At 42.1% G+C, this 140,288-nt stretch overlaps 2 protein-coding genes across 2 annotated transcripts; one reads left to right on the forward strand and one right to left on the reverse strand.

Annotated features, from left to right (window-relative positions):
* Positions 1-678: 678 nt before the first annotated feature.
* On the forward strand, positions 679-13,437 carry LOC117462937 (uncharacterized). The gene is made up of 11 exons (XM_034105307.2): positions 679-1,207; positions 4,365-4,452; positions 5,574-5,675; positions 6,335-6,400; positions 6,525-6,553; positions 6,657-6,794; positions 7,470-7,556; positions 9,333-9,407; positions 9,504-9,610; positions 11,678-11,858; positions 11,941-13,437. The coding sequence occupies exons 1-11, from the start codon at positions 1,028-1,030 to the stop codon at positions 12,910-12,912; spliced, it is 2,025 nt and encodes a 674-aa protein (XP_033961198.1). The 5' UTR covers positions 679-1,027; the 3' UTR covers positions 12,913-13,437.
* A 490-nt stretch (positions 13,438-13,927) lies between these two features.
* On the reverse strand, positions 13,928-63,287 carry dnah9l (dynein, axonemal, heavy polypeptide 9 like). Its single transcript, XM_034104850.1, has 92 exons — positions 62,988-63,287; positions 62,083-62,226; positions 60,715-60,905; positions 58,960-59,155; positions 58,464-58,563; positions 58,090-58,301; positions 57,763-57,996; positions 56,641-56,808; positions 56,056-56,172; positions 55,677-55,814; positions 55,264-55,388; positions 54,985-55,180; positions 54,159-54,263; positions 53,846-54,037; positions 53,024-53,224; positions 51,930-52,265; positions 51,770-51,847; positions 51,636-51,691; positions 51,408-51,528; positions 51,132-51,301; positions 50,519-50,741; positions 50,295-50,411; positions 50,003-50,089; positions 49,759-49,917; positions 49,472-49,555; positions 49,220-49,378; positions 48,862-48,984; positions 48,392-48,514; positions 48,009-48,233; positions 47,242-47,460; positions 46,854-47,021; positions 46,507-46,632; positions 46,306-46,413; positions 46,012-46,143; positions 45,772-45,932; positions 45,139-45,295; positions 44,869-45,014; positions 44,655-44,771; positions 44,432-44,570; positions 43,954-44,046; positions 43,594-43,788; positions 43,215-43,292; positions 42,859-42,991; positions 42,403-42,530; positions 42,031-42,179; positions 41,786-41,936; positions 41,495-41,626; positions 41,219-41,392; positions 40,915-41,119; positions 40,073-40,238; positions 39,857-39,959; positions 39,314-39,451; positions 39,059-39,160; positions 38,815-38,976; positions 34,374-34,457; positions 33,856-33,965; positions 33,555-33,717; positions 33,316-33,439; positions 32,459-32,601; positions 32,195-32,356; positions 31,749-31,808; positions 31,481-31,654; positions 31,242-31,388; positions 30,718-30,831; positions 30,486-30,629; positions 29,876-30,058; positions 29,727-29,732; positions 29,352-29,453; positions 28,799-28,933; positions 28,499-28,672; positions 28,161-28,293; positions 27,966-28,068; positions 26,051-26,173; positions 25,748-25,952; positions 25,071-25,235; positions 23,878-24,018; positions 21,781-21,951; positions 21,588-21,710; positions 21,291-21,484; positions 21,024-21,172; positions 18,457-18,584; positions 18,227-18,364; positions 18,011-18,100; positions 16,866-17,057; positions 16,656-16,775; positions 16,247-16,306; positions 15,783-15,959; positions 15,364-15,546; positions 14,963-15,078; positions 14,668-14,780; positions 14,396-14,536; positions 13,928-14,175 (listed from the first exon to the last, which is right to left on the reverse strand). The coding sequence occupies exons 1-92, from the start codon at positions 63,285-63,287 to the stop codon at positions 13,928-13,930; spliced, it is 13,500 nt and encodes a 4,499-aa protein (XP_033960741.1).
* Positions 63,288-140,288: the final 77,001 nt, after the last annotated feature.

Genomic DNA, 140,288 nt, shown 5'->3' on the forward strand with positions numbered 1-140,288 from the left:
TACACCTTGATGCATGCTTCCCACAGGAGGAACCCTTTGAATTGGATTGTTAGACATTATTCTCCGTGAGCATTCCTCTACTATCCGTATGATTCCAAACGTTCCACTTGCAGACAAGATATTTCATTTTGTACCTGAATGCTTGGCTTATGCCTGCTCCTCAGAGGAAGAACCCTTATCCTCTTACAATCTCCGTTCTGTAGTGCTAACTGTGAGACACACACATAGTTCTTGGACACGTTTGTACTATGGTGTGTAATGATTCATCACAGCTTCTAGGAGTCATGTTTTATTTATGCAATGAATGAATCACTCATGTCTCATGCACTTCATGACCGACTGAGAAGCGTCCTAACTTCCTCGGGCTGATCTCACCTGTCCCTACACAGTGATGTCAGCACGGCTATCTTGCTTGATGTTGTCACTGGGTCATTCCTGTCAGTCTGAGTAACAATAAGTCCCTCCCTGGCTTCTTCTTCTTGGGGGGGGGGGGGCATAGCGACACAGCGAATTTGCATCACATTTGTTGGCTTTATATAGCCACAGTTATCCAGGAAGAAGGAATGCCCTGGATGCCAGTGGCCATATTTGAACGGTGTGTCTGCTGCAGCCTGACTGCACATACTGACTGACTGCAAACGTACACACTCACCTCCCATTAATCCCCACTCTTTTTGTGTGTATGATTTGTACTGTAGTTCCACTGGACCACCACTATCAGGCAATGTAATACCTTCTCTGGTCTAGTAGGAACAGGGGAGCTTTGACTTTTCCTGACTCACAGGGAGCAAACTTATCTCTCTCTCTTTCCAGCACTTTCTGGCTTCTTCTCTGACAGTCTGTTCCGCTGACTGACAACATCTACTCTGACCCTGTGGAGGAAACTATCTCGCCTCTTCTTATTTCTTATCCTTCGCTCTCTACGATCTGATCTGGGACTTGTACACTTTTTGGTAGTTGAGCTTGCACTCCCTTTAGTCTGTCTGTGTGTGTGTGTTAGTGTGTGCGAGTGTATGTGTGTGTTTGTATGCTAGTGAGTCAGTATGCCATGTCGTCCCCTGGCTCGTCGTTTGTGCAAATAAAGCATGAGGATCTGCTTTTCTATGAGAACTGTGGAGGAGGCAGCTTTGGGAGCGTCTACCGAGCCCTCTGGATATCCCAGGACAAGGAAGTGGCTGTAAAGAAACTTCTAAAGATTGACAAAGAGGTAAGTGATGCACCGACACACACACACACGCACACGCACACATAAACAAATTACGAACTTCTGTAGCATAGATGCACACAAGCATAATTTCCTAGAAGTTATTGACACCTCTGAGGCATGTCACTGCTCTAGTTTCTTGTAATTTCCTAGATTCTCTTTGGACACCCATAGCCCCCTCTTTCCCAACCCCCTCCTCCCCCCCCCCCCCCCCCGTTGTCTGCCGTTGAACATGTTTATCTTAAACATACCTCTCTTTTTTCCCCTCCTTCAGCCACTCCATGTAGATGGTTAGTTTTTTGTATTTATGCCAGTAGTCCCCTGTTCCTCCCATTGTGTGTTAAGTGTGTGGTCGTTTGCAGCTTCATGCACTGCAGATCAGGCGGCTCTCCATGAGTATGACCCCGATACTAATCCAAACAAAATGTCCTTCCATGTTATTAATACTCGGCTGGTGGAGGCTCATGACCCAGTGTCAGGAAACAGTTTGAAGTTAGGGTGACCTGTGGGTGAATCAGAAACAGGGTTATTGCCAGGTAGGTTAACACATACGAGGAATTGTATGTGGTGTTGTGGTGCATATAAATTAATAAAACAAAAAAATTAAAAACACAGATAGAAAACATTATATACAGTGGGGCAAAAAAGTATTTAGTCAGCCACCAATTGTGCATATTCCCCACTTAAAAAAAATGAGAGGCCTGTAATTTTCATCCTAGGTACACTTCAACTATGAGAGACAGAATGGGGGGAAAGAATCCAGGAAATCACATTGTAGGATTTTTAATGAATTAATTGGTAAATTCCTCGGTAAAATAAGTATTTGGTCACCTACAAACAAACAAGATTTCTGGCTCTCACAGACCTGTAACTTCTCCTTTAAGAGCCTCCTCTGTCCTCCACTCGTTAACTGTATTAATGGCACCTGTTTGAACTTGTTATCAGTATAAAAGACACCTGTCCACAACCTCAAACAGTCACACTCCAAACTCCACTATGGCCAAGACCAAAGAGCTGTCAAAGCACACCAGAAACAAAATTGTAGACCTGCACCAGGCTGGGAAGACTGAATCTGCAATAGGTAAGCAGCTTGGTGTGAAGAAATCAACTGTGGGAGCAATTATTAGAAAATGGAAGACATACAAGACCACTGATAATCTCCCTCGATCTGGGGCTCCACGCAAGATCTCACCCTGTGGGGTCAAAATGATCAGAAGAACGGTGAGCAAAAATCTCAGAACCACACAGGGGGACCAATGACCTGCAGAGCTGGGACCAAAGTAACAAAGGCTACCATCAGTAACACACTACGCCGCCAGAGACTCAAATCCTGCAGTTCCAGACGTGTCCCCCTGCTTAAGCCATTACATGTCCAGGCCCGTCTGAAGTTTGATAGAGAGCATTTAGATGATCCAGAAGAGGATTGGGAGAATGTCATACGGTCAGATGAAACCAAAATAGAACTTTTTGGTAAAAACTCAACTAGACGTGTTTGGAGGAGAAAGAATGCTGAGTTGCGTCCAAAGAACACCATACCTACTGTGAAACATGGGGGTGGAAACATCATGCTTTGGGGCTGTTTTTCTGCAAAGGAACCAGGACGACTGATCCGTGTAAAGGAAAGAATGAATGGGGCCATGTATCGTGAGATTTTGAGTGACAACCTCCTTCCATCAGCAAGGGCATTGAAGATGAAACATGGCTGGGTCTTTCAGCATGACAATGATCCCAAACACACCGCCCGGGCAACGAAGGAGTGGCTTCGTAAGAAGCATTTCAAGGTCCTGGAGTGGCCTAGCCAGTCTCCAGATCTCAACCCCATAGAAAATCTTTGGAGGGAGTTGAAAGTCTGTGTTGCCCAGCGACAGCCCCAAAACATCACTGCTCTAGAGGAGATCTGCATGGAGGAATGGGCCAAAATACCAGCAACAGTGTGTGAAAACCTTGTGAAGACTTACAGAAAACGTTTGACCTCTGTCATTGCCAACAAAGGGTATATAACAAAGTATTGAGATGAACTTTTGTTATTGACCAAATACTTATTTTCCACCATAATTTGCAAATAAATTCTTTAAAAATCAGACAATGTGATTTTCTGGATTTTTTATTTCTTTCTCATTTTGTCTCTCATAGTTGAGGTACACCTAGGATGAAAATTACAGGCCTCTCTCATCTTTTTAAGTGGGAGAACTTGCACAATTGGTGGCTGACTAAATACTTTTTTGCCCCACTGTATAGCAGTATTTACATTGAAATAGAATTGGAATAAAAACAAAAATCAGCCAGTTTTGCTGTTGTGGTCGCAGATTTAAATATTATAAATGTAAAACACATTTAAAAGATAAGTACAGAGGTTAAGGACACAACATGCATGGGCTGAAGGAGAGACTTTGATTTGTTGTCTGACTTTTTTTCTCTCACACACTTGCTTAAAGTGTTTGTACAATTAATATGGCAATACAAATCGACGAATCATGTTATAAATCCAGCTTAGTGGATACTTTAAAAAGAGATCTCGCATTTAGAATATATTTTAAGTCATCTTTTTACAAACAATACATTAACATAGTAGTGGAAAAAAGACTGACATCAACTATATAGCATCACACTGTGATACTACTGTCTGTTAAGTGCTTTTGAATGTTTATGTAAGACAAATTAGCCCAGTAATGTTTTTAAAGTATACAAAACAAAGGTAATCATGCAGAATGGCCTCTGTTTATGTGTTATGACAGTTTTACACACTTATATCTTCACACATGGATTAAAAACCACAGGCTTATTATTTAACATGAAAATACTTTGGTTCAGTCTTTAGTGTAACCTCATATTATTGCTGGTTAGTTGTTATGTTGCTTGGCAACGGTCATATATTCCACCGATTCAGAGGGTATGACTTATATGTCAGTTCAGATGAATTGGCATGTTTGTCACTGCTGTGTGAAAGGTCTTTGTTTAGAGACTCAACCTGTGGTATGAAGGAGGTTCAGACCTCAGTCCAGGCATCCTGCACACTCCTACTAACCATCCGGAATGATTTACACTTTATTTTCTTAAAGATCATGTTTCTTTGCCAATGTCAGTTATTGGAAAACTAAAGGAGGATGCTAATGAAATGAATATATCTCTGTTTCTCTCTTTGTCTTGTCTCCTCATCCAGGCTGAGATTCTCAGTGTCCTGAGTCATAAAAACATCATTCAGTTTTATGGAGCCGTGCTGGAATCTCCCAACTATGGCATTATCACAGGTCAGACCCCACATGTGTGTGTGAATGCTTGTCTATTTTTATGGGACTCATCCTCTCAGAATTATAAAACCTAAACATGTGCTTCATTCAGATAAGAGTTCACTATAAATGTAGATGAGTATTGTTATATTTGGGGTTAGGGCCTTATAGATATAAGGACCATAAGGTTGGAGGTCATGTCAAGGTTTAACGTACGGCATCAAGGGTTAGGGACAGGGCAAAGTGTCCACTAATATAAAACTACACGAGTAAATCTGCATGTTATCTTATTACTGTGTATTTGATCCTCAATGTGGTGCTTACGAACCCGTTAGCACATGCTCCGACTGATGTTTATGTGTGTGTTTTGAAATATTGATGTTTACTCTAAGAGCAGGTTCTTGTTGGGTTTCCTGGCAGGACATTTGTAACTGAGACCGGCATGTTTGGATGTGTTTGTAATCCTCGATGGGTTCATATGGTTAAGATATAGCACCGACACACTACTACAGACTTGCCTGGCAACAATTCTATCTGCAGCTGAGTCAATATAGTCCAATGCTTACTAAAAATAAAAGAGTATAGTAGGCAAAAATAAGAACTGGAGTTTGATGCCAGTAAAATGCATTCTGCAAGTAGTACAAATCCATAAGGAAAGGACAGATTATACCTGTTTGAAGCTATCCTCTGTCTTCTACTTGTCTCTTTTAATTGCCGGATTTAACAGGAAACTGAAAAAGGTTAAAAGTGCAGAGATAATCTGGATTAGACCGTCAGGGTTTGAAGGTTTTGAGCTTTTCCACTGGTTTGAGTCTCTGTTTGATGGTCTGTGTGGCGTACTGTGCTCAGCTGTGTGATGTTTCTCAAACATTTAAATACATTCATTTGTAAACTATTACTGCACTGCAAAAATGTCCAGGCAAGAGCTTTACAGGGCAGTTTCTGTCACTAGTTTAGAATGTGTGTAACTTCTATTTCAAAGGCTGTCTATGTCAACTACATAGTTTGTTATCTGCTGTAACAGTTGTATATAAGTGGTTATTTATTCTACAATACCAGGTTTTGTTAATGCGTACAGTAGCTCCGTATGCTCTATATATTTGAACTGTTATCCTATAATGACAATGTGTGTGTTCTCACAGAGTTTGCCAGTGGAGGGTCTCTGTATGAGTACCTCTCCAGTGAGCAGAGCGAGGAGATGGACATGGAGCAGATCATGACATGGGCCATACAGATAGCCAAAGGTACGCCAAGAAGCAATGATTGTACTGTAATGATATCTGAAAACTGAATCACCGTGCTTCTTATATCAAGCAGAGGTCAGAGCCTTGGTATGATGACAAGTGTCCTGAAACTGTGATACTCTGGTCATCATGCACCAGAGTTAATAATAGTTTACACAACTTTTTATTTGCTTCTTAATCCCTGTTTCTATCCAAGCTTTGCAAATGCTACGAAGGGCAAAAAGTCAAAATAAAATAATCCAATACAATTGTAAATATGCAGGCTAGTGAAATATATTACTTTGGACACAATGTACAGTGTATTCACATTATGTGTGAGAAATATCATTTTTAAATGCCTGTGAACAGCAAAATATACCTTGCTGATTAATGGGGGAAGTGAAATATGTAAAAATAATAATATTTAGATTTCTAAATGTTATCAGTGATATTATTTTAAAGGCGAAATGAGTAGGATTTTTTCTAAAAAAGCAAAACAATGCATAGACTAGAAAATGCACAATTGTTCCATTGATGTAAACAGACAAACAAACACTTGTTCAACTCAATTAATCTGGTGGATTTCTGGGTCAACCTGATGCTCAAACCTTAACATGTTAGAATGAAACTACACCAAAACAACGGTTTTTGCCATTTATTAATGCTTGATATCCTCATAGGGATCCATTACCTCCACGCTGAAGCTCCAGTCAAAGTCATTCACAGAGACCTCAAGTCACGGAACGGTAACACATATTTAGAGATTGTTCCTCCTTTTCTCATTTGCTTTGTCAACTGTCTGTCTGTTGAAGTATAATACTATTTCATGTTGCACAGCTTTGACCAGTTTCTCTGTTCTCTTTGTTTCAGTGGTGATGACAGCAGACAGGACCCTGAAGGTGTGTATCCTTGTGCTGCTCAGTTAGCTGCATATTAGCATTTATATTCCAGTTCAGGGCCTCATGTAATATTGTGTTTTCTTCACTGCTCTCTGGATCTCAGATCTGTGACTTTGGGGCATCTAAGTTCCTGTCCCATACCACCCACATGACGGTGGTGGGCACTTTTCCTTGGATGGCTCCTGAAGTCATTCAGAGCCTGCCTGTCTCCGAGACCTGTGACACTTACTCCTATGGCGTGGTGAGTTGGTAGCCCTGTATACATATCAGTATAGACTGTTGTAGGAATTACTCCTGAAACATTCTATAGTTCTCTACAATTTGACGACTTAAGAGACATCAGTAAATACCTCACCCGGTAATTTTGAAGCTTTGACGTGTCTTGAAAAGGCAGTTGCTAACAAGTGGCTGAATAAGGCTGCGTCATCCCCAGCACTTTATAGTAAGCCTGGGAATCAAACCGCAAAACTTATTTTGGTTCAAGGTTCAAGGTACCAACCAATATGGTACAGATTGTTGAAACATGTCAAGTACTGACAGCTGGAATTAAATGCTTGCTCTAATATTTATTTTTGTCAGATTTTATGTAATCCTTTGCTGATTTAACAAAAGCCTATCCCTTTTTTAGATATTTAGGGAAAGAAAAACATGGAGAAAATGTAATTTCCCAGTTTGTGTTAAATGAGGAAAGTATTTAGATTTTTTGTAATATTCCTCAATGTAAGGTATTGTAACGTATTGTTTGAAATCAATTCATACTAGTGCTGAGAGTGATGAAAGTATTACCAACTCTACTGTAGGGGGTATTTTGTTTTGTTTTTGTGGGGCCTGATAAGACTGAGCTACTACCAACCCATTGGAGAAATCTCATCTGTCTCATCTGTGAATGAACTAACGCCATCTGATCTGTGTCCAGGTGCTGTGGGAGATGCTGACTCGGGAGGTTCCTTTCAAAGGTTTTGAAGGGCTGCAGGTTGCATGGCTGGTGGTGGAAAAACAAGAGGTAACCCCCTCTCCTCCCAACACACACACAAACTTTTCTGAACAGTCTGTCAGCGTGCAGACCCACTAGAGTTTGCGAAGGCTGCAGGAACAATGCGATGCTCTCATGGTTTCCACTGTGAGCTGGTGAGGCTGCGGCTGGGTATTTTTAGGCCCTGATGTCAGTTCTCTGCTCTTGTAAGGCCTGGATACACAGCGGTGGAGCTGGGCCAGACTCCCCCCCCCCCCCCCCCCCCCCCGGCAAAAGCCTTTACGAGAGGAAGAGAGACGGAGAAAGCCAAGGAGAGTGAGAGAAAAGGGGGGTACAGAGGAGCAATTGCAGGGAGAGGAGGGTTGATTCAAGAGGTTTATGACGCACACGCACACACACACACACACACACACACACACACACACACACACACACACACACACACACACCACACACACACACACACACACACACACACACACACACACACACACACACACACACACACACACACACACACACACACACACACACACACACACACACACACACACACACACACACACACACACACACAGGGAGCTTACAAACAACTCGGAGAACATGATTCCTGCGTAGCTGTTGGCTAATCTCCAAATACTCTCCGTAAATAACTCTCTCTTTCTATTTCCCTTTCCCAGTCTCCCTCTGATTTCCCCCTCCACTGCTGTACCTCTCTTCCTGACCCTTGTACTTGCCCTCTCTCCACTCAGAGTCGGTGATATTTTAGGATTAATCCCCAGAGAAAGCTGTTTCCATTTACTGAACCGTACTATGGAGATGTCTGTGCTCATGCAGACCTTTGGCGATGTTAGGGATCTTCAAGGGACATTATCTTAATGGCATTGTGTGGTTTACAGAAAGATCAACATGGAGCCAGACTGTTTAAATGTTCCCATTTGATCTCATAAAGAGGTTGAGTGTATTTTAAACAGATATACAAAAACATTTGAGTTTTGTGTACACATGTTCTTTTTCTCTGAGCTCTATTTACTGATTCCAGCTGGGTGGGAATGGAAACATGTGACATCAAACACTCTGTACTGCTGAGAACCAATCAGGATTGAGAAATGTTTGAATCAAAATGTGTGTTAATGTTTTCGGGCTGACGAGTCTGAAATGAAACATAATGTTTTCAGCCACACTATCAACCAACATAAGTTTGATATAAGTTTAGTCATATATTTATCTAATAGTAAAATGGCTTGACTAATATTATTTGCAATGACATCTTGTACAAACTCATGGTTCTCAGAGGTTGAATATCACTGACTATCATCTTTCCCTGATCCCTTCCAACACCCTCAGAGCCTTTATTATCATGAATGTTTAAAAACTATTTTACCGAAGCATCCAAGTACAAACTGTAATACTGGAAATCAAACAAGAAGGATACATTTTACATTTGACTGATTACACCCCCATTAGCCTTAACAGTACTTTTTGTTCACTCATAATGATGCAATTTCAGGTGAACATGGTAAACATTAAAACACATTCTAACATTCTCATTATAAGCAAGTTAGCATGCCTACATTAGCATTGAGCTCCACTTTGTTTCACCAAAGCCTCACAGAACTCCTAAATTGATTATTGCTGATTTAGTCATGAATATTTTGGCAAAATAGTTTAGAGTTCGCAGGGGCTGCAAATGGTTAGTCTGTTTAATTATTTTTGTTAAAAATGTTAAAATGTTAAAAATGTGTTAAAAATAATTTTTCTGTTAAAAGTCATACGCTTCTGCTTCTTGTATTTGAATGTGTTTAGAGGCTGACTATCCCCACCAGCTGTCCAGCTAGTTTTGCAGAGCTGATGAGGAAATGTTGGCAAGCAGACCCAAAGGTAAGCTAAATGCACAAAAGATGCAGTCCTTAATGGCTTTTATACCTCACTGACATCAAAGAGTGTGTCAGCTGGTTATTGTATCTGTACCTACAGGAGCGTCCGCAGTTCAAACAGGTGATGGTAACCCTGGAGACCATGGCCAACGACAGCAGGCTACCGGAACAGTGTAACTCCTTCTTACACAACAAGGACCAGTGGAGGTACACACACTCACACAAACTCACTCACAGTCTTGAATAGACATTTAAAAGAAAAGATCTGCACTGCATCTGAGAATGAGGGAGTGTATACAGTTAAGTCTTGGCCAGAATGACAAATGCAGTCTGTGATTAACCGTACTCCAAATACAAGTCAAGATGCATGCACACAAATTCAACATAGTCACACATGTGTGTAGCTCAGCTCTGTGGGACTCTAAAGCTCAGGAGAGAAGTTGAATGTGTGACCCTGTGCTCTACTTCAGTCTATAATAAGCTCTTTGGAAAGTGTCCATGGTAGATTCCTCCTCTCCTCCACTCTGCCCTCGCTGCACTACGGGGGGAAGAACAGGGGAGAGGGGGGGGGGGGGGGAAGGTAGAGGGGAAATCAAGAATGGGCTACAGAAGAGGAGAGGTTTGAAACAGAAATGTATTGGGTGAATGTGAAATGTAAAATACAGTACAAGGCAGGAACAGAGAGGTTAGTGGGAACTGAGAGGAAAGGCTAAAGGGGTGGGACGGGGGAGAAAAAGAGAGGTAGGGGAGAGAGGTGAGAGATTCTGAGCATATTTAACATGAGTACAGCGAGGCAATCAATTCTGAGTGAAGTTTTAGGTACGGGTGGAAAAAGTTGGACAAGAAAAGGAGGAGGGGGCGAGGAAGAGTCAGGGTGGTTAAGGGGCGGGATCAATGAAAAGGGAGGAGAAGAGGAATGGCTGTGCGTCAGATCTGTCTATATTTAGGTGCTGTGAGAGTTGATTGTGTTTGTGAATGCAGGTTCATGCACAGTCACTGAGAAGCTCTAACAGTGGCCTCTTGTGGTGACAAGCAGTACTGCAGGGACACAGTTCAGTCATTTCACTCCAGCATTATTGTGTTCTGCAGCCAGAGGTGGGAAGTAGTGGAGTACAAATACTTTGTTTTTCAGGTATCAGTACTTTACTCCACTACTTACTTTTCTGACAACTTTTTACTTTTACTTCTTACATTTATAAAGTGCACCATATAACTCACTTCAATTCCGTTTTTTTTTTAAAGCATTACCATAATAATTGTTGTGTTGTTTCCAAGGAAGAGGTAGTCACCCTAGAATCTACAATGTAGGCGTTTATTTCCCCACTTAGTTTTTCTTTGCTTGTGTTCTGAATGGTTGTTGTTCAGTATTGACATATTCATTAACTAACAATGACTATTTAAAATAGAAGATCTTTATTGTTCTATTAGTATAAAGTGAGGTCCAGTTACCAGTTACTCTATTTAACAGCTGGTAGTTATGGCTTCTTTTTACTTAAGTACATTTTGAAGCCCATACTTTTTTACTTTGACTTGAGTGAAGAAGTTTAGTCAGTACTTCTACTTTGAGTATTTCTAAACACGAGTATCTGTACTACTTGAGTAAAGGATGTGTGTACTTTTCACATCTCTATCTGCAGAGATGTCAATTCATTTATGATAATATAACATATTGATAATAAATATATTGGCAATAAAACAAACTTTATTTAAACAGCACCTTTAAAAAAAAGACTTTATAAACTAAATTGACGGACATGTAAAAGCAGGATAAGCATAAGGTAATGTAACAAGCCAAACAGAACCAACAAATGATACAACTAAAGAGAAAGACACAGAAACCAATAAGGGATAAGACAAAGGTTGATAAAAAACATAAAGATAATGGACAACATATAAAAGTACGTCTATAACAATGGGTTTTAAGTAGCAATGTAATGAGGTCACTACTTCCTATGTGAAGTCTTGTGGACTTCTATGGGCAACTAGAAAATACACATTTAAAAAATATTTGAAGTTATACATGGTAACATTGAACCTGTTTTATAGTACATCATATACTTGAGCCCGAGTGTGTTTATTCTGAGAAAATAAAAAAATCTCATACTTAAAGTTTCACACTTATGGTCAATACTAGTATATTGTTACAGCCCAATTTTGTTACAGCAAATGCTTCTTTGTCGCTGCAGTGAAGGTGCTTTTATAAGTAGGCCACATGTGCCTGAACTAGTCCACAATACATGACTTCTAATTTGTCTGCGTGTTCCCGTTCTTCAGGTGTGAAATTGAGGCGACCCTGGAGCGCCTTCGGAAGCTGGAGAGAGAGCTGTACTCCAAAGAGAAGGAGCTGGAGGAGAGGGAGAGGAGGCTCAAACTGTGGGAGGAGAGGCTGATGGAGAGGTCCAACATGACCCCCAGTCCCACCTCCCTCCTCATGGAGCGCTCAAACATCTCACCAGTAAGTCGAGGAAATGCAGATCTGTTCAGACCGTCGAAAAGACCATTGAATAATACCTTGTTATAATCACCTCTCCTACCAGTTCTTCACACCGCTGTCCATCGGCTCCTCGGGCTCCTTTTTCCGCTCGCACTCTCAGGAATGCAACAGTGCCGGGGTGAGCAGCGCAGGGGTCAGCAGCCTCCTCCGGACCCTCAGCAACGGAGACACGGAGAGGGGGAGCAGTGCGGTGCTGGACAGGGGGGTGGGCTCGCTCGACAGCGGGAGGCTGCATGCCGTGTTCCGAGGGTTGCAGGGGAGATTCGGAGAGGAAGACGTGGAGGAGGAAGGGACCCTGGAGGAGAAAGGCTGGGGGCAGAGGGAGAGAGACGAGGGTGGGAGTGGGGAGGGAGGAAGGGTGCAGGTGACACTCAGGAGCTTCCCGGGAGGTGTAGTGGAGAGGGAGGAGAGGACGTGGGAGGAGGGGGACCGGGACAGAGGAGGCATGCAGAGGAGCAGGGTGACCACCATAGTCCGAGGGTACTCAGGCGGGTTTGGAGAGGCAGAAGGGGAGAGGGAACGGGAGAAGGAGGGAGGGTGGGAGATAGACAAATTAGGGGACAGGCTAGATGAGAGAGGGTTGGAGGGAGGTATGGAAGGAGGGATGCTTCCAACTATGTTCAAGGGTCTCCAGGGGAGTTTAGGGGGCTTGGGGGACATGCTGTCCTTAGACATAGATGACATGGGGGACATGGACAGACTAGTGGACATGGACATGAACATGAACATGGGGGACCTGGGAGTGAGGAAGGTGAGGAGCGAGCTAGGGGTCAGGGGTCGCAGGAGTGACATGGGAGTGGTGGTCCAGGGAGTGAGAGGTGACCGCAGCGAGGCCATCAGCCAAAAGATTAGAGGGGAAATGGGGGTCATAGGTCACTCGGGGGTGCAGGTGAGCATGCGGGCTTCGTCCAATCAGAACTCTGTGAAGAGCTGCAGCGTGCGACACGGAACCAAGATCAATATGGCGAGTGCGGCCATGGACATGATGGAGCTCGATTGGTCCGATAGCGACTAGAAAAGGAGCGCAAACACACAGAAATACACACAGAGGCCAAACTAGAAAGATATTGACTTGTTAGCACATACAGTGTCTGAGCTACAGTATGTGCATTAGAATCTCCAGTTGAAAAACAGCTGGTTTACACATATTTGTTTTGTTATTTTATCTTTTTTTTATTGAATGATGGAAACTCCACCCATGTGTACTGTGCAGTGGGAACGAGCGACAGGACAATCAGAGGTCATATTGTCAGAATGACTTCACCTGTGTATTTTACTGTAATGTGCTATTAAAACAGCCATATACCATACTGTAAGAGGTACAAGTGTTACAAAAGAACACACTTGAATAGCGCTCTAATGAGGCAGCAGAGTCTGTTTTTTCTCTCCCCTGCTTTTAGAGTATCTTCTAGTTTATAGATGTGATTTGTTCAAAACAAGCTTTGACGTTCTCAGTTCTAACTGTGATTTAGTGTGTGCATTTTTGGCATTTCTTTCTGTATATTTTATCCTTTTTCAATAAAAAGAAAATAAGCTCTGATTTCATTCTTGTCATATTGAAGTTTAATAAATTGAACAACAGCAGTAGAAAAATGTAACGGATCATCAGGCAAAGCGGTCGTACCACAGTGTAGAATTACTTTTCTACAGGTCCTGTATTCAAGATTTTACAAAGGAAATATTACAGCAACAATAAAATACACTTAAAGTACCAAAGTTTAACTTCATAACATATGCTACTGTATGTAGCTCTATTTAAAAATAATTGTTCATATTGTGTTGATTATAATATGTATCATCTCAATCTGTAAGTAACTCCGTAAAGTAACTAAATCAAATACACATACTAAAAGTATGAAGTAACATAGAAGGGATTTGATCAAGTACCTGAACATTCTACTCGAAGTACTTGACTACATTGCTTTCACTATTGATCAATAGTCAGTAGCAAGCAGAGGATCTCACATGGATACCATTCCCAATAATCTAAAATCCCTTTCAACTTCTGAATGTGGACCCCTGACCCCTCCTCACACACTGAGCAGCAGAGCCACTCCTGCCAGCACCCACTTGGCGGGCCTCTCCCTGGTCTTGAGGCTGAAGGTCCAAACATATGTGGGTCCTCTGATCTTGGTTTTGTAGACCGGGCACTCGTAGATGTTCCTGGTCTCCTGGCGGTCGTTGGGCACCGCTCGGACCGAGATGACGGGCATGCCTGGGGTCAGTTCCTTTAGACGGGCCTCAGTGATCACCCCCGCCTGGGTGTCCCACCTCGCACCTGCCAGACGAAGTGAGGAGAAGAGAAAAAATGGTATCAAAACGTTACGAAGCTTTAGCGTGAATGACATGATTTTATTCACAGAGGGAGAAAATTGAGCGTTGAATCAAAATGTCCTAAGATAATACAGTGTAATAGTCTTGATCAATGATAATTAGCAGTAAAAGGACCCTCCATGTTCCCTGACATTAGAGAGTAAATAAAGACAGTGTTGGTCTACCTTCCATGTAAAGTCCATATACGTATGCACCCTCCCTGGCAGGTTGGTTAAACTCTTCCTTAAATTTCTTTGTCACATCCACTGTCAGGTTCACTTTATCCAGGGGCCACTCGTTCTTACGTGCCAGAGTCTGCATCACCGCTACAAAGCCAAAAGAAGATTTAAAATCACCCAAAGGATGAGTGCAGAGTAAAAAGATAAAGGGAGATACCTTTTTTTAAAAGCATTGAAGCTTAGGTACAACTCTTATCTGTGTGCACAATGTGTGTTACCAGTGAGGAAGGATTGTGGGTTGAAAAGTCCAGACAGCCAGACAACACTCGGCAGAGACAAATCCTGAGTCCAACTGTCCAGCTCCTTACAGCGCTGCAACACATCATTGTACCTGACACACACAAACACACACACTTAGGAAAATGTCAATCTTCTAGTCAAAGTCAAAATAGCCCATACAGTAAATATCTAACAGCTAATTTAGATGGATTCATCTATATGTAATGTAGCGTACAGTATAGCAAACAGCCAATTCCCAACATTTTTCTAAAAGCACAACATTTACACACACACCATATGGCCAGGCTGTAGGTGGAGGGGTAGGCCAGCTTGGTCCAGGTATTGGGGACGTTGTCAAAGAACAAGGCTGTTTGCAGCTTCTCCATCTCAGAGGAAATGGCCAGTTCACCCTTTGACAGATACATTAAGCTGTTACATCACTATCACTATCACATACAGTAAATCGAAGGTGCTACTTGAAGCAATGTAAGGTGAAGACACAACACGTTAATACACACGTTGAAATAACATTAAGGAAATCATTTTCAGTATAACAAGTATCTTTAAATGTTATGTTTAAGTATGCAAATTAGTCATCATCTTATGTGTGCCAATGGTTATACATTTGCAGAACAGAAGAATAAGTCAGCCAATTGGATTATGCAAAAACACAAACACAGAGGTGTGGAGCGTACCTTGAGTCCCAGGTCGAGCTCCTTGAGAGAGCGGCGTATCTCAGAGATGAGTGTGTTCATGCGCTCACACTCCTGGAAGCAGACCAGGATGTACGGGGAGCGTTCAGCTGTTTTAGAGGTGATGTCCGACATGTTGTACTCCTCTGGAAGTTTCTCCAGCACCTCATCTAAAATGGTTTTCACCTGAGGGAGGGTGGGTACAAGATTAAATGATGCATCACTCTCCAACTTGTTTCTCTAAGAATTAGACAATTAGAGTCATGCTGCTATTCAGGTGAATAAAAAAATCTGGATAGTAAATAAAGAACTTGCATTACTTAATTTGAGAATCAATATCTTTTTTATGGAAATATAATTCTCAAATAACCAACATCTACTCCCAAAATAAATAATTGTCCCTGCAGGTGTAGCTACTGTACCTTCTCCTCCAGAGGGACCCCCTCCCCCATCACAGCGTCAGGAGACTGCAGCTCCAGCAGAGTGTGGAAAAGGTTATCGGACGTCACTGTCAGGAACTCAATCTCTGCATTGGGGTGCAACCCATAATGCACCGGGCTTTCATGTGGCAGCATCTCATCTATAAAATCATGGTAGCCCTGGAGATGTAGAGGGAGAAATGGTGAATATCTTCGTTTATTTTCATTTTTCCTAACAAACTACACTGTAAGTCATTTGTTTTTTGTATTTAAAGTGTGTTACAGCCTGACATATTTAGTGTATTGACTTCACTAGTAGTAATTTCACTTTTAATTTAAATGTATCCAAGCCCTGACTGCACTTGAAATGTTTGTACTTTCAGACCAGTTAAATTCGAAATGAAGAAGAGCAAAAACAGTTTTGGATTTTAAAGCACGTTTCATCAAAAGTCTCCCCCTGTAGTTACCTGGTAATCCAGGTTGGAGGGGACGACAAACCCAGGAGCCAAAGAAAGCTTCCGGTCAAACTGGAAAATAAAACGGCAGAAAGAAAAGTTTTAAGCTTCAGATCATTAAAAAAGAAAGATGAAATTGTCCCAGACCAGGTAGCCAAAATGTCTTGGTCCAACAGTACATTCAATCTGCCACATTAGCTTGCCAGAAACTCTTTAGCTAACTTGCCAACAACTAGCCAAATGACTGCTAACTGGAGATGATCTCAGCCAAAATGTAATCCAAGTTTGCAATCCAACAACACAGTGAAATCTGGCAGATATGTATCGTCTAAAACCAAAGCCAGTTTGTGCTAGAATAAAGCTGAGTGTGCCAACAATCAGCCAGACATTCACTTTCTCTGTCATGAACAAAACAAGAAACCTGGTTGGGCTGCATGTATTCCTCCAGGTATGTCCTGCAGAGCCGTCTGTCCCAGTCGTCAGTGATGTGTCCACCATACATGATCTCCCCAAACAGGTACCTCAGGTCCTCCCATGGCACCTAAATCATCACAATTATTTAGAAAATCCGTTCAAATATGATCACCATCATGATTTAGCTGCTAATAAGACCCATGCACCAACACTCCACCTGAGCATTGGCCTCCAGGTAGTTGTAGAGGACGTTAACTGATATCGTCAGGTCTCCAGTGTTGAAGGGATACTTCCTGTTCCAGCCCTGAGGACCAAACTTCCTCCTCTCAGCCACACAGGCGTGGAAGTAACACAGAGAGAAGAGGATGGTCTTAAACTCCTGCTCACGGCTGCACTGGTCCAGGATGTCCTATAACGAGACCCATGATTTAAAGGTCCCTATTATACTGTTCATCAATATATTTTAGGTCTCAGATATATACGAAACATGTCTCTAAAGTGTTTGGCTCGAAATACCAAACAGATCACCCATTGTAGCATCCCATAATCCCTTCTGTTTCAGAAGTGCTGATTCTCTATCTTTTACTTTAGATGAAAATAAGGAGCCCCTCCCCACGCCCCTCACAGAGAGATTTGGTTCAAAAGTACACAACGGTGCTCTAGGAAGAGATTCAGGTGATAAATGGATCAGGACAAAAAGTGAGCGAATCTTTTTTCCTGAAACTTTCAGAATCTCTTTCCACAGAGGGGACACATGTTTATGTATAAAAGACATGAACAAGTGGATTTTGCATAATAGGTGACCTTTAATTGATAAATAAACATCTTGTTTACTACGTTGCCTCATAGGACAAAGTACCAAACTGTCGCTGCTGCTGCCCCCCCCCCCCGGAACTCACTCCCCAAACACATCCGTGACTGCCCCGGTCTCACCATGTTTGAATCACAAATCAAATCTCACCTCTTCAGAATTGCTTTTAATCTGTAATTAATGTCGTGTTTTATATATTTTACGTATGTTGTTTTAATGCTTTTATTTAATGATTTTTTACTTTGTAAAGTGTCTTTGAGTTTCTAGAAAAGTGCTCTATAATAAAATACATTATTATTATTATTATTATTACAATCAAGCACTACTGACACAGAGCAGCTATTATGTGTATATATATATATATATATATACACATATATTATATTTTATTCCATTCTATTCTATTTCAATGTAAATACTGCTTTATTTATTTTTTTACGTCATGTTATGTTACTTTTATGTACAGTATGCACCACAACACCAAGTCAAATTCCTCGTATGTGTCAACCTACCTGGTAATAAACCCGTTTCTGATTCTATGAGACACTTACCTGGTCAAAATTATCCAGAGCAGCATGCAAATTAGCATGCATGCCTGTAGGCGGTTCATTGGTGATCTTGATAGCGTTTTCCAAGATTCCCTGAGGAAAACACATCAGATAAGATTCACATCTGGGAGAAATCAAGCGTACATCTGATATACCTGGGAGCCTACATTCATTCCATGTGCTGCATTGACACGACCCTTCTGCACAGTGCGCCTCTACCTGTGGGATAATGTGTTCCTGGGGGGTGGGGGCCGGCTCAGCGCTCATAAACACCCTGTAGTCCGGGTGGCTACCTTCACAGCAGCGCTCCAGCAGCTTCTCCAGGGAGCCCAGCCAGCGGGCAACCAGGTGGATGTTCTACAGGGAGGTGGAGAAAACACACCTTAAAAATCTAGTAGTGGGTTAACAGTTCAAAACTTTCAGAATAAACTCATCTCTTCCAGTCCGACCTGCAATATAACCCAGTGACCCTCCTTGGCAGCCTTCTCCATGGCAACCTCAGCCACAGCTTCCTGGCCCTGACCCAAGGACACGTTGTGAAGCTTCCCAAGGTCGATGGTGAAACCCAGCTTCCTTCCTGGGAACACAAGATTGAATTCAAAGTCTTTCTCAGTTTTGAAGTAAAATCCAAATCTAACCTTTAGAAAAATCCTTCATCTGAAATACATATTTTATCTCTACTTATCTTTTTCCTTCTGCTTTTACTCCTTTCATATATTTCTCTGCATTCTTCTGCAAAATGATTGATCTATTCCCACAATGCTTTTGCAGTATATTGTAAAGGAACATATTTTCTAAAAGCGAAATAGGCTTAAGGACACCACTTAAAGAGCCTGTGACACGGTTTTCCCCCATCATCCAAACCCATCAATTTGAGTAAATATTGTCCCCTTGAAAACCGTTACTGAACTGATTTTGGATATTTGTACTTTGATAACCATTAATCTGCCTTCAATGTTGACAATTTTATGGATCTTCTCGCGGATTCTTCAAGTCCCGCCAAATGATGGGTGACGTCATTGCGGGCACAGCGCTCCAGCTGCACCGTCCAGGATCCCAGCATCTGCATGTAAACCTTTATATATATACAGTCAGATGTAAACGCACGACGGCGCACACAGCAGCAAGCTCAGACAGCGATGACAGGTTCATGTTGAACGTGTCTGAGAGCTCATATGAGGCTGAAGGATCGGTTTATGTTGTATCTGTTAGAAGTTTAGGAATGAGGTGCGTCAATATGGGCGATCATATGGTCATGTAGCCAGTGGTGGAATGGGACTACAAATCATCCCGGGACTCTCGACCGGCCCACTTCGGTACCGCTAGTAAATTGTCAACGAGGGGAGTGGGGGATGTCAGGGGCGGCAGGTGCTGTATATAGTAAATGTAAATATGTAAATATTTGTGTCACTGCATCCTGGTAAAATACAAATATAATGTATAATGTCTGTGTCTTTGACATTAGCGCTGCTAGCCACCTGTGCCCTGTACTACGAAGCCAGTTCAACAGACCCTGGATATGTTTGAGTAACAAACAAACTAACAACAACAAACTAACAAACGAGATCTCGCTAAGCGGTCCGACGACGCTGGTTATCAACTCGGTAAATCAAGCCAGGGTTTCTCTCTCCAGCTGAGAGCGAGTTCACGTCTAAGACACGAGTGGATCTGACTTTAATTACATTTGTCTCGAGTGTTTCGTCAACATAATTTGTTAAATAATACTTCTGCATACAGTCTGTGACACTGTGAGTGTTGCACGGCCAGATGAGGCTGGAGAAGCTGACTCAGATAAGGAAATATATGATATATTATGATATTATATGATCGATGATCTGATTGATGATGTAATATGAATGATAAGTGCGACACGTCGGCGTCTTCTCTGCATACGGCAGTTTAAACTGTATTTCCTTTATCCTGTAATATGACTTGAGAGATTTAAACTCCGCACACCGAGTTGATCTCTTTTCTATAGACGCCGGAGGCGGGCAGCGTCAGGTAAAAGAAGTTATTTAGCCTTCTCAAACCTGAGCCTCACGCGCCGCCTATGGGGGATGTGCTGGTGATTTATCCGACCGGCCCACTTCGGTACCGGCCCATCGGGATTCGTCCCGACGATGGCCAGTCCACCACTGCACCCAGCCCACGTAAACTGTCAACGGGGGGAGCCTCGCTGCGGGGAAACGGTGGACCTAGTGTCCCGATCGGAGTGGGAATAATAATAATAATCCGTGCATTTTATCCATTAATTTCCACAACATTGTGGTAAAAAAAACACACGTTTAATCCATGTTGGTGTACTACTACAACTACAAAAAGCATCGGTTTGTTTTCTCATCAATGCAGACCGGCTCAAACAAACGATCATTTAATGTATCATATGTTCGCCGAATTGACATGAAAGCACTAATAAATGTAGTTTCATCCACTTGAGTTTACAACCACAAATATAATCGATATGTTTTTATATCACATCCGACGGGAGGAAATTCAGCAGCTCTCACTCCCGATTTTTAATCCTAATGTAATCATCATCTTCGCCACAATCATCTATGTTTATGTCGCCGGATTGACATGAAAGCACTGACAAATATGAATATACTGTAGTCAACTTCATTAAAACGTTATTAACGTGCCTGAACTCAGTAATTCACCATTTCTATGCATGACAACACACTTTGTCCGTGATTGGCTCTCGAAGCGTTCCCGCATTGACGTCACTTCCGGCTTCCCCCAAAACTTCAAAATGAGTCGAAGGAATTTCCCCCGCGATGTTCGAAATTATTGATATTTAACGGAACGGTATCGCTTTTTCTTTTTTAAACTGACGGTTCGAGATTACTAGTAGCTCAATATTTCATTGCACAACAGTTGTTGGGATGGTGTCACAGGCTCTTTAAAGAAATATCGCTTTGCACAAGTACAAAAAAACGAGATGTCAATGTAAAAATAGTGTATGAGTATTTATTTGTGTATGAGTGCATGCAATGTGTGTCACTCTGTTTTTCAGTACCCAGTGATTCCACATCTTTAAGAGGGTCCACTCCGGGGGAGAGGATGAAGAACACAGGTGAGGCTGGTCCACTTTCTCTGAAGGACTTTGCAAATTCAGTCTTCCGGCCCTCTGTGTACTTCACCCCGAGCTTCTCCTCCACAAAGTTCCTTCAGTACGCCAATAGGAACAGCAGACATAGTCAGGGTTTAGGATAAAGTGATTGACAAGTGGATAATCTAAAAGGAAGAAACACAAGTGACACAAGGCGAGAAAAACCCTCCTTACTTCAGAGCATAGGTCATGCGATCAGGTCTCAGGGCTCTCATCATGATGAGTTTCTGCAGGGAGCTTTTCCCTTTCCACTCCTGAGGAAACCTCTCTTTCTCGGGACACTCAGACTCCACCATCTTCTTCCAGCGTTTAGGAGAGCCCTCAATGTCTCGATCCAGACCGCGAAACTCATCTGTGAAACTCATCACCTTTGCAAACACACAGGAGAGCAGCAGGTTATGTTTGACAATATCATCTAAGGATGTGAGTCAGCAAAAAAAGTCCTGTGTGTGGATGTGTGTCTGCATGCACTTTGATAGCACTCCACGCTGAGTTGGAGAGGAAGTCCAGGGGGCTGATGTAGTGGTGGTCGATGTTAAAACGTAGCAGGAAGTCTAGCTCTCGCACATCTATTTCCTTGCTCATCAGCAGCAACTACAGAGAAAGGACACAGTCAGGAACACAACACACACACTCTCTCTCTTTAACGCTGACACATACACACCTGGAAGGCCAGCTGTGCAGTAAAGGTGAGCTTGTCTCTCTCAAATAGTCCCCTGCTGATGTAGTTGAAGGTGGAGTAGGTAACAATGTCTATGAGTATGTTTACTCTGCTCTTCACATCCTCACAGGCCTCTGCCATCGCCACCGCTTTGTGGAAAACCACGTTAAAGGCCTGAATGAAAATAAGAGAAAGAAAGTTTATTATTCACATGGTCTTAATCATGGCATTAATGCATCACAGCTTTAGGAAAATTACTGTTTTCTTTGTATTCAATTAGTCAATTCCTAGGCTGTCAGTCAGCTATTAAAGTGACTTGCTATTTATCTAGAGATAGTTCTGGTGTGAGTTACTGAGTGCTGGAGATAACGGCTTTAGAAAAGTCAGATTTCTCTCAAATGTAATTGAGCTTTCAGGAATCATGGCCCGGTATATTAAGAAAATTCACAGGCCTCGTTGTGAGCAGTTTCATGTAGGAATAATTATCCTTATATAATGTCACAACCCTTTTTCGCAGGTGTAGTTGTAACATTAAAATAGTTGCTATCTGGTGGTTTTTCAACAGTTGAGTAATGTCTTGCATTTAAATAACTGTTTCGATGTGTTCCAGTCAGGCTTTCGTCCAAACCACAGCACTGAGACTGCTCTTGTAAAGGTCTTTAATGACATCCACTTAAACACAGACAGTGGCAGAACTTCAGTGTTAGTATTATTAGATCTCAGTGCTGCGTTTGACACTGTTGACCACAGAATATTACTAGACCGACTGGAAAAATGGGTGGGACTTTCGGAAACAGTTCTAAATTGGTTTGAATCCTACCTAAAGGACAGAAACAACTTTGTTTCTATAGGTACATACACATCTGAGTTGACAAATATGACATGTGGGGTTCCTCAAGGCTCCATCTTGGGGCCTCTTCTCTTTAACATCTACATGCTACCACTGGCTCAGATAATGAAAAACAACAAAATAAGTTACCATAGCTATGCAGATGACACACAAATCTACGTAACAATTTCACCAGCAGACTATGCTCCAATTCAAACACTGAGTAAGTGCATTGAACAAATCAATGACTGGATGTGTCAGAACTTTCTCCAATTAAACAAAGATAAAACTGAGGTAATGGTTTTTGGAGCAAAGTCAGAACGTATAAAAGTGAGCGCTGAGCTTCAGTCTGCAATGTTCAAACCAACAGATAAAGCCAGAAATCTAGGTGTAGTCATGGACTCTGACCTGAGTTTCAACAGTCACATTAAAACAGTTACTAAATCAGCCTACTATCACCTAAAGAACATATCTAGGATTAAAAGACTAATGTCACAGCAGGATTTGGAAAAACTTGTCCATGCTTTTATCTTCAGTAGACTGGACTACTGTAATGGTGTCTTCACAGGTCTCACTAAAAAATCTATTAGGAAGCTGCAGCTGATTCAGAACGCTGCTGCTCGAGTCCTCACTAACACTAAGAAAGTGGATCACATCACTCCTGTTCTGAAGTCTTTACACTGGCTTCCTGTGTGTCAAAGAATATATTTCAAAATACTGCTGCTGGTTTATAAAGCACTGAATGGTTTAGGCCCAAATTACATTTCTGACCTCCTGCTAAATTATGAACCATCCAGATCTCTCAGGTCTTCAGGGACTGGTCAGCTTTCTGTCCCCAGAGTCAGAACTAAACATGGAGAAGCAGCGTTCAGTTATTATGCTCCAAATATCTGGAACAAACTCCCAGAAACCTGCAGGTCCGCTGCAACTCTGACTACTTTTAAATCCAGGCTGAAGACTTTTTGTTGCTGCTTTTAATTGAACTATTCATATCTTAGACTGCACTGTAACTTTTATCCATGTATTTTTTCTTAATGTCTTTCATTTTTTGTTTTTATTTCAATGTTTCTTTTATTATCTTTTACTGTTTTTAAATGCCTTTATCTGAATGTGTTTCATTTTTGTAAAGCACCTTGAATTTCCTGGTGCTGAAAGGTGCTATATAAATAAACTTGCCTTGCCTATCTACACTACAGATTGCAGCACAGGTAGCAGAAATATGTATTAATTTTTTCGCGTGAACTATCCCTTTAACTTTCCCTTCTGGTTACCTTGAGGCTGAACTGGTATATGGGGTTGATCTTGTTAAGGTCGTTCATGATGAAGTAGAGCAGAGAAGCTCGGACAGCAACGAGCCGATAGTGTTCTCTGGCTTCGTTTATCTTCACCTCGTTGACTTTAGCTTCCAGGACCTGACAATAAGTGATGGAGGGAGAAGACAGAAGAAGAAGAGATGAAATGATGGATGACAAAACTGAAGTGCTTTTCCTTCCGGGAAAAGATTGTCCCTCTCTTGACCTAACTATCAACATCGGCCCCTCTGTTGTTTCCCCGACTCAGACTGCAAGGAATCTGGGTGTTATCCTAGATAACAACCTGTCGTTTACTGCAAACATCGCTGCTACAACCCGCTGCTGCAGATACACGCTTTTCAACATCAGGAAGATACGCCCACAGCTGACCCAGAAATCGACGCAGGTTCTGGTCCAGGCTCTCGTCACCTCACGCCTAGACTACTGCAACTCCCTCCTGGCTGGTCTACCTGCATGTGCCATCCGACCTCTGCAGCTCATCCAGAATGCAGCGGCTCGTCTGGTCTTCAACCTTCCAAAATGTTCCCACACCACGCCGCTCCTCCGCTCCCTCCACTGGCTTCCAGTAACTGCTAGAATCCACTTCAAGACACTGGTACTTGCGTACCATGCTGCGAATGGATCTGGCCCTTCCTACATCCAGGACATGGTTAAACCGTACACCCCAGCACGTGCACTACGCTCTGCATCAACCAAACGACTCGCTGCACCCTCGCTGCGAGGGGGACCCAAGTTCCCATTAGCAAAAACACGTGGGTTTGCTATCCTGGCTCCAAAATGGTGGAATGAGCTCCCCATTGAAATCAGGACCGCAGAAAGCTTACACACCTTCCGGCGCAGACTGAAAACTCATCTCTTTCGACTCCACTTCGAGCGATAGAATGACTAACAAAGAACTGCTAACAGAGCACTTATATACTAATAAAGGACTGGCTTAGCCAGTTGAGCAGCACTTGAAACGATTGGCTCTTTGAAACCTGATGTTCTTATATGATTCTGTTTTCCTCAAGGTTGTGTCTTCCTGGTCGAATGTACTTATTGTAAGTCGCTTTGGATAAAAGCGTCAGCTAAATGCAATGTAATGTAATGTAATAACAAGTCAACTTATATGCTATACTATAACAACTAAGAACACACATTCATGCTGCTACCTTCATCTCAATCTCAGCAGCGGTGTGCTTGGTGGTCTCGAGCTTCTCCACCAGCACGTTGTCCCCCAGGAAGTTACTCTCTGCAGCGGACAGCCGGGTCAGCAGCTCGTCCTCCAGGAGCTTCAGCTCAATCTTGAACATGTTCTGCTGTTTGGTCAGGTCGCTCTGCGGGAGTTCACACAAACAGCACTGATGATTCTTGGAATTGCTGAGTGCACAGCATTAAACCCTTAGTAGCGATATGTTTGGCAGGGTTTAGAGTTTTTTATTTGTCCCTATTGTAAGTCTGTAATTAACTGGGTTGCTTGAATACACACTCGGAATTAAGTTTGCGGAAAACAATACATTTTCATTTAAAGGGTTATAATTCTGAAAATGTATGAATATGTATAAGATATTATTAGGACTGATGTTGGTTAAAGAATGTACTTATTTAAGTGGAAATAATATTAATATAACATTCTATGGCTGTTTTTGATATTGAGAAATCTTCATCCTGTTTGGACATCAAAGCAACTTTTGGTCGTGAGGTATAATGGTTAAAACATTAAAAGCACTGTTGGACATTTATTAATATTCTAATAAATAACTGGATAAGATTCAAATGAACCTGTATTGATCTCCTAGGGGAAATTCAGTTATCCAACTGGAGGATTCTCATAAATAATTGTCCCCACCTTCAGGTGCTCGAGGTCAGGTCTCTCCTGGTTCACCACCTGGGCCAGGAGCTGGTCTTCTAGTCCGTCTCTGGTCACAGTGAAATTGATGAGGGTGGTCTGCGCTTGAATCTCTGGTTTGTAGTGAGGGTTGGCCAGCTTGGTGTGGAGGATCAGTCTAAAGCCTGGGTTGAAGAAACACTCCTTGTCCCCAACCTTTATACAGCTGTGATGGAGCGTTACAGAGCAGGGAAGTTTCAACTATAAGAGGAGCAACAAATAATACATTTTTGTGTACAGTGCACTCTTTCACGTGTGTCTCACCTTCCCTTCTTGATGGTGTGTCGTCCCAGCAGGGGGTCAATAACAGGGTCGATGGTCTCCTCCAGGTTCTCTATGAGGACAGTATGTCCTGCGACCACAGCCTGCTCTATCACATCTACATATCTGGAACAACATAAAAAGCTCTCCCAGATAAAGGAAATAAAAGTGCTGCTGAGAGCGAGCATCAGATATACACTGAACAAAAATATAAATGCAACACTTTTGTTTTTGCTTCCATTTTTCATGAGATGAACTCAAAGATCTAAAACATTTTCTATATACACAAAATAACCATTTCTCTCAAATATTGTTCACAAATCTGAACAAATCTGTGATAGTGAGCACTTCTCCTTTGCCGAGATAATCCATCCCACCTCACAGGTGTGGCATATCAAGATGCTGATTAGACAGCATGATTATTGCACAGGTGTGCCTTAGGCTGGCCACAATAAAAGTCCACTGAAACGTGCAGTTTTGCTTTATTGGGGGGGTCTGGGGGGGTCCGAAAACCAGTCAGTATCTGGTGTGACCACCATTTGCCTCACGCAGTGCAACACATCTCCTTCGCATAGAGTTGATCAGGTTGTTGATTGTGGCCTGTGGAATGTGGGTCCACTCCTCTTCAATGGCTGTGCGAAGTTGCTGGATATTGGCAGGAACTGGAACACGCTGTCGTATACGCCGATCCAGAGCATCCCAAACATGCTCAATGGGTGACATGTCCGGTGAGTATGCTGGCCATGCAAGAACTGGGATGTTTTCAGCCTCCAGGAATTGTGTACAGATCCTTGCAACATGGGGCCGTGCATTATCATGCTGCAACATGAGGTGATGGTCGTGGATGAATGGCACAGCAATGGGCCTCAGGATCTCGTCACGGTATCTCTGTGCATTCACAATGCCATCAATAAAATGCAGCTGTGTTCGTCGTCCATAACATACGCCTGCCCATACCATAACCCCACCACCACCATGGGCCACTCGATTCACAACATTGACATCAGAAAACCGCTCACCCACACGACGCCACACACGCTGTCTGCCATCTGCCCTGAACAGTGAAAACCGGGATTCATCCGTGAAGAGAACACCTCTCCAACTTGCCAGACGCCATCGAATGTGAGCATTTGCCCACTCAAGTCGGTTACGGCGACGAACCGGAGTCAGGTCGAGACCCCGATGAGGACGACGAGCATGCAGATGAGCTTCCCTGAGACGGTTTCTGACAGTTTGTGCAGAAATTCTTTGGTTATGCAAACCGATTGTTGCAGCAGCTGTCCGAGTGGCTGGTCTCAGACGATCTTGGAGGTCAACATGCTGGATGTGGAGGTCCTGGGCTGGTGTGGTTACACGTGGTCTGCGGTTGTGAGGCCGGTTGGATGTACTGCCAAATTCTCTGAAACGCCTTTGGAGACGGCTTATGGTAGAGAAATGAACATTCAATTCACGGGCAACAGCTCTGGTGGACATTCCTGCTGTCAGCATGCCAATTGCACGCTCCCTCAAACCTTGCGACATCTGTGGCATAGTGCTGTGTGATAAAACTGAACATTTTAGAGTGGCCTTTTATTGTGGCCAGCCTAAGGCACACCTGTGCAATAATCATGCTGTCTAATCAGCATCTTGATATGCCACACCTGTGAGGTGGGATGGATTATCTCGGCAAAGGAGAAGTGCTCACTATCACAGATTTGTTCAGATTTGTGAACAATATTTGAGAGAAATGGTTATTTTGTGTATATAGAAAATGTTTTAGATCTTTGAGTTCATCTCATGAAAAATGGGAGCAAAAACAAAAGTGTTGCATTTATATTTTTGTTCAGTGTATAACTCTGGGTCGGGGCCAGAGCAGGTTTATATTAAAATACTTTATCTCTCCCCGAGGATGATAAAAGAGGATTTATTAAACACTCACCCTGTCTGCCCCAGACTGATGACTTTCAGGCTGCTGCCGTAGCGGCTCTTGATCCACTTGATGCCTTGCAGCTGAGGGTCAATGAGGAGAGGCCAGCGCTCACCTGAAGAGGTATTCACACATTGACATTTAGTAAACCTAGCACGTTTTGTTGCAAAGAAAGAGACTGCAGTATCACTTGCTGCCACTACTCACAGTTTGTGAGGATGGTTGCATTCTGAGTTGACATTGTGTCTCCTGGTAAGCCTTCATTGTTCCACTGGGCCACCATCGCCCCATCAGTCAGCATCAACACTGGATCCAGGCCCTCTGTCATGGGGATGGGCATCTGGTGAGGGAAGAAACATGTTATAATTGTGCAAGCAATTGGAGTCAGGACTCAGAGAGACACGAGGAGAGCTGGAGCTTTGACGGCAAACACTGACGGTTTATTTGGAGCTTCGGCCGGAGTAAATATTTGAATATTTCTTTCCCCTCTGATTGTAAAGATAACCTTATAATTAAGACAATATTCGTCATTTTAAAATTGTGACCTTCTGGCTGTGCAGGAAGGGCATCCAGAGGTTGTCCAGCAGCTCTCTCCTGTACTTCTTGGAGAAGGATCCGGCGTAGGAGATGAAGGCCGCGGTGAGGAGGAGGTCGCCGCTTAGTGTTTCCTCCTGCTCGTGGTACTGAGCCACTGAGTGGGCCCAGCGCACATTCTCACTCTGAAACATGCACAGATAACATAAATACAATGGGACAAGTGGGTATATTTCAATAAGCTCCTCTTAACCCTGAAATATTTCATTCTTAACTAAAGCTGATCTCTCATTGGTTGCTGCTGTGCCCACCTCCAGTCCTTTGACAAGCCGATTGGCTAGTTCTATTGTCTTGTTGGTGCGATTGACCTCTTCCTGGAAGCGCAATTTCTCTGAAGTGGCTTTCTCAAATGCTGTTGTCAGAGTTTCCAGGCTGCTGTCCAGCTCCTGAGGGGGATATGAAATTATGCGCAACATTTAAATAACCTGCAAATAAATGTAATAAAACAAAAATAACAGCGTGAAACCACACATTAACCTCTGTCTAGAAGGCACTCAGTAAGATCTACAGTTACGGGTAGGTCAACAAGCTAATAAAACACGTCAAAGAATTAAATAGAAATTTCTCGAGGAAAAGTGGATTATAAGATTGCCTATAAAAGTCACTGCCTCAAGTAGGAACCAATAGGACATTTACAAAAGACTACAGCCCCTAAATCACATCAATAAAATGTGGGGCCATTTACACCAGAAGCGAACAACGTTTTATCTTGTTCAGCAGTTTATATGGCAATCTGTAATTTGAGTTTATTGCAAATGTAGGTAGAGAAAACTAAGAAAGGAAACATGATCTAAACAGACATACAGCAAGCTTTTTCCTGATAGCCTCTAGTTTCTCAGCAGCTTCAGTCAGATCAGCGTTGGCCTGAGACAGACACATCCTCTTCATCTCTACCTCACAAGATACCTGCAGATAAAACAAAATGCACATACACGCAAACACAGAGCAGTTTGACCCAAAGACAGCAATTATTTTGATGGAATCCCTAAAAAAACCCAGCATAATAAGCAAAAAATATGTAAAAATAAGTGTATGTAGAAAATCACCATGTCATTATTTCAGACTAAACCATAACCTGTAACATCAGTGAAAAACGTATGTGACATTAAAAACAAAACTTTGATCACAAAAAATATCATGCACACAGTGTATATCTTACGTAAAAAAGCTTGTACTTACGAAGATCTACCCGAAGCAGAAATATTTGGGGAAACAGAATAAAAACAAATCAACCACAAGAACACATTACTATATCCTGGAAATCATCACACACTGGCCTAGCGTGGATGACAGTAAATATGGATGACAGCCGGTTTCTATGTGTGCACCTCGTGGAAGCGAGTGATGTTGATCACCCAGGCACAGAGCCCTGCAGCAGCAGAGGATTTCTGTCGTACAAACTCTGGGTTGAACTCGGGGTCACTGAGGTGCTCTTCTCTCACGCACCTCACCGTGGCCTCGGGGATGTGCTCTTTGTCAAAGTTCACCAGAGCCTGCAGGAAGTCATCCACCTGCACAAATAGAGGTGTGTGTTGTGGAAATTGATAAGAAAAAAGCATTGGCAAGCTTCTAATGTAACAGTGTTTGCTGAAATCCGTTTATATACAGTAGAGTGCTTGTTTTTTGGTTGAAAAGCTATTTTATAAGTATAAAAGGCTATTAGTAAAATTGAGAAAATATGTAAATGGTTAAATTAAGGAATAACAAAGCAATCAATTCACCATTGAATACACATTCACAATAACTATAAATATTGAATTCTTAGTTGTGTTGGCATCTCAGACGAGCGATGAGTATAAAAAAAAACAGTAAATCATTTTAAATGTGTTTTGCAAGGTTTTTTCTGCAGTAAATGAAATATATATGTGGGCTCTTTGGCTTCGCGTTAGCTAGCCATTAATCTGAGAAACACTACGAGGCGTCGCTGTGAAATATCACCTTGCTCATGACCATCTTGGAAGCCTTCCAGCTGTGATCTTTGGGGATTCGGCCTTGGGGAGACAGTAGCACCAAAACAGCTGCCGAGACGTTAGTGACAATAGCTGGAGGGTTGGGGAAAGTCCTCAGCTCCGTCAGGTTCAACTGAATAAGCACACACACACAAAACAATTAAAATAAATCAATTGTGGTAACAGGATTTCAGTCTCTATACTGATGTGTATTGAGTTACCCTGTTTAATGTATTGAGGGCTGTATTGGCTGCCTGTAGGGCTGGTTCAGCCTTTGCCAGGTCGTCCTCAGTCTCCTGTTGCTGTTTGGTCACTTTAGCTTGGATTGCTGCCACCTGAAGAAAACGAAAATAAAGACATACAAATAATTTGAACTCTACTTTCTACCTTTAATTCATTGTTGCACGTTTGACTATATATATACTGTAACACTGAAGAAGTGGAATTCAATCCACGACTTTACATCTACATGTATGTACCAGCACGCACGCACGCACGCACGCACGCACGCACGCACGCACGCACGCACGCACGCACGCACGCACGCACGCACGCACGCACGCACGCACACACACACACACACACACACACACACACACACACACACACACACACACACACACACACACACACACACACACACACACACACACACACACACACACACACACACACACACACACACACACACACACACACACACACACACACACACACACACACACACACACACACACAGTGTTACCCTTTGCTCCTCTGCATCTGCCACAGCTCTCTCTTGGTTGAGCCTGTCTGTCTGTTGTCCTATTTGATCCAAGAGAGCCTCTATGTCTGAGTTCCTCTGCCACAGCTCCACCTCCTGCACTGCTAGCTTGGCTTTCAGATCTTCTACCTGAACAACGGAAAGGAAGGATATGAAAAAACATGAAAATGGTAGACGGACTAAGGGAATAAAGGACAAACAAACTAAATACATTGTCTGACCTGTGAGGCAGTCGTCTGAAGTTTCTGCAGGCCGTTTTCTAACCGCTCCATCTTCTGGATCAGCTCTGTGCGTTTTTTCCCCAGCAGGTTGCCGTACAGTTTCATGAACTCAAGGAAACTCTTCGGGGTGGTGTAGTTAAAGTGTTTCTCATTCTGCTGGTACTTTACACTCACCTGTAGCGTGTGGTTAAACAAGAAGCCGAGAGATGATGTCAGAGAAGATAAAAGAAAGAGTGGTTATCACCCATGATGCTTTGCAACAACTCACCTCATTGACACTGGTGTGGGCGTAGGAGATGAACTCACTGATAGACGCCCGCACATTTGGCTGCACAGGATAAACACGCACAGAGATTTAGGGAATTATTAAATTGACCCACATAGTTTTAGAGTGACCTCATTTTTCTTAATAGACTTCATTAACACACATATTCACGTTTATAGATACAACGGGTATACTACCCTTACATTTCCAAATAATATTTCCACTATTAAAAAATGCATGATTTTGCTTTTAGTTTTTTTGCTGCCTTTAAGTTGGATGCCTTTGGTTTTCTTTATGTTTGGTCTGCATTTATGTATATAATGTGAACAATGTAATACAAATCTTAATGACAACAAATCTATAAAAAATGCATGTTTCTATTCTTGAACTCCCAGAGGAAGTATTTCATATTTAAAGAAAATGTGTATGAATGCTATATGAATGTGCACCTCCAGTCCAGGTATCTTCTCGATGAAAGTAGTGCTGACAGACTGCAGGGCGTGCTGAGGCCAGGAGTGAAACCAGTCTATGGCTGTACAATTAACCAGAGCCGGAAACTTCCTTGCACGCATCCTCAATGTGAACCCGACTGGGGAGAAACACAAGACAACCTGGAAGAGGGTGGTGGAAGTCATATTTAATAATCAATTATATGGGAGCAAGCATGTATACTACTACATGGACTGCATATTACACATACTACTGTTTCAGACCTTGAGCTGTCTTCGGATCCTCTCAATAAAGAAGCTCCAGCAGTTGTCTCTGCTATCTATGAGTCCTAATCCTCTCAGCTCCATCCGGATGGAGGTCACAATCATATCCACCTCTTCATCACTGAACAGGTCTGGAATATCCCCTAAATAACACAGACAATGCAAGCTCAAAATTAGAATGTGTTCCTATTTACAGTAAAAAAGGTGAATACAGAACTCAGCAGTGTTCAGTGGAGTTGCTTTCAGCTGGTTGCAACAGTTTCTCCCTTTAATATTTCACCTGATAGAGTACATTGCTTTTGTGTGCTTAAACTAGCGGGGAATAACTAACACCAGTGTGATTCTGGTGAGATTATGACCATCCTGGCCAAAGTTACAGATTACAGTTTATGGATTCAACTTGTGTTCACTTGTATTGCCCACTGACTGTAAAGGTACTGTATGCTAGCGGCTAAAGCTCAAAAGGTCATACAAAATACACTTGTGTTTATTTGGACAATATGTGTAATAAAATAAAAAAGTGAATTAGAATCAGTCGGTTTAACGTGGGGAATGAATCATCATTATCCCTGCACCACTCTATAAAGGAAAAATATAATTCAATGATACATTTTGACAAGGTTTCTGGTTCCATCCCCTTTCCCTTACATATATCCAACCTGTGTATCACTTGTTTTCGTACACTGCTAAAAAAAAAGAAATGGGGCTGGAGCCATTTTTAACATGTACTGTATATGCCGATGATATTGATGGTATTCCCAAAAGGAAAGTATGCTCACTTTAGCTTTTAACACACTGATGAAGACTTCTTTGCTCATCAACATAAAAGGAGTTTAGCACAGTCCGTGTAACCGCACCTGAGGCCAGCATATCGTTGATGAGCACCAGGAAGCGTTCGTCTGGAATCTGGGCGTCTGTATGCAGGAACACTGTCCCAATGTTCTTCACCCCCACCTTTATATACAATGCTGCGATATCACTCTGGAGATCCGGGACAACGAACATGTAAATATGTCATGCCACAGGTTTACTTACATGAAGTCATATCAAACAGTGGAGTGACATTGTGTGTCTTTTGTGCATATTTGAGGTTTACCTTGAGGTCATTGATTCCATAACCTTTCCGAAGAGTGATTTGGAAAACTTCCAGTGAGCTGAGGAAAGCAGCCAGCCGACAAAGACTCTGCTTCCCGCTGCCCCCGACCCCCACCAGCAGGGCGTTACCATAAGGGGCCTCCAGGATACGACTGATGCGACACCTGAGCACAAACAACAGAATTAATTGTGTGTCTATGCTCTGTGGTTTACATATGTGCTAATCTGTGTAAATCCTCCCCGGTGCATGTTCTTGTGTTATACCAATTATTCATGAAAATGTCTCTGCGTGTGTGACTTACACGTGCTGGATGGCTTCTTCAAACAGTACCAGGTCCATAACGGCATTCAGCTCATTATAATGCTCCAAAGCATCAGCCAGCGTCTTCTGGAGTTTCTCCCAGTCTGAAGCCTGACAAGACGGGCAGATAAACAACATGTAACTCTCGAGTGAGGGCAGCAGTGTCGAAGTGACTATGTGGGAACTTCCAGATACGTAATTAAATGAAGTTCCTATCAAGACTTAAGTTGATTAACTTCCAATTCCAACCCCACCAAGAAAAGAAAGGTAATTAGTTTTGCTAATGACAGTGCATTCATTCTCATTTATCTTCTGACAGATTAGACATGACAGGAGAATATGTGCCATAAGGTTTTCCAATATGTGAGCGACTATAGTCTGCATACTAAATTGATCAAAGTCAAAAACAATTAAACTTACATATTTTATTACCATGGTTAATAAAGAATAAATGGATGCTTGATGGGAGCAACATTGTGTATAAATCGGAACTAGCTTGTGTGTGTGAACGTGTCGAACCTGATGGTAGCGCGGCTCTCCCACTCCCAGAGCAAAGTGACAGTACACCAAAGGCTGGTGGATGAAGATGGACTCGTCTAATCCCTGGAGGAAACGGGCAGACACAGATATATGAAAAAGGCAAGGCAATTCTAAACTGCCAACATGGCTATAAAATAAAAAAGTATTTGTAACTATACAGTATGACATACTAAAGATTGCCTAGAAACAGAATCTGTGTTTTTCATATTTTTGGATTTGGGGGTGTTGCTGTGTTTCTTTGAGTAAATGTATTTGAATTGATGGTCGGTGGTGAATACAACATATTACATTTACAGGATTTTCTTGTTTTTCTAAACATTATTCACCCATGTCATAGAAAATCCATCTTCCCAAACACACACATTTGACCACAGAAGATGTAAATGTACAATTATTGACAACAATATAAACCATAAAAGAAACATAAAATATAGAAAAATGTGTTGAGAAATAATAGAAAACCAAGAAAAAGAATAGCAAAATAAAGAAATACAAATGCTATTCAGAGATTACTCTAAACAAGGGTTACTGGAAGAGTAATTCAAGGAAGCCACACTTAAATGTACTCAAAAATGTCAAGCAAAGGATATTGCTTTATTTTTTGTTATTAAGATTTGTATTACATTTTTCACATGTTATACATAAATGCAGAACAAACATATACAGGCAGCAGCAGACTTACACACACATGCCTACATACACCTGTGCACACATTCATATATACATCAACGCAAAGCATGTAGATACACATTTACAACAAATACATCATATACACGCACATGTACACATATACAAATATACTTCCTGTCCCTCCCTACAGTGCACCTTTGATATAGGCCAAGAAGATGTGCCACACTCCATTAGTTTTGCTTGGGACATTATTTACCCTGGCGATCATCATTTCAAAGGCTGCAGTCTCTGTCATGAGTTTGAGCCATTCTGTAAACTCTGGCTTATGTGGGCTCTTCCAGTTGCGCAGGATAAGCCTGGCAGCTACAATAAAACCTCTTAAAGTCAGTTCTGCTTTAGTAAGGCCTGGTGGCACAAGAGATTAGTCCCCCAGCAAACAGAACTGTGGCGATTCTGGTAGAGGTTTTCTGAGCCACCCTTCACGGTTTTTTAATACCACCTTCCAAAAAGGCAGTACCCTTGGGCAATCCCGCATAGAGCATGAAGAAATGTGCCCATTTCTCTATTACATTTCTAACATTTATTGTCCCGAGCCATTTAAAAAAATGTCAGGGGTGTAAAATAATATCTATGCACAATTTTATAATGGATAAACTTGCTTCACGTATCCCTTGTAGCCCAACCTACATTCGAGACTATATCCTGCCATAGATCCTCCCTAATCTCACTACCAAGATCTGTTTGCCATATCTTTCTCAGGGCTTCACAAAGTCTAATTTCAATATGTGACATTTTCCTATAGAATAGTGAGGCAGAGTGTAGAGTATGGGGAGAATTTAGACACTCTTGAATCTTATTCTCTTCTTCCTCATCCCTTGTCAGTCCAAATACCGAACCAACGCTGCTGTAGATATTTCCAGAAATCCCCTTTATGTACATGTATCCCTTTCGCCAACCATGTATGCCATAAAAATACCCTTTTCCCTATACAGATTGAGTGTCACAGTCTGCTCCATCTTTCACCAGTAGTTTTCCATTCACCTGTCTCACCTGTTAACCACACCCACGTTTTTGCTCACTCTCTTTCTCTTCTGCACCCATTAGCTTCACTGCCAGTATTTAAACCCTCACCAGACACACACCCGTTGCCAGATCGTACTTTGCCTTATGCTAGTCTTTCACGCGTTTGTCATCAGATTGCCTACCCGGTTCGGACCCTGCCTGTCCCCGACCTGCCTGCTCTGCCTGATCCCTGATCCTGCCTGTCCTTGGACTATCCTGCCTTGCCTGCTGTCTGACCCTCTGCCCGGCCCTGACTCACCTCCTGCCCGCTGTCCTCCGGTTTGTTTGCCTGTACATCATCCGGTATTCCTCTGCTCTGGTATTATCACCAATAAAGTACATTACCAATACTCCGTGGTTTCTCGAGTGCTGCATTTGGGTCCTTCATAAGATTGTGACATTGAGGGGTTGTTCCATATGGAGGATTACATTTCTTTGTATTGTGAGATGCCCAGAATCTTGTGTGCCCTGGCCCATGCCCAATGGGAATGTTGTAAAATCAGATTTCCTCCCTGTTTTGCTGCGTTTTTCTGGGATAACAGTTCAACGACCTTAGCCGGTGCTGCAAGTGCCCCCTCCATCATCACCCACCCAGGGTTAAACCTATAATTAGTCCAGTGTCTTGCTATTTTATTAATTTCAAATGCTATGTTGTATAATTCCATATTAGGGAGGCGCTCAGTCAGTAGGGGCTTGGACTGGGAGCTGTAGGGTCGCCGGTTCAAGTCCCCGACCAGACCTAAAATATGGAGTGTGGAATGCTACTTGGAGAGGTCCCAGTTCACCTCTTGGGCCCTGCCGTGGTGCCCTTGAGCAAGGCACCGGACACCCCCCTTACTCCCATTGCTCCCAGGGCGCTGTACAATAGCTGCCCACTGCTCCTAGTACTAGACTCCTGGAACTAGGATGGGTTAAATGCAGAGAACAAATGTCACTGTGTGTGCTCTGCATGTGTGACCATTACAGAGGGTTTCATCCCTCCCAATTCTATTCTATCTAGTCCACCACTATCTCTTGGGGCAAAGAGTTTTTTCAGAGCAATTCTGGGCTTTTTTACATTCCATAAAAATGCCCTAATCAGCTGATTATATTGTTTGAAGATTCCGTCAGAGATGGTTACCGGTATCATCATATACATATAATTAAATTGTGGGGCATCCACCATCTTAATAATATACATTTTCTCCAATAAAGTGAGATTTATCAATTTCCATTTTTCCAAATTTGCCATAATTTATTTATTTTAATTAGAGGAGTCATATTAATAGAGATTATATCTTCTAGCCCTGAACACAACCTGATGCCAAGATATTTCATTCCAACTGGGATCCACTTAAAATGGAATGTTGACACCGCTGATTGGTTGCATCCAGTCGATATGAGCTTACATTCAGATTTCTGCCAATTTATCTTATAGCCTGATATTTTCGAAAAGGATTCAATTGTAGATAGAACATTAGGGATTGACGAAATAGGGTCCTTGATAAGTAATAAAATATCGTCCGCATATAGGAACATTTTGTGTTCCCTTTCCCCCTGTAAAACTCCTCTTATACCAATGTCTTCCCTGATTGCGGCGACCAGGGGTTCCAGAAGCAGAGGACTGAGAGGATCTCCTTGTTTGGTCCCACATGTTAGTTTAAAGAATTTCGATATCTCCCCATTAGTTGTTACTGCTGCCCTTGAGTCTGAATAAATTACATTTATTCATTTGATAAAACCTTCTCCAAATCCAAATATTTTAAGAGCATACCGCAAAAAGCCCCACTCGACCCTATCGAATGCCTTTTGGGCATCCAGGGAGAAGGCAGCTATTGGCGTGCCTTCATCCCGATTACGCTGCATAAGGTGTAACAATCGCCTGATGTTGTCTGTGGATGATCTTCCCTTAATGAATCCTACCTGGTCTGAGTGTATTACGTTTGGCAGAATGCTTTCCAGACTCTTAGCAAGAACCTTGTTGTGTCTCGTCAAATGTGTTAGTTATGTTTATGTATTTTGTCTGTCATTTTCTGTTTTATTGTGTACTTACCTCTTGTCTTTCATTTCAGGCCCTGTTTTCTTCCTCCCCTTGTGTGTTTTTCCCGCCATTATCAGTGTCTGCCCCACCCCTGATTGTTTCCACCTGTTCCCACTCACCTCATGTTTAAATAGTCCTGTCTCTCCCCTGTCCTGTGTCAGTTCGTCTTGTTTGTTTCCTCGAATGGTAGTGCAAAGCCTCAACTCAGAAAGGATCTCTTTCTCTCATGTCTGGTTTTGTTTCTTTTGTTAGGCTTACATTTTTATTAAGTCCTCTTTTTGTTATGCTAGTTTTTTTCCTCCTTGTGAGCGCCTTTTGTTATTTCCACCACCTACTCTGTAAAGAGGGATTACCTGAACTGTATAAATAAATATAATTTTTTTTTATATTCAAGAATTTGTCTCTGGGTCGTGCATTTGGGTTCATCAGTTTGTGTCGAGGTCCTGACAAACCTTCGTCAGAATTTTGCAATCCACATGAATCAAACTAATAGGCCTATAGCTTCCTGGTTCAGTGGGGTCTTTATCCTTTTTAGTAATTATAGAAATCAGAGATTCATAGGATATTGGTTTAGTAAACAATAAAGGGTTTCTGATTTTCTGACTGGTAATGGAGTGTCATTTTACGTTTACCAAAAATAGGGTCATATTGTTCATTTCCCAATGTCTTTAAAGATAAAGGCGTTGCTGTATGTTCCCTCTTTCTTACCTCGAAATATCTCTTGCCAGTGTCCAGCAGGATTTTGGTGAAGAGTTCCACATCTTTCTCTTCCATCAGTTTGTCGGAGTAGACCCTGGAGCTCTCATGCAGCCACAGGTTCACCAGGTCTGTGGGGTAACGGATACTCTCCGGCAGGGCAAACAGGATACCCTACTGACCAACAGACATGGAATCAATAATCACATGATTCAGAAACACACATTCCCTTCTCTTCATCTGAATAACTGCATACCTGGAACATGTTAGACAGGTCTCGCAGGTTGAAGATGTAGTGGAAGCGTATCGCTGTGGGGAGGAAGTTCTGGCTGATTTTTTGGTGCAGACAGATAGCTGCCTGGATGAGCAGATCCAAAGGATGGAAGGTTGTATAAGTGGTTGGATAGATATTGGAGCAGAAAAACAGATGGTCATTACTATGGATAGAGTGGTACACTGATAGACCAATAATGGTTTTAATGTAGATAAATGCAGCATACTAGAGGTGTACCTGCATGAGGGTCCCCACGGAGCGAGAGACCCCGTAGCTGAATCCTCCCTGCAGGAAATGAGCTGACAGGATGCTGGAGAAGATGGTGGCTAATCCATCAGCACTGGGAAAGTGTACTGCAAACACTGAGAAATGCCTCTGAAAGGTGTAAAGAGAGATTTGAAAATGACTTGCCACCACTCGGTAGTATGACTGGCATGAATTCAACATTTAAAAAAAAAAATTCCTCTAACTACTTTTTAAATGTAACTAACTATTAATTAGATAATTTCATCATCAGTTATTAGCTTTTTAGAACATGCTTACATCACCCTCATTTTTTATAGATTGTTTATCTTTTCTTTTTAACTTAATTGCGTCTTCCTTTCACGGCTGATTAAACCCATTATGTGTTCATTTGCACGTGAGAAATTACTTTGTAAAAATGCTTAAAAATCTAATTAAGTACAGTAATTGCAGTAGAAAGAGCAATGGTGATAATAATTTGTGTGTGTGTGTGTGTGTGTGTGTGTGTGTGTGTGTGTGTGTGTGTGTGTGTCATGCCTGTAGTCGGGGGTTGATAGAGAAACTCCCTGATGTTGGGTTCATACAGGTGATGTACTGGCAGTTATGTATTTCCTTTAGGACCAGGCGTTGTCTGTCATACCTACAAAAGGTGTAGTACAACTCTTTACTGCACAGTATGCTCTTACATACAGATGTGAATGTGTATCTTTACTATACATTCATGTAAAACGGTGTGTTTCCTGTCTGTCTTACCAGTGGTTGTAGTCGAGGTGCTGTCGTATGAGTGTGTGCGGCTGGACGGTCCCATAAACATCGACCTCTGGCATGTTGAGGTCGTCTATGAAGTAGATGAGTCTCTTAGCGGTGGGGGGAGCAAATTTACGACCAGCTTTCTTCTCCAGGGGTTTCTCCAGGACGCCTGAGGTCCATATACAGTAATGCAGAAGACAGATGATGAAAAAACCTGTGGGCTGTGCTGGCAGCAAATGACTCATGAGTAATGTATTGCAAAATGCAGTCTGCATCAGAAATAGATAATTAAAAAACAAGAATAAATCATGTTTAATAAATCAAGTGTAATGAATGCAATGTAATTCAAGGAATATTAAAGGGCAAACGCAGTATGGTATTACAATGAGATTTCAAAACGCTGTTACAGCAAGCTTATTTGTAGCCAAGACTTATATTAACTTACTTACTTTTCACTTATATTACATTACATTACATGTCACTTGTTAGACGCTTTTATCCAAAGCGACTTACATACTCACTACTGTGGGCAATCCCCACAGGAGCAATTTGGGGTGACTGCAGTGGGGTTTGAACCTGTGACCCCCTGATCCGAACACCAACGCACAACCCCATATATAATACATCTTACCTAAGTAAAGTAAAGTACACATATAAAAGAGATTTGAAACAGAGCAAGGGCATTTAAAAAATAAATTCTACTTGAAAAAACAATTTCCTTTTACAGGAATAATTTAGATACGTACATCACTGTACTTTTGGAAACCCCCACTGGGCCATGAAAGTGTGTAAAGTCAATGTATTCTTAGTAAGCACAAAACTCCAGTTTCCTTCTGTGACCTTACGCTGCAGCATGGCCGATGTGGTGTAGTAGTTGAAGGGGACTTTAGCCACTATGAAGTCCTCCTTCAGCTTGGCCACTTTGTCTGACACCAGGATGGTTTTACCCACTCCTGCGTTGCCCACTAACATGATAGGTTTTCCTCTGTGGAGCAGCAGGTCCATGAAGTAGGTCAGACAAAGGGTTTCTGGAGTGTGGACCAACACAGTCTGAAACACACATACGAAGCAGGACCTTAATGAAAGAACTGTTCAATTAAGTATGAGCATAGTGTAAAGTAATTCTGTTCTTTGTACACACATCATTACCTGTAATGGTACCTCAGGCTCTAGCTCAAAGGGCAACATCTTCTCGCTCCAAGGGGTAAACTTTTTTGTCTCAGAGTCAATGAAATAGTCAAAGACAGTGCCCTGGGAAGGAAACTTCACTGCCCTCATCTCTTTAGACCACCAGCGGCTGAATTCTGCACGGTAGTCATTCAGCTGGTTGTTGGGAAAATATCATAATGTGACATATTAATCAGATTTTAAATAGTGCAATAAAAAGGAGTACGCTTTTCAAGAGAGCATTTAGTCACCACACACATGGTCCTGGAAGAGGGCCCCTCCAAAGGCCCAGACACAAGCGAAGACAAAGTAGATCTCATATAGTTCTCGCGGTGAGTCAGGAGGAGTGTTGTCCTCTGTCAGCAGGCAGTCCAACAAGGAACACAGTGTCTGATTGGCCAACACACATGCATCCGATTGGTCAATACATCGTAACACATTGCCCGTTTTGACAATATGCAAAAACACAACTTCTGGCTAAAAAGACAGGATGTAAATGTTTGTCTGACAGTATAGGTGAGATACACAATGAGCATGGTGTGTGCTCACCTGCACCATGCTGCTCTCTGGTATGGGAGTGATGGTTTTCAGGTTGCAGCGCACTTGTTCCAGGCAGTACGGCACATACTTATCGAACAGAATGGTTAAATTGGCTCGCTCTGATTGGGCCTGTCTGGTGTCTATCCAGCTTGTCACATACCTGGATATACAGCAAAGACATCAGGTGTACCATTTCAGAAAAGCAAGGGAATAAGAAGCCCATGATTTCATAAGTGTGCTTTTGCGTGGCTTACGAGCTCCAGCCAAGATCTTGAGGGTTGACAAAGAGTATTCCTGCCCTAGAGACAGTAGCTGGAGTGGCTGCCTTCAGATGAGAAATCTCAAACAGTAGACGCATCGAGGAAGATACACTGATCCTCTCATTACTGGCAAGAGTCAGAACCTGGAAGAAGTAGAGGAACATGAGGTTGTGTCCAGCTTAAGCATTAGGTCACACATATAAAGCAGCCGAAATATGCGAAGTGAACAGCACTGACAACAAATAATGTTAAAATTGTTAATCCAGGGCTTTCTGGATGAGGATGAAAGCCTATTAAATCGTTGCATGAAGGACAACATTCTGCATTATAAGAATTAAAAAAATAGAGCAAAAGGTGCACTCTGACCTTATTGTCATCCATGACTGTGTTGAGTGACTCAATCCACATAGGGTCAATATCCCCATCCAGAACAATCCATTTGGGTCCATCATGGCCCACTGAGGTGAGCTCTCTCATGGTAGAGGAGAACAGACCTAAAGCAACGAGTCAAATAAACAGTGGCATATCAATACCAGCACTATTACATGGTCCTATACAAGTATCAAAGTTGTACAAAAGCAGATTCATGTAATGCAATCATAGTAATTTATTCCACATCAACATGATATAAACCAGAGCTAACTCTGAACCAGAAAATGTACTTTGACAAATTCTAATTAATTCTGTGAGTAGGCTTTTGAATAAATTATGGTTTTGACACTGAAAATAACTAATTCTTGACAGTGACCCACAAGCTGCAGAAAAACACTGGCTCCCTTGAACAGTGTGTTCAATTCCGTGTACAATTCTCAAGCCCCTCACCGTCTTTCCACTCTCTGGTCGCAGGGTGCAGGTATCCAAACAACTCGTCTGTGGTCACAGCTTTCGGGTTGATATCATTCCAAACCGTCTTCATCTTCATGTTTGCATACGTTCGATGGAGAGTCTTCAAGATCTGTGTATTTCACAAAATCAAATCCCTTATTGTTTACTAGACGGTCCATATGTATGAAAACAGGGAAATTCAACTCTTCCTTGACTTAAGCTTGGGGAGATCTGTGAAATATGTGTTCTGGTAGAAGCTTAAAAGCCATCATTTACAAAATCGGCTTCTAAAATAAAAGTGCAAATCCTATTTTGTATGTATTAATGGATACAGCGTATATCGAAAAGTTAACCTGGCTCTTTCCGGTTCCTGGTCCACCTACTACAAACACAGAGTGTCTGACCGCCAGCAGCTCCTCCAGCTGGGTCACCTGTAGACACAAACAGTGAATCATAATGGATTATGATATAAATACTATTTTAAAGAATGACCGACCTATGTACTGTATATGAATTAATTTGTATATTTGTGTTCCCAATGAAACAAAGTACTGTGCATCTTCAAAAGAAAGTAAAAACGTGCAATTTAGAACTATTAACAAATAACTGTAAACATACTGTAGTGATGAACTGAGTTGTATTTACCAAAGTGACATATATGTGTATTCACATTGCAGGCAACACTGAAACAGAGGCATGTCTTCCCCAGAGCATGGCATAGTTATGGAGCACCTTAAGTATGAAGTTCTCCTCCGGCTGCAGGCGCAGTTCACTGACTGACTGGCGCACAGCGTTCTCCAGCTCGGGGTTTCTCTTCCTGGGCACGTCCAGCTGAGGGAACAGGTCACTGATGAGCCCGAGGAATATCGGCACGTCACTGGTCACTATCTTAGGCAGGTTGAAGTCCCTCAGTGCCCGCATCAGCACCTGGGCAGGAAATGACAGCGTGGATGAAGTAATGTAAATGCAATTAGGAACTCACGATTGGCCAAAACCACAAGCCACATGAATGCACACATTGTCCCCATTTCAAGTACCTGTGAGATCAGTGTGGACATTAGCATTACTCATTGACATCAGATTGATGCGTACCTTTTCCTCAGGTCTGCTGCGTTCCTCTCTCTTCAGAGACCCAGCCACAACCAGGACTGATTTGATAGCTCTCAAACCCCAATCATAATGATCCTAATAGAAAAAGGAAACACATAACTGATCAAGCAGTGAAAGCAAGTACTGTGTCAAGTATCTTTTATCTTCCGGTACAGTAAATGATTTTCAAAGCAGACCAAAGTCATCAACTTTATCAGTCGTAAAGACAAAACATGTGAAACACAAGAATGGTCAGAGTGCATTCAGAAGCTCTGTTATTTGTTTTCCAATATGTTAACCATGTGCAGCAGAGTGGGAAACTATTTGAATACGAGTTACAAAACTCAGTTCACTATATCTAAGGGGAATGTTATTTCCATAGCCTCGGAAAGTTCAATCAAACATATCGAGAATGAGCTACTCATGAGAAATGACCTTTATGATTTGTTAAGATGCTTTTCGATTACAGTGGTTTATGTACCTGTTTGGACAGCAGCTCCTTACAAAGAGTGTAGAGGCTGATGAACTTTCTTGCCAGCAGACGAGCGTCTATGAAGCCTTCAGCAACCAACATGATCTCACAGATCAGCTCAAAGTCTGGGATCACCATGGCACAGGGCCTGCACAGTGAACGCAACTCATTTGAGTAATCTTTGACATTTGTAATATCTTGCAATAATCTCTCGTCAGTTTAAATATCAGACCGGAATAGAGCTTTGAGATTCTCTGGCAGCTCGGCCCTGCCCGCATAACCAGGGTTCAGAGTGATGAAGATCCCCACTGTTGACTTCAGTTCAATCTCTTCTCCCAGGAAATGGAACCTACATGCACACAGAAACAATTAGAGAGGAGTCTGCAGAGGAATGTCAGCCTGGATCAAAAGACATTCATTTGTACAAGTACAGTTTTGGTATCTACCTTTGCTTCTTGTTGCGTACCGCATCCTGTATAGTCTTCACCTGCACAGCTACCACAGACAGCACCTCCACTGAGATCCTGTTGAACTCATCAAAGCACCCCCACACCCCGGTCTGAGCCAGACCTTTGTAAATGTTTCCTATGGACTGAAGACATGTGGCGGAGACAAAGTGAGTTAGTTAAGGGTGGATTTATTATAATTGGCATAATGAATAGAGTAAATAAGACATAAATAGACACTACGGATAACATCTGCGCAGTCGATGCTACCTTGTAATCCATCTGTTCTGAGCAGTTGAACACATAGACCATGATACCCAGGGAACGTCCCAGATCTTTAGTGGTCTCCGTCTTACCGGTGCCTGCCGGGCCTGAGGGGGCACCGCTCATAGTCAGATGGAGGGACTGGGTCAGTGTTATGTAACACCTAACAGAGGCAGGGTAGAGATTTGAAATGATAACAATATTGACACGGTTAGTTACTCTGATCCACACTTTTCCAAAGTGGACTGAAGTATATGTTAAAAATATGGTATGATATACAATGTGGTCAGATATAAGACTTCAAAGCTACTTTATTTTGCCCTTTTTTGATTATAGGACATCGAAAAAACACTATTGTTTTCATCTTTAGACCCAGATTAACACCTTTTTTCTAATATGAGTTACCTTCTTTCAACCATTGTACAGTTTTTAAGTTGTTAGGGAAACTTCCTGGATCATTATCCTTTGTGGGACCCCCCCCTCTCTCTGAGTCTGAATGATATTGGGCAATGTAAATAACATTCACTGCCTATTTAACTGAGGTCCCACGGCACCTTTCTCTTTCCAATACACTTCTTTAATGATGTGTACAATCTGTGTGCTTGTGCATCAGTGTGACATATAGTACTACAGGTGTACCTGTCCGTTAGAGGAGTGATGACCAGTCTGTTAGTGTTCCCCAGGTATTCATAGCTGAACTGGAACTGGGCGTCACAGATGTTGATGTAACAGTGTCTGGTTTCGTCATCCCAGCGGTGGCGTAACTGGGACAACCAAGCAAAGGCCTGGCCGGTTGTCACCTACAAGACACATAGAGTTACACCAACATCATGTTGTTGTGCTTTTATTCAGCAGATAAGTGTTTCACTTCAGCCTTACCTTCTGAGTGATGAGATTAGCCACCACGTCTCGAGCATGGACATCAATAGTGCAGACGGTCATAATTTTCTGTCTGTCCCCAGGAGTTAAATCTCCAAGCAGCATGTGGATCAGTGAGTTCAACTGTGTGATCTAAAAACAAAAAAAGATCACTGAACACAACACATTTGGAATGAAATGTGATAAACAAACAATTTAAATGTGTATCTAGAAAATAATCTGCAGATGAATCAATTATCAAAAGATGAGTTAGTTGCAGCTCTACCTAACAATATGTTGAATGTATAGCACTACCTGTTTCCTGTTGTAGTCTTTGAGAGCTGTCTCAAATCCCTCCTCCACTCTCTCAAAGGCAATGCCCACGTCTGTGGCCCACCACACCTGACTCCCAGTCAACCCTACCTGTGAATGGAGAGACAATCAGAGACAGACAACAGATGATTATGGTGTTCATAAAGTTAAAGTTGTATTTCTACAGACAGTGCATTACCAGACCTGTGAAGGGTAGTCGAACATCCACTGGTCTCTGGGTTTGTCCTCATAGGCGGCGACAGCCTCCTGGATCTCCTTTCTGACCGTGCAGCGCATGGTGCTCTCCAAGGCACTCAGCCAACACTCTGCCTGAAGAAGGAGACAAACTGTTACATACATTGAAATATAAATAGAATTCAATACTATATAATGATTGGAAAAGGCACAGCATGATTACACATAGCAAATGTTTGCACACACGATAAAGTACATACTGTGCATATTATAAACAAGAGAGACATGTTAATATAGCAGTGAGGGAGTGTACATCTACTTTGCACACACATACATCTAATTCTGTTTTTCAATACCTGTCCTTTGCAGACACATGGCTCAAAGAATGGAACATATTCTCCCTCTCGGCTGAACATCCCTATAGCCACTGCCTCCCCGTCTTCCTCTCCTCCTCCACCTCCGTCTGAGTCCTTAAAGCGAAGATCTGCTATGTTGTCAAACAGCTTCAGCAAGTGTCTAGTGACCTGAGGAATAAAACACACACATATAATAAAGTTCATTCATTATTTTCATATATTATGTTGTTAACAAGTCGTTATCTCTTGACTGGATGTAAGCCTTTCAACCTTATATATATTATCATTCTCCACAAATCAAATAACTGGATGGAAGGAAATATTGAACTGATACAATTAGCTGAACCTTTAAGTATTTGGAAAACATGATCAGATTGTGATCAGTCACCTGTTTGGGCTGTGTCCCCTTGGAGACAATCTCCAGCAGGTCTGAGGCAGAGACAAAGTAGAATCTGGGGAAAGTGAGTCTCTTTGTCTCCAGGTACTCGGCCAGGGCCTTCTCACACACAGACAGCCTCTGCTGCAACGTCTCCAAGTTCTCCAGGAAGCCAGGCTGGTTAGTCACCTCTACCATATTACTGTTCTGCACCACCTCAGTCATCAAGGTCTGGGGAGGGAAAGAAGCCAAGTCAGAGAAAAAGAACATTTCACACACCATTAGGATGTGGTGAGGTGGATGCATGTCTTATGTATTATGTGTTAGCTCACGTGGTAGAAGAAGTATGCAGATGCTTTACTCACGTAACAGCAGCAATAACAGTCTGTGAGAAAACTCCACTACAAGTAAAAGTCTTGCATTCTAAACCTTACGCAAGTTAATCTACATAATGTAAGACATGTGTTTATAGCGTGGCAGTCGTTTGAGAAACACCCATCTCTAAAAAGTCAACTTTTCCTGAGCTAAAAAACGGTCTAAAAGTTTGTTTAGCTAGGTAGGATACAATTCCTCATCCTATAGGAAACATTAATTCTTTCTACATCTCTGAGTAAATCCGGAAAAAATAAGCTTTTTCACAGGAAAGGCAGTACAAATGTATACAATATTTGCCTCTGACATGTAGTGGAGTTCAAGCACTGTATATAGTTGCATAAAAGTATCTCCAAATTGTACTTAAGTGCAGTACTTGAGTAGATGTACTTCCCCCCTCTGGTTACCTGGAAGTCGGAGTGAATTCCCTGGAAGCGCTCAGCATCGTTGGCCAGCTGGCAGCGGATGTCGTGGCTGTTGGTGAAGATGCTGTTGAGGTGGGCCCATGTGCGTTGGACGGACATCCAAGCAGAGATGACGAGGTCGGCCACCATCAGCTCCTTCTGCCATCCACTCACCTCCGCCTGGAAATACTCCACGTACTTACTCATCAGGATGTTCTGCAGCTGCACCTGAAGAGAAAGAACAGGAGTGGCTTTACATCATGATCTGTACGAATCTTCTACAATGACAGAAAGCACTACAGAAGCCAAAGCATGATCATCTATATGTAGCAAGGTTCAGCATTAAACCACTGAAATAAAGTAGATATCACAGTTATCACGCTCACCTGGTTGTCCTCCAGTGTTTCTATCAGATTCTCATCGGCCTTGAGCAGAGCGGTTCCTGTGCTGCTGTGAGTCTCATAAGACAACGACATGACACTCCACGTCTGGGTTATCTCGGCCAAAACCTGAGGAAATGTAGCTTTAGAGTGGTGCAGTAAGACCAACATTAAACATTTAATGATGTTACTACATATGCTATACATCTTATTTCTGAATAAGAACGTGTCATTTGAGCTTATTTGTCCATTGTGAGCTATAATTATTTTTACAGTATTTCTTTGTGACGATTTATGATAAAGGGATTTTGGACATAATTTCTCTCTAAATTCAGGGTTTTTTTTTTCAGGGGAATTATTATTTTTTTTTTTGTATATACTTCTTTGCCAAGTGATCTGATTTGAATAACCATTGCAGCTACTACATTGACAGACAGGACACTATTATACAACTGAATGCTATCTTTGATACTCACTTTCTCAATAGCCATTTCCTTCACAGCCTTGTCCACTATGTTTTTGACCTCGTCCTCCACGCGGTGAAGTTGTAATTCCAAAAGGTCCCCCAGGGTGGTGCCTTCCCCCATCACAAACCTGACCTGAGAATGGAAAGGGATACACAGCAGCCATGAGAGCGATCACATTTCAGATTGGGCTCACTGAACTGTGCAGGTCAGAGGCCTAGACATTGAAAGAATGTTGAGCATGTAAAGAGTAGATTATAAGAGAACATAACTCAACTCAATAGCATGGTAATTATCAAAGTGAAGAACTTGATTAATGATCAAATATTATAGAATAGGATTGTTTGAGACTTAGTGGATAGTGGCATACCCCTGTGGTGTTCATAAGCTGTTGCCAGTGTCGCTCTCTGACAGCGGAGTTTTGCAGCTCGTTGACGGCTCTCAGAGAGGTCAACAGGTTCTTTACAGTCGACTCCAGACCTATGTAGACGTCCCATGCCCTCACCTCCTTATCCAGCATCTTCATCTCCTTATATATACAGAAACAGTCAATACGTGTGAGAGTGATATACTATTTTGCTTTACTGGGTAAAAAATCTTTGGCCATGAAAGCATGTTATACTTTGGCAAATCGCCTGAGCTCCATGTCCATCTGCTCGACGTTGATCTCCTTCCATGGCGTCTTGGTCCAATCTTCTATACTGGTCTGGCACAGAGAGGAGAATGGAAATATTTGATCTGAGAAAACACATTTCGCCCGACACCCCTACGGACTTAAAGGTCAGCTATAGATAAGGAATACTCAGCAGGTGGGTAAGCGCAGTGAAAGGCTGAGCCTCACTGCGCAGGCCTTTCCGTCTCGTGAAAATACCAACATACGGTATTTGTTTTGAGCTTATAAACATTTACCTTCACAAAGATGACTATGTCCCAAACGGCTTTGACCAGTATGATGTCAGAGCGACACTGGCGCAGTTGCTTGTAGTCTGGGAAGCTGACCTCAAACAGATCAGCTGTGTCCTGCAGCTTCTTCATTTCTGCCTCCATCACTGCTACTCCTCGATTAGACTGGAGACAGAGGTGTTTTGTGGCTTGAAATTGTGTTGTTAGATTTTATTTAATTATACATTCAAAGGCACTACTCAGGGCTCACCTTATCAATTAGTTTATATTGCTCCTCCACATCGATCCTAAAGATGGACTCGGTACAAAACTGTTCTCTGAAATCATGCTGCTTCACCTGAATAAAAAGAAAAAGCCTGTCCATTAAGGATTCATTGCATATCTGTCTCCATCTCACCATCTATAAAGGTGCAAACTGGGGGGTGGGGTGGAGTCAGTCATATATAATGCAGGAAAGAAAGGTTTATATGTCAGATATTGAGCTCTTTGTAGGGGGCATACAACGCTGACATCCTACCCCACATACACACACATAGCCTCACCTCAAACCGGACACACTTCCTGCGAATAACTGAAACTTCATTGGATTGTAGTGGCGCCACTTCATGTTTAACCGTGAATGCAATTTTCTTCAGACTATTCCACTTCTCGGGCAGCTCCTGTGTTTCACGGTAATAAAAGGAAGAATGTAAAGTAATGATATACTGTAAGTAGCATGTCTGCCAGCACCCGTGGAAAAGTGTGTATTTTGTGCATGGGTACACACTTCTAGCTGCGTGTAGACGCTCTCTGGCAGCTGCTGTCCGTAGGTCTTGAGGAGCTCCGCAGTGGATTTGAGAGGTTTGAAGTGCTGATCGTTGCTGATCTGCCTGTCTCGGATGGCCATGAGGTGTCCCATGATGTCCACCAGGCCTGCATAGTCGCCATCTGACACCTTTTCAGAAAGACCACTGGCCGTGTCCTGGACGAAGGAGGATAATTCTCTCACGCTGTGGGAAAGAGAGAAAGGAGGATAATGGTATGGTACATATCCTTAGTTTAAGAGTTAAAACAGATTGCTTTTAGTAAGGGTTTTGATATTGTGTCCTATAACCACAACCAGACAGTGGACATTTGCATATTAGGGCGATTGTAGGTAACAAACAATTAAACTACAGTGCCAGGGAAGGTTATATTCAGATAATGTTTTATATCCAAGTTGGAAATGTATAACAAAACCTACAATTGTTTACCTCAAATATGGTGTTGCACTTTTACAATTTCTTTAAAAACTCACCATCTCTTTTCTACATTTTGAAGCAGTTCTTATCTCTTTGTGTATCTTTTGTCTATGTAGAATACATACAGTACAGTATGTGTGTGTGCTTGTGCATGCTAACCTCTGGTTCACGTGGTTCAGCAGGTGCTCCTTGAACATCCAGCTCCATCTCTTGATGACATTCATCAGTGTGTGCTTGAAGGGTCTGATATCTAGCTGTAGCCAGCCACAAAACACCCTCCTGTCCTCCATCTTGCTCACTCGTACATACAGAGACTCAAACAGGTTGATCTGCAATGAACAATGATGCGGTGACTCAGACACATTGATCGAAGAAAAAAAAGACTAAAGTCAATTCTGAATAAAGGCTTTTGGAAGTGAAAAACATGAGGCACACCTGTTCTTTGAAGTTGTCGAGGGTGGGTGGATTCTTTTTCAGCTCGTAGTCAGCATACAGCTCCGCTTCCTCTGTACTTAACACATGGCCATAAAGTAGGAACTGCCTCATGAATTCAGACCTGTGATAAAGGCAAAGAAAGGATTCCTTTAGAATATGTTTTTAGATATACCAACCTGATATACCAACCTGTATATCAAATGTGATAAAGATTAAAAAACATCTGACCTGTCATCTGTCCAGAGGTAGCGGTAGCTGGCAAAGGATCCTTGATATTCTCTGACCTGAAAGGCAACACAATCTTTAAAACGGTGAGCCTGAAAGCATCATATATGTCTCCATGTGTTGACAGGTAATCTTACCTTAGCAATAGCTATGCGTGCCCGTGAGCGGATAACATGGCACATCTCTGACACATCCTCCATTTCATTTATATCGCACTACAAGAGGAGAAAGCAGTTTAGGGTAGTACAGGGTGTGTGGATATATGTTATCTTCCCTATAATCCAATCTGTACAGCACCTGATAGTTATCCCGCTGTTTATGCTTGGCCACTCTGGGAATGAAGGACGCCATGTTGGTGATGTTGGCCACCATCTTATCCACAATATCATAGAAGTTACCGCTTTGACTGGAGTCCAGCGAGGGGTCGAAGGTCATCTCGTTGCTGTTGAGTACCAGCTGGACCTCGAACAGTGGTGTGATACGCTGGGATGCGTCTGTGTTGTCCATGAGGTACTGCAGGGAGCAACACACAGCACTGGAGAAGCCTGTCAGGATCATCCGGTCCACATAGTCTGTGTAGCCCTGCCACTCACGGCTGCTCAGGTCTGCCACACCCAGCAGAGACTCGCTCTCCTGGAGGGGAGGGGATACAATAATACTTTACCCTCAAAATGATCTTTTGTTATTACATTCCTCATCCTGTCTTACATTACATTTGTGATAGAAATGTTTCTTGCATGTTCCATGTTGAACAAAGAATACAAAAATAAGAAGAGTCTTAAAGGGCCCCTATTATACTCTTTTTCATCACTAGATTATAGTTAAAACATGTCTCTGAAGTCCCCACACCCCTCTGAGAGATATTTGGTTAAAAAGAACACAAAGGTGCTCTAGGAGGAGATTCAGGTGATAAGGTGGGCGGGGGTTACCTTGGTTGGTGATTGGCTAATAGTTACACAAGCCAAAAAAATTGTTATGACATCATAAAGTGGCCAAAATCTGATCAGCTCATTTTCAGACAGGCTTTCATATAAATGGATCAGGACAAAATGTGAGCGAATCTTTTTTCCTGAAACTCTCAGAATCTCTTTACACAGAGGGGACACATGTTGATGGAGAAAAGACATGAACAAATTGATTTTGCATAATAGGTGACATTTCATTCATAATGTAAAAAGGGGCTGCATTTAACAACTCAAAATATTCAAGTACAAATTTGTTTAAAATGTTACTTGAATATTGCTCTTGTGAAATTAGCCGCATTTACTTTCTCCATTTTGGATTTGAAGATGCATGCCAGAAACTTTTTCTTATATTTCTTGTAACAAGGTTGATCCGATAAAAATATAAGAATATGAGAGACATATACAAAGTAAGGTGAGAGAATATACCTGCAGCAGAGTGTGTATTTCCTCCCCTGTACTGGTGATGAGAGTGTGCTGTTTGGAAACACTCTCTTCAATGTCAGAGAAGAGGAGGAGAGTGGATCCACGGCTCTTTCTGGTGATGAAGGCACGGTGGCTGAATTTCCCCATGAGGGCCTGGATGGCCTCCACATTAGCTTTACTCGTCTGGACACGACTTGAAATGCTCTGGCGACAGCAAATAGAGAAACTATTACAACCGGTAATTAAATTCCCTTTGGATGACAGCTGCATGTTGCTTTTCTCTTTTAGGAGTGTTCGCCATAAAGACGAAAGCTGGCTTGAATGCCTGGATTCATGCTACGTTGGCAGGCAACATTTATAAAGCAGATTTTCATATTTTTATTGAAAAACACGATCTCAATTAAACCACTACTTTATATATGTCTGTCAGCAGAATCATGTGGAGAAGTATGTGAAGATATTTGTCATTTCAAACAACCCCTATGTACTACACATGTTGTTCTGTATTTAATTTGCCATTTTCGGGTCACTAAAGAGATATGATTTTCAAAACTGTACTTTTAATATAATGTAACCCCAAATAAAGAATACAAAAACTCACCAGTGTTATGCGCTTTGTTTTTTTTTGTCGGTTTGTTTGTCTGTTTGACTACAGATACAAATACTGGGCCAGGGAAGAACCCATTTAATTGTATTCCAAATGTGAGATGTCCCAACAAATTATTTTTCATTGATGTAAACAACATTTGAAAGAGATATAAAAAGGGCCCTTCTCGTTAACATAGTCAAAATACTTCCCTACCATACAAAATAAACGTTCAGTACCTTGACCAGGTCTCGTGTGATTTGGATGTAGTCCCACAGGTCGTCTCGAGCCCAGCTCAGCTCCTGGAGGGCCGGCTCCAGCTGACGTCTTGTCCCATCCATCTCATCTTTCACTAACCCCAGCTCCACCGCCAGGATGGTGCTATGCAGCTTGTTGTACCACTGGGTCACCAAAGTCAGTGTCTGTGTGTACTACAGGATACAATGCGGCGTTAAGCCTTAAACTTATTTACACCCCGTTTCACCGGCCACATAGCTGACAAATATAGCGGTTTGATACTTATACAATGCGACACTAGCAATGTATTCCCACCATGAAGAGTCTCTCCCGTTTGGAGTAGAGATGGAGAGCTGCTTTGGGAATGTTTTCGTTCTTCAGCATACCCAGATACTTCACCTCCCTTAACACTGATGTCAACTGGGGACAGGCGCAGAGAGAGGGTGAGAAATGTAACAATCAAATTTGTTAATCCATGTAGCAATTACTTGTATTGTTTACTTTAACTGTGAAAGCAAAACATCAAAACAAATAGGATACACATCTTAGAGTGGAAATCTCATTAACATTGGAACAAAGCGCACAAATGTTTTAAATGAGATAAATGCTCACAGTACATCTGATTCGTTGTTTATCCCTGAATTAAAGTGCCTACTTCTGACAACGCTGGTAAAAGAAATGATTGCTGCTGCTCTTTCTGCTTTGCCTTGTTTCATTATTTGATGTTGAGTGGGTTTGGGATTTTTTTTTATCTGACAAAAACAGACACACCAGGCATTTAATGCTGAGAAATGAAATTGTGGCAAATATAAAGTATTTTATAATTTGAGGACAGGCTAAATCAATATCATATTGTGGAAATCAGTGACATGTTGAAGCATAAAATAGTATAAACTGTATATCTAAAATAATCAAACCTCTTATTTGTGGCTTAACTTAACATGTTAATCATGGAATGACTTGCATAGTCCAATGATTAATATGCATTTCCCATTATACATTCCTGTATGTAACATCCATACTAGGAGTTAGCAGGGACGACTTGAGGCACACTGCTGCACCAATTCTACCTTTATACTTAGTTATACAATTAAATTGTATTCATATTTGGTGATTGCCACTTCTAAAACGTTGCGCTTACTGCAGTACTGAAGTTGACCTGAAACAGGCCTGTGTCAGCGTCCAGTGTGAGCAGGGGGTCCTTCAGGTGGGTTTCACAGATTTCCTGGAGGCCCTCAGTCCACTCTGAGAACAGCTCCTCATCATGCTGGTCCAAAACCTCCAGAACATGCTGACACTTTCGGAGGACGTCGTCTGCTTCAGCTGACCCCAGAGGCCTGGAAGATATACAGCATATAGTAAACTCAACAACAGATCTGCTGTGAACGTAGCAACATGATATAATGGTGTCTATCCGTACATATTGGCCAGCTCGCTGAGCTTGCTCCTGTTGGTGAGGATGCGAATCCGAAGCTCCTGGGACCATTTGAGGTTCCCGGCCACATACGGCATATTCTTCCCCAAGACAATACAGCCTGACCGCAGCTAGAAACACAAAGGCTGAATTAACTTGGCTGATAATGGAGTCATTCATTACTTTAAATTAAAAAAAGATTCAAATGAGTTTGTGGCACACATTTCAATTCTGAATCACAATACAATAGGTTTCTTACCAAATTGAGACATCTACGATTGAGACAGACTATTACGGCATAGTTTAGTGATGCTGCAATCAGATTCTATGGCTGTATTTTTGTGTATTCAAAAGTAGGTGTGCCATTCTTCGAATTTCTAAATCTTTGAGAATATTTATTTCCTTTTAATCTCTCTTACCCCATCTCTGTGTTTATCCAGTATACACTGGCAGTAGTCTACTTCCTGGTGAAACATATCCAACAACACATTGTAGTTGGGAGAGAACAGCTGGTGGATCATGGGCCTCTCAAGCAGGGTGCTGAAAATCTTCAACAACTAGATTGGACACAACGAAAACAACAAGACATTTTTAGAAAACTTTAGGTAGAATGACCATTGGGCCATTCCTGGCTATTAGTCTAAGCCAGAATCAATGTATAAATATACGCTTCTCAGCTGATTAAAAGGACAACAGTTTTCTAACATCTAACAACACAGATCCTAAAAAGATGCAACGTATCAACACCTTGTCGACAAATGACTTAGAGATATATAAATACAGTAATGGACACATTACCTTAAAGGTTGACGTCAGGTTTTTGGAGTGCTGGAAGGCCAGCTTAAGGACAGTTCCAAGCCTCTGGTCAAAGTCCCTGTTCTGCTCCATGAAGCGTCTGTAGTGATGCACAAAGTCCTGGACACAAGATGGCATTAGACAGGAAACACTGGATATGTTCAAACCTATTCCTCATCTCACAGCTTTGAGTCCATCTATTGAACTTTATCTTCAGTACATTAAAACATATTTCAGAACTGAGATCAATTTCTGATTCAGTTCCACATTTAATTGGCTCAGTTATATTGGAAGCTTGTATAAAATAGCTGTCAAATATCCAGTAGATTAAATAAAATAATTCAATGACTAATAATGACGGCTGTCACAGATTTTCGGCGTGTTGCTTGGCAACCACTTTGCTTTGTTCCTTTTCAATTAGTGTACTGCTGGGCTGAAAAATAACATCTAATTTTTATTTTTCATTATTCGGCTGTGCCTGTCAGTGCCACTTAAATTGCTGTGATTCACAGGCCTTTGGGGCTTATTGATTTACATAGCAGTGTGATATCAAAGACAAGTCTAACACACAATTTCACTGAGCCTCACATCATTACTATAGTCCAGGGGGTCGTATTTGCTCTCTCTGAGGGCCCTCCAGCGGTCATGAAACTCCTCGCTCATGCTGAAGACCATCTCGCTCAGGACTTTCCCTCTGGATCCACCCACTTCAACCTTCTCCAGTTTCAGAAAGTCCAGCGCTGTTGCAAAAAGTTCCTACAAAGAAAATATATATCATAATTAGAAAAAAACTCTCTGTAGGGTTCACAAATACATCGAAACATTATCTATAGCAGTTAAGCAGAGTGGTGTCTTCTAGAGCAGGGGTTCCCAACCTTTTTTCCCAAGAGCCGGGGGGGCTCCTGTTGGAAGTTGGGTAATTAAAGTTTCAAAGTCTCAAAAATGCTACAACTACTCTCACAAACTGGAGGAATGTGAAGTATTTTGTTAGAGGAGGATGAAAGCGTAATTAAGGAGCACTATTGGAGTGACTTTGATGGTTATTGGACTCAGGATTAATTCATTTGGATTCCCGCTGTATGAAGAAATTAAAGGACGGCGCGGAAGTGGAAACAATTCACAAAGGGATTAAACTGTTTAAAACACATGCTCAAAGTAAGCCGGATTTTGCCGATGTGTTTATGTGGATTCAAAAGTCGTAAATAATCTACAAAATGGAGGAGAACGATCTGATCGGAGCAACTGTGACAAATAATCCAACTGAAACCGGCATGGACAATGACTATGTTTTAAACATGTGCTTATCCAGAAAAGCCTGGTTTGGACACTTTACGGGCAGAAGAAACATTTCTATTAAAGAAAGAATTATACATTTCTGTCTTTTTATGCCTTTATTAGCTACTAACTTGATTTTTTATTAAAATTAAATAATCAATTATTTTATTGTAATGTAGCGACAATCGTGTATTGCGTTACAATTATATGTAAACCATTTTTATTTTTAAATAAAAAAAAGTCTAAATATGATATTTGGCCTCAAATCATCTGAGGCTTGGCGCACCCCCTGTGATCTTTGGCGCACCCCCAAGGGGAGCTCGCCCCCCAGGTTGGGAACCACTGCTCTAGAGGTCATGGTCATATTCTTAGAAATAGCCTGATGTGCACATGTTTAACTGTTCCAATGAAACCAACACAAACTAAGACGTGCACCTCGATCATAAGCAGCCTCTCCATGATGCGGTCCGACCGCTGAAACACAAGCGCAGCCGGAAAGACCCACAGCTTGACGAACTGGCTGTGTCTGTAGTACTGGGGGATGCGCTGGCGGTGAGTGTGAAACAACTTCTTGAAGGTGCGCAGAACTAAGATGGTTATCTGGACTCTCTCCACCCCTTCCTCCAACTCCATCTTAAACAGCTCTTCAGGGATAAGGTAGGCAATGGCCTGGATTCAGACACACAACCATATTAAGAGTCTCATTGATATCATCTCCCCCTCTCATACATACAACATACACACAGAGATGCATCAGTGTACCTTTTCGATGATCAGGTTGCAGAACTCCTGCAGGAGGACCACCATTCGTTGTGGAGTGCAGTAGAATTGAGAATGGCTCCAGATGAGACAGAGTGTGTGGAAAAGAGGAGGCAGTAGAGCGTCTACCTGTGGGATACTCCTCTCCTCCAAGCTGCCGATCAGTCTCCTCAGAGGACGCAGATACAGATCTATGTCCTCTGCCTCCAGCACCGCTAGGAAAATCACACACAGAAATAGTGATTGATAACTTAAACCTAGAAGAAGGCAAGTTAAAAATATTGCTTCTAATTTGTTTCTTACATCAAAACGTAAGGAGAGGTTGGGATGTGAGTAAATTATTTAGCACTGATAAAGGATGAGTATTGCTGATTTACCCTCATCGACTTTGACGCAGATCTCGTTGAAGGAGGAGTAGTAACTGCTATTGACTCTTCTAAGGATCTCCATGACGTGCTCTGTTTTAGGACTCTGGATCTGAACACGGGGAAATGGTAGCAGGGTGTTCACTCAGTGGCAACTTTATTTGATACACCTGTACAATGTATTTCATTTCAATACAACACCTCTTCCATAAATGCTTCTTCTATAGAGTTCAAACTTCTTTGGTGACATACTGGGACTTTGTAATTAACGTATGAATTTGTAACTGGAATCATTAGTGGAGTTATTGCTATGTCACGCAAATCAATTCAACACTACTGACATTTAATAGATCTGGCATTTCAAACTGTGGAACATCTGGTATTTAGGAATCTAATATCTCAGTCTATGAATTAAACACAAATCTACTGGTGCCCTAAGGACCGTAGCTACAGATAACAAGTTGAACTGACTGCCCCCCCACCCACTTCCACAGAAACAGTGTCATACTTGTGACTGGATGCCCAGCAGGTTTTCCCTTTGAGTGGTCCAAAACTGGAGCTCCACGTTGGGGCCTGGGTGGTCTCCTCGGAGCAGCAGCACACCAGAGTCTTTCTTCAGGACGGTCCATATCTGTCCAGACCACTGAACTATCAGAGTTTCTATGGAGTATAACAAGCCACGGTCCAATGGCCAACCAGTGGGGCTAAGGGAGACAGAGAGGGGTGTGGGTAAATATGGCAATATGGGCTCCAGGTGAGAAAAAGTAAAGAAAGTAAACTACAAATGGGACTAAAATATAGTTCCAGTAACATGTAAATGGAATCATAGTCTTTTTAGGGTAAGGTGTTTTCTTGTAAGTTTGACACAAACAGGGTTTACTGGAACTACTTGTTTGGGAATCAGCAACTTACTCATGTATGACCTACAAATAGTAGCAGTACACAAAACTCACAGAAGGTCGCAAGTCCAGTAGAAAGAGTGCTAATTCAGCACCACGGACAGCGCCATGGATTTATCAATTTGCAGGGCTCTAGATTCAAACTTGCACAAACCTCAGTCAGATAAAGCATCAATGATTTATACAGACCAAACATATTTAGCCAAACAACCTCTCTGCCACTCTCTCTGCATGTAATGATGAGGGGACTGAGGGGGTTTATAGAATGCACAAACCAGTAGAAATAGCCTAATGAGTGCCTCTTCACAAGTTTACATGTTACCTCCAAAAAAGCTACATGAGAAAAGTCTGAATTTAAAAAATTGTTCTCACCCTGATGACATTATTAGCTAATGCTAGCATACAAATCCTTTATTCAACCATATGATAGTCTCATTGTTGTATGATGGCTACAAGAATAAACAGAAACCATACAGGCAGAGAAGGACAACTGCCACACACGAGTACAATAGCCAGCTTATATGCAATACAAAAACAGTTATATAGGACAAAACACACAGATTTAAAACAAAAAACTATTTCAGTTCAACAATTGAGATCTATCATATCAATGCTCTCACATTGTCTCATCTCTTAACATGCAACACAATGTTGACATTACTCATTTACGCTCCTATCTCGTAGTTTGCCTAATTCCGCTCTCATCTTTGACATCACCGTCTGTGTCGAGCAGTTTCACTTTTCAAACCAGGTCCACAATCCAACACTTACAGTGTTTTGAAGATAATCCTTATTCAATTACATCTCTCTGTTCCATTGGATAGTACTCTCAATGGACTCCATACGTGTATATTGGTAACTATCAAAAGTAAACAAAGATGGCACCTGGAAATTACAGATTGTTAGTACAACCGGAAAAAGACAGAGGGGAGAGAGAGGTTGACGCCCAGTAAGTGAGTTAACTGGGAACCCACCTGGAAACAGTTCTCAGTTTTCTTTTTGCTTATCATGACAGTTTTTCTTGTTGTAAAAATGTCTTGAAACTTATAAATATAAAAAAACAATAAGCTCTATGTACGTTTAAAAAAAGAAAAGTATTTTATTGTGTTACTGGCATGCAGGAAGTGTGTCACATCCGGGTGCTTTTGAACAGAGTTGAAAGCATGGATGTGGTTGAGATGCAAAAGGAGCATTTACCTAATCTTGGAAACGCGGTGAGTGTTGTCAAATGGCCTGTGTTACGCAAAACAATTTAATTTAACGAACATAATACACTCTCATTGACAAAACGAAACAGCGTCATAGATTATGCAGTAACATATACACACTTAGCTAATCTATTAGCCTGGCCCGCACACACCGACCTGAGCTCCATGTCCTCGTGCCGGGCCCTCTCCACGCTCAGCGGCAGGGGCAGCAGGGTCCGCCCCTCCGCGCGCCCTCTCAGCGTCACCACCCTGTTCCTCAGCTTCTCCAGGTGCCTGTGGATGTCATCGGACACCACCCGCGGCCAGTCCTCATGGTTCAGACCGTTGGACAGCACAAACACCAGCACCTATTCAGTACATACAAGCAGAGGTGGAAGACTCAGATCTTGTACCTGTTAGAGAATATGTCTTCCTTACTCCTAAGATATTTAACCTTATTGCCTGTTGACGTTAATAACAAATCCTGTTTGTGACGCCAGCTTTAAGGAATGTGCTCCAGCACTCAGTGTCAAGTGTTATGGCCTGATAGGGGAGTTTACGACTGTGGGAACACTGGCTTTCTAAGCTCCACAGATGTGAGAGACATCTCCTGTAGCTCCACAGATGTGTACGCCTCCCCCAATATGCTCATTACCTCTCTGTAAACTAGTTTATCGAGAGATAGGCTGATCAGAATTGACATGACAACCCACCGGTGCAGTCAGAACCTTTTGCTGCTGTGACTTGTGATATGAATTCTCCGGCCGTATCCTTGTAATAAACATCATTGTTTGACATCAAAGCTCCAACTCTCCTCGTGTCTCTCTGAGTCCTGACTCTCCATTGCTGCAGAAGTTTCCCTTACAGGAAGTAATTAGAAGTACCAGAGTGTAGGGATACTCTGTTACAAGTAAAAGTCCTTCATTCAAATATTACTCAAGTACAAGTACAAAATTATTAGCATCAAAATATACCTAAAGTATCAAAAAGAAAATAAATCTTTATTGCATAGTGGTCCATTTCAGAATATTTATATGATTAGTTTTGATTTGGTTGGGAATGGTTGATGCATTTTTTATTAAAGCTGTTAAAGGTGCAGCTCGTTTTAATTGCATTGTATGCTGCAGATTAGTGAATATGACTCGAGGTGTAATTAAAAGTCTTATTCAAGCATTGATTATATTTCACATCATTAGTCAAAATCTGCAAAGTAAGTAAAGCTATTAAATATGCGTAGTAGAGTAAAAGTACATGATTTACCTCTGAATTGTAGTGGAGTAGAAGTACACAGTAGCAATTAATTGAAATATTCAATGAAATACTTTTTTTTGTACAAGTCTCTCAAAATTGTACTTAAGTACAGAGTAAATATACTTAGTGACTTGACACCACTGCACATAAGCTTTTTGAAGAGGACACATACTGTTTACAGCTTTGCAAACCAACCAAGCATTCGTCCTATTCCTCAAGTATTCTTAGTATCTTTGCTCCCACCAACCTGAATTAGTATATCACTGTGACACTCACAGACACACACTAGCCCACCTCAGAGATGACAACAGGAAGGTGCTCCATGGGGTATCCAGCCACTTCCCCCAGCCGGAGTTCATGTCTGAATCGCTGGCGTGAGATTCTCTTCACGCCTTTCTTCAGCACACACAGTAGCTTGGTCTTCCATGGTGGAGATGTCTTCACAGATTCAAAAACAGTAGGAATGCTTTCAACAGCATTGAAAGCACTAGAAATAAGTAGTGACTTATTTCAGAAAATTTGAATTTTAGATGGAGGTTAAATCAAAAACACTACACATTAGGGCTGCTCGATTATGGCAAAAATCATAATCTCGATTATTTGGGTCAATAAATATCACGATTATTAAAAAAATGTAAACAGTATGTTTTTAACAGTTGATTACCCTGAACTTTAAGTATAACTCAACTGAAAAACCAAAAACCAAAATAATAATAAAAAAAATAATCGTTATATTTTAAGTTGTTTTCGTAATCTTTGCAAGCCATAATCGTAATTGCGATTTAAAATACGATTAATTGAGCAGCCCTACTACACATGTTGTTATGACTTACTGTATATCACCGCATGACTGCTCATTGTTTTGTCAAAGTTGTATAAAGTTGTGTGTGCGTGACTGTGTTTATGAAAATTAGGAATTTTAGGTTTCATCTAATTTGACTGAATTGTGTGTCTTCCTGCCATGCAAGAAAACAGATACAAGTGAAATGTGCCATCATCAGCCGTATGTACGCACAGTAGGCCTACCTTTACCTCAGGGATATTCGTATACAGAATGTCTAACATACCCCTACAGTGCATACAGAATAAACCAATAAGTATTTACTCAAGGTGCAAAATTTACTTTCTGAATAGGGAACTGAAAAAAAGGTGCCTGATCTTCTTATAAACTGATTTTATGCATATGTGTGTTTTCTTACCTGTGCGTCCCCTGCATGCAATGTCCCTCCAGGTCCGGTGTACAGCAGCAGTCTGTTGGTCCAGATGTGGTCCAGGTAATCCAGTATCACCTTCTGGTTTTCCTCTGCTCCGATGAAGCGGTTCCACTTATCGATCTTCACTCGCAGCACACAGAAGGCCTGCTCCCGTACGAAGTCCACCCTCTCGTCTGATAACACCACCCCAGCTTTGAGAGAGGGATCCTGGGGGACACGTACTCCTCCAGTCTCTCCACTGCCCACACCTCTACTGCTACTTCTGGGACCTGCTGCCTCCGCCATGAAGACTCACCTGGTCGGAATTAGAAATACAGTAAGTCCAAAGATACTACTTGATTTGGAGTGTAGAGGACTGACACTGCACTTGTAAGAATCATATAAAGTGCGATGAAAGGTGCTAACTCACCTCAATTCTTGTTAAGATCAGACGCTATAAATGGACGTTTCTCCAGTCATAACAGTGATGCACGCTTTTCTTCTGCTGTCCCAACTATATGCTGCTTGTCTCTTCTCCAGAGCAGCTGGAAAATTGATACACACCTTGATGGATAGGTTCACTGGTCACTGTGACAACGCAGTAGGGGCTGGCTTCATTACCCTGCATGGTGGAGGCTGTTTGTGAAGCCTGTAAGGCCTGCAACCCTATCCTGTAACCTGAGCCTTCAGAGGAGACCTTACTACAGGGACACCTCCAGGACAGGTAAGGACATTACATTTATGATACACTATAAGTCATATTATACATTCTTAGCAGCATTCATATGGTCTGTCAGTCCAGTAAAATTCCAACACACTTTGGCAGCCATATTTTTTGTAATAGAGAGGCAAAGTCCCTCCCTTTTCGGGGGACCTCCATGGGACCTTATTTCGGAAAAATTATGTATTGAAGTCAATGGAGAGAGAAAGATTATCTTTCGATCCCGTTTGAATTGTGCCACGAATTACACATGTTTGTCAATTTAAAAGATCATTTTGCAAGTCAAAAAAATAAAAATGTCTCGTAAAACTGTGAAGTAACACTTTTTTTGTGTTAAACCGCTCAATGACCTACATCTCCCGTTTCGCACCACACACCAAGACGGCCGTCACGTTGGCACATTTCAATTCTTTCTTTCAGAATGAGGCGAAAAGTATTTAAAGAGGTGAAAATCACTACATGTTGAGAGCTGTACATACACACAAGGGGAGTTAGTCGGTTCCGTAAGAGCCAGCATGCAGGACCGGGATTCTGGGATTTGTAGTCTTTCTAGTTGCGCATTTTTCATAGTCTTATATTTCAACAGTTTTACGACAAACTGTGACTTTTTTGACATGGAAATGATTTTTTAAGATTGACAAACATCATATGTGTAATTCGTTGCACAATTCAAACGGGATCGAAAGATAATCTTTCTCTCCCCATTGACGTCAATACATCATTTTTCAGAAATAAGGTCCCATGGGTCGGAAGTAGATGGGCAGGACTTCACCTGACATTTGGCATAAAGGTCAAGTGTTTGTGAAAAGGTGTGTTTAACAGTTTGATTCATATTTTTTACATTGTAGGAGTTTTCTTATTTGGATTTCTGGTAACTGGTCCTGAAAATTGAAAAATATGTTATTTGATCCAAATACAGTAGAGGAGGTATTTAGTGAACAGTGAACTCCATCCTACTTGCATATGCAATGTGTATCATCGCCACATGGGGGCAGTGTGGTTCAATGTTTCTTATGGCATCTTTATACTATAATCCAAAGTGACCCAAGCCATGACATCCTATTACACATGTTATGCCATTTATATAAAACATGGAACAATGGGACATTTCTCTAACTGTGTTATTTAAAATACCACAGCAATGATTACCCTTTCAAACCCTTGAATTTAACCTTAATACATGAATGCAATCAAATCCGAATTTGAAATGAGCCAACTGCAGAAGACATGTCTGACATTTCATTTTTATTACTAACCTTATGGTAACATATTTTATTATTACATGGGATTAAGCAATGCATAGGGATTATATAAGCATCCCCTCAATAAAAGGCTTTGTAAATGTAATGATTGAACAGCTGTAAATTGCCCTCCTCTATACCATTTCTACAGTTTCTAGTTGAAGTTGAACCATTTTCCCATTTGATAATATTTCATTTCCTTGTTCATACATTCACCTCATTTCCTGTAATCACTCCCTTTTGGCTTAATATCTGCTTTAAACATTAGATACAAATCATGGAAAGATTTTTCACTTCATATGACGAATGCTTAATCGATATGCATGACCTTTGGAGGTTTAGGTCTTTATTTTCAACACAAGTGTTCAGCATTCATCAGCAGTGAGTAATTCCATTGTTCACAACACTGGCTGTATACTAGCCAATAATCCATGGCAGTCCTCCAAGGGAATTTGTCCTTTCTGAAATCTGTAATTCCATGCCTCATTCTGTTTGTATAAGTGAACACGTGTGTGTGTGTGTGTGTGTGTGTGTGTGTGTGTGTGTGTGTGTGTGTGTGTGTGTGTGTGTGTGTGTGTGTGTGTGCTCCTAACACACATCATTGTGTTTGTGTGTCCTGCAGCTTGAGTTCATGTCCTCTATGGTATGTAAGGCTGTAGTGTTTGTATAGCATAATGTATGCATGTGTGTTTCTGCCTATAGTATGCCCACAAAAGTTTGTGTTTGAACGTGTGGGGCTTGTGTGTGTGTGTGTGCGTGTGTGTGTGCGTGTATGTATGCACGCTTGTCCAGAGCCTAAAGCTAGTGAGGGCGTCCCTTGGGTGTCTCCGCTCACACTGTATCTAAGCCCATTTGAGCCTGCTGTCAGCAGGAGCATGACTGCCCATCTCTCTGACCTCATGCCCAATGTCAGCGGCGCTCTGTAGGGAGGGGAGGATGGAGGCCAGAAAAGAGATCTTAGGACAACGGGGGGGGGGGGGGGGGGGGGGTGGAGCAGGAGATGAGCCAATGGAGAGACAATGGGGGGAAAGAGAGAGTGTATTGTAGAATAAGTAGGGGCAGCAAGCTAACAGAATACCAATGAGACGGAGAATAGAGTGATGAAGGAGCAGAAGAGCTCCCACAGAATGGAGATATGTACTTGGCCGGCTATTGGTGATAAATATTCAAGATAAGTTCTGAACACTGTCATTGCTGAGTAATGTAAACAGGAGGAGTAAAAGGGCAGAAGGTAAAATGTATCCTCAGGCAATATGCAAACTCCCGGCTCTTGACTGTAACTGAAATATCACCTGGAAGTGGATGTAATATTCTGCTCCAAAGCCAAACACCAAACTCTCCCAGCAACGTACTTTTAACCTGAAGCATCTCCCTCGTTTCTTCTCTCCTCCTCTTGTTCCTTCACCTCTCCTCCTCGCTCTCCCTTTGCAGTTGCCATGACTACATGTTGCTTGACGATCAGACCGCCGCTCTTGAGTCCGGAGCTTCAGCCTGGCTCACTCTCTCTCTCCCCTCGACCACCTCCTCTCCTCCTCTCCTCCTCTCCTCCTCTCCTCCTCTCCTCCTCTCCTCATCACGCTTTGCCTGTCCTCAGTCAGGGGAAGGAAATTACATGTAGATGAGCTTGAGGTCTCTGTATCTTTCAACCACACACACACAGACACACGCACACGCACACACGCACACACGCACACACACACCATGACGACCATCCTCAGGCACAGGGAGTCTCGAACAAGTCCGCACTTCACAACTCACCACGGCCTTTTTTTCATTTTGTCTTGTAGTCTCCGGGGAACCAGACAGATTCATGTTGTACTGAAGCAGTTGGACTCAAGGGAGGCAGAGAAATGGATTTAAAAAGGAGGATGGAGGCGGGGGGGGGGGGGGGAGGAGGGGAACAGGAAGGAAAAATTCAGAAAAAATATCACTAGGGAATGAGAAAGAATGGAGACAGTGACAAAGACAGCAAATGCGTGCACACACAACATGTAATGATCATTTGGGAGCCTGCCTCCTGTTGCTGGCTCCCCTCCCATGAAAGAGGACGATGGCCACGTATGTGCATGTGTGTCCAGATGGTGCTGACCAGCCGTCCCTCCCAGGGTAGATGGAGTAAATGGAGCGATTACAGTAATGACTGACACACACATCTGTCTCATACCTCTGCATGGCTGCCAGCTCTTTTGAAAACACATGCACACACACAAGCACTGTTGGCGGACACTCGTGGAGTCTGCTAGAGAAAACAGACCCAGATATAATGCTCATTTTATTATGTATTTTGCTGCTTTTTGTATAGTTGGGAGTCACAATGTGAACATTTGTGCAGCGAGTTGACACCTCAGGCACCTTACAAAGATATGGAATGTGGCCCCTCTTGTCAAGGTGACTCTGCCTCGCACATCCCTCTTACTAGTCCTCTTCCTGCCTCTTCACCCCCACGCCGCTCTGCAACTCTCCTCCCTTGCATCACTCCAAACCGACCCACTTCAAAATGGACCCTTTCTCTGTTCATCCATTGTTTTATGTTTTTTTCTCGCACAAGACAAAAAGTCAAGAGAGGGGGACAATTCGGACGGGCCACCGGGGGCAGGCGTTCTCTTTGAAGTTAGGAGAAAAGGCAGAGTGTCACCTCTTCCTTATCAAACCTTTCCCTTTGTTCGGCAAAGGTCGTTCCCCTCTATCTGGACTCAGTGATATTTGAGAAGGGGTTAGAGAGCATGGCCAATCTCCCAGGAAGTGTGTGTTTGTGATTTTCAATCCTGAGCTTGCTCTCCTCTGAGAATATCAAGTGAGTGCATTTGTGCTGCCTAGTTGCGGGGACCCCAGCACCGTGTGTTCAGAAGCGCTGAGCACATGCTGACCACTTCCAGGAAACTGTTCACGCAGTCAACACTCTGTGTAAGCGAACACCCTGAGTGCTGCCGCATCCTCTCCAAATTCTGCACATACAGTATTTTCTGTTTAAAAAAAGAAAGACAAAAGGACAGCGTTGTTCTACTCGACACAGGTACTTCCCTCTTACAGGAAGTCCACCTGCACATGCTCCCGGGGGGCTCATTACACTTTGCTGAGACAATGAGATGCACTGGATGTTAAAGTAAGTTACAGAACCTGCCCTGTATGAGTTTTTCCGCTGGATTTCAGTCCAGTTGAATCCTGTAGATGGCGCTGTTTCTCTGTCAGGCTCCAGAGAATGTCCCCTCCATATTTAATAAAAAATGTCTCCCATGCCTCATCCATTTGTTGCTTATGAATACCCATAAGCTCTGGGGAGACATGCATTATGTGAGCTCCTTGTCAATAGCTGAATTGGATTTGGCGTGTCTCCACTGTGGGCATATAGTAAGCATGTTACAACGCTATGCATTCACACAGATACCAGAACACACAAACCAGGCGAAGTGTGTTTGGACAAAAGTGTTCCCTTGGTCTTTGACATAGAGAGAAAGTATTGTTTCTATTGATTTATCATCAACTCCTCACCTCAGAGATATTAAGACCATAAAACAATAAAAAGGGAGTGAAATACACCTGGGTAACCTCTCAACAAATACAAATGACACATATCTGGTCGCTGCAGTGGTTCGTAGCATCGAAGAGCATTGAGAGCTGGAGAGGTGAAGAGAATACAAGTCTCCATATTTCACTTTGTTTCTTTAACTTTGATGCAAAGAGAGATGAGTGAAGCTCATAAGCTGTCTCACCTCGCGGCCATCTACCTTCCCCGTGATGTGATTAGATAAAGAGTAATACTATACTGTACCCTATATCTTTTTCATGCTCAGGGATTTTGCCAAATGGGGTGAAAGGAGCCGTTCAAGTCTATGGTCCCATTAAAATATGTGTGAGAACAAAGCAGGGAATTACACACTGACTCACTAACTGTACCACCACCCTTCTTTCAAACGACTACATTACGGTGTCTGATTGGCTGCCACCGTGCTCGGCCATTACATGTGAAGATGTGCTAATGAAGGTAGACAGAGGGGAAATGATGGACTGAGACTTCACTCTGATGAATACAATCGTAGGGCACAGAGTCTGAATGTGTGTCATTCTGCTGCTATTCAAATCCAATCATTTCAGTGGTCAGCAATTAGTGTAATGTTGCATATAGGTTAACTGCGGTACTGTCCGGTGCCCTTACTAGCAATTGCTCTTCCATTGTTATCATGTGGGAAGTGGACAGCTAATCACTGAACTTCTTTTTGGAAACTTTGAGTAATTGTGAGTTGAGGCCAGACGCAGGTTTGCTGGTCAGGAGAAACAAGCTGCAAGCTGCCCTCAACATAGTTATCGTGTCCAGCTGTAGTCCGCTTCCAGAAGTTCCCTTTGGAAGTTTTTAGATTTCCGTGAAGCCAATTGGAATATTCATCACATGTTTGGTAAGGATTTAGTGGGTGAAGGATGCTCTTCAGGCTTCTTGCTGCACCAACCTGTTAGTCACACAATCGTGTTTGCCATGTTGGATCGATTGCCATTAGATGTTGTACAGACATCATGATTGGTCCAGATATCAAAGTTTCCCCAGGGAAGAATACTGATGACGTTGGTGGTGCTCTGACCATTGTCAAGTCATTTAGTATAGGCATTAATGGGGAATGGTCCTACGTAATGATCTACCATCTGGTCAACATTAGATTTTCTAATGATGATTTTGGTAGATGAAAGTGGTACTCAACTAATGAGCCACATGTGTTCCACTCCTTAAGGTTAATGGGTGTTCCGCTCAACCATTTTAATCTTGAAAAACATGTATTCACAATTTGATTTTGTGTTTTTGTAAATAAGGTGCATAAACAGCATCAAAAAATACTTATTAAGCTCGGGGGGATGATCCCTGGAAACCCCAGAGGGAGGTCTGGGTTAAATGTTACTAGTGTTTGCTTCTTAACTGGGCCCTGGCCTCTTGTCATTTCGCAGAAGTGGCCCCCGGGGGAAAGCAGGTTGACAAAATACTGGGTTATGACAAAATTCCCGCGGAACCCCGGCTTTACTTTGTGTTTAATACCACTTCACAAATGGTAACATGGAGATACACCACATTTAGATGGTGAACATGATAAACATTAAAGCTACTAAACGTCCGCCTGTTAACATTGTAATTATGAGCATATTAGCTGATGTTAGCATGTAGCCTAAAGCAGGATTGTGCGTACGCAGCCTCATAGAGCCCCTAGCATAGCTGTAGTGCTCTTACATCAAAGCTGAGCGGTTAGGATCGAGCCTGCTCATAAAATGTGTGAAGTCTAAGAATATTATTGCAGCTGCAGAAAGATGGAAATTAAGATATTGAGTATACAAACACACAAACAAACAAACAAATAGATTAGACATTGATCAGGGTTAAGCTTTGATCTCAGTGTGAGAGCATGCCATGGACGATCAATAACTTTAATTCGGCCTCAAGAGTGTGCTTGCACGATTCAGTCTCCCTCACCTCTCGCTCCTCTGCACTTGTCAAACACACACACACACACACACACACACACACACACACACACACACACACACACACACACACACACACACACACACACACACACACACACACACACACACACACACACACACACACACACACACACACACACACACACACACACACACACACACACACACACACACACACACACACACACACACACACGGGTTAGGCCTGATGACAAACAAACTCAGCGTGTGCACAAACACCTCAGCTTCTCAGATGAAATATAGATTTTCCTCTGTCCCAAAAGCTGATGGGAATTAGGTGGAGGCATGTGTGTGTACGTAAGTGTGTGCGGCTATGTGTGTGTGTGTGTGTGTGTGTGTGTGTGTGTGTGTGTGTGTGTGTGTGTGTGTGTGTGTAATCTTGTTCTCCAGATTGTTTTTTTTGGAAAGAGGAGGTACCAGGGGACAGGAATGTAAGTGACTGGATGCTTCTTTGTTACTGGTAAAGACCCTCTCTCCAGGGAAATAGTAGGTTAAATAACTTTGTGTGTGTGTGTGTGTGTGTGTGTGTGTGTGTGTGCGTGCGTGCGTGCGTGCGTGCGTGCGTGAGCGAGCTGTAGGCTGTTTTTGTCTGATAGATTAATAGGACTGTTGTCCCATCCCAGGGGAAATGCATTGGTACTCAAGATTACTCAAAATGTGCGTAATGAGAGTGCGTCTGAGTGACTGAATGAAAACCATTATTGCTCCAAAGAGAATTTAATTTGCACATAGGGGCTATAGAAACCCTTAAAAAACGTTGCTAACTCATATTGTAAAGTGACATACATTTATAACTTTCACAACAAATATATAACTTTTATTAAAAGTCCGTTTCAATTCCACACATACAGAGAAATACCTAAGCTGATGCTAAATAAAGTGATCAGGCTGGTATTCGATAGAAATTGGATGTATGGAGATAACTGCCTCCTTTCTGTGTAAACTCCAAAGATTAGAGGCAGGCTGTCAACAAATTATGAAAAGTGAAAGCTGCACTAATCTGTATTAGCTCTTCCTTCATAGTTAGCTGACTTTCAGACATAGGAGCTTATGTTTATGAACGAATACTGGACATCAGCTGTCTTTTCCCATATGTACGCATGCTATTCACAACAACATTTAGCTGTGAGCTTGTCGAATGCAACATGATTTCCTTCTCACTCAATGATTTTATGATGCCTTTCATGCTATTTCATCCCAATTTGGATCTAAAATTCATCAGTTAACATTTCAACCACTTAAATGATTGTATCATCAAAACCGTGAGTATGTTTCTGCAAAAGGGATTAAGATGATTCATAGCTTTAATTATAATCCATAACCAGCTTTCCTTTCATGCCAGGAAGGGTTTTTTAAGAGTCAATTCTCTGGTGGATATCTTATTTTGTAGAAAAAAACAACTCTTCAAACTCTTCTAAAGCCGTCCGATGTGTGAGTGGTGAGGTGTGTGATGTCTTGCAGCCATTGTGTGTAACTATGCGTCGTGTTTGACTGTGCTCCGCTCGCTGTAGGTTAAGCTAAGTGGCTGTCTGGCACCGGCATCTTTGATTATCTTTATTTATCCCTCTCGCCCACCGTTGCTCCGCTCGCACACACACGCACACGCCTCCTGCTAAAAAGCCAATCTTTTTGTGCTAATGAAAGGTATTGGGTTTCCTAACAGGCTTTTAACGGAAGGTGATGGATTGAGGGATAGATGGATGTTAGGAGGGGAGAAGGGACATGGTGAGGGGAAGAAGTGAGAGGGAGGTGAGGTGTCAATAAGCACATCAACCTGATCCCTTTCAGACTGTGAGGCGTGCATATGCTACTAATGTATTCATCCATGCACGCGCACTCACGCGCGTCTTCGCTCGCTCGTAAATCTCCGGGCAAAACATAAAAGCAAGTCTTTTGGTGCCAATAAGCTGAGAGATGGATTGCTAGAGATGTCTCCACCTTGACCAGTGCTGTGATAAATGCCCGAGGCTGTGTATGCATGCACTCCAATGTATTACATCAGTTGGGCGCTGTAGGCCTGTGCAGATTGGTGCAGAATTGCTGTTATTAAATGTATTTTGTGTTGCAGGGAGAATTTCATTATGTGATTCTTGACATTTTCAACACATTTGCGAGAAGAAATATCTTTAGAAGGAACCCGAACTGAATACAAAACGGTTACACTTGTCAATTAGTAATAAACTGGGAACCGTAATTGACGAGATGTTGTGTTGATCTGTGTTAGAATGCTGTTAGTCATACACATAATAGATAATGCTTTAAGACCGTACTTGTGTCCAAAGTATACAAAGGATGTCTCTCTCTCTCCCTACATATTTCCCTACCAATGTCTCAATTTGCCACCACCTTGTTCACCAGGTGAAAGCATCAGGGGGTGTCTTGGGGGATCACGAGCCCCTGCTCTCTCCTCCTCTTTTCCCCTTTCTAATAAAGCTGATAATCATTTGTTTCCCAATCACATTAGCATGCCAGTAATGAGAGGGGTAAGTCAGTCAACCATTAGAATATGATCCATAATTCATTGTTGACTCCCGTTCATTACCCCAAACTCACTCCGTTGAATGTTTAATCAGACTGTGTGTGTGTGTGTGTGTGTGTGTGTGTGTGTGTGTGTGTGTGTGTGTGTGTGTGTGTGTGTGTGTGTGTGTGTGTGTGTGTGTGTGTGTGTGTGTGTGTGTGTGTGTGTGTGTGTGTCTTTGCATCTCTGTTTATCATCTGGGGCACAGAGCAGTGTCAGGCTACGATGGATGGTTGGTGCTGATTTACAGGATGGACTCTGTAATCTACCTTTTTCCATATGCATTACGTAACCTATGAATGACGCAGGCAACAACTTTAATTGGAAATATATGCAAGGGTGCGTTACTGTGCATCTGTGTGTGTGTGTGTGTGTGTGTGTGTGTGTGTGTGTGTGTGTGTGTGTGGGTGTGCGTCCCTCTCTGTCTCTCTTGCCGTCTGTCTCTCCTGTGAGTGAAGCAGACAGCTGTTATCAGTCGCTGACAGAATCCTCCCATCAGCCCCCTCCTCCTGCTGTCAATCACAGCACATTGTCACCAAGTCGCCATTTAAATAACCCTCTTTAGTCGAGGAAAATGTGTGTGTGCTGCGTGCATGTGTGTGTGCACATGAGTGAATCATATAAAAGCCCTGCCCTTGCTCCTGTACTCTCCAGAAAAAGACAAACACCGCAAGTTGATTAATACATAAGACTTCCCCAAACACCTTCATCAGGTTCCCTTCCCTGCAAAATGACTTCCTCAATAAATAAATAGTTGTTAAAACCAGCTGGAACATCATTAATGTCCGGCAATGAGCCAGCAGAAAGTTGCTTCAAGTGTTGTGTGTTTGTGTATGTGTGTCTTTTGGCAACCTCCTAATGAGATGCCTTTGCTTCCCTCCATTAGGAGTTTATTAGATAGCATGGGTCGCTGAGGTTTGTAGCATACAGTAAGCTTAATTGAGCACATTTGGCAGAGCGGGGGCATAGGGCACTTTAGGGAGTATCCAGGGCACGGACATCTTGTGTAGCTCGGGGAGCTGTTCAGCAGAGCCAGTGTTCCCTCAAACCACACAGTTACCAAACAGTTACTTATTAAACCGAGGTGCTGGTGACTGAATATTATTAGGGGTAGCCAGGAATTGAACCACCTTAATTGAATGATGCTGTTTTATTGCTGTTAATGAACTTTATTGTTTTAAGAATTTGCTTGATATGCTCATTCTGCGCATCCAACAGCGTTACCAATATTGTCATCCATTTTAATGATTGCGTATTCTATTTATTGAGCAGACTTTTTGCATGTGGCACACTTCTTTTGATCCTAAACAATATATTGGTGCTGCTGTTGCCAATGTGCTTCACTTACAACCTTCTTCAGACCGTCTTGAAAGACTTTGCATGGTCTCCACTAGTCCTTGAGATCCTTAAAATGCTGTGAATTCGAGGCTAAGAAATGAAGGCCTTTTAAGTTTTTTGAAGATAAACTAATGAGACATTGAGTGCTCATTGAAAGTGATTTAACTTTGCATATATTTCGTGCAATAATGGACATTTAAGTGCATTTTTATATTTCCTATCTTGACTTAGTAAATGCATACTGATGTTTGCATGTGTTTCTCTAGGACATGCGGCAATATGTCTCATTGCTCCATCTGCTGCAAGAATGTAAGAACTGTCATTAACCTGGACCTGGATCTTAAACGATGTCGGGTCATTTGAGTTTAAGGGAATTGGACCTGAAATGGGATATTTAATAAATTGTGGGAACCCTGGCTTTGATGAATCCGGTAAAGGTTTGCTCCGTCTTGTGTCATGTTTGGATAAAACACAGGTTTAAAACTGATGCATACCTTTCCATTTCAACTAGCATCTCACCTTCTTATTTACTTTGCAGTTGTTTTCACATTAGCTATTTTTATGTGAGACAACTGCTAAATATCCTAAGCGTCGAGGATAAAGTATAAAGAGGGATTTCTTTTTTTCACAGAACTATTTACTCTGGATGAAAGAATAATGCACCTGGTTTTCTTTGTTCGTTTGACCTCAAACACACACACACACACACACACACACACACACACACACACACACACACACACACACACACACACACACACACACACACACACACACACACACACACACACACACACACACACACACACACACACACACACACACACACACACACACACACACACACACACACACACACACACACACACACACACACCATCTTTTATAGCTTGCTGGTAAGTGACAGATGGACCCGTTTTCTCCATCGTTCATGTAACCTTTTCTGTCTGGGCTATCAAAGGTCACTCCATCAGACCTGATTTACAGTAGGAGCACGGGGCTCCCTCTCTCTCCCTCTCTCTTGCTCTCTTTGACCCCCCCCCCCCCCTCTGATTCACACTGTGTCTGTCTCTCTATCTTAAGCCTATTCCACTGTATGTAATTCTAAATGCTCTGTCAGTTTAATGGTGTCACGTTTCAAAACGACCTCGAGTCATTGTTCTGTATAAGTTGCTCTGGCAGTCTGCCGAGTGTAGCTTGTAATATTTATCTAAAAGTGTTTTCTCCACAGCTCAAGTGTTGAGGTCACATCGTTTGTAAAGGTTTGTATTATTTATTTTCTTTCTTTCACATTTCATAAAGTTTAAAGCAAAACTAGCATCATGGCTCTGGGGCAAGGTGAAGCTTCTGTCAGTTGTTCCACCACTTTTTGTGGACTGATATTTTTGTACAAACATTCATTTAAAACCTGTGATGAATTGTAAAACATTTGTTGCATACAATACATACTTAAAAACAGCAGTTTAATAAAAGGCTTTTTAAAAAGGAAAGGTTTTTAGGCCCTTCTGTAAAGCTGTGGCATCTTTGCAATCTTTTTCTGTTCGCTGAGTATCTTGGATTTTTTTCTTTTTCATGGAAATGTTTCCTTATCGGAGTCGAGGGCCATGGACAGAGGGTAGCATGCTGCAGTGTCAATTGTAAACTCCCTTGAAGCAAACATATCATATTTGGCTTTATTAACAAAATAGACATATCTTGGTTTTGGAAGGAGTTACAAATGTTGTATTCTTCCCTTTCTTCCCGTGACACTTTACTTGACAGGATAAATGATGGTCATGGTACTGAGCACGACAAAGAGCGGAGGAGAAACAGCTGAGGCAGAAAGAAGCCCAATTTCAAACCAAGCCCTTTTATCATTGTAATAGTTGAGTTTGAAGTGTGAGCTAGTTTAACGAATGCCACCGAGACACATCAACACAATCGACACGTCATTGTGTCGTTAATGAGAAGAAGAACACTGCAGCTAAACACTGTGTGAAGCTCATTCATGCACACAGCTTTACACCGTGCTCTGTCACACATCATGTCTGGATGGAAAGGAAGAAACGTGAAGACATTTCTCTGGATGAAAAAGACACAGAATGGGAGTATTATCCTACTTCTCTGCAGGTGTGTGAGGCTGCTGTATTGTTTCATTACATAGTCAAAAGGGAGTGCAGCAATACTGTACAAATAAAGAATTGATATCAGTGTCAATGAGTCCCAAGAGTTGAGAAGTGGAAGAGTAAGAGGGCGTGTTAGTGTTTCAGATATGTGGTAGTAGTTTGATCTAAATACCGTTTCCTTCTATTGACAGAGCTATAACAGTATATCTGTTTTAAGTGACATGGGCAAACGCAGACACATGTCATCCCGTGTTGATGGAGAGAAGTTAGATGGAGGGCAGGCATACATTTAGCATGACTCATCCGTCTCTCCATCTCTTGGTTGCTTTTGCCTCCTCTGATGTCATGCCTCTGCATCTCATCTGCATCCATTCAAGTCCCATTTGTCTCCTTTGACTCCACTCTCAGGTTTGCAGGCGTCTTAGCGTCCTTGGTTTCGGCTCCTTTATTACCTCATTTCATCACATTTCCTCTCGCTCTTCCTCCCTCTTCTTCATGTGTTTCCTCTCCTTTGTGAGATTGTTATTGCAGACCCGTCAATATTCGCCACACGCAGCCAAGGCCGCGGGAGCTTTAATCTCCCTAATAAACTCGGTGCTTCGTTTTCTCCTGTGATGTGTGTTTGGGAGAGAAACATATTGTTTTCTTTTTTCAACATGTCAGCCGTGTCAAATTAAAACTCTTTTTCAGACTTCATTTGGAAGCCACTGTTCACGACTGATTCATTAGTTTGATCGTTACACGTCAGGTCTGCTGTTTTTGTTTACGCTAAATTCTAACGGGACTCCGTTGTGGCTTTGTTGATGCACCGTGTGCGGGCGTGCACGCTTTAGTGTGGCTGTGTCGTACAGGAGCTTTGAAGTTCATCATGCCGAGTGGAGAGAACAATAGCGTATTAGGCTCTCTTGTTAAGCCTTCCTGGGAACAAACAAGAGCAAAAATCGAGTACTTGTTGAGTCTGTTCTCCCCTCAAAGCTCCAACACGGGTAACATAACATGACACACTCCTCTTTTCTTTTTCTGCACATTTTCGCTGTTGTTCCGTCTTTATCTCCACACTACGGGAATGAAATTGATGGAGTGTGTCTGTAAGTGTGTTTGTTTTTAGTGTGTCTGATGCTCTAGATTTAACCCCTGGTATTCATTAAAGGAGGATACATTACAGGTTACATTTATAAAGAGCTTGTATTCTTAAAAAGCAGCTACACTCAAGACTCTCTCTCTCTCTCTCTCCCTCTCTCTCCCTCTCTCTCTCTCTCTCTCCCTCCCCATGAATTATGATCCCTTATGGCTTAGCGTTAGTCTGTGAAAAAGCAATATTGCAGAAACGCTATATTACACCATTTGGACTCCATGCATTTACGCCTAATCTATGAGACTGTTTAATGTGAGACCCGTCTCATAAATAACTATCAATGCTTCCCGTTCATTGTAATTATTATTGCAGAGTGTTTCTTGTCAGCAGGCTTTTGCCAAAGCAATCCACAGGGCAGGAAAGGACAGTCTGTCACTCTGCTTTACGGCCCTGTCTCCTGAGAATATTTCAAAACGAGCACAAGGTCCTTAAATGCAAATATGTACCTTGTGCTAAAAAAAGAGAGTTCTGCCTGTTTTGGAAGTATAACATGACAGCCATCCAGCAACAGGTTAGAGTTTGACATTGAACCACTGCAGGGGGATGTTAACGTTGCTGATTTGAAAAGTGAATTGTCTAAAAATTAGCCAACATTTTTGGAATTGATTTAAGGCTCCAGGCAAAACGTGTTCTACTCTGGATTAAGTGGATATTCATTCAGCATTGTATTACACTATCATGACTAGTCATATACCCAATCGTACGAATTAACAAAACAACATTTAACACTTTTTTTTTTACATATACTTACATTTAAAAGTGATTGGAAAGGGCTGTGTCGGATAACAACAATCTGACAGTAATAGACTGCACCCGAGTGTTTTGTGTCTCTCATCATTTATATTATTCATCATGTTGTGTCTACACAGACGCACAAGAGATTACTTAGGATGTAGTTTCAAACTCAGTGAACTTTAACAATGGTATCTCGTGAGATGTTGGTGCATTAACATATTAGTGAAAGGACTTATGGGATCGTGAAAGACCAATACATCCATCCATACATTGACAACATAATAAAGTAAAAGAAAAGAGGAATGTCTTATTTTGCGTCCATGCTCTCTAGCTACGTTGGCTGTGACTCCTGCTGCAGACTAAAGCTTGACAACATTATTTACAACATATGTATCGAACCTTGACTCTCTTAGGTTATTCTCATTATAGTCGTAAAGAAAATAAATATCTCGATAGCACATACAGAATGACCTCAAGGTACAGTCACAATACTGTCCACATTTCTGTTATGCAGTTACTACAATCACTCAGACAGTAAGTATAGAAACAGGCTAGCTATATGATCTAGATCAGTGCTTCTCAAAGTGTGGTCCGCGGACCACTGGTGATCCGTGAGCGCCCCCTAGTGGTCCGTGAGTATATTGGTAACATTTCACATTTGAAATAAATAAATACATTTAAGTTTTCCGCACTCTCGCAGGAATATCTCCGCAATGGAGCGAGGTTAAGTTTCACTTTCGATTGCATCATATAGCCCAGCGCAACACCTTCGTCACACATGTTGCCACCTGTTTGCACCATTTCCAGGCGATTTGTAATCTGTTCTAGAAAAACCATGTGTTTTTTCATATTTGTGGAGGTAGGTGGTCCGCGAGTGTTTTGTTATTGGTTAAGTGGTCCTTGGTATGAAAAAGTTTGAGAATCACTGATCTAGATTCATCATTAATCACCAGTAGATATGACAAACCGTGTGTTATTTGGAAGCAGGGTTGGGACCAGGACGGTTGACTTCCTTAGCTAGCTGACTAAAAGCTGTGTCCTTTTACAATGAATTCATTTTAGACCATGGACTATTTCTATTGTTGTGTTGCTGTGGCTATTTTATTCATATTTTGTCTCGGATTGAATCACTATCACTGAAGTTTTAAAAATGAACAATTTTGGAAATGTGATTCAAAAGAACCTGAATTGATTCAATACGGATAAACACAGCATGAAATAATCGAGATAAAAGAATCAGCCATCCAGGACACACACAATCGCACACACACAATCACACACTCACACAAACATGAGTATACACACCCAGTGTGAAAAGTGAACGGGTGAAAGATTTAAGACATATTCTGCATGTCTAATGTAGAGAAGATGTTAAAATAGAAAGGTCTCTCCAAGGAGTCTTTGTCTCGTTTTAAGGCTTCATGTTGAAGGAGCTTTGAGTTATATATTATTTAGCACATCTTTTTGATTCCGTCTAGTTCTGTGGGGCTAATGGGCAGTAGTACCTATGAGTTGTCTTTTTTTCTATTACTCATTCCACTCATTTTATAATACCTGATGCTATGAACTTAGTGAACACATCAAGGGCAGTCGGGCATATTCAGTGTCACATCATCTATTATAGTTCAAAGTACACATCAATTTGGCCTGAGAGTGCTTAATTATCATGTGGGCTGGAGATTACATAGTGTCCCAGTGTCTGAGCAGGAGATAAAAGACGTGTCCTGCCAGGCATGAGGTGGCTTCACCCCCTCCGTCTCACGTTTGCTCTGCTAACTCAAGGTTAATCTTTATGTCAAGACTTCCCCGTCTGTCTCCGCCTTTCTATTTTACTCTCTGGCGCTTTCTCTCTTTTCCCTTTCTCTCGGTTTCTGCCTCAGATCAATGAGCTGGATGACTGGAGTCAATCTTAATGGTCAGGGTGTGTGTGACAAAGTTTAGATGTTTGTGTGAGTGTGTGTGTCCTCTGTGCAGGTGAAGTATTGCTCACTCAGCACTGCCCTGCCCCTTGGGCACCACCACACGCCTGCCTGCCTGCCTCCTGTCCAGCCACAATCAATTTCACAGTCCCATACACGCACGCACGCACGCACGCACGCACGCACGCACACACACACACACACACACACACACACACACACACACACACTCAGACACTCAGACGTATATAGATACAGATTCAAAGACAGACAGCAGGGAAGAAAATATGCCTCAGGTTAACATTATTGGCATTATATCAATTTGTTGGAAAAGTGCCACTTACTAGCTGCTACTGACACTATCTAGAATAATACTGACACTATCTAGAATAATACTGACACTATCTAGAATAATACTTGCACACATTTACACATATTCATCTGATTAATGTTGACTGTGCATGACTCAGTTTCATAAACACTTACATTTGATTTAATCGAGTTGTATTAAAGGTTATCCATTCTGTAAACTAGAATTAGTGCACATGATATTCTGAGAGAAACAGGTATGAAATAAATCAAAGTCCCAATCATCTTTTGACAAAGTAAATATTGAGTGGAGTTTCTTGACTCTTTGTGGACATTACCGACGTAAACAAACGTTGTATAGCAACAGAACAACACAAACACTCTTGACTTGCTCATCATCGTGTGTTATCCTGTGCCTGGAAAGCCCTGCCAATTGATTTAAGTCAAGGCTAACAAATGAGATTTAATTCTTTGCATTGATTTAGCACATGTTTTAATTTGGCTAATATATTGAAAGTCACAGAGTTTAATGAATTGGAAAGGAGGTTGGATACACAGTCAGAATCCAGCACACACTGAACGACTCTACAGTTAGCATGTGATTCCACTGTGTGTTCGTGCGACTCTGAGAGTGTGCGGCGAGGCAGCTGCAGCATCTCGCCTCTGATTTTATGATTACCACATTTCATGTTTCCTGCCCGATAATTGTAGACTATGTCTTTGCATATCTATATTGGTCCGTGAGTGCGCTCAGCGTGGGTCCGCGCTCCAATCAGTCATTCATCCGCCATTTCACTGGAGACAGACCTCCGTCCCATGTAAGTGAAAAAGAGCCTGATGAACTACGAATCTGCCTTATCCCAAGGAGGGGAGACATGGAGAGGGAGAGCCCCCACTGTGCTGAGAGGGCACGGCCAGGTGGTGTGAGTGAGTGCAAAGTGAGATGAGTTGTGTGTGTGTGTGTGTGTGTGTGTGTGTGTGTGTGTGTGTGTGTGTGTGTGTGTGTGTGTGTGTGTGTGTGTGTGCGAGAGAGATTTGGGTGGGGTGGGGGTGGCATTCAGCAGGCACCTGGTGCTGACAGCCCCTCATTGAAACACTGTGATCCAATTCAGATTCAGTCCCCCCCCATGATGCTTTTAAGAGGCTTGTGACAGCTCCTTTCCTCTCCTCCTCTCCCCTCTCCACCTCTCCTATATATACACCCTCTCCTCTTCTCCTCTTCTCTCAACCTCTCAAAACGTCTCTTCCTCCTGATCTCTCCACTTTACCTCTCTTCCTATTTCTACCTCTCTTCCCTGCCTCTCGTGCTCTTACAACTTCTCCTCTCTCCTTTCCTCTTCTTCCTTCTCTTTCCACTTCTCCTTTGCCTCTTCTGATTTACACCTCTCCTCCCTGCGTCCACTCTCTCCTCCTCTCCTATCTCCTTTCTTTCCACCTGGCAACTTCTCCTCTTCTCTTCTCTACCCTCCTCTCTCCACCTGTCCACTCTCATACTCTTTTACTCCTCTCACAACATCTCCAGTCCTCCTCCTCCTCCTCCTCCTCCTCCTCCTCCTCCTCCTCCTCCTCCTCCTCCTCCTCCTCCTCCTCCTCCTCCTCCTCCTCTCAACCTCTCTACGCCCCTCCCATCTTTACCTGCTGATTACAGAGCTGTCATTCCTTGGATCTGACAAGCTTGCTGATTGGCATGAGTAGCCTACTGTTGTGTGTGTGTGTGTGTGTGTGTGTGTGTGTGTGTGTGTGTGTGTGTGTGTGTGTGTGTGTGCTCACGTGTTCGCTCATGCCTGCTGTCTTGATGCATGTGTGTGTACCCATTTGCGTGGGCACCTGTGTGTGTGCAGCTATCCCTCGCCCTGATTCTGATTGCAGTGTGAGCGAGTGCTGGCGCTCGGCTGGAGGATGAGCAAAGTGAGGCTTTTGTTTTTAAGAGAGCAGCCTTCGGGAATAGCAGTGCGACTGAGTACTCGCACTTTGATGTCTAGTTTTTCTATTTATGCAAGTCTTTCACATCAGTATCACATCATGAATTATAGATGGACTGCTTTGCTGTTTAATTACTGTACATGTGTTCATGCAGCATGTAGCATGCTGATTTGGACAGATGACTAATTGTTGAGCAATCAGCTTCACTTTACATGTAGGCAGAACTAAGTGCAGCACAGAGTAGACATAAGGAAATGAACTTCTACTTAGGGAAACCACTGGATCTGTGTATAGAGATGACTTATTAGTACATGCATGTAAACAGTAAATGGTTGGGTGTAGATTAAATGGAGTTTCAGGGGTTGAATGTAAATTCAGCATTAAGTATGTCTCACACAGATTCCACTGCAAGGTTATTAAAAAGTGCCAGAGAAGGGAAGTGGCCTGATTGGCTGTTTGACCTTTAAAGGGTAATTGACACTTTTAAAAACTAGTAAATGCTCTGAGAGACCGAAATGAAGCTCGACCCATTTTACTGGAAACAGTCAGCCCGAACAATAAAGTTATGTTTCTCCATAAAAAAACATGGTGCAAGTTATTGGGAAATGGCTCTTAAAAGGAATCAAAGTGAAAACTGTGAATGATTTTTGTATTCCTCTGTGTTCCCTTACCTTTAGCTCTTAAATATTTCAATCATATAAAGTCAACCCCCTGTATGCTGTAATGTGCTCTGTTCTATTAATGGTAGGGCTTGCAGCATTTTGTAAAAATTAACCCTCGGAATGCCATTAACGGTCTTAAAAAGGTGTCTCCTTCAAAGCATAATATCCAATGTATCTGTCTGCTCAAACGGGAATGGGAGATGTAGGTTCAACACGTTGACAGCTTTACAGGCTCTGACTTAAAAGGTGCCCTCTATTCAGCTATCATGAAAGTCCCACTTTGAACAGCATCGTTTTGGAGCAAAGATTACTTTCCATACCCAGACCATTGCCGCTTCAAAGCCGCCTGTGTTCCTCTTCGGCTCTCCAGCTTTAAAAATGGTTCCTCATAAAAGGGAAATAAAAAAATGGAATGATATGAGGGTGGTAGCAGGGATGTTAAAGGCCTGAAACCAGGATATGAGAGGAAAGACAAAAAGGATAGAGGGAGAGAGGATGGACAGTTACATTAACGATATAAATCACAGGACTTGAGGGCACCTGGAGAGCTGAACACTAGAGGAAATGCACAAAACAGAGGAAAGCATAAAGGAAGCTAAGATATTAGGAAATGTGAAAGACACGCCAGATGAGCAGGTTGAAGTGAACGTGTTAAGCTTCAGTGACTAAGGACAGACACAGATAACAGAGAAACGAGAGGGGTAGAAGCAGAGATCAAAAGAATACGGCAAAAACCTTCTAAAAGTAGACGGCTAAATGTGAGAGGCAAAAGGCGGTGTTTACGAATAGCTGGGCGCCAGTGTCTTCTCCATGTAACCCCTCGGTAGTGTTGCTTTGCCGGCGCAATAATTACTATCTAAGTGTTTCTCCTTAAATGTGCCCATGACAAACATCATCACCACCGACACCACCATCACCAGAGTGACAAGCGAGCACCCCGTGGTGGTGATTCAACATCATTAGTGAACACGACTGGCTGTGGGCATTAGAGACGCAACATTACACCACTCCATGCCGGGTGCTAATGTTCTGGAAAACTAGATACCATCTCTTCCCCTGCCATCCTTCACTCACGAATCGTGTGGAGAAAAGAAGTGGAAACCTGGCAGGAGAAGAGAAGATGGTAGTGATGAGTGTTTTCTATAAATGTTCTGGGGCATGTATGTGTGTTTGCACAAAGCTGGAAAAGCATAGAAGACTAAAAACCAACACATGCTTTGTGGTTAAAGTGATCCATAGATGGATTCAGTCTACTGCGTCTTCATCTCACCGCATGTTTCCTCTAAGACCATATTTCGCTATCTTATCCTCCATTTTCCTCAATCACAATACATCACACACAGGTGGCCTCCCATAGCGGCTTTGTGAGCTCCACAGCAATAGGAACAGTTATCCTGTTATCAGCTGGATCCGTCTCTAAAGTAGCTGCTCCATGCCACTACGAGATACAGCATCTGGGAAATGGTGGAAAGTCATTTAAAAAAAAAAAGACAGCACAGTAAGGGCTCACTTATCTGTAAGGACTGACACAGAAAAGGTGTTGAAGTGTTCATGCGAGGTTGTCTGGCTGAGTTTGAGTACTTTATAATATTCAAATGCGCCCCCCCAACTTGTCCAGGGTTTGCATGTGTGCACAGGAGCATGCCTGAGCAGCGCCACAGTAAGCACTCTCACGTCAAGGCTATCACCATCTCACCTCCTGCTATTATCACCACTTCTGACAGCCTACTTCTGGCTAAATTAATTTCCCCCTAGTTCCTAGCCCCGAACCCAACCACTCATCTCTACCTCCCGCCAGCACCACCCTGACCAACGCATTTTGGTGCTACTTTTATTTCCTTTCGCTGCTGTGCCTTGGAATTCAATTTTCTTTTTCTTTTGCATTTATACCTTCTAAGAAGCCGCTGGTGTAACAGTAGCTACTTGAAACGTATCTCATCCACTGAAGTAAAAAAAGCACAAATTGAAAGATTGGAAAATGAAACGGTGATTGTTGTGGAGCCATTTGATTGTATTGGATTTGCAGAAACCCATTTGCACATCATTTCCATTAAAAAGCACTAGACAAAGACATGGATGGCGACTACACCGTGGCTCCAGCTTCTATAATTTACATGTTTTCAGCGTCTCTTTCGGAATAGCTTTTCATTTCTGTCACACCCTACTCAACTGGAAAACCCACTTATTACTGTTGCCATTCTTAAATAGAAATCAAGTCAGAGATGGCGAAGAAATGGATCTCAGCTCAGACAATTAGATGCACCATCTGCTTCGTCTTCCACCCGGCCCCTATGTGATAACAGTAAATGCCACTGAGCCACTGGTTTATGCTTGGAATAAATGGCTGAATATTAATATGATTGAATCTGTTACTACACTGAACAAAAATATAAACGCAATACTTTTGTTTTTGCTCCCATTTTTCATGAGATGAACTCAAAGATCTAAAACATTTTCTATACAGTATACACAAAATAACCATTTCTCTCAAATATTGTTCACAAATCTGAAAAGATCTGTGATAGTGAGCACTTCTCCTTTGCCGAGATAATCCATCCCACCTCACAGGTGTGGCATATCAAGATGCTGATTAGACAGCATGATTATTGCACAGGTGTGCCTTAGGCTGGCCACAATAAAAGGCCACTCTGAAACATGCATTTTTGCTTTATTGGGGGGGTCTGGAGGGGTCCGAAAACCAGTCAGTATCTGGTGTTAGGGTTAGGGTTAGGGTAATGTTGTGAATCGAGTGGCCTGTGTTCGTCGTCCATAACATACGCCTGCCCATACCATAACCCCACCACCGCCATGGGCCACTCGATTCACAACATTACCCTACCCCTAACCCTAACCCTACCCTTCACATCAGATACTGACTGGGAGGACTCCATTTGGTGTTGTTTAAAGACAATGGCTGAGGGAATCATTAGCTTGCCAGGCCATATGCTCCAGTCACAGCAGACGACCCAAAAAACCCACAACAACTGCTCTGAATCACGATAACGATGCACTCATTTGCCTTCTGCTCACAGTGGATGCACTGGACCAAACAAGGTCTTTCTCCTTCTCTCTCTCTCTGTCTCTATATGGGGAAAGAGAGAGATAAGGATGCTTTGTGCTGAGGTGTTACAACACTCGTCTTAACTGTGTTCTTTTCATATTTCCACAATTTGTCCTGACCTATTCATGCCAACTAATGGCACATTTCCACTGCAGCGGGGTAGCCCCGTTTAAGCGTCCCTAAGCGTCCTCGCTCAGGCCTCGGGCTGCCTCGCTGGCCGTCCGAGGCCGTGGCGCATTTCCATTACAGTTTAGGACCTGGGGTAGCAGCGCAGTGTAGGCGGGGCGATCGGCTTCACATTTCTAGTTGTTCCGTCGAGCTCCCGCTGGATTTTATCATCCCCAATGAGATGTAGGAACGTCGTCACCTCCTCGGTCGACCACGGTGTGCTTTTCTTTGACGTTGCCATTTTTGTAGCTCCTCCGTTTACAAAAACGCTGTGTATAAAAATGTTGCAAGCTTGCTTCTAAATATATATGCGACGCTAGGGATGATCTCGCGCGCGATCTTGTGACGATTCTCTCTGACCAATCAGCATTCGAGAGTGTTGACGTCACTAGTTCAGCCCTGGCCCTGGCCTGATAGAACCACGATTTTATGGGGCCGGAAAAAGTACCCGCTAGCCGGCGCTGCGCTATATGGAAAGGCCACCAAAAACTGGCCTGGCCGCTTGAGGACGATTAAGGACGCTTAAACGGGGCTACCCACTGCAGTGGAAATGCGCCATTAGAGCTATGTTTATCTTTATCATGGAGTTGAGCAATGTTTTGATGACAATTATTGCTGTTGTGTGAGACTTAGTGATGTGAGAGAATTGTCTTTATAAGACAGAGTAAATACAACTGCTGTTATTGATTCATGGTCTTACATATAACCGTACTGTGGCTGAATACTGCCCTGTAGGATATGTCTTCTTGGATAATAGGTGGATTCCCAGGTTGCAGACTTACCTTGACCGGTCAGATTTACAGGAAAAGAAAACACTGTTAGCAGCATCCATGTCATGATAAACAGACAGTTGTAATAACAAAGTATGCCTCTCACTTTCCTACACTCTAGACACTTTGGCTAAATCATTCCATAATACCAAAAACATTGATTTTAAAGATATATGGAGTCAGGGTTATAAGAAAAAGAGCCACTCTCCCTCATGGCAGTTTGGAATATATTCCAAAGAGAGGCGACACAAGCTAAATGACTTTTGAGGATTTAGTCTTAGGTCTCTGGACAACAAGGAGGCCTGTCTGGTTGGTTAGCATCTCTGCTGTTATCCCTTTTTTATCCATCCAAATCCATGATGTGTCAGCCAGTGCAACACAACATCAAATAGCTTTTCATGTGTAATAATAATGTATCATAATATATACCTTATTGAGCTGCAGATGGGCTGCATGTGCCAAAGCTATGAATATTTAAAGAATCTCATCCCATGTGCACAAAATGGCTTTATTTCTCTGGCTTCCAATGTGTCTTATTCTCTGTATACATTGCTGTTGGTCTATTGAATACCTCAGATCCTTTTGCTTCTCCATTATTTCTTACCTTCATACATTATATGTATTTCCCTCCCTCTTTGTGTACTTCCGTCTTCTTGAATTTGTTCCTGTTTTTCTTCAACTCCCATCATCTCTCTTCCACCTTCTCTATCCTTTCCTCCCTCCTAGCATGCTAACCTATAAAGGATGAACCTTTTCTGTGGAATAATGATCTGAATACGGGATGCTTCCATGCTTGTAATGTGTCTGTCTGCTTCTGCCGTTGTGCATGCGACACACAACGAGTGTGGGCACAGACTCTTCCTGGGGGAAAACACGGATGCAGCCTTTTGTTTCAGCTGTTGTTTCAGATTACAGTTTGTTTTATTAATGTTATGGTAATCTGGTTACCCCTCCTTCTTTGGTCCCCGTGTCTCGAGAATGCGGGAAAGCTCAAAGGACACCCATTGATCTAAGCGGCTCCAGAGACCCCGTGCCACTCAGCCAGCGTCTACCGTGTCAATCTTTTATGAATGCTGCTGGAGGAAAGTGGCCATTTGGGAACTGCAACAGACAATTTGCTCCAAACAAAGGGATGGAAACAAGGCAAAGCCAGAGGTGAAATAGCCAGGCCATGGTGTGGCTGCAAGACCAACTTGTTTTTTCATTTAGCGCTTATTTTTATACTGCGGGCGGTGGTGGCGAAGTCGATAGGGGACTTGGTTTGGCAACTGAAAGGTCACCAGTTCAAGTCCCCGGCAAGACCAAGTGCTACCGAGGTGTCCCTGAGCAAGGCACCGTTCCCTACACTGCTCCCCGGGCGCCGTTCAAAATGGCAGCACACTGCTCCTAACATTAGGATGGGTCAAATGCAGAGAAACTATTTCCCCACGGGATTAATAAAGTATATCAAACTGCTGCTTTTCACTTGTATCACTGATTATCAACACACAACACCCACAGCTAAACATGTTGCAGACAAATATTTACTGCTTATTATAATACTGAGCGAGGGATAATTAGATTATGGAGGCGCACCACAGTGTAGGTAATTAAATGGAAAAGCTGGTGAGGTTTTTTTCTGCAAATAATAATCGACAATCTCCTCTGTTAATAAGTTCCAACACGAACCGAGAGTATTGTGTTATAACTATTTATCTGTAGAGTTTGACAAAAAGCAGTTGTGTGAAAACATCACCATTGCAGCCAAGGAATCTGCACGCTATTATTAGTGTGTCATTGTCTGCTCACCTTCCGCTCAGCACCTGCTCTATTAGATTTGGATCTGAATGCAAACTCCTTTTTTAAAATTTGTATCTGACTATTTGTATCATTTGAAGATTGGATCACCACAGTGTGTTCAGATAAACGTAATGTCGTACATACAAATCTTCCCATACACACAGAAAAAAGTATTTCTCTGCCTTTCTCTCATTTTTCATTCCCTCGTTGAGCCTCTCCATCTTGTCTTCATCTCACCTCACCTGCAGGAGACAGCCTTTGAAATATTAATTACAATGCACTATCAAGACTATGTGCTTAGCATACTGAGGAGCCCCATGTGTGTCTTTCTAAGGGCTTGTGTGCTGAGTGCTAATGACGGCTGTTTCTGAGACCTCTTACCCTCTTTTTTTTCTACTCTTGTCCGTCTTTCTTTCGTTCTTTTTCTGCCCCTTTCACCTCTAATCTTGTGCTTCAGCCTCCTGTTTCTCCCTCGACTCCTCCTCTGCCTCTCATCCCCAGGTTTAAACAACCAGCCCTGAGCTCCGCTGACACCTCGTCAATGCAAATTCAATCTCCCCCAACTCTCCGACCCTCTCATTTGTTAGCCGTCTTTCTGTCTTTCACTTCCTTTCAAAGATGATGTGGTAACGAGGGTGTCTTGCTTGTACAGCAGGACCTTTCTAACCTCACTTTCTTTCCCTCTCTCTTGCACTCTTATGTTGCCACTCTCTCGTGCTGTCCCCTCCCTCTTGTTACATTAATTAGGAGTGTATGTGGTTTTGTGTGGGCCAGGGGTGACCTGTGTGTTAATGTGAACAGAGGGACTATGAGACTGCTGAATGGTCTGGCTTACCAAGTGTCTTTGCAAGCCACCGTGGGCTCGAACACGGCTCAATGTCAGGGCAACAGCAGTCAAATAGAAAAAATCAGAAAACCCACGCACAAACCGTTAGCTGCTATTGAGTCCTTATTGAATGGATATGCAGACAGAAAGCTGTGCAGCATACAGTGGGAAACAATGATCTGCCATAATGGAAAACATACATACATTTGCATATTCCAATTTTAATTAGTTGTTTGTGCTAATATAACTGGTATTATTGCTTGCCAAGTTTCTGCATATGAGGTAAACAGATGAAGTTGTGTGAGGGCTTGCCTTTCCAGTGAATCATTTAATTGTATCGGTTTAAACAATCTTCCATTGCTTTTCAAAGAAGTAGAAGCCATGAAGGCTTGCTATACTGTAGCCAACATAAGCTATTTTTCTCTTTATTCAAACCTATGTAAACCTATTTTGCATTATAACTCAGCCCTTGATTGCCACCTCTTTTCCCATAAATACATATGCATGGCATTCACTGAGGCATTGAAAAGGTCCACATGTAATGTGTTTTTGAGTGCAGACAGAAGTAAATGGTCTTTTTCAGCTACAGTCTATTATCATGTGTTTAAATCCTCAACGAGAGGCTGGCCCAGCGTGGTAGAAAATGTCACCTGTCACATTAGATGATAATTGTACCAAGATGAAGGCAGTGGAAGGCAGAGGCCCTGCTCAGCTATTCAGCTCTTATCTATGGCTGCATTAGTGAGGATAAGGTACTTTGCAGATGGATTCCCACATAGGAATTGAATCCTTGACGTGATGTGTGTTCTTGGAGGGGAGGGGTTTAGAACTGTGTATGTGTGGAAGAGAGAGGAGTGAATGGTACCGATGCTAGGAGTGTAGTTTGTGCGTCTGTATGTGTGCCTGTGTTTAACAGACAGATCCATGTTGCCCTTTCACTGTGGAGCCAAGGATTCCCATGATGCTCAGGGTCAACTCACGGTCACCTACTGCCGGTGAGGGATGACTCGCGTGTGCATGTATGTGTGGGTGTAAATGTTCAGTTAATTCAGGTCATAACCATATACAGAGGGGCTGTCACAACACAAATTGCAAAGTGAAAAATGTATCTATGCATATGCAAGCGCTTGCCTGGGTGTGAACATATATCCTCTCTCTCAGACCTTCCCTTTCTTCGCTTTTATAAACACCGTAATAACTCAACATCTATTTGTGCGGAAACCAGAGGCACAAATCGAAAAATATTTTCTTACTGCTGTTATTTATTTATTTACTCATGATTGGTTTCAGCTAAATCAGCAAGCTAACCCCAGGCTGATTGCCTTGGAGTTTGTGTGGGTGTAAAGTGGCTGGGAGCAGGGGTAGAGATGTAATTTATGGGGGTGTGTGCAACATTATGTTTATCCATATATCCGAATGTACGTCTATTGCGGGCATCGACTAACCCACCTGACCACATCTACATTAAGCAGGCCCTCTGAGGGCTGTTAACCCGCTGTCTCTAGGCACTCAACATCTTAGAAAGGGCAGGCTGCTGTAATTATAACACTCACCTTGTAGATGTCAAGCTTCTACATGGTGTAGCAGGTTATAGTAGGTGCTTATGACTAATGACGTTTTACATCATGACTCATAATGCACTTTTTATCCGTGGTGACGTTAAATAGTATCCAAACTATTCTTACTGACGCGTGTCTCTATAGGTTTGGCCATTCATGCTGTTGATGGTAGCCTAAAAGAAACACCTCTCTGTGTTATGCAAGGTGGTTGAACAGCACCACAAACGACAATGATCATCATCAAATAGAGTCCTCTTTAAAAACAGATTTCTTAGAAGAAGGTAGTATTTTTATTTATTTTTTGCAGGGATGTACAGTACGTACTAGACTGCATTAATTTAAGCCCAATGTACCCAACAACCTGATAAATGAGTATTAAGTCAGTTTTCCTTTTTTTGTGCCAGATTGTGTTTTGGCATTTCAGTCAAACCTCCCTGCATCCTGTTACCGGCTCTGGCCTTCTCGCATTGTCCTATTCCGAACATCGATCTGTATGACCTGAAGCCCGTTTGTGACCCTTATTCCTGCCTCTGCCCTTTTGTACTTGTTCTTCTGTTACCTGTTGCCAAACCACAAGCCCATCCTATGTCTTTACTTGTACCTGCTTCGCCTGTGTCAGTCTATATGTGTGTCCTCTTCCCTGTTGCCTGTGCCCACCTGCCAGTCATATGGGGAAAAAAAGGTATCATTTGGCTCAAATTTCCCAGCACTGAAGTTGTATTTAGTAATAACTTTCCAGAGTTCTTAAACAAGCACTAAAAGTAGACTTTGTGGATCAGTAGCAGCACGCCTACACCAACCTCTCACTGTGCTATTTCTTAAAAAGCAGCTAGTTCGGTGTGGACACAGCAGGAGCCCCTTGGACTGGTGCAGAGTTGGCCAAGTGATTGGTAACCCTGGAGCATTCCCCCACCATTACCACTATACTGACATAGAGAAAAGAACACAGGTGTTTGTAAGGTTGTGAACTGAACATCCATGAATGGTGTGTGTGTGTTTACACTCGGACCAAGACATTGGGAAAAAAGGGAAGTCTACTACTGACCCGGGTAGAGAGAGATGGAGGGAGGGGGAACACTGTTTGTTGTAATGGGTTTGTCATGGTTCCTTTCCCAGCTCAAAATGAAAAGTGCCTTAACAGACTCACTCACACACACACACACACACACACACACACACACACACACACACACACACACACACACACACACACACACACACACACACACACACACACACACACACACACACACACACACACACACACACACACACACACACACACACACACACACACACACACACACACACACACACACACACACACACACACACACACACACACACACACACACTTATTACGCTCGTATCCATGTTTAAGTCATGAGGCTCCGCTGCTCTTTTGCCAACTCAATTCACACACTGCTGCCAAACCCACTTCAAACGCCCACCTACACTACTTCTAAAAATGTCCCCGGCGATTATTATTTTTTGGAATGCGACACAAAAGCTACAAACCTCATGAGTGTAGCATTTCTGTGTTTGTGTTCGCATTGTCAAATAGTATCAGAATGCAGGGTGCATATTAAAGTCTGCTGCGATCCGCTCTCCATGCTCAAAGTGATTGTTTGGAAGTCCTGCATTTCCCACAAGCCTTGTGAGCATCGCCTGGCTTCAGCCCAACTGGTTTCACTAACAATGAATATGTATGCTTTATAGAGCTCATTACAAAATGTGAATCGATTAAATGACTATTTACAAAAATTAGGAACATAGTTACTATCAATATATATTTTTTTTCAACTAACTTAGCTGATTTTAAACAATAATTCTGTTTTATAACAACTTTAACCGACTGCTTATGTTTCATTCTTTGTTTTTAATTGCATTCTCAGCTCTCGGCAGTTAACTTAATAAATAATATTTTTATTACCAACGAGAACATTTTGAAAAATAAATAGTCCTAGTTTGCAATAACCATATTTAATTATTTAAATGTAATACTACTCTATTACGTTTGGGATTGTGAAAAGCAAATTTAAATTGAAATATCTTCTTATTGTTCTGACCTTTTGCCTCACCATGGAATGACACACAGATTAATCATGCAAATAGACCTAAAGCTCGGGAGGACACGCACACGCACACGCACACGCGCACAATACACTTTGTAGCTGAGTTTATGGAGGGCCAGATAAGCACAATCAATGTCAGCCAATTATTCGTGCTGCTCTAAGTGATTAGCTGTGCATCTGCGTGGCCCTCTCCACGTTTGTTTGTGCAATGTGCTTCCCTGATAGCTTTATGCTGAACTGTGTCTGCACAAAGTGACCATCAATGTTCCTCCGCGCTCCACTGGGAATAGAGGAAAGCACCTCAGCGCATTTAATAAAGTCTCTGTGGTTGTGGCGTTAACGCCTATTCGCCGACACACAATCAGAGTAATGAGTCAGATGTGGACATTTCAGGGCTAAGAGCTCACGCTGTCACAGGAGCTTCATCACGGCAATGAACACCTTGTGTGCGTTTGTAATTCTGCTTTTCCAAGGGCAAGTGCCGGTTTGCACGTGTGTTATACTCTCATAATGGAGCAGGGAAAACCATCACAGGGCTGCCAGAAAAGAGTCTGGCTGTTAGAGTACCTCAGTGTTAAGGGAGTTCAACTCGCTCAATGTGTGCAAGAATGAGAATAAAAGTTTTTTGTTAATGCTGAGGGGTGTTTGAATTGAAGAGATTTGTTATTTTGCAGAGGAAAACAAAAGAAGACAATGAATCAGGGTCATCCCTCGTTTGTTCTCTTTGCTCTGGGTGATACATGAGTCAAACACTTCGAATCTGGGCTCCATATTTGATATTCTTGAACTCCTCCCCTTGCTCCCGCAGAGAATAGCCGCTTTAGAGGCTGGTTCAGGTACGATACAGTGTAGGAGGCGGAGACCATGAGGCCAGGGGATGGGGTGGGCAGGAGGGAGACTCATGAATAATGGATGGGTCATAGAGGGTCCGTGTTGGGCTTGCATATGAATGGCCTCCCCTGCAGTCACCTGGCTCATACTTACACCTCAGAGATGTGCTCTGAATGTTAACTCCCTTTTTCAAGTTCTGCGCCATTACACTGATTCTGATAACTTATCATAGCCCACTCCCTCTGGCTGGAAACTGCTAGTTGCTGTTAGTTGTTTTAGGGAAAAATGCTCCCAGTGTCCGAAGATTGTTTGGTAAGATAATATTGCTGGAGTTATATTGCATCTAAATAATTGTATGTATAGCAGTAATCCTTTGATCCACTATTGTATACATTTGAAAAGCTTCCTGCTCCAGACACTACATTGTGTGGCAGTGAGGCACTTTATAAGAAAAGATGCAGACAAGATCAAGCTTTTGTAGGTTTTTAACTAAATGTACTTTGTGGTGGAGGTGACAAGGATTTAGTCCTCAACCATGACCTTTCAATACATTATGCAGACTTGAAATAAAGACCATGTGAATACATAAACCCACCTGGCATCTTCTCTTTTGGTAAAACCATCTTATTGAAGAAGTAGGTTAGAGGAGATTGGCGTACAAAAGTGGCATTTACAGTTTTTCTCAGTTGCTAAACCCACTATTTAGAATCAAAATGCATTTCTTCAAAACAAGAACATAGCCATCTAAACAGAAACACACTCGCCATAACTCTGAATATCTTTTGCAAAATGCACTTACATGACCAAAACTGAAAATACTGGTCACAAAAAAGAATAAGTCGATGGAAACAGAACAAATTGTCCTCTAATGAGACAAATGTGTTTTCATAACTGACACTCCGGTCACCATAATAACACATTCTACCATAACAATATACATTTCTTGCAAGATGCTCTAAGGCACTCAAAACTAAAAATACCCCTTCCAAAACCAGATACCTTCTCCCAAAACAAACATGTGTCAGCTCATTAGAAGACTATTTGAACAGTCATTACTAAGTGGCACACTAAATACTGACTACAATCATCAACACACAAACCTCAAGCTATCGATATTGGAAACTGAACGGAAAACTGACAAGTTGGGAGAAACAAACTTACATATAGGAAAAACAGTATGTTACTGTAACTATGTCATTGTTTTTATTGTCTCATTTTCAGAAGAGCACCGTAACAGAAACAAAAGATGAATAGCAATACACTGGAAACAAAAGAACACGGGTAAATGATGTAAATCAGCAGTAAAGCAGAGAATGAGATCTATATAGCTTTACTGATCTGCTCTTTGGCCTCTGCCTGGCCACATAGCCTCATCTACGTCACAGCGTATGTCTTCCCTTGCAAGGCAGCGTGGGAAATATCTCTCTGCGTGTCGACACCACCCTTGACAGGATTCCGCAGAGATGTCCCGACAGCCAGCATTCATTGCGTCCAAAAGCAAAAGCAGCTAGCTTTTCCAGTAGGTGCAAGTCAACATGGAAACAAACCACACGGACGCAAGGATTAGGTTTTTGGTCAGAAGCCACTGATTACAATATGTTTATTACTCTCGGCTCTTATCAAATGCACACACACACACACGCACGCACGCACGCACGCACGCACGCACGCACGCACACACACACACACACACACACACACACACACACACACACACACACACACACACACACACACACACACACACACACACACACACACACACACACACACACACACACACACACACACACACAGTTGTTGCACTGCTTGTGAACGGCAGGGTTCTTATTAAAAATTGATCTGCAAGCTGTGGTGTGTCGCTGCTTCGCTTAGGAATTCATTACCTCTTTCACACACACACACATGCACGTACACACATACTCACAATTTATGCACGGAGCACGCCTGCTAGCGATCCCAACCTGTCGAATAAAACAACACCCTTTCGTTTGGAATATTTGAAATGCAAACAAACAAATGCTCCAGTGGGAGAGATGATGAAAACTACAGGAAGAAATGAAAAGATACAAAGACTAAAACAGAAACGGTATGACAACATACAAAAGGCATGGAGATGGTATGATGGGGATAATGATGTAGAGAAAATAATGAAAAATAGGTGGAGGAAAGACACTGGCAGTATAATTGATTGTTTGATGGGAGTTGCTTTAAAGGCAATGATGGAGTGTGCGACTGTACACACCTCTCTGAATCCCCCCTCCTCTCTTCTTCTCCCACCGCTCTTTCGTCTTCTCAAACCCACCACGCCGATAAATCACTACTCCATCTTCTTCCATCATTTTCTTCTCTCCATCTCAATCCATTCTCCCTCTCTGCCGCGACGGCCTTCACTCTCCTCACCTCTGTCGCCTGTTTATCTTTAATTCTGCCCTACTTTATTTAATTTCCCTTCAAAGCTGTGATTATTTACCAACAACAAGGCCCAAGCGATAGAAATTGCATTCCGGTTGAATGATTTGCTCCGTCTTTTACCTTCAGTTCTCGTGTATTAACTAAGACAGCGCTGATTGAAATTCAGCTCCATGCCTTGCAACCTGCCAAGTGTCCCTGAAAACTTGGTCAGAGTGGAGTGCAGATAAAGACACAAAGAGAGAGAGAGAGAGAGAGAGAGAGAGAGAGAGAGAGAGAGAGAGCGAGAGAGAGAGAGAGAGAGAGAGCGATAAGGGAAACGGAGGGGAAATGAGGAGCCGCTTTGTTTGCCTGTCTGTTCCTCTGTCTATCTGTCTGACTGCTGGCTGTAATGACCTCTCCACATGATCAATGCACCTCGGAGAATTGCCGTTCACCTTCTCCTGAGACTATCATTTTCTCTCTGCAACTTCTAAGTCACTTTTTTTCAGTATATCTAGTCAATCTGCAGCCATTTCATTTCTCCATCCCTTTCTGTTTCTCTCTATATCATCTTCTGTCCTTCAGTGAGCCCCCTGCCCCTCTATTACTCAGCAGACCTATTACATCTCAGTATCTCTGTCATTTCCCGTCCTCGCCTGTTTCTTTAATTGCAGATGACGGCGCTCTTCACATCTCTGACAGCTTGTGGAATATACCTCATTCGTGACATTTAACAGTTCAACTTTTTTCTAAACTTTTGAGGGAAAGTTTGATATTAACGCTTATTTTGTCTGTTTTCAAAAAGGATGGATACCACTTTCATGTGTCTAATAAAAGTGAACATTACTTAACCCCCACAATGGTTATTTGAATCTGTAAACAAAGAATATTCTTCATAAATTCAAGTCAATATGTGCAAATTGGAAGAGCAAAAGACTATATACTGTTCAAGTGTTTTTAAATGATAATCTGACACTGAGCCATCAGAGAAGCATCCTTTGAAAGTATTTGGAAAAGGACAGCCACTTTGTGATTGAACCATCTGCAGTGTTCCCTCTAACAGGAGCTAGCTCAAAGTTCAGTTTACACAAATTAAAAATAAAAGAGTTCACATTCATAATTCACAGTTTTGAACCATCTTCAAGGTCCCTAAAAAGGTGTGAGATAGTGAACAAAGGACTGGGTAAATGAGACTTGGAATAGATAGCAAGAATTATGTGATAGTTTGTGAACTGATTTTTTGAACATAGTTTGGCTCGTATTAAACGTGAACCAAATTAATTCTCCATTTTCTGAAAATAACAAATTCAAAGCAACACCAGGGTGAGTAATTAAGAAACAAAGTAGAATCTTTGAGGAGAGGTATTTCCTTATATGTGGAAGTTGAATAAATCTAAATAAATCTAACCAACCTTGTGATACTTTCCAACACATTTTAAATACTTATTTCCAAAAATGTATAATTACTGTTAATTAATGTTATAACTAGTGTGTGAAGACTATAGTAATGACCGTGACAGTGGCTGTGTGTGTTTGTGTGTCCATATACCGTAGAGCTTTTCGACAAATGGCCACTGATTTAGAGTCGTCACTTAAGATTTGTTTTCTCTCGTACCGCAGCACGCTCAGCTAGACACATAGAGAGCATTGTGTTTATTCAGGCTCATTTATAATCATTGTGGGACAAAGCAACACTGTTCAACAGGAACCCACAGCTCAGCCTCCATTGTTGAAACTATTACAGTTCTGGGTCGTGTAACTGTGACTGAAACTCAGCTCTCAAATCTCCTTTTGCAATAAATCAGCTTTGTCAATTTATTTTTCTACACGATAAGCAAAATAATCTCAATCACAAGCATTTTTTATGTATTTTCACAGCATGCTTTTGATTTTGAGCTGATTAGGAGATTATGAAATGGATGTTGAAGCTCCTTGGTATGTATTATTGTTACACATTGATCTGCGGTGCTGCCGGCATGCTGCATTAGAGCCGCTGCTTATCTACAAAGCCAAGGGCATGGGAAAATCTGCTAAATCAAGCTCCAGCTGACTCACAGTTAGAGGGTGAGGGTCCCACAGTACCAGGGGCGCTCAGATTGCTGTTCAGTAAAGTACTCTTAACACTGTAACACTGACCTGAATTAGAGTGTACTTATCTTACTTTTCTTACGCCTGTTCTAAAAACACATTATATTTTATCAGTATGAAGTTTAAACACAAGGAGCTGCTAAACTTTTTTAATGTATTCATCAACTGAGTTAAAATTCTAGTCTTCTATTTCCAATACTCTGCGCCAGGATTCTTGCTTAGCCACCTTGCACACAAAACGTTGGTATGCAAGCTTTGTGGCAATGAATAATCCCAACATTCTGAAGAACCAGGCTCATAAATATTCTACACTGTCAATGATTTTAATTTCACAGAGTGCGAAGTGCCATTTAGGGTTTTTGTACACAGATGAGAAAGCACACTCGTGTTTTGGAGACAAGCTTTCTTCAGTAAACAAAGCAAACAAAGTCCTGTTCCATCTCTTCATGAGAAAGTCACCCAGAGAGGGGCCTGGCATGCTAAGATAATAGGATCCCCGCGCTGGTCTTTGGTCCTCAAACCTGCTGCGCTAAACGCTTCTGCGCTCTCATGAAATATGGATTTGTGTACAGGCGGGCACAAATGCTAATCATCGTTCAAGTGTGCGTGCATACCCGTGTGTGTCAATTCTTGTGATTTTGTGTTAAGTATGTCTATGCGCACGGGTACGCACGTGTATGTGTGTTTTTTGCTGGGCCAAATTAGATTTGGGTTCCGAGGCGAGAAAGGGAAGAGACGCATGGAGGAATTTAGCTATGAGGCTCATAAATAGTTTAGCCACCCAGAGCAGATTCATCAAGTAGCGTGAGGGATAAATCACATTCCTCCCCCTCCTCCTTAACCCCCTCCTCCACCAATCCTTCGTTTTCTCTCACCATGAAGAGAAGGACGGAATAAAAGATGTTGGATGGTAATCCTGAGACTTCAGAGACCCTAATACCTACCAACACTCGTGCCGTTCTCATGTAAGATATGCGTCTAATTGCATGCTACGTACGACTACACACACACACACACACGCACGCACGCACGCACGCACGCACGCACACACACACACACACACACACACACACACACACACACACACACACACACACACACACACACACCTATACATAGAAAGCTACACATGTGGTGCACCGGGGATCAGTGCACTTTCTCGCCAGGTATATCTGTGTCAAGAAATGGGATTAGACAATATTGACAGTAATGAAAAAGCAATCATTAGCATGTAGGTTAATATACTGCACGTCCTCCTTTCACAGATACATTTGAGCTGACATACTAGCTTCCCAAAGCAACTCTTTCCCATGAGCCATGTCACGTAAAAACCGAACAGTTCAATCGATAGTGATCTGTTGCTCTGCATCGCCCAGTGACGTGACAAATATTTTCGTATGGCTGCCGCGAGCAACAATTTCCCCCAAATTGAAAGGCCCGAGGCCCTTTAGGCACTGGTGTTATTTGGCTTCTGTTTTCCCCTCATGGCCATCCATGAAGGATGAACCTCTCTATATATCATATCTGTCTCTTTGGATGGATCCCAAGCTCAATCACCATAGCAATGGGTCTTTAGCCGACATCCCAAGAGACATACTCAATCCACAGATTGCCTGAAAGAGGAGATTGTGTGTGTGGCAGCAGATTTTGAGGCTTTGAAAGTGTGTGTTTGTGTGTGTCTCTCTGGTGTCGCCTCCATTTGTTGGTATGAATTATAGATCGCGTTGCCATGGGATTTATGATAAAGGCCGAAGGGTCTCTCAGACACACACCTGAGCCCTCTCTTCTATTTTTGAAGCCAGAAGAAACAACTTTGAAACAACCTGATGACCGCACGCCTTTGGCTCCCAAACAAGATATCACTTTCCCGTGACTCTTCTGGTACCCTGCCCACCTGCTTCGCCCTAAATGTGTAATGCATGCAAATATCTCTCCATCCATCACGGCTCCTGTCGTTTCACAATCTCCTTCCTGCTCCCAGCCATTCCTCTAGTTTCTCCTCTGTACTTTACAGCCTCAGCCCCTATTCTCTCTGCCCCCAGAGACTGCCCTGTCTCCAAAGTGCGAGCCTCTGAGCCGTTTGCTCCTTCATTACTTCATTACTTCACATCTCTCGTTCCTCTCTCGCTCTGTCTCTCCGAGGAGGGCTGCAGTGGGTTTTCATTACTCAACAAGTCAATCTTCATCATGGTGTCCTCTGTGTGCTCTCATTGGCTCAAACACGTATACAGGTGTACGCCGCCTGCATCCCACCATGCTAATACCTGCTTATATTCTTAAAGGCAATTGTGTTTACACCGCATGTTAATGGGATAATTAGAAGCAGCAGAAATGGCAAATTGGGGAGAATATGTTGGGGAATCACATGAGAAAAAAGAGACTCAAAACGTGATGTTTGTGCCGGCCAATGCTCTACAGAGAGAAGTCAGACTCAATATTATTACAGATAATATGCTAATTCAGAGCTTGCTGTCTTTTCCCTGAAATTGATTATAGTTGCAGGTTTACTTATCTGCAGTTCTCTTTGTTTTAGCTGTGGAGCTGTGGGAAGGTAAAGCTGCCATGGAATATCAAGTAGGGACACATGCATGTATACAACGCTCCATCCCTTTACTCTGCCTGCACATCATCACACCGGCTTATTGTTAAACAAGGGAGCTGAATTGAAAGGCTTTATCATGCGGCTCTACCTGTTGCTGCGGCTCTACCTGTTGCTGCGGCTCTACCTGTTGCTGCCTGCGACCTGCGATCTACGGAGGCCTGCTCCCACCTGTAGAGTACGGCTGCACTGGAGAGGTTTTTACCCCGGAGTCGTCGCGGAGAAACGGAGTGGATCCACGCTTTGGGCTTGGCCTGCTTCCACCGGGCGTGTGCTGCTGTGCGGAGGAGAATTTTACCACGGCTGGGGCCTGCTTTCCACCTGTCCTGGTTCTGCTGTTGCAGAGGCCTGCTTTCACCCCAGGGATACCACGCTGCTGCTTTCGTCTGTTCTTTGCTGCTGTGCTGATTTTGCTCCAGGAACATCGCGGATTCTGTGCGCTGGTCTGGGAAATTGGCCCATATCGGGATTCTGCTGTGCCCGTTAACTGTTTTCGACTATGAGAAGATCTCTAGTCATTCTGAGGAGTCTACCGGATTCAGGTCTGTTCTGCTACCCGCAGTGGGCATCCCCTGCAAAGGTTCGGATGTGTTGCTCAAACAATTACCGGTTGCCTTGTCACAGACAATCTGCTCGACAAAATATGTTTGTCTTTTTTGTTTTCCTGCGATGATGGTTCTTCAGGACTGCTTCTTAAGCTCTAATCACACTCTCGCAGACTTTTCCGGTGTTTCTAAATTAGATGACAATGTATGTGTGTCGTTTAAGAGGAAAAGATGCCTGTTTTTGTTGTTGTTATTACTGTCAGGAAATGTACAACCTAACCCTGGTCCGCCCAGTAGTAGTAGTCAGATCGCTACTTCTGCTGATTTTAAAGCTAGGTCTGGGTTGGGTTTCATCCACTTGAATGTGCGCAGTCTGTTAGGTAAACTAGATTTTGTCCATATCTGGGCGAGCTCGACTGACGCTGACGTCATTGTTTTATCAGAAACATGGCTAAATAAATCTATTTTGGCCTCTGACATTGCCTTAAATGGTTATAATGTGTATCGTACCGACCGGCCTAATAAAGGTGGTGGCGTTGCCATTTATGTTAAGAATAAGTTCAGTGTATCCACATTAGTTTCCAAATCCATCAGTAAGCAATTTGAATTTTTAGCCTTAAATATAGAAGTGGCAAAGGGTCAACAGGTCATGGTTGTGGGCTGTTACAGACCCCCCTCAGCTGGCAAGGACTCCTTGTCTTCGCTAGCAAATCTTTTATCGCAACTAGACTACAAGGAAATAGTGCTACTTGGAGATTTGAACTGGGACTGGTTAACTGCAGTGTCAGAGGATTTTAAAAACCTTTGTATCTCTTTAAATGTTACTCAGATTGTGGACAGTCCTACTCGCCCTAATATTAAGTCCCCTAATAAATCCTCCCTAATTGATCTCATTCTAACTAATATTCCCTATAAATACTCAGCTGTGGGAGTATTTGCGAATGATCTGAGTGACCACTGTGTTGTAGCCACAATTAGGGACACTAAGGTCCAAAAGGTTAAACCTTGCATTATCATCAAGAGAGACATAAAACATTTTGTGGAGCAGGGTTTTGTGCATGATCTGTTTGATTTTGATTGGGGAAAAATCGATTTGTGTGCTGATGTTGAGACTGCATGGTCTTATTTTTATCTTGGTTTTATGGAAATTATAGATAGACATGCACATACACCCCTGCGTACATTTAGAGTGAAGGGACGAGACCATCCTTGGTTTTCTGCTGAACTGTCTAGTCTCCTGCATGAGAGAAACAAGGCCTGGGCAAAGGCTAGGACATCAAGCTCAGAGGTAGAATGGCTGCGTTTTAGGCAGCTAAGAAATAGCTTCACTTCACATGTCAAAAGTGCTAATCTAAGTATTATCTGTCAGTAACCACAAAGAACCTGAACAACCCTAGAAAATTCTGGAAAGCCATAAAATCGATATCCACCGGTGATATCCGTAATGAGCTACCTCCGTGCATTACCACAGCATCTGGCTCTATATCGGACAGGGCTACCATGTTAAATTATTTTAATGAGCATTTTGTGTCCTGTGGCTCTCTGTTTGATTCTGTTTCTAATTCTGCTTCTGTGAACACCACAGTCGGTGACACAGAACAATGTGGTCTGGAAAACCCTTTCAGTTTTACTCCTTTTACTGTTGATGTTGTTCGTGAAGTCTTAACCAAGCTAGATCCTAAAAAGCCGGCTGGTCCGGACAACTTAGAACCTTTCTTTTTAAAGATAGCTGCAGATTGTATTGCTCCACCTCTTACTACTCTTTTTAACCTCTCTCTCAGCATGAACAAAATCCCAAAAGTATGGAAGTCAGCTTATGTCCTGCCACTACTAAAAGGAGGGGAGGCCACCTTATTAAACAATTATAGACCCATCTCTAAAATGTCAGTTCTGGCTAAGGTTCTTGAACGCCTAGTGAGTGAACAAGTAAAGGAGTTTTTATGTACAAATGATATCCTGTCTAAACATCAGGCTTCAGAAAGCAACACAGCACCATCACTGCCACAATGAAAGTGGTGAATGATGTGGCGAGTATTTTAGATAATAAGCAGAGTTGTGCAGCTCTATTTGTTGACCTATCCAAAGCTTTTGATACCGTCGATCATCACATTTTGAAGCAGAGGCTGGTCAGTATTGGCATATACAGCCTTGCAGTGGGGTGGTTTGTGAACTACCTCTCTGAAAGGTCCCAATGTGTTCACTTTGATGGGCTGTCTTCTGAATGGTTAAACATCACTAATGGTGTACCACAAGGTTCAGTTTTAGGTCCGCTATTATTCTCTATCTATATTAATAGTTTAGGTGAAAATGTCGAAGGAGCAACCTTACATTTTTATGCGGACGATACCGTTATGTACTGTGCAGTTCCCTCGATTAACGAGGCTGTTGTTAAATTACAGGCTGTTTTTAACATTATTCAGGCTCAGCTCTCTGAGCTTAAGCTTCTTTTAAATGTGGAGAAAACCAAGGTAATGCTCTTTTCTAAAGCTAAAAATACACCGGAGACTGCTTTGGATATTGTAACTACGCAAGGAATAAAACTTGAAGTGGTTACCTGTTACAAATACTTGGGTATCTGGCTTGATGATTGTCTCACTTTTAAACTTCATGTCAATAACCTGCTTAAAAAGCTGAGGGTTAGGCTAGGTTTCTTCTACAGGAACAAGTCCTGTTTCTCGCTTGAGGCCAGGAAAAGGCTAGTCACTGTGACCTTTGTACCTGTGCTGGACTATGGTGATTTGTTATATATGAATGCACCTGCCAATTACCTGAGCAAGTTAGATGCTGCGTATCACAGTGCACTGAGATTTTTGACAAATTGTAAAGCACTTACGCATCACTGTACCCTGTATACCAAGACGGTTATGCCATCACTTACTGTACGGAGGCTCAGTCACTGGTACTTTTTCATTTACAAAGCCATGTTGGATAAACTACCATCTTATATCTGCTCCCTGATCTCTCTGCGAATTGAAAGTACTTATTGCCTGAGATCGAATGCTGTGGTTTTATTAAATGTGCCAAGTGCTAGGACTGTCTTAGGGAAGAAAGCTTTTAGATGTGCGGCTCCTCTAACTTGGAACAGTCTGCAAAGAGAATGGAAAATTACCAAGCTAGTACCACTACATGTTTTTAAAGCTCGGTTGGATGCTACAAAATCAGATGCTGTTGGTACCTGTACATATGGTTAGATATGTAAATTGTAATCCCTGTACATTTTGCTGTATGATGTCCTTTTGTTGTTCTGTTGTTTATGTTTTTATGTCTTCTTGTGGAACCTACTGCTGCAGGTCTCCCTTGAAAAAGAGATCATTGATCTCAATGGGATTTTAACTGGATAAATAAAGGTTTTGAATTGAATTGAATCATGCATATATCGCCATGTGGCTGAGTTACCTGCACAAAAGTGCCTTTATGTATGAGTTCGTTTTCTGTTGGTCCATTTCAGCCGCTGTGTGTTTGTTTACACCAGTATTATTTTCTCATCTCTACCTAGCAATTACTGATGGAGGAAAAAATAAAAATCTAGCAAGTGCCTCAGAATCCTCTCAGTGTGACAGAGAGCCATGGGGTCTCAACATTCGAGACACCTGAACTCTGCTCCACACACGAACACGCATGCGCACACACACACACACACACACACACACACACACACACACACACACACACACACACACACACACACACACACACACACACACACACACACACACACACACACACACACACACACACACACACACACACACACACACACACACACACACACACACACACACACACACACACACACACACACACACACACATGTGCATCAATTGTATATTGTATGTCCCCTTGTTGAGTGCCTCAAGAGAAGAGACAGTCTGCAGCCAGCCAGTAGTTTACTCCTGAGACAGATTCTTGTTTAGCATTTAGATTGGCTTGATCAACCACCACTTAGCCTGTGTGTGTGTGTGTGTGTGTGTGTGTGTGTGTGTGTGTGTGTGTGTGTGTGTGTGTGTGTGTGTGTGTGTGTGTGTGGAATGTGTGCTTTTGTACGTGCACCTTTTGTGTGCATTTATGCTTGTGTGTTGCTACATGGATGTGCAGTTATTTGTGTGTGTGTGTGTGTGTGTGTGTGTGCGTGTGTGTAATGAGCCATGGCTAACAGCTCTTGGGGAACACTGCAGGCCTACAGCAGATCGCCAATGAGACTTAGAGAGGCAGCGAGCCAGGGTCACTCAAAGTTACACATTAATCTTTTAGAGGGGACCCCGCCATCACCACCATCACCACCATCACCACCATCACCACCATCACCACCATTAACACCATAACCACTTGGTATTACCATGTGTTTTCAATGCAGTAATTCATCATACCTTCATATGTAATTATCCAAAATCACATATTTTTTTAATACATTTATTTATTTTTTGCTGCGAAATAGTCGGTCTGAGCTTCATGTGTCGGATGTGTATGGCGAACCAACAGTGATGCCTTGTTCTGATTAATAATTGATCAGGGATTTCAGAAACACTCAATCAGTCAAACTGTGTTTAAGAACTGGTGCTTTGGAAAGCCTAAAGGCATTCTGTGCACTGACGTATGTGTGTTTGCACACACACATTGTCAAATCTGGTGTGTTTTGCGGGCTGACATTCTTTAGTATACAATTGGTCCAACACAATATTCATATTGTTTCCAAGCACTTCACTGTATGTATCTTTTGTATGTCGTCACACTGTATTTTCTGTAAGACTGGTTGGTGTGTATGTGTGCGCATGTGAGTGGCACTGCCTCTAACCTCTCTTTTACCTCGAGTTCAACCGGAGTTCACAGTCTCCCCTACACCCTGTTTGGGAAAAGAGAGAGAGAGAGACGCGCGCGCACACACACACACACACACACACACACACACACACACACACACACACACACACACACACACACACACACACACACACACACACACACACACACACACACACACACACACACACACACACACACACACACACACACACACACACGAATAGTGTGTCTGGAGTCTGTGAGTCTCCCCAAAAGCCACTTATGTGCTCACAAAGTCATGACTGTGTGGAAAGAGACAATTAGTGTATGTGTGTGTGTGTGCGTGCGTTCACATGTGTATTTATGTCTCGCCAAAGCGTGCATGTGTGACAGATGTCCAGCCTTTTACGACTTGGGGGTTCTGTGATGTTTTTGCCCCCCGAGCGTCTGCTTTATAGCCCGCTGTGACATTACCCTTTCAGCTCTATTCCCTGCTGTTACACAGGTGAAGGATGTGAGGTGTTTGATAAACTACATTACCTTCTTTCTTTACTGCTACAGCACCATTCAACCTGCTAACTACATAGAAATCTCCCGCCTTCTCTGCTCCTGTTCACGTAATGTTTGGCCTCTGGGTACATGTGAGAGAGGAATGAAGGTGATGGCGGTTTATGGCCGAGCGACACAGAAAAGGTGAGGATAATGCATTTGCTCTGTGTGTATTGGGCTTAAATAATTCAGCCCAGAGGTGTTGTGCTGCTAATGGCGCCCCCGAAAGCGAGCAGCCTTTCTTTCTCTTTCAGAAAAACACACATGACTGCAGTCACACACCTGTTGTGGGAGACAGACAGTGTTGATGTGTGTGTGATGGCAGCAGTGTGCAGACAGGACGGAGAGCTAAAGCAGATTTGACAGGCTGTCCTAGGCACTAACGCTACAAATGGCTGCCTGGATGGAAATATCTTCATCATCCCAAACAAATAGGCTGTCACTCAGCCCTCCGAAGCTTCTGTTGACTGAGTGCCATTCCTCCTCTCTTTCTATCTCCATCTCCTTTGCACACACACTTTGTGTTGATGTGCGTCTTCTTCTCTTCTTTAGTCTGGAGTTAGAGCGAACCGCTTTCTGTTTCGCAGTGTCTTTTTGAGTGTGTGTGTGTGTGTGTGTGTGTGTGTGTGTGTGTGTGTGTGTGTGTGTGTGTGTGTGTGTGTGTGTGTGTGTGTGTGAGAGGGAGGGAGGGAGATCGTAAATGAGGCTGATGCTTGGCCTTTGTTTGAAATATGAAACCGCTCTCAGCTGTGTAATATTACAGCAATAGAACAGCAATCAGACGTTAATTGAATCTGGGTTATGACTTTTCTGTGTTCTCCCACAGCTGAGTGTCTCTCCGGTTTTTCCTCCCCGTCTATCTCTGTTCCTCCCTCCTTTTTCTCTCTGTGACTTATGTTCTTATTATTCCTGTATCCCATTCCCTAACCAACCCACTTTCTTCATCCCACTGCCTGTCCATGCTGCTTTCCCGTGCTCGTCATAAATCTCGTAGCATGTCTCCCGGCATGCCCGCCCCTCCCTGCTCTTTCCTCTGTGGTTATCTGATGCCACAGCATGCGGCAGGACCCCCCTTTCTGCTTCACTTACACCATTCACGTCTCATTAAAAAGCCCTCTGGTGAAATGTCACCGTCTTAACTACCCTTCGACATGGGACACTGGCTTTCAAATGTAGAAAAGTGATGTGCGTCTTTGTGCATGTAAGTGTGCTTGGAAGGGCCCTCATGTGTGTCATTGAATCTACACTTCAACATTGTGTGTTGCTCTCAAGAAAAGAAAAAAAAGTCAAAAGAAGATCATATAATAGCATACATGTGATTTGGTTAATGAGAAACTCCATATATTTGACTGTTTTTATATCTTATTTTCTCAGTCAGAAACGGCTAAATGTCTAAATAGTCATTTTATCAAGTGTTTGGTGAAGTCTAAACTGCAATATTAGGCTATGTTAGTTCAATTCTTGATTGTCTATGTTAACATAACATAATAATGATCCCGTAGGCATCCAGGAATTGCGCTACACTAAACAACTACATTAAAGGGGGTGTTTCAGTGCTTTTTCTATGTAGTATAAATATTTAAAAAAACGATAAGGGCACTTTGAGAGCACAGACCTCTGCCAAGAATATTTCCACAAGTGAAAAATAATGCTCTTTGCCGCCCCGTAATTCTGATCTACTCCAACATGTAATGGGTTCTTTAATGGCCCACTGTTCGCCCTTCTACCACGTTTCATGAAAATCAGGCTTGGAGTCTTGCTGACAAACAGCCAAACGCACCAACAAACAAACAAACAAACCCAACCAAGAACATAACAGGGTAATAAGGGATAGTAGCCATAGCGAGGATGTTTGCTTGTCACCCCTTCTTCTTCAACAGTTAGGATTTGGGTTCAAGCATAAGGTTATAATCAGGGTAGGGTAAAGATTAAACATACATTGGAGGCTGTGAAAGTCAAATGTAGTGGTAATGTATCCTCACAAGCGCAGTAATACTGTGTACTATGTGCTTCTGTGTGTGTGTGTGTGTGTGTGTGTGTGTGTGTGTGTGTGTGTGTGTGTGTGTGTGTGTGTGTGTGTGTGTGTGTGTGTGTGTTTCTGTGTGTGTGTGTTTCTGTGTGTTTCCCCTCCTTCATGAAATGGGAGACTATCTATTCAGTCTGACCTTTTCCTTAATTGCTTGGTTTGGGTTCTGTCTCTGCTCATTTCAGGAACAGTTGCCTTCCTGAAATGACTGCTGACTCCCAATTGTCTCTGGCAGAAACTCACTTTACCTGTCGCAGCTGGCAACCCTCCGACCCACATTTAAAAACGCACACATTAAAGCAGAGGTGCAAAGGGACACACACATGTGCATCAGCTGTTACCAGGGAAACCAGAGAGTAAGCCAATTTGTCCTTCACTGACACACAAGGTCATATTAAAAAGTAAGCACAGCACATGGCAGTGTGTGTGCAGGGTTTGATAATGGCTCACAAAGTCCTTTTAACCAAGAGAAGGCACGTTTTCCTGGCTGTTTTACTAATGCTTTAAAATGAAAAATAAAGTGGGCATACTATAATCGTTTAGCCTGTTTATTTCCCACTAATTCACTGAGTTAGAGTTATTAAATTAGCTGGCTACAGCTGAGAAAAAGCAGACAAAAACAACTGTTAACTGGATAGAAATAATTATAGAAAACATCTTAAATCTGACATTAAGGACCATCCATCCATCTTCTCCCGCTTATCCGTGGTCGGGTCGCGGAGGTAGCAGTTCCAGCAGAGAGTCCCAAACTTTCTTTTCCCCGGCGACATCAACCAGCTCTGACTGGGGGATCCCAAGGCGCTCCCAGGCCAGCGAAGAGATATAATCCCTCCACCTGGTCCTAGGTCTACCCCTCGGTCTTTTCCCAGCTGGACGTGCCTGGAATACCCCCTAGGGAGGCGCCCAGGTGGCATCCTAACTAGGTGCCCGAACCACCTCAACTCCGAGTCCCTCCCTGATGACCGAACTTCTCACCTTATCCCTAAGGGAGACACCAGCCACCCTGCGGAGAAAACCCATCTCGGCCGCTTGTATCCGCGATCTCGTTCTTTCGGTCATGACCCATCCTTCATGACCATAGGTGAGGGTAGGAACGAAAATGGCCCGGTAGACAGAGAGCTTTGCCTTCTGGCTCAGCTCCCTTTTCGTCACAACGGTGCGGTAAAGCGACGGCAGTACCGCTCCCGCTGCTCCGATTCTCCGGCCCATCTCACGCTCCATTGTTCCCTCACTCGAGAACAAGACCCCGAGATACTTGAACTCCTTCACTTGGGGTAAGGACTCATTCCCTACTTGGAGTGGACAGTCCATCGGTTTCCTGCTGAGAACCATGCATTAAGGACCATTGTTCTTTAAGGTTAAGGGCCATACCTTCATTGCTGAAATGCAAATATTAACAGACAAAGCAAACGTAACTAAATGAGGCATGGCTTAGCGAAACGGTCATTTTGTATCTTTTTTGTAAGCACTTCCTTGGTCAGAACATTTAAAAAAATCTATCTTGACAATAAACTGCATTTCAATTAGTCATGTATTGATGCCTACAAAAGGTTGCAATGAAAGGGCAATGTGGACTTTCCTCTGGAGGTGATTAACAATGTGCAGTTTTTCCATTATTCAGTCTCTTGAAATATTTGGGTTGGTGATTTGCTGACTCTTGCCTTTCGTTGAAGGGAATTAGGGGAAACTTGTATTGTTATTGCTCGAAGGAGGAAGTAGTAATCTCCTCATCAGCTGCTCTGATACTGCGAGACAGAATGCGTGTTCTGTAGTAAAACAAATTAGCAGCCTAGTGGAAGACGTCACAATGAGGTACTGAGGTGTAGGTAAAACAGGAGCAGAGAACAAGAAGTGCAGTCACATCAATTGGCTTTAAAAGGGGGAAAAAGGAGATTACTTCATTCTTAGTTTTTTTTCTCCTCTGCTCCTCCATTCATTATTCAATGCCTTTTGGCTACTATCAGTTCTTATCTATTCTTGCTCCCTATTATCCTATGAGTTTCAAATTCATTTGCCATCATCTCGTAAAGTGAGCCTGAAACTACCACTCCTCTCCTAGCCCACACAGGAGCCAGCATCCAATCAGCTTCCTCTTCATTAACCCGATTAGCTGAACCTGTAGCGCGCTGCCTCCGGCTCCTGGCACTGATGCCAACATCCTAACAGTACGCCCCCCCCCCACCGAGCTGGGGGGTGCAACTGATTATAAGGTTCATCTGAGATTATGATTATTAATCACAGATGAAGTCTTTCCTGTAAAAATGTGAGAAAGTTTATAATAGCAATGTTTTATCAGCATACAGTAAATGTCTTCTGGCTGAAATGAATACATCTATGAATGAATACATTGTGTTGTGAAATGACTTTGTTTTTGATGTTCGACTCAATGTTTAATATGGAAATTTGACATTTATTGTGAGGCTATACTAATCTGAGCAGCATTTCACCTCAAAGAACTACAATGTACTGACCTGGGTATATTGTCTGGGCTTTGGGGCACAGCCCTAAATGAGCATTTCAGCACTGCCAACTCACCTGGGTTGTGTTCACTATCTGGTCTCTGCCTCTTCCTCTGTCTGGCTGACAGTCTAATTGTCATGTGGGCAGCCTCTGCCGCATGGATTTAGTGTTGCGCTTGCCTTAATTTAATTGAAAAGCTGCGGAGAGGAAGGGGGAGGCAAAGTAGGGAGGGGATGAAAAACAGATAAATAAAAAAGTGGAACCAATCTTTGCCGGGTACGCTGGGCGGTGAAATGGCTGTGTGTGGTGAATAATGCATGGGGGAGATGGATAGGTCTGTGTGGTGTGAGCCCGGGACTGCTGCCTTCATTACTGAGGTGTTTGTATGCTGATGCTGTGATGCCAGCCCCTCTGCTGGGGGAGAGGGAGGGGGCTGCAGAGGTGGCACCTTCCTAAGCTATCTCACATTTTGTAATTAATTTTCTCCTTACAATTCTCCCTCTCTCTTCTTCTGTAAATCTTTAAGCTTTAATCCCAACACAATCTTTTCCCTTATCTATCTTTTGGTGTGTGTATTGGGTTTCATCTCCCCTTTGTTTGAACAACATGTACAGGGTCTTACAGCCAGTTTCACACAGAGCTATTTACATGAACGACGTGCTTTAAGACAAGAGTAGCTTCTCTCATTAACCTTTGACGTACATGTCCTGTCTTATCTACAGCTGACCACTTCCCATTATTATTTCTCTTATAGAATCCTGATAACCAATAGTTGATTATGTTTTTTTGGACTTTCACCATCTTGTCCACCAATTGACTCTGTGACTCGTATTGTTTGATCAATCTTGTGCAGATAATACTGTTTTACTTTTTAATTGTCTTAATTATTCAAAGTTCTCTACAAATAATAAAAAAATATATATATGTGTGGGGGAGACTTCTGAAGCAATTGAAAACAGGACTCAGAGCTGGAGCTTTGATGGCAAACACTGACGGTTTATTTGGAGTTACGGCCGGAGAATTGACAAGACAGGTGGAGTTGACACAGCGGTTGCCAAACCAATTCTGAAGAACTCTTCTGCAGCTCGAGGTTTCAACTAGTTCGGAGTGTAAAAATCAACATTCTTCATCAGTGAGACTAAACAAAGATGAACCCTGAATCTAACTAGAGCTCTCGTCCATAGAAAAGAATGTGCGCCAGGGAACCTTCGTCCCTGAACAGTAAACTACCTCATGGCGGCTTGTGCTCGGTCATAGACTGGCAACAACAATGTGGCCAAGCTGCTCCTCCTTAAGAGAGATAGCAGCAATACCCAAGGCCGTAGAACTATGCCGTGGGAAAGGAGACAGTGAGAGGAGAAAATGATGAACTGGTTCGAAGGTTGAATACCTAAGAAAATTACTCCCTAACAATATATATATTGAGTTGCTTTCTGATACATGTTACGATCAGCTCATTAGATCATTTCAAAAGCAACTTTAAAACCGGCTAAGATCTCGGGTCCAACTTCTCACATGTTGCAGTGAACTGTAGTCCAAGGAGGATGCATAAGAGCACCCTTCTAACCCATTTCTGACAGATCATATTTAAAAAATCCAATAATCAATATCCATACAAGCCTCAAGAATGTAGTTTGAGTCAGGCTTTAAATAATAGGGAAACTATTCAGTAGATTTTATAGGTATATATTCTGTTTCCAATAATATGACTGCTACATTTCAGCAGGAGTTGCAGCAAGTTACTCAGAAAAGTAAACAACTTGCAACGCACCTTCTCTGGAGATTTGTGGAGCGATGTTTTGTCATCGTTCTTGTTGTGTGATGGATCTCCCACCTTACTTGCTTTGCTTACATGAAAGGAGCCACAGAGCTAAATGCAAATTAAGGAGAGAATGTTGCTTTACCTCAAACTCTGATCAAAAGATGCTTTGCTTTTACATTAATTATCTTGGGTGCTGAATCGGTTACAGTAGCTGTCAATAGCAAGAAACAAACAACGGTTACTTGGGAGCAGAATAGTAGGATACAAAGATGATCCCAAACATGGCAAAGACATCAGGACTCATGTGAGTCGGTCACGTTGGCATAAAAGAGATATGTTATTCAAGTAAGAAGCAGCAGAAGCTCTTGGTGCGGTATGAAGCAGTAAAAAGGCACGGCTATGGACGCAGGCATCCTGTAATGTATTCCATTTCATTATATTCAACCTCCCAGCCTGCTCTCATCAGTGGATCAGGAGTGTGCCGGCTCGCAGGCACACGAGATATAATTACTATCTAACACACGAAGAGCAGAAAGAGAAAGAAACAAGAGAAGAGAGAGAGATCGGCAAAAAGACAGAGAGAGGATGAAGGAATGAACAATGAAGTTTAATTATGCTTTATGGCAACAATTATAGAATAAAAACAAAAAGTCAATAGGCAGAAACATTGTCTCATTTTCTCTGTTGAGGTGGTCGGGCAAACCAACATAAGAAACGGTCGCGAGGAAACAAAGGAATATGCCTGTTCATATTTATTAAAAAAGGGAGGAGCTGGTGCACCTCCAAATCCCTGGGTGATATTCCCCCTCTCATATTTCCTCATGCAAACCCAATGCACAATACCACTAATTGCGACCTTTGCAAGTAATTAGGGGACTGTAATGGATCCCACTTGTGCTCCCTCCACCTTCATACATGTAGACGCCGGGTGTTGCCACCCCTGTGTTTGTAGGTCAGCGGCAATAATATGGTGGGATTCAAGAAGCTCCACACGCAAACTCAGCCTGACATTTTGTTTACTATCACTCACTCAAGGAGCATCAGGATCAGTGGGATAAGCAGTCTGATTATCATGCCTCATTGGCAGCAATGTGCACACACACAGACACACACAGAGACACACACACACGCACACAAGCCACCGTGCGCTCACACAGACAAACACATGCTCAATCAGGAACATATTAATTAAAGGGAACAGTCTAATTAGCGTCATTAAGGAAGGAATAATAGAACGGCTTGTACACAGGGAGAAGAACTGAGGCACACTGACAATTTGTTTACACACACATGCTTAGATACACCGCCCCTTGCAGAACTCAATCACAGCTGTTCTGTCATTGATGTCACAAAAAGATCATTATATCAATTGATCTGGGAAGTGTTAATGGTGTTTGATCAATACTTCACTGTTGACCAGGAACACAATTGGCCTTCTTTTTGTGCTTTTTTGCTTGCGATCATGTCTTTTCAAGTATAAAAAGGGAAGACAAAAGTGGACACAGCTGAGTTGCCATGAGCAACAAGCCCTTACGGTAACCCTGAGTTACTCCATCGCCCAAAAATGCCTTGGGTGGACTTTTAGAACAAGAGAGCCAATCAGTAATTGGTTCTAAACCGACATGCAGACACAAACATGAAGTCATGATTACACACACACACACACACACACACACACACACACACACACACACACACACACACACACACACACACACACACACACACACACACACACACACACACACACACACACACACACACACACACACACACACACACACACACACACACACACACACACACAGACACACACACACACACACACACACACACACACACACACACACACACACACACACACACACACACACACACACACACACGCACGCACGCACACACAATCCCTGGCTGGGGTTACAAGGGTTCAACATGTATATGAAAGTAAATGCTGGGGTGCCCTGTGGCAAAACACCTCTGAACACCCTCCTCTCTTTCTTTTCCCCTTGTACTCCCGCTTTCACAGGCAGGCCCCAAAAGAAAAAACAGACCTCATATTCACACACAGGCACACACAGGCACACACACCTGATGTTATGCTAGAGGCTGCATACATATGAATCAGGGGTGACAGTGTCGTGCAGAGTGGAGCCCTGTGCATCCTATGTTGGTCATTTACCTAAGGCTAAATGGATTTGGAGCACCGTTGGATGGTTCACCTCTCACACTGATATACTTAAATGTGAAAGATGGTACATTTCCAAACTCAACCTTACACACTAATTTTCCTTCGCTCCAGTACTCACTACCAGTGACTCAAGGACTCTTTGTTAAGAATGGAAGAGAATAGATAGAGTAGTATGATTCCACACCGATAGAGGTGGTTGGCGTGCAGGTGATCAACTCCTGCTTCACAGGGTAAAAGACGTCTATGTTATAGACATACAAATGATGTGAACTTTAGATTCCTTGGGTTTGTCAATATGGTGTTCGTCATTCTGTTGTTTGGAACCAGCAGTGATATGAAGGTGTAGGGAATCACAAGCCAACGCTGAAGATATTTTTAAGCAACCAACATCTTATTATATATTTGTATAAACTAAAAACATGCTGCAACAGGGTAAAGGTTGCACTGAGGATAACATCAAGTAGTTTTGACCTTGGCATTGGCTTGTCTTTTGAGACCAAAACGTATTTTTTAATTGTGTCTAATACATTTTTTTGTTTGAAATCCGATTACACGTATATATATATATATATATATATATAAAAAAAAAACCTGGTGTAAACAGTCATTTTAAAGGCTGGTTTCCCCAAATGACCAAACACAGATTGTTTCTGTTTTATTTGCCCACATGTTGGAGGTGCTGCCGTTGCTTCAGCTACATTGAAGACATGACATATCGATCCAGGAAGTCCATTTTGAGCAACAGATCAATGATTTTGAAGTCTTATCAAATGGATAAACGGCGTTAATCATTTTATCTTTCCTTGGTAAACAGACTCTTTAAAAGTAGTGCCCTTGACTCTACTGCCTGTCTGACTGTGGCTAACTTTCCCTCACTCCTCTTGTCCTTTGTCCTCACTCCTCACCCTTTCTCCCATGTCCTCTCTCCCTCTATCTCTTTACATCTCCCTCTCCTTCACTCCCTACTGATGGCAACATGTTTATCCATTATTGATATTCTGACTGGGCTTACTTCCCCCCCTGTCGCCCCACTTTCCTCCAGCCTGCCCTACTTCACCAAAGCCCTCATGAGACCCACTCACACTCACACACACACACACATACATAAATGCACGAGTTTGTGTGCGACAAAAGTTGTGAAAATTGCCGAGTGTTTATTGAGTTTGTGTTTGTGTGTATTCGAGTCAGTGAGACAGAAAGAGAGAGACTAAGTGTGAGTCCACACACAGCAAGAGGAGTTTCTATATTTAGATCCATATAAGAGACTGTTCCATGCAGCATCCAACTGTGCATACACAAGGCTCAGCAGTACATACAGTCTCAGTACAGCTCCACATGTGGGGGAGAACAGCAGGTTTAAACAAGCCTTTGCACTGTTTTAATGTCCTCATTGATCTACCCAGCTTCTCATATTTCCAATGAGATTCAGGCCAAGTGCAGATCACAAAATGTCCTTCATTTGACCTTGTTCAATTGTAAACATGATTATTTGTGAAGCTGTTGAAACGTCACTAGTTTGCCTTGTCTTAGCAAATTAACACGTGCAGCATTATTTTTCTATTACAGTAAGTCCCTTGTGTCTCCTAATCAAGGATGTGGGTGTATGTACTGCTGTACTCAGGGGGCAACACACCCGTATAAACACATATATGCATATACAAACATGCAAGCAAACACACAGCACACATACTGACTCTTGCACACACTCACACAGTTTGAAAGCTTTGATAAGGCATGCTGCGGAGTGTATTAGTGTGTGATCCTTTGAAGAGAAAACATGCAAACGTTTGTTGTGCTCGGAGCAAAGGTTTGTTTGGTGCTGTCGCTCGACTTGGCTCCGTGGGGCCCTCGCAGTGGTAGGTTGTTTTGAAGCGGTTATCAAAAAAGATTTCTCAACTGCTGCTTTCCTTTAGCACCAGATTGGCTTTAAGCTCCGTTGAATCCTCCTCCACTTCGTTGTGTACGTAGGTTTTGTGGTAGCATGTGGTAATGTGTATATTCGTCTGAGCCGTTCTCCTTGAATGCCCCCATGCACACGCGTGTTTGTGCATGCTTGGGTGCAGCATATGTTCATTGTCTAATCTGCACGCCCTATAGGTTCATCCAGGTGTATGTGTGCATGCACAAGCAGACGTGTGTCCGTGTGAGTGTGTGTAGCATTTCCCCCGTGTTGACTTTTAATTGTTCTGTGCTTCTGAGAGTGTGTGTTCAGTTTAGTCCAAGGCAATTGATCTGGAGAATAATGGTTGTTTGAGAGTCCCAGATCTCCAGAACCAGAGTCTGAAGCTCTTTGTAATTACCTCTGGGACCACTGCAATGATGGAGGACGAGAGAAAGAAAAAGAGAAGAAGCTATAGACGGGGAGGAAAAAAGACGAAACTGAAATAACATGTGAGCAAAGTACACATGTGTGAGGCTCACTGCTTTCAAGGAGAAACTGTGCATACTTCAACAATAGCAGATGAGTTTAAATAGACTGGATGTTCTGACATTTTAGTGATCCATTTGAGTTTCATGCTGAAATCAGAGAACAAAAAACAAAACAACATATGAGTTAACTACAGAGTGCTTGCCCTGCAAAAGGTATGAAGCATAAAGGACTAGCCCACCTGTACATGGGATCTTTCATGAACATGCAGAAACACAATTGTAGCGCTGTTTAGTCCAGTGGGTATGTTGGGCTGTGCAAACAGACCCACAGCAAGACACACACACACACACACACACACACACACACACACACACACACACACACACACACACACACACACACACACACACACACACACACACACACACACACACACACACACACACACACACACACACACACACACACACACACACACACACACACACACACACACACACACACACACGGACACAAACTGTGCTCAGCAACAATGTCAGCATGGTCTTTGTCGTGGGAGTGTTGGATAATGTAGCAGTGACCTTCGTACAGTAAATGCACTTGTAGGGGTAAACATATCCTGTCAGTAAGGTTATTTGACCATGTGTCTGGTTCAAGGATGTATGATGCGGCCGTTGGGGTCGATGTCTGAAACCTTACAAATGAGAAAATGGTGCACGATCTGACATAACAAGCTAAAAACGCTGTTTTCCCAACATTGAAATCAGCCTTACTGAAAGTCTTTCCCCTGGTTTTCAGTCCATTCAAACAATGTTCATGTGCAAACTAAAGGCCAACATACATTTACAAATGTCTGCTTTTACATAACCTGACATTGCTAAAATATGTGTACAGACTAAGCCAGATTGTATGGTGTTTTTTAAATAGATAATGAGAACAAATCTTAACTCATTTTGTACAGTGTGTCTGTTAAGCTATGTGTTGCAGAGGGAGCTTTCATTCTATAAGTATCTTAGAAGTGTGACTCATCATTAGTCAATTCAAAGATCTTTAGTCATTCCCATAAGTTGTTAAGCTAATGGCAGTAGAGCAGCCCAGGCTGTGTGTGTGTGTGTGTGTGTGTGTGTGTGTGTGTGTGTGTGTGTGTGTGTGTGTGTGTGTGTGTGTGTGTGTGTGTGTGTGTGTGTGTGTGTGTGTGTGTGTGTGTGTATGTGTGTGTGTGTGTGTGTGTGTGTGTGTGTGTGTGTGTGTGTGTGTGTGTGTGTGTGTGTGTGTGTGTGTGTGTGTGTGTGTGTGTGTGTGTGTGTGTGTGTGGTGATCCAATCAACAGGAGACATGCTCGTGGAGAGCAGAGGCCAGACACAAACACACATGCTTCAGTATGATCAGCACTAACAAGTACACGATTCCAGCGAGATCCCAGCAGAGCTGCACGGCTGACAAATCGTTCACGGTCATTTTAACTTCTTTGTCTGCAGGAACGTTTCCTTCTCATCCTGCAACACAACAACAATCTGAGCTGATTCAAATGTAATAGATAAGGAAGATGTATTCAATATTCAGATCCTTGCAAAGAAGGAAGCACATACACGTGAACAAACACACACATGTGCACCTGCAAACATAGGGAGATGAACTTCATCAGTAACTCCAGCAGTACAGAAAACGGCTTTGTGTCATTTTGTAGGTATCATCATTTCTCTTTCTCTCTCCCGGTCCCCATACACAAAGAGATTACATCAGAAAGAGCAGATGAAACTGGGGAGCATGAGAGCGGGGGAACAGGGGATGGAGGAAGCGACAGCACCAAAATGAAAACAGGAGATTACTGATCAACGGGTAACACGGGATGAATATTTGATTCAGCCTTTTGTGATGTTTTCTTATCTGAAAAACACATAATGCTGTTATATTGGTGTGTTAGGAACAGGCAGGGCGGGGGCTCAGCGTAGGCGCAGAGGATTATTGTTAGATGGAACATAAAAACGGACAATTCTCAGTGTTACTGTGGGAGAGGCTCTATTGGTGGTATCATGGTGAAATTGCATTTCATCCTACGGAGATATCAGTTAGTGCTTTTGTTCACTTTTGAATGAAAGAAAGCCACCTGGGTGTTTAAATCACTTAATGCCGAATCTTTTTCTAAACTCCCTGATTGTTGCTGGGGCTTCACTTTAAGTCACATGACTCAATTGGAGAAATGTATAAAATGCACAAAGGAAACAAATAATTACCATACGGATTCAAAAGTAATGCATAGCAATATGTGTGTGTTACACTGTGTGTGTTGGTTGGATAAGCACTATGCCCTTGTGCTGCATACTTCAGTGAGTAGTGGTGCATGGCCAAGGGATGATAACGTTTCAAACATTGATGCGACTTTGAAAATATAGCATTAGGAGTTTATTGGCTTTGAGAGGCAAATGCTGGCAGGTGTGTGTGTGTGTGTGTGTGTGTGTGTGTGTGTGTGTGTGTGTGTGTGTGTGTGTGTGTGTGTGTGTGTGTGTGTGTGTGTGTGTGTGTGTGTGTGTGTGTGCACCTGCACGCACACTCACACTATAGACATCCCTGTCCTTGTAATTGCTCCTCTCATTGGCCCGAGGCAGCGTGAGCTGGCATATAAACTAAATAATAAAGCATATTATCCTGGCTGGTAATACATTTCTGCCTCCTCCAGCCCGATGACAGCTGGAATTGAGCTCTGCATGTTGCGGAAGGGGATCCATACTAAATTTCTCCAGGCAGCTTGGAGCTCTGTGTCATAGTGGTGACCTTCTCCTGACAACTAGCATAATGAGTTTTGCAATAGCAACGTCTTACATGAATGAGCAAGGTTTCTGTTCAGGTTTGACTTGATATCCGAACAGTACATCCAAAATGGGGATTCCAACCATTTACAGGACATTTGACATGCAGCTGCTGTGGTCCAGAGTCAGAATTCAGAAGCTCCACTCCTCTCTTTACCTCATGTTCACTACCTAAAAGTGAAAAGAGATCAAGCACTTATTTTGCACATTGGAGCAGTTTTTGTTCAACCTGATCTCACCAGAATGCGTGACTCCACCACGACTCCTTAACACCACAATGCGTGGTGGAGTCACGAACTTTGTTACATTTGCGTGTCGGCACCACGCAAACAACCCCAATGTAAAGTGAATGAGGCTCCTTTGTCGTGGTGCACACACGCATTTCTACAACGTGCATTGTGTGTAATGCAACTGTTATTTTTATTAAATTAGTTAGTTTTTAAGGAAGGCCAGAGCTTCAGCTGTGTCAAATAGATTGTTCCCTTCAGTTAACGTTATTTAAAAGATAATGATCATGTCCCCTGTATTGTATTACGAGCGTCCATTCCCATTGGATAACGGAGAATTTTACACCCGGAAGTAAGTAGCCTATTCTCCTTACTGTCGATTGATTTTACAGTGATATCTGCACTACTCATCGACTAAAAAACACCAAATTGTCCTTGTTAATTACACAACATTGATTGGTTTGAATTGTGTACAATGCTTTTGTATTTTCCCCCTTCGATTCGGAGAAACAAATATATTTTCGGAGTTTTTGGACGGCAGAAGACACTACACTACCCAGAATCCTCAGCTATCGTTTGGGACTACACCATGTGCTTAGCTTGACAAACCCCGTGATCAGTCCTCAACCTCTGTGATTGGATGCGCGACGTTTACACAGAGCGTCCAAAAGGACTTTGAAATGGAATGAAACCCATCTACGGCATACTATTCAAAACAGGAATCGAACGTGTCCTACCCCCCTCCCCCCCTTAGGTCACAGGCTCCTCCAACAGTGCTACCCAATAAAACAGATGCACAGAAAAAATTGTGAAATAGTGCAATAAGAGTCTATATACAAGTGATTGGAATATGATATATTAGATAAATAATTTCTAAGTAGCAGCCAGATGAATGTTATTTCTAAGTTCAGGTGTTTAATAGTCTTCTGGCCTGTGGGATGAAGCTGTCTCTGTGTCTGGTGGTTTTAGTCCGAATGCTGTGGTACCGCCTGCCAGACTGCAGCAGACAGAACCGTTTGTGGCTGGGGTGATGGTGGTCTTTTATAATCCTGAGGGCTTTCTTTAAGGTTAACCTGGTATTTTTAATCCACTACATTTATTTTAGTTACTTTACAGATTTGGATTAATGATGTGAAATATAAACAGCCCTTAAATCAGACTTTAGTTACACCTGAATGAAATGCAGTGAAGGTGATTGTCAAGTGCCAACAATCAGGCGAGATATTTGATAGTTGGTTGCTTGAGAAGACTAAATATTTATCTGCAGATCCGTTTAAAGCATATTCATTACTCGTTATTCTCTAATAGTTCATTAAAGACTGTATATAATTGCTATTTTGCACATCCCTTTCAAGATTTCAAGATTTTCTAAGGTGTATTGACATATCATATACACAACAGTGTAGTTATGCAATGAATGAAAAACTTGGGTCACAGGTTCATCAACAGTGCATTACAAGACATCTATCAATGTGTGTATACTTCCACCATTACACTGTCGTATTCTGCACATTTCTTTAAATAAAGCCTTATTAGTTAGCACATCCTCCTATCAGGCACTAAACTGTTTTACTCTAGATATCATTTGAGTATCTTCTTGATATTTTCTATTCTATATTTATATAATTGACCTTCTACTTTCCCACTATTTTGTATGTACTCTTAATATTTGAATGTTTTCATAAAATATAACACATTCAAAAGTGCGTTACAAAAATGAAAGACATTAAGAAAAAGGCATTTTAAACAGTCATTAAAAAGCAACACAATCTTCCTGCATTGCAATTACTCTAAACGTGTAATAACGTGCTTTAACCAGTAGGTGGTTTGGGTTAAAAGCATAGGTTAAAAGGCTGTCAAGTTTACAGTGTTAACAAAATAAAATATACTGCTGTTTCCGGTTTAGTTTACGACGAATATTATTTTGTTATTGTTTTGATATTTGTAACACAAAAGCGATGGAAAAAACCCATAGCAACCAAAAAAAGATGGTCTTAACATGACCCAGTCGTCTAGTAGTTAATAAAAAACAATAATATCAAAACAAAATATTACTACTAACTTTATTGTGAAATTAAAACAGAACGGTAAAAGAATAGTTTCCGGTGTATTCTGATGCCCGATCTCTGTAGATAAATAAAGAACTAAGACAGATGTGTAATATTTAATGCAGCCAAACCATTTATTACAATGCATTCATGTGATGACTATCAAAGAGTAAAGCAAGCACTGCTGAATAAAGTATGTTACGAAACGTTTTTTTTCATATGGAATGCAGTTGGAGGTCAACCAATCAAAGAACTTAAGGACTGATCACGGGGTTCATGGTGTAGTCCCAAACGATAGCTGAGGATTCTGGGTAGTGTAGTGTCTTCTGCCGTCCAAAAACTCCGAAAAAATATTTGTTTCTCCGAATCGAAGGGGGAAAATACAAAAGCATTGCACACAATTCAAACCAATCAATGTTGTGTAATTAACAAGGACAATTTGGTGTTTCTTAGTCGATGAGTAGTGCAGATATCACTGTAAAATCAATCGACAGTAAGGAGAATAGGCTACTTACTTCCAGGTGTAAAATTCTCCGTTATTCAATGGGAATGGACGCTCGTAATACAAGACATGATCATTATCTTTTAAATAACGTTAACTAAAGGGAACAATCTATTTGACACAGCTGAAGCTCTGGCCTTCCTTAAAAACAAACGAATTTAATAAAATTAACAGTTGCATTACACACAATGCACGTTGTAGAAATGCGTGTGTGCACCACGACAAAGGAGTCTCATTCACTTTACATTGGGGTTTATTTGCGTGGTGCCGACACGCAAATGTAACAAAGTTCGTGACTCCACCACGCATTGTGGTGTTAAGGAGTCGTGGTGGAGTCACGCATTCTGGTGAGATCAGGTTGTTTTTGTTCCCTCGCTGATGACATTTAAACAAAGGCAGCTGTAGCAACCAAACGAACAAAGCCTTTTTTTGCAAAGTTCCTGTGATCTATTTGCTGTATCAGAGTCAGATCCAATCTTCCTGTCAAGTTGTAAAGGGAGCCGTAATAAAGTTTTCTGCCACTCTGAATCCACCTGTTCTCTCACTAAACAGATGTTTTGACACAGTGCAATACTTTTCCAGTAAAGAAAATGGCCTGCAGTTTGGCAACTCTTTGATCGGCGTGAAACAAACTGTCAGCTGTGCCGGCTTGACGTGTTAGCTACTGTAGTGTTACTGTGAGACAGGTAGAGGCAGAGCCCCACGGCTCCAATAATGCCACACAAATAAGTAATTGTAGTATGAGGTACCTTTTCAGATAATACTCTTTTAAAGGATTTGTATATGTCTGACTTTGGAACCTCCAATGGCAGTATTAAAGACACTGTTACGTAATAGTTACGTTTTGGTTAGTGGTAATATATTAAATTGTGTTATTTTAAACCAATGTAACTCCAACTGGTGACCCTGAGTAAACCTTTATCTTAAGTCTTGAAAATGTAAAGTTTGATCCTAAACTAAAGGCAATTTATAGGCAATAATATTCCTTTAGACTTTAACTTATTTTAATGCCTGACATCACACTCACATCTGCAGACGTTGATGATGGTATGTATTGCATTGTATTGGCTTCAGCTGATATTTAAATGCATTCATCTTAACTATCCCCCTTATTTAAAGCAGTATTTTGTACCCTACTCACCAATTCATCAAGTTAGACATTCTGTTCAGATTTATTTCTCTGTCCCCTCTGCAAAAAAATGGATTGGCAGAAGAGCGTTCATGTTCAAAGCCCCAACGGACTGGAATACTTTACCTGCTGCTATTAGATCTCTTGCATCATTGGGTATATTTAAACATGCATTGTCATCTCACTTTCAACTGCTCTGTACTTGTTATAACTGATATTGATGAAACTGATTTGCTTGACTGTCTCAAATTGTAATGATTGTATGCATTGCTTGAATTTTACTTAACAGACTGTATGTGGTTTGTCTTGTGTGTCAGGTTTTGCATTTTGTCTTTTTGTTTATGTATGTCTGTAAGTTGTTGCTATTGTCGGGAGCCCCTTGAAAAGGAGATGGTGCATCTCAAGGGGTTTATCCCAATCAATAAAATGTCTATATATATATTTTTAAGTCGTTAAATCTATTGATTTTATAATCATAATACTTTAAAAAAATATATCAATGCAAACAAAATATGCTGTTTCAACCCATGACATATGTATATTTCCTACTTCTCTATATGTTAAACTAAGCAGTGTCGTGGTTTGGACTTACAAAACATTTAAAGCCAAAATGTTGGACTTAAAAAACTGAAAATAGATGGACATTTCTCACTAAATCCTAAAATGTTATAGACTTACAAGTAGAGTCATGTATTGAAATTATTTCATGGAGTATTTTTACGGGTGGTTACAATTTTAAACAGTGTCATCTGTAAGTACATTGTATAGCTTAAATAGTAGAAGAATGTTACTTACTACTGATTCTCACCGGTTGACCACAAGTCATTACTAGTGATGGTAATACACGAGGTAGAGAAGATTGTGGGAAAAAAACCATTATTTAAAGGTGGCCGATTCCAAGACTGTTCCATTTGTCCGTATGTTGGAGGTGTGCGAATCATGTGTCACTGTCCATTGGTGTCTATGTGGACTAAAGTTTGTGTGAGAAACGGTCTGATACCTGTGTTGAAACTACTGTGATCTTTTTTCAGTGTGTATTATAGAAAGGTGTGGGGGGTTTGCGAAGAGAGGTGGGAGCGAGAGAGAGAAAGTGTGTGAGAGAGCGAGAACAGGGGTTATTTAATGATCAGAGCAGTGTAATTACCTCCCAGTGAGGTTCAGCCTTTTAGACGGATGATTATTCAAGGGGAGAAATCTCATTTGCATCTTGTACAATAATATGTAAAAGTGTTCACTCTACACTAAATTAAATTGCCACATTGATTTCACCTCGCTTAAAGTGCTTTTTGTACTTTTCCAGCAATATTATTGTTTTACACGCAGATGAATTTATCTGTAAGCGTAAAGAGAAGATAGTCTATGTCCTGCAGTTCTAGTGTTCAGACGTGTCTCCGGGGTTCAGCTTGCAGATCATTAACAAGAAGTGAAAAGATCTGTGTCACACCCTCACTGTTGCTCCTTCAAACAAGGCAGGCAGCGTCAAAGTCGATGAACAGTTCCTCTGCGTCATTCCCTAAACATTTCAAATGACATAGCTGCCTTTCTTCAGTTTCATTTCTGGTAATGCAACTTTTTTAAAGTGTTTAATCTTCCCACACACCTTCCCTCGGCAAGCACATGACCAGTATGATCAGTATCTTCCAAGTATAAAATCAAGGACCCTGTTTTCCATCTCAGCACCTCCAATTACAGTGGGAGAGAAATGGCATAGAGCGAATGTAATGACAGCATTTAAAGCTGTGTGGGGGAGAGGAGAAGGAAACCTGACTGAGCTCGTGTCACATTCAGTGCTGTACCACCACCACCAATGCAGAAAAGGGAGCGAAGAGGGAAAGAGAAATAACATGTGGTGGGAGAAGATACAAGGAATAAAACAATATGTTGGATTGTCAGGATAAGAGAAGAATAAGGGTGGGAGGATGGATCAAATTAAATCAAAAAAGAAAGAAAGACAGTGACTGTTGATCTTCATGCTTATTTCTGTTGCTTTCCACCTTTACCCTCCCAACTAGTCCCTGGCGTGGCTGACTGCGGGTCAGCTGTGACTGATAGTCCGCTCTCCTGTTTTTCGTCTGACAGATGGGCGCGGGGACCGACTCTGGTTCAGCCTGAAAACGGATTCTCCATGCCTCTGTGTGCTGCCACAGCCATTTTACTCAGCTGTCAGTCACAGACAGCATGGCTGACGTTATCAGTTGTACCCCGCTTAACGGTGGAGGTCTGCCTCAGAGCTGCTGCTGGGTAGGACTCAGACAGGGGGGGAGAGAGGATAGAGGCATGGAGTGAATTGATGGAGGTCGAACATAAGAAGGTAAAATGGAATCCGTGAAGGTTAAAAACGTGAAGACAGAAGGCAGGGGAAATAAAGTGAGGAATTAAAAGGGAAAAGAAAGACAGCTATGGCATGCTAGATGTGAGTGCAGGGTAATTAAAATGACATCAGACGGTGGGGCCACTATCATCGTCTCCTCCTGAAGAAGTGCACATAATGAAAATGGCGTCCAAGGCCTTTGGCTCGGCACCAAGAGCAGAGAGGCTAAAGATGAAGTACAACAAGAGAATCAATTCTCTCCTGCCTCCTCCTCTCTTCCACTCAGGGAGAGATTTACAGGCCACGTTATGACAGCACACAATAACGACAGCCATATTTTACTCCTGCAGGCAGCAGCATCCACATCCAATCAAAACCAACACAGAACAAGTTGTTATCTTTAGTGTGTGTGGGTGCGTGTGTTGAGTGTGAAAAAGCGCTTGTCATCGCTAAATGTGATTGTGCTACATTGAGTTGATCCGCTCGATGTATTGGTGTCAGAGATTAGGGATTGTGAGGATAGAGTGATAGACTTTTAGGGGTAGCGCATTAGAGAAATAAACACCTACTGTATAAAAGAAACAACTTTAAATCACTGAGAGATGAATTGCATGGAAACATGATCAGGAAATACTTTGGGCTCCTAAAGGTTCACATAAGACCTAAAGAGGCGCTAAGGGAGATGGAAAAGGAATGAAATATGAGAGTGACAGAGACAAAACAAAGGATGCTTTAAGAATGGACGGCCACAATGGTAAGATGAGAAATTAAAATATGAGAAGAGGAGATGCAAGGGGAAAAAACAAGCCACTGAGACTTACTTAAAGCTGGATGAAAGTGTGCATGGATCAATAGATATGGATGTGAATAGGGAGACTTTTAAATAAGGCTCTGGCCTGTGTCCTCAGATTCTGTTTCACAAAGAAACTCAAACTCTACAGATCAATACCGTGCTCCTCTCTCCGGCCTGTGTCCTGAGCGGCTCCTGTTGGATGCCACTGTGTGTCTTTGTTCACAGCCCTTGAAACCCCTCTAACAGTGTGTTATTCCCTGCAGCCCCCGGCTCCCTCAACATCCACACCACCTTTGCTCGATAACTGCGTGTTTATCTATATTGCAATTCACTGCCAAGTCACAATCTGCTTTATTTACATTTCTATTTCAATTAATGCCAGTTACTACTCTCTATTTGCAATTTGATATAACAGCAACACACATAGGGCTACATCTAGTCCCAAGGCAAGAAACATTTCACATTTGCACTTTGAACACAGTGTTTTCTTTGTCGAAATCTGTTTGACAGTGAGCTTATGTCAAAGAACATTCCAGTTAACGCAAGGAACTTTTAAAGGAATAACATTTTTAGATATTAGATTTAAGATTCAAAGGTGTTATTGTCATGTGCACAAAGCTACAATGTAGAAATGGCAATGAAAATCGTATGACCTGAGCTCCTCCAACAATCCAACATATATAATAAAATACAAAAATACAAAGTACAAAATAAAAAGTAGTGCAAAAAGTCTGCATGTAAATAGAAGCTTATTACATTTATTTGTAGTGCTTTGTAGTGCTTTTAGCCTAGCACAAAGATTGTAACCTTAAACTCACAAATACATTTACGTTACATACGTTTTTATATTTATATTTGTTTATGGACTTACTTCTTATTTAGTAACTTTAGTTACTAGGTGTTAGTAGGCAGACTTTTGAATGTTGAAGAAAACACGGCTAGCTGCTAAATTAGCTTACAGTAGCTAAGACAGAGCCTACACACTTTTCTCACTATCTCAAAGAAAGCATTTAAGTTATTTACCAACATCTTTAACCATTCATTTGAAACCAGATCATACACAACATTCTGTACCAAGAAACTACCTTATTACCAATTGACCTGTGTGGAAATGACAAAGCAATGTTAAAAGCAGCACAAGAGATGCTACAAGTAAGCCAATTCTGAACACACGATACAGACATTAGACAGTCAATAATTAACACAATGCTGACAAAAAAGGATAACATCAACTAAATACTAAATGATACTATGAACACTAACACTTTCATGACTTTCATTTCACTTTCAGACACACAGAAACAGTCCTCATTCATTCCTGACCAGCGACTGCGAGTCCTCTGCAGCCCTGAGACATCTTTTATTGAGATGCAGACGGACTGCCAATGTTCGGTCTAAACTGAGACTGCCTCACAGCAGCCTCTGGACACGTGTGTGTCAATACCCGCAGAATGCTACATTAGAGCTTAGTTTGACCGGGGGGGCTTATAAATTGAGCCTGATGTCTGTGTGTTTACTTGCATATTCACGTGTGTGTGTGTGTGTGTGTGTGTGTGTGTGTGTGTGTGTGTGTGTGTGTGTGTGTGTGTGTGTGTGTGTGTGTGTGTGTGTGTGTGTGTGTGTGTGTGTGTGTGTGTCATGTCTTAATACCCCATTCAAGAAGCAATACATTGATTCTGTTGTTATGAGCAGTCTGTGATTATGAGTGAAATCTGAATCAGAGAATAAGAATAAATAAACACTCTTATAAGAATAAGAGTGTGTATATTTGAAGTGTGTTTCTCTGACTGTGAGCATGTGGATGTCAGGCTATTTTTCCTGCTCACATCCTCCTTGTTTTTCTCATTAGGAAAAGCGGACCTTGTTGGTTATTACGCTGTGATGGTCGGCTCCCACTGCGAACATGTCACCAGAGTCCTCTCCCTGTGTCACCTCGGTCTGCTCCTTGTGCTGTCCCCTCGGCGACCCTCCCTGCCCTTTCTCTGACAAGAAACCCTGGTGATTACACACACACATACATACACACAACAGTCAACGATGGCATGCAGACACACAAACCCGGAGGCAACACTAACAAAAGCATCCGCAGACATTGACACACACATTATTCTAATATATTACAAATATCATAAGATGAGGCGGTTTAGCTCTCGGTTATTCTCTGTATAAAAACACTTTATGCCTTATAATGTGATAATAAGAAAATACCCATTGTGCTATCTTAAATCTGAACTCCCTTTGACATCACTTACCTATTATTCAGTGACTGTGCAATACAGTGCCACTTACAATGCAATGACCCCAACAAGCGCATGATTCAGTATGAAACACTGCTGCTATTCACAAAAAAGCTGCTTAACAGCCTTACTGATGCTCCACCGGAGGAGATATACTAGCTCCATTAGTTACATTGTATATGATTTAAATGCTCTCCTTTCCTATTTGATAGCATTCACTTCAACAACGTAGAGCACACATTTGCATTGTAATCAGATGGATGTTTTGGGTGAGTGCTATATGGGAATGGTTTGGGAAATGCTCAAAAAACACTCAAACATGTGGTGCACTGCATCACATGTTACAATCTTGTATGATGTTTGTTGTTGACATAAAAAGCACAAAATGTGGTATCAAGAATATCATAAACCTATTTTGGACTATGATTCTGGGGCATGGATTTCAAATCAGCTAGATGTAAATAACTAGGCAAGGAAATAATAAGGAATAAGAAGTGACTTAGAAGCACCAAAGGTTTTCTGTTGTGAAGCAACTTCGAAGTATGTTATATTCTTGAAAAACCTTTCCTCACTGGACTGTGTTTTCTTTGAATGTCAAGGGTAGAGTATCCCTTTACTACACTTACAGGCTCCGAGAGCTTTATAAAAAACGCCCACTCTAATAACTCGGAATGAAAATCGCACACTACTGATGTTAGACTGGCAAGGAAAATAAGACTTCCACGACAACCTCAGTAGAAAACAAGCCAAGCTCTGTGATCTTCATGTAGAGGAAGGAGGGAAAAGAACACTTATTTTTGTGAGGAAGAGATGTTTTGATACATTCATAAAGGTGCAAGCGCAATGTGTAAAGCAAGTTGTGGAAGATTTGATTGAGTATCAAGTCAACATATCCTCATACAACACCTCGTATAGATTTTTGACAGAGTGATCGGAGCCCCCACTCCTTGGTTAGGTTCAAGAAAAGATGGTGGTTTGCGTCAAACTAAGTCATTTCTGACTAAATGTGGGAACAAAACGAATGGATTCAGTTTAAAAAAAGTTACGTTAGATAATACCTAATTGGACCTCACCTGTCATGGCTAACTATTATGTGGGTAATAAACAAATTATAGTTTATTCTTTTTCGTAGGTTCAAATGCGGACAGGGAATTATAACAGCCTGAGCAAGTATATAAAATACGCATCTTAACAAGTAACTTCATACTTGCAAAACTACTACAAGGCATTGTTTCTCCAATTAGATTTGAGTAGCCATGTTATTTTTCTTCTATGTTAGTTCATATAAGCAGCAGTGTTATGCTGCTGAGAGTGAGCAGTGAGATGGAGGAGATACACCGGGGTCGACCCCCGCTGGGTCCTAAAGAGACTTAAGTGTGTTTGACTCGGAGAGGTGATCAAAGCCTGCGCTGTTGGGCAGCATGCCCTCGCAGTAGTCTTGTTCTCACCTTACATCTCGGTAGCTTAGCGGCTGCTCAGAGCAGAGTACGGAAACAAGGGAGCTGTGGGGGAACCTTGCTGAGAGCACTTGAAGCCGCAGTACCGTGTAGCTCAACTGGAGTGAGGATTTAGATATCAGCCGCTGAGGAATTCATTGAGATAAAGTATTATCAAGGCTTATATAAAGCAACTGGAAATATTCTCTGTGGAATTCAATGTTCTGCTCTTGAATGGTTCTTCCTACACAAGGTTACTGTTGCATACGGTTTATTGTACACAAACAAGAAATCGATCCTCAAAACAAGCAAATAATAAACCTTGACTGAGCCCATTCATAACGATAAGAGCGTAGTGTGGAATAAGTACAACGATTAGAAAAAGTGTACTGACACATCACGAAGGAAGATATTGAGTCTTTTCAGAAGGATACATTGATGATGTAACAGAAAATAAACAATAGTGTTGGCAATATAGAGTAATAGCTCTGGAATGACATCAAACTATTTTGCCTCCAGTCATTGTTCACCACGAGCTTGTTGTCCTCAACTATAAAAGACTAATAACAAAGAATGCAATAATGGTGTGTTTGGAGTCAATTGTCCCTTGGAAGGTGAACAAAAGAAAGATCGACAAAAGAGTGATCCTTTGGCATGCGTAATGGCCTTATTAAGATTTTGTATAAGTCATTTAACCTTTCACCTCCCGGAAATTATGCATTTCCCTGCCATGTTTAATCGATGCTATCGATCGCTGTCGTTAGGTCTGCATTAATTGGACTTGTCAAAATGCATAATCCTGGTCACCGTGTGCTGCAACTACCAGGAGAGGTTATCATCAGGGATCAGAGCTGAATGGTAATGAGTGTATGGGAGCAAGAGATAATACCAGCCGTGTGTGTGTGTGTGGTGACTGTTGTGTTGTCTATATGTGTGCATGTGTAGGGTTAGTCTGGGTGTGTTTGGAATTGTAATGATGGCAACACCTACTATGCAGTATACTGATGTTTACAAACATAACATATCCTCTTTATGCTTAATATTTGTATGTTTTCTCGTCTTTAAGTGTGTGGGGAGAAAACGCTGGTATTCTATACAAGCTAAGTATTCTGCTTACGCCGCTATTTTCTTAATAACATTGGATCACATGACTGCTTTACAGTACAAATGGTGACAGGTTGTTATAACCCAAGAGTGAATTATCATCTGACTTACTATATGGATTTCACTTCAGCTATACTAAATGTTTTATTATCCGTCAACTTATTGTTTTAGTGTTCCGGCCAACAATGTTAGTTATTTTAATTATCTTACAACACTTGGATTTTCAGAAGAAAAAACAAACCTTTAACTCTAAGTTAGCTGCCCACCTCCAAAGGCAGAAAGACATACAGGAGGTAGCGAGCAGTAAGCAGCCAGATATTTCTCTCAGATGTTTGTGGAAACCGAAAATGGAGCAAAAAGCGGAGTGAATATCGGGCTTAATGTTACATTTTACAAAACTCTAAATGAAAGATAATGTTGCATAATGATGTGCAGATAGGCAACTGTTTGCTAAGAAGTTATCTGTAAAACCTCGAGAAGAAATACTATGTGATTTTATGCTCACAACTTATTTTGGCTTAACCTTTGAGGTTACAGATAAGGTTTGGCTGAGGTACAGTATGTAACGGTAATGGTTAATACTAGTTAAGGAAATAAATGTTTGTCAATGTACTGCCATACTGTAGCCGACAAAAACGAGTAGTAAGTCTGTTAGACAATTGTGAGGGCTACAAGCCTCACAAACGAACACACATCGTAAAGGTTATGATTTTGTTTACATTACACAGACACATTGATTAAAATATCTATTGTGATTTGTGTTGTGTGTAATCCTACTGTCAGTGTCTTACAGCTCACCGTGCTCCTGGCAAAAGGCTGAGCAGATGGAAAACACCTGCCTTTATAGATGTGTCAGCTAATTGGACTACACCATTCCTCTCAAACCCTGAGGGGTGTTTGAAGAGGCCACTCCATTTAAGCCGCCTCTTTCCCCTGCATGCAATAATGGACTGACCAGTAGTGCTATACATTCCTGCAGTGTGGAGATGAGGGGGGGTATGTGAGTTGCTCTTGGACAGAAGAGCACACAGGATGTCACGCATTTTTGGGACGGTCTGCTTATGCGTTTACATGCTAGATTGTGTCTGTTTATATCTACACCTTTTTGTTTAAACCTAATTGATTTTATTACACATCTTAAAACTGTACATATATTGGGTCAATAAAATCCGTATATTTGCACCTCAACCTGCACTCCTGTTTTTTCTGTACCCTGGTCCTTCACAACAATACTGTTTAAAAGTGGAGATTTGACTGTTTGAAACTATGGCATTACTAGGGGACTATACACACACATAAACATACACACATGCAGATTGGATTGACTCCAACAAAATAAACAAAACCTGCCATGAAAATATTACTGGCTCATATAATTCCTTCCTTTCTGTGGGAGAACATTGCCGTTATTCTCTTTTTGCAGTTGTAGCTGCAACCAGGTTGAGTCATAGCTGATATTCATGTGCTTCTGTCACATTATTGAATTAACTGGGTTCATTTTCTATTACGTCTTCAGGCTTAGGTGTCACAAAACTCTTCTCATTCACACACACTGAAATCTATCTTTTCTCTCTGCTTGTGCTGGCTCTCTCTCTCTCTCACACACACACACACACACACACACACACACACACACACACACACACACACACACACACACACACACACACACACACACACACACACACACACACACACACACACACACACACACACACACACACACACACACACACACACACACACACACACACACACACACAACTTACATTTGATCAGGTGTCCTCCTACCCGAGCTTGAGCTGCAGGGCCCTAAAATCAGCTCTAACCATCCATCATGCTTTATAGCACATCACACATTACAGACAGAGAGAGACGGAGGAAAGGAGGGAAATTCTCAGACTGCAATAGAAGAGAGTGACAGTATTAAAAAGAGCCAAACAGGAGAGAGAGAGGGAGAGATGGAGGGAGTAAACAAACAACAACCTTTTCTAATCAATATCCATTTCCCAGGGCTGTCATGTTGTTGCGAGAGTGGCTGTTGTATTACCAAACGGAGAACGTCTGATCCTAAATAAAATATCACCTTCAATCCAAACCATCCCATTCATCTTCATTTAACAAACACTCAGCTTTTGGCAATACCTTTTATGCACACTCTGCCATAGTCTGAATGAATTTGTCACGATGACGGAGCCTGGCACCTGCATGGGGGACATTTTCTCCAGAAGACACTTCACTGTTAGTGCCTTTGTTGCGCTGCACAATTCAGACGGGGGACTCCATGGGGATAGATTGCAACGTGCAATTGAATCTGGAGTTTAAGACTCATGAGTTTATGGCTTGAAGATTATAAGTGGGGGATTTTTGCAGTACATGACTATGAATTTATATCCAAGGCTAAGGATGAAGAGGTTTTTTTTTTAATGCAGGGCTTAGCAGAACGTGGGTGTATGCTGGCATGTTTTTAAATTAAATATCTGTACCATGCACTGACTGCGCTGTCCTAATGATGCAAAACGATACAAACACAATTTGTATGTAAGGCAGTGTATGTGTCTGTTTGCTTATACATACGCCATAAATAAGCGTAGACTGACAGCTGACCTTATCAGCAGAAAGACGGATCTAATTTGTGTGATGATAAGTCTGAGGAAATCATAGGAATGCACAAATTGGCTTCTCTCTCTCTCTATTTTTCATGTTTTTCTCCTTTTTCTCTTCTTCCTGCCCTTTCTCTCTGTCTGTCATGGGTCTAGCGAAGGCATTAAGTTAATCATTTGACTGTGTATCGAATGAATAAAACAGCGTAATGTCATTACTAATGTACTGCTTGCTTCCCGATTCTCACGGTTCTCTATCAATGGACTTGTTTGTTTTCTGAGCGTTTGGAAGTTTCTTAGTTTTGGTTTTATAAATAACTAGATAAGTCTGAACACAACGGCCTTGCATGACATTGGTTGTAGAGTTATACAGTACATGGTGATGACTGTTTATATACAGTTTTAATAATTGTTAGAATCCCAAATGGTTCTATTCTATTCCTCACCACAGGTGGGCTGTCATACAATATACGCTTTATTAGCCTAAAAGATCAGGTGTGTGTTTGTTTATGATGATCTTTCGTTTGACGTTCCAGTGTAGACGCATATCATTAGTCAAAAGACCCACGTTGTTTAGGCAAATACTGTTTTCTGAGAACGAAAGGTAAAGAAAACCTTTTTGGTAAAGGTCTTATGTCATCTCATGTGTCTTTCTTCGCCCTCTCCTCCTGTCGCTCGGTGCTCTGATCTGTGGAGCAGTGACGGGACGCCTGATCCTTGGTGCTGCATTTCCACTTCAAACACTGAGGCGACTGACCCGCTGCAGCACGGGTGGATAACACACAGGATTATATGCATACAGCACACACACCTACACACACCTACACACAGGACTATATGAGCGGCTGGGATGTCTTAACTCATCCTTTGGGTCTGCCTGAGATATCATCTCCTCCAGCAGCTGCTAACAGTCCCTTTCAGCCCTTAACCCTGCCTGGGGCCACAGCCTTACAGTGGGGTAATAATGATCTCTGCTTCAGTCCCTCCCTCCCTCTCCATCCATCCGTCTCTCACATGTTTCTCACCTCCGCTATAACTATATCTCCCTCGTTTACTGTATCGCCCCCACTGTTTATCTAGTCCATGTTTTTATAAATGTCTGATAGTGCCTGCACCTGTTTAGTATTCTTGCTTGTCCATAATTGTGTCCACGGCTGTGCATTTGCAGCAGAGCTTCTTTGTAAACCCAGCGTCCATTAACATTGTGTTTACTGTCTCTGTCTCTGTGTCATTAAGAACCATAGACGTGTGTCCTAGTAAAAGACCAGGACATAAACTGAAGTGATGTAGCCACGGTCAGACTCGCATTATTCTCTGTTCTAGTTCCATGGTTGCCTGGGAGCCTAAAAGCCTTCATAAATTACACCGTTATTTGGGTCAAACCTCTGTTAGTAAGCACGTGGCTGATTTAGAGCCCCGACTGCTTTTCCTCAGCTGTGCTTGTGCTTTTCATGAGTGTGCACGTAACCACAGATGCACAAGCAAACACTCTGTTGTAACGGCATAAACAGAAAACGTTCATCTAAAATCCAATATATATGACAAAGATAAAGATGGGGGGGAGAAAGTCGGAGGGAATTGTTTTTTTATTTTCTGGGGAATAGACCGCAAATATCGCACACTCTTTTAACCCATCTTGTGTGGACAAATGTCAACTATCACAGCATGTGTGCGTACTGCATGTGGTTATGGGTATTGTGTGTTTGTGTGTGTGCATATTCTGGAGTGCTTTCAAAGTTGCTGTTAGTTTTCCATGACATTTCTCTGTGATTGTGGTTTAACACTGAAAAACCCACTGAATGGTTTTTCTCTTAAATAGCAATTTGGCTGTCGTGCTGGTTTTCTGTGCATACCGCCAAGTTTATTTTTCTTCGCTTATCCCCAAGCAACGCTAACTACTGTGCTGCTGCAGTTGATTGCTAAATGACAGGTTCAATTAAAATCACTTCCAAAACAATCTGTATTACTGTAAGTCTAGTGTATTGCCTGAACATCTGATGTCAGCACTGGAATACTCTTCCAGTTGAACTTAAAACCTGTACTGATTTTAACTCGTTTTCCTATGGTGCAAAAGAAATGATCAGTCATGCCAACATTAATTACACTGTAATCTGAGTTTTTTTTAATTTGAACTGTATTGTCATACTATATCTTAGATATTTTATTTAAGTGTATTTGAAGTGTACTAAGTATTATGTTCGTAACCTGAATTTAAATCAGGCTTTGTAATTATTTGAGTGACCGAGATCATGTAAGTGTATTTGAAGTGTACTATGTATTAATTTATTGAGCTGTTCTTAAATCAGGTTTTAAAATTGTTTGACTGATAGAGATCATGCAATGTTATTGTTTGTTTATTGATTGTTATGAACCTGTCTGAGGACCACAGATGGAAATTAGCTATTAGCTATAATCTGGCATATTGCATCTCTTCTCTTTGCTGAGATTAATGTTTTTGTATGCATGGTCCCTTCTATAAATAAATACAAAAAGTATTTATTTAGTCCCAAAATGAAACTACTTCCAATTATTGTTATTTGAAATATATTATCACCAAACATGATACTAAGCATCAAGAAAAGTACATCATTTGGACATAAGTTAAGTTTTAGACACATGTTTGACCGGAAATTTTACCTGTGAATGTTGTTATGTTGCTAGAGGAAAATAAAATAAAAATCACTAGCTTTTCTTGTTACTGTACTAACATTGAAATGGTCACCTAACAACAGATGTATCTAAATAAATAAGTATTACTTCAGTAAGATGCATTAGGCCTTTTTAGTACTTTCAGTGTCCATATCATTTTGGAATACAAATCAACAAGAAATAAAATTATCCAATTAATTTCTTTTAATTCAACATTTAATGAATGCAAATTAAGAGCCCAATGTCTTGGTTAGGTTACTGGCCCTTGACCATTGAAAACCATTGTCATCTAATTTAACTCAACGACCAGTCTGGAGGAAAGTCCACTGTTGGATTACGTCAGTACACTACTTAGCCATACTGTACCCTGTTATTCCCAAACAGCAGCCCCACTCACCCACATTCAGGAAGAGGGGGGTACATGCGGGAGGGAAGGCACCATAGTACAGAAAGGGCGGCCTTTTGATAATCAAAAGATGATCGTATAAGCATGTTTTTGTTGTGTTTCAAATGACACTTATTAACAGACGGTGGCACAAGTACGGAGATTTTCCAGTGATTTAAAAGTCCGCCCAACAGACCGCTAACATGTTATGTGCTTTCCATTCACAACTCTGGAAAACATTAAGAGACCACACCATATCTTTACATCTCTTAACTCAGTGGTCTCCCAATGTACTTGGAGGCATCACAACCGTGATAAAAAAAGGGCTTTCTACCAAAGATAATGATTGTCAAAGTCTTTTTTGGGAAGAAAGTTTAAGGGTTTTGCTCTTATTTGATTAGTCTTTTGAAACAGTAGTTCACACATGTTTTGTATTTAAACAGTTCATGAAGGGAATGTTAAGTTAATTTGTGAGATAGTGAAATCTTATTGTTTCTTTTCATGTGGACAATCCCATTACAATAAAAAAAAAACATTTCCGTTGGCTTAGCGATTGGAGCAGATGTCAGTCCAATCTAAGGTTGGTGGTTTGACTCCTAACTTCTCATGTCTTCATGTTAAAGAGTCCTTCAGATGTGCTTAGCATTCTTTCTGATATAATAGGTCAGTACGTTTTATTGTCAGTGAACAAGAGGTAAGATAGCACTATTAATTAATATATGCATTCCATTCATCTTTTATCCGACCACTTTCAAGTATTTTAATTCCTACAAAAAAAACGCTTAAAACATAACAAAGTCACATTTGAGCCATATATAACAAAGCACCCAGTACTGTAAATACTGGATCTGTAGAATGGTGCTTCTGTTCAAGGTTGGGAATACAACACCATAACCTCATATCCTCTTCAGATGCTAATCAAAGCAAGAGGAACAGAGCATGTGATGAAGAGAATTGGTAGCATATTGAAAGAGGCATGATATGAGAAATGCCCATATTGTTCGGATGCTTTGATGTTACAGAAAATGGTGTTGAACCACGGCGGTCTGAATTTTCACCTCGAGTACCCTGATATAAACACATTTCTAAAAGGTTATAATGCACATACTTGTGTTGCAGGCCCCTGAGATTTTACACCTCCATTTGCTTTTAAAAAACATTTCCTATTGATCCCCCAACAGTGAAACAGCTCCCCCCCCACTCAGCCTCATAGAGAGGGATGCTGTGGTTTCTAGGCTTCTTCCCAGCAACATCAAAGCTTGATTGATGGCACTTGAAGAGCTGTGTTTGATTATACAGGATAGGAGACACACATAAACACGCTGTGTGTACAAAAGAAACTCATGTCTCTCCTCCACACATACACATGTACACACAAAGGACATCATGCAACACACTGCAATCAGCTGTCACACACAGGTACATAATGAGATTCCACAAAAGGGCAGAGCAAGGCCTGCACATTTCTGAGTATAAGACACGAGTCATATGTTTACACTTAATAAATGAGCCTTCTATAGACACTACTGTACGTATGAGTTACTAAGCCCCGGGAAGACATACAGCCTGCGAGTATCTGTTTGAGTAATTTATAGACCAATAGATGTGGTCCTGCTACGTTTGCTCTAAATTTAGATTTCCATCAGCTTTTCTCCTCCGACAGAGAGCACATTTGAGCGAGAGCGAGTTTGTCTTTGGTCAGAGCCCCTCTTGAGTCAGCCAATAGCAGTTCAGCATGTCATGTCTGCCAGGCATTACACTGTGATTTTCACATCTGTTGGGGATTATGTGGTCAATATTATCTCAGTCCCTCCAAACCCTTCCAAGTTTTTCTTTCACCTTTTTTTCAAACACCATTTATTTTCCTCTCCTCTTATTCAGCTCACCCTCTATCTACTTCTTCTCCATTTTGAAATCTGTTACTGATTTTAGGTGGTGACAGCTATCCAATACAGGCAGTATTCTTGCTAATTATCTTTTCTTACTTGACCTCGGTCAAACTGTGTATGGAAAGAATACAGTTTTTAATTGATTTGGTGCCAACAACCATGACAGGATTACGAGGCAACGGGCTGACTGGGCACAGTAACCATTTAGTCATTTTGTTTCTCTGACGTTCTGCACCTCTTTTTGTTTTTTTACGCCTTTTTGTACTTATT

Source organism: Pseudochaenichthys georgianus, chromosome 17, assembly GCF_902827115.2.
Source record: "Pseudochaenichthys georgianus chromosome 17, fPseGeo1.2, whole genome shotgun sequence".
Lineage (NCBI taxonomy): Eukaryota > Metazoa > Chordata > Actinopteri > Perciformes > Channichthyidae > Pseudochaenichthys > Pseudochaenichthys georgianus.

Excerpts from the sequence above, each read along its gene's own strand:
- LOC117462937 (XM_034105307.2), top strand. The coding sequence starts at position 1,028 with ATGCTAGTGAGTCAGTATGCCATGTCGTCCCCTGGCTCGTCGTTTGTG. Across the intron at positions 4,453-5,573 it reads CAACTATGGCATTATCACAG|AGTTTGCCAGTGGAGGGTCT; the intron begins GTCAGACCCCAC and ends GTGTTCTCACAG. Across the intron at positions 6,795-7,469 it reads ACACTTACTCCTATGGCGTG|GTGCTGTGGGAGATGCTGAC; the intron begins GTGAGTTGGTAG and ends ATCTGTGTCCAG.
- dnah9l (XM_034104850.1), bottom strand. The coding sequence starts at position 63,287 with ATGGCGGAGGCAGCAGGTCCCAGAAGTAGCAGTAGAGGTGTGGGCAGT. Across the intron at positions 26,174-27,965 it reads ATCAGTCTGGGGCAGACAGG|ATATGTAGATGTGATAGAGC; the intron begins GTGAGTGTTTAA and ends ATGTTGTTCCAG. Across the intron at positions 24,019-25,070 it reads CTGCTGAGATTGAGATGAAG|GTCCTGGAAGCTAAAGTCAA; the intron begins GTAGCAGCATGA and ends ACTTATTGTCAG.